This window comes from Manacus vitellinus, unplaced genomic scaffold (assembly GCF_001715985.3).
Source record: "Manacus vitellinus isolate BGI_N305 unplaced genomic scaffold, ASM171598v3 scaffold_0_pilon, whole genome shotgun sequence".
Taxonomy (NCBI): Eukaryota; Metazoa; Chordata; class Aves; order Passeriformes; family Pipridae; genus Manacus; species Manacus vitellinus.
The window spans coordinates 45,678,231-45,822,409 of record NW_021938789.1 but is presented as its reverse complement, the minus strand read 5'-3'; positions in this window follow the sequence as shown (position 1 = coordinate 45,822,409).

Sequence of the window (144,179 nt, the reverse complement as noted above, 5' to 3'; positions counted from 1 at the left end):
AAATGAGCTGGAAAAGACAGCTTGGTCCGGATCACAAGAAGTGCTTACAGTATTTGGAATGACTATGAAATGAAAAGTGGCATAAAAGTAGTCTCAGAATATTTGAGCACTTCTCCCAGCTCTGAGACCATTCAGTATCAGGTAGGTCAAGTAATGAATTTGAGAAGTGCTAGGTTTACAGAGGAAGACCTAGTACAGAGGTGCAAAAGTGCCCACATAAAGCTCCTCTGTTTTCCCTCTTCTATAGCCAGAAGTTGAAGATGGGGCAATGTGTGCTGCTTCTGCTCCCAAAATAAAGTTCAAAAGAATTTTGAGTCTCTGAAACACTAACTGAGAATAGCATATCATGCCAGACACCATGAGTTTGCACAGAAACCCACAAACTCATTATTAGGCCTGCACAAGATAGCAAAGTTTAGTCTTTCTAACTTTCCCCCCACAGGATCTGAATGCCTGCTTACACTTCTATGAAATTTGGGCTTAATTTTCCGTACCGACCCAGGTTTAAGCCAAAGGACAAGTAGCTATTCCATCCAGCATGATCTGCTTTGAGTAAGAATAGATAATTAACACTTTGCTGTTCTCACCTCCAAACACTGCTTTTTGTGCCCACTCTTACTAGAATCACTCAAACCAGAAAGCTGCCTGCCTAGAATAAAGGTAACTTATTGAGATTGCAGGCTTTTGTTTTTTCCCACCCTTTCTCTGCAGAGGAGACAGGTTTAGACAGACAGTACCACATTTATTGGTAGTTTTCTTGCAGTAGTTGTCTCACTAGTATAGAGCACTAACACAGCACATTCTCCTCAGGTTTCCCCATACCTCTGAGTGGATGAATGCTAGGGTGAAACCATCCCAAGCCTTCGCATCTGCCACCTGCAGCAGTTTTGACTGCAGGAAGCAGAAGGCAAACCCAGCTCCACGTCACAACATTGACAGAAGGAGAAAGCAACAGACACAGTCATGACAGACTGGTGTATTTGCAAGTGGGTTTGCATTTAAGGAACAGTTGTACATTTGGGGAGACCTGTGGCACTTAATTAAAGCCTGATCCCCACACACGCTGTCAGCAGGAGGGAAAGAGTAGGGAATGACAAATGCCCCCTCCCTTCATGCTGTCAAACTTCCAGAAAGCATGGGCAAAGGCCAAAGTAAGGAGGACTGCTTTTCCCTCGAGCCACAGTCAAGTGATCAATGCAAGCTTATCACTGTCATGTCACTACCCCTGGGATTCAGAGACTCTTGATGGAGCTCTGAGGGGCATCCACAGAAAACTTATGTAAAGACTGATAGACTTCAATGCTTGTCTCTTGTGCCCAGGCAGATTTTGGCTTCTCATAGAGTGCACCCAGGAAACACATCACCAACCCACGAGCAGAAGCACAGGAAAAGCTAACATCCAGTCACCTCATAGTGCAAGTTTGCAGTAGTATTCTCCCCAAATACTTTTAGAGTTCTCATATGGCAGGTAACTTCTACTGGAAAGACATGTACTTTCAGTTGATGTCATTCTGTAAACATTCTTACCGACTGCAAATGAAAGAAGCACTGGGGATTTTTGTGCCTTTTATTGTTTGCTCTCTATGAAATAATTTTAAGTTTAATCTCTCTTTCCAATCAGCTCGTGTTGTCCCTCATCCCACTGTGCTAATCATAGATTCATAGGATAGTTTAGGTTGGAAGGAACTTGAAAGATCATCTAGTTCCAACCCCCCTGCCATGGACAGGGACACCTTTCACTAGACCAGGTTGCTCAGAGCTCTGTCCAACCTGGTCTTAAACACTTAGAGGAAAGGAACATCCACAACTTCCCTGGGCAACTTTTTCCAGAGCCTCACCACCCTCATAGTCAGGAATTTTTCCCTAATTTCTAACCTAAACCTACTCTCAATTTGAAGCCATTTTCCCTTGTCCTGCCACTACATGCTCTTATAAAATGTCTATCTTTCTTGTAAGGTCCCTTCAGGTACTGGAAGGTTGTAATTACGTCATTTTGAAGCCTCTTTTCCAGGCTGAACAAACCCGATTTTCTTAGCTTTTCCTCGTTGGAGAGGTGCTTCATCCCTCTAATCATCTTGGTGGTCTCCTCTGGACTTTCTCCAACAGAGCCACGTCCTTCCTGTGCTGAGGACCCCAAAGCTGGATGCAGCACTCCAGGTGGGGTCTCATCAGAGAGGAGTAGAGGGGCAAGATCACCTCCCTCATCCTCCTACCCCTGCTGCTTTTGATGCAGCCCAGGACATGATTGGCTTTCTGGGCTGTGAGAGAACATTGCTGGGTCATGTCCAGCCTCTCATCCACCAGCCCCTCCAAGTCCTTCTCAGCAGGACTGCTCTAGGTCTGTTCATCCCCCAGCCTGTATTGGTATTGGGGGTTGCCCAGATCCAGGTGCAGTAACTTGCATTTGGTTTTGTTAAACTTCTTGTTAAACGTGGTTACCATGGGCCCACTTCTAGAGCTTGTCCAGGGCCCTCTGGATGGTACCCCATCCTTCAGGTGTGGCAACCACACCAGTCAGTTTGGTGTCATCTGCAAATTGGCTGTGCATGCACTGGAACCCTTCACCTACATCATCACTGAAGACTTTAAATAACACGTGTGTACATGTTTGTAAAGAATAGAATCATGGAATCAACTGGGTTGGAAAAGACCTCCAAGATCATCAAGTCCAACCCTTGATCCAACACCGTGGTTACTAGACCATGGCACTAAGTGCCACATCCAGTCTCATCTTAAAAACCTCCAGGGATGGTGAATCCACCACCTCCCTGGGCAGCCCATTCCAGTGTCTGATTGTTCTCTCCGTAAAAAATTTCTTCCTAAAGAATAATGATGGTAAATACAATTATACTCTACTTTTCACTCAAATGAGAATTTTAAAATATAAAAATCTTGGAATCATGGTTAACAGATTCAGCAACAGTTCATTTGATCCATATCTGACAGAGACAAATGTAACTACATAATTTATTTCAAGAAAAGAAAAAAAAAGCCTCTTTTGACAATTCACAGTTTTCTTTGGGTCTAACTGGCAATCTTATTTAAAATCCTCAAAGGAAAGTCCAAATTTAGAACAACTGCAGAATATCAAACATTGGGATATGGAAAGAAACCCCTGCTTCATCTTTCTATACCAAGCCAAATAAGCCTCCTTATTCACTGTATCTCCATACAATAGCATACCATTTGACCATGTAGAAAATGTCATAACCATTGTGCCATACTGTTTACTTCCAGTGTTATATGTTTGATAATAAAACATGTTATGTTAATAGCTGTTTATAGTATCACAGAACTCCTTAGTCATTAATTTTCAAATCCAAGTAGAAATTTTAAAGTGCATTTTTTTCAGGGGTTTTTGGGGTTAGTTTGTGGTAGAGTTTTCTAATGATGCAGTCAGTATTAATAATCTTACTCCTCTGGTATAAATCATAATCAACATGGTGCATTTTCCCAGCATGGCACTCTTGTCTGATTGTAAATCAGCAAATGTACCAAACATGCAAACAGCATTTTTTGATCACTTCCACTTACTAAAAATAAATAAATAAATAAATAAAATAGTACATTTATAGTAATATTCATGCCAAGTAGCCCATTTTTAAAAATAACCAGCATGCAGTTACTCTATTTGTATTAATTCTCAAAATATAGCTAAAGAAATAAGACAGATCTCGCTGTTTCTTTTTGACATGGCAATCTGTGATATGCTACAATCAAAAGATTATTTTCCCTGCTGTGTGCACTGCTAAAAACAGACAGTGTCAAATGCTGTACAAAACAAACTAGTGCACAATATTCCACACTATGTTTATCAAACTGTTTAAAAAGCTGAAATGCAGTTGTAGGCCCAGAGTTCACAACACGCACTTTCCCCCCCCCCATTTTGAATTAAACTATTACCAGGGACTCTCAAAAGGAGATGAGAACAAAGCTTCAAGCACCAGGATTAGACTGACTGTGTGAGCAGCCTTTTTATCTCAAATAATGTTTTTTCCCTCTTTTTACAGCAACACCAACATAATTTCTAATACTAGATTTGAAATCTCTCTTTACCAATCACACCCATGTATCTGTAAACTTAATCCCACCCTCTACACAAGTATTAAAACATATGGTCACACCTCCTTAAATTTAGCACTTCTTGCTTTTTTTCCTTTCCTTCTGATGACCCTCTGTGAATCACAGCTGTTAAACTAAATCACAGTATTTAAACTGCTTTTGAGCCATAAACAACACTCCCTTGAGCTTTCCATGGCTCTGACCTTTACCAAATATTATAATTTTAATTTATATACCTGACCACAAACTCTCTCATCTTTGTGAAACCTAATTGGTAAAGGATTACTGCCTCTGAACAGACTCTGGACTACCAGCAAATCAGAACAGTTGATGTGCAGCCAACACACTTTCAAAATGATGGAGCATCAGGTTTCTATTCTCTACTTCCCCCTGTTTTTATGGAAGCATCCAGCAGCCATAAAAAATACAAAGAATTCCTTTGAATTTTAAGTGCAAAATTTTGCAGGAGAAAACAAATAAACAAACAAACCCCCACTCAGTTCCTTGTTTGGGAGACAATACTTAGATACTGAAAACACCTTTGAAGTAACAGCCTCTCAAATTCCTACCATGAAATTCCATGGAAATTTTCCATTGCAATCTGGAAAAAGAAGACTTTACTTGTAGCTGACACTGGAAAAGCCTTCTCTCACAAAGGGAAGTGCTGCCAGCTCACCCAAAACAATCAGAGAAATCAGTCCCTTACTAAAAGGCTAATGTAGGACATAGGATTGAAGACATGACCACAGCTATGTTTGGGGATGAACCATCAAACTAAATCTCTTGATTGATCAGTTAATCAGAGAGGGAAAGTAGAAGTCTTAAGAGTTTCAGCAAGGTCCAATAGACTTTGGTTGCCTTCAAAAAACAAGGATTTTTTTCTAAGACATTTCTAAGACAAATTGTTTCCTTTTTAGTATTAAAGGAAAATATCCCAAAAGTCAGTTAGAAATAAGATGACTATCCCAGGTTGGTCCAAGCCTTCTGTAGCTTTTCACATATCTAAAGCATTCCATCCAGAAATTTAAATGTAGAGTTCTGTGCAGCATCAGTATCAGATGTGTATAGCCAGGGGGAAAAAATAGGATATAAAAGCTTTGTTTATGAAATTTATTTTTTAATCAATACATAAGCAGTTACTTATAATATTTTTACATAATTCCTACATTAAAAAATACCTATTATAGACTTAATGTAAATATATTTGCAGTGAAACCATGTACAATGTTTCAAAGCCTACAACAAATAATTTTCCTCCTGAGCATTCAACTGTCTCTAAAATATTTGCAGGGGAAAAGCGAGTAAGATAAAAATACTTCCATACAAAATGGAAAAAATAACCTAATTTTTTTTTAGTTTCTCATGTTACAAACCTGCTGATCTGACACAGCTCAGATTTATTTAAATTACTTTCCTTTACCAGTGTAAAATATGTGAGACATCTTAGGTATATTCAGAAGGCTTTTATTGGAGATGAATTTGGCACTCAGCTTTTGAAATTGTTTGCATTGTAGCAGGGTTCACTTTGTGATTCCCAAGGCTGTAGCAGAGTTTTCATTTACATTTTTACTGCATTTTGGTGCAATTCAATTTGAACTCTGGGCAAGACCTTCCACGTGGTGAAAAATCCAGAACTGACTCTGAAGAGAGCATACAAATTTAAATGACACTACCTTTCTTTTATTCTCAAATTTCCTTTATTTTAAGACAAACAAACTCATATGTAACACTCTTCTTTGCATAGAGCATTGGTAAAACACGCTTTTCATTGGAAAATAGATTTGTGCATGCCAGACACACTCCAGAGGTATGGGACACGTACGAGTGGAGACAGCTGACTGAAAACCCATTCTAGTCTCAATAAAGCCACTGAAAATTCTGCTAAGCTCTTTAAAAACTAGTCTGTGTATGAAAGGACAATAACTGTAATATTTAAGCACTGAATATTCTTCTGCTTCCTGAGGGTCACACCTACCCAATGGTGCCACTAATCAATGACAGTATCTAGTTGATACAATGCAGTGATACCACAGAAAATCCAAAATATTGTTCTCAGGGAGCAATTAGTAGTTTATACCTACTATACCAAGGGGTTCCTTTACCCCAAATGGGAATTATTTCATGAGGAGGGAAGTTGTTTATGAAATAGAAGGAAGTGGGAGTTTGAGACATGCGGTATCTGCGATTTTGAAAACTCATGCACAGACTGACATAAATAGTTTATCCTGAAACTTGATGTTACCAAAAGTCTTATAATACTAATGAGAAGCTGCTAATGTTTAATTTTGATTATAAAGCACAGGTGAACAGGTGTGCTTTAAATCATGAAATGGACTACTAGAGGTAAAGTATTTCTTATTTATTATCATAAGGTTTACCAGACTTAAAAGATTTAAAAGATTTCAGCTCCACATGAGTGCATATCTTTGTCACTCTCCCTAAAGAACTGGTAACATTTAGCCAGGCTCTAGGAGTAACCTTTAAGATGCTGCTTACAAGGGTGCCAAGAGGGATACTTATAATACACAGGCTGCAAACTTTTCCTTGCTAACAGCAGGAGGAAGGAAAGGGGGAGGGAGAACAGAGCATCCAAAAATTACTGTTCTTCATTTGTAGTGTATTACATACAAAAGACTTGTTAATCTAAAGCAAGACATACTGTAACGAAACATTTTAATTATGTCTCTTAGGAATGTCACTTCAGGCTCTCACAACCCAATATTAAAAAAGCACCACCTTTAGGAACAGGAATAATCATTAACTAGAATAATAAACATGAAGCTAGATAGACAAGATAAAGATTCTATTCAAAGAATTTGCAGCCTAGTAAGAAACATGGGAGACTATAGAGAACATCTGTATCCGCAAATCAGACGTGCACAGGGAGGAAATATCCATCAATCAACATTTATACGGGGTATAAGTGTATTTGTTGTCACATTTTAGTGGTGGAACCACTACTAGATAATCCAGTTGTTTTACCTTACTTCAAATGAAAAAAATCTGTCCCTAAAAATGTAATTTTAAAGGCTTACTTTCACCTAGAAACTGTATGTTTTCCCACACGAAAATATTTGGTTGCTGATGAGTAGCTATTAATTAAGCTATTGACCTACCCCTCAGGGCTGGTGGCAGATGTGGCACTATCATGTGACAATTTACAGGGTCAGCATGGCTTACTTTTGAATAGGCTACTTTAATAAAAGTTAAACCTTTAACTCTCACCAGCCTACAGAAAAATATGCAAGTGTTTGAATGTCATTAATTGCCTGATAATCATTAGGCTATTTACTTGATCTTGAGGTTTCAACAGCAAGGCGCTTCCTCTCACCAGATGTGACCTTATCAAGAAAAACTCAAAAAAAAAGGCAATGCCAATAACATCCTGAGAATCCTGTAAACAGAAAGCAGTACAGGCTTTAAGATACCATCATGCAGCAGGCCTCTGAATAACCTGATCACAAGGACAATACAAATCATGAGTTACAACTGCTGGACCAAACTCAGTCACATGCTGGATTTTTTTTAAAGTCTACCTTAAGTTGTCTTTATTTGGTATTGATATGTTGCATTTAACATGTCAAAATAAAACTTGGCTAATTTTGCATAAGCCAATTCACTTGCTATCTTTGCTACCAATGCCTGCAGACCCTTCATGCAGGTGAACTTGTCCTCTGAAAGTCTGTAACATTTTTATTGACACCAGAAACTGCAGAAAGAGCATTCAAATATTCAAACTATTCCACAGGTTCCAAAACTCACAGATGCTTCTCATAGTTCAAAACTGCACTAGAGTTCAGATATTGGGATGAGAGACAGAAAACAACAAGTTGAATGTACTGGGAACGAAGCAAACAGTAGCAGAACTGCTACGTGAATGTGAGTCGTTCTTTCTCACTTTGGTGGCATTTATGAAACCTCCAAAGTCCACAAATGTTGATTGTTGAGAGTTAGGGCTAGGGAGGTACAAAGTATCTGAGCAATCATCATGTCTTGCACATGAGCATCCATCACAGTGACCATAAATGCAGTTACAGGCTTCTCTGGACTCTTCTAAAAATCTCATTCTAAGTCTTTCCAGGAATAAGGAAATAAATGAGGAATCCACTTCAGAACAACCCACTGTCTTCTGTCAGCCCCAGTGCCCTCCATGTACCTCAGTTTTTCCACGCTTGGTGTTACCTGCTTCAGACTGAGAAAAATGACATCACACTTTTGTCATCAATTTGTGCTCTGTGATTGTCACTCTGCATAGATCATCAAATGCCTTTTCATTGACTTTCGGCAGAAGAGCACAGAAGATTTTAGTTAAAGGAAATATTTCCTAAAAGATCTTTACAAATAGATGTGGAGATCAAATGTGATCAGAAGAACTTCTGCTTTACAGTAGTACGTAGACATACATTTGTTCATATGTCACTGTTGTCAAATATCATCTGGCCTACAGATACTACAGTATTTCAAGTACAAAGCAGTTATTGTCATTATCACTGTCCCTTTTTAAACATTGATGTATGATACTAGTATTTCACTTATTTCTCCTGAGCAGAGTTATCCACACCATTTTATAAATGTTTTCTATTGAGCTCCAGTGCTGTTCTTTTCAAGACACAGTCAGGTGAGAGAGAAGACATGCCTGGTCTTCTTTGTAAAGGACAATTTCTTAGGTTGCTTTCTCATGAATGATATAGTCTTAATTGTGGTTTTTTTTCCTTAAAACACAATTTTTTTCTTAGGCCTTCCTGGTAGGGATTGCAGATAGCTTGGATCTATAAATCCCCCCTTTTTCCTATGGCCTATTTGCTGGATGATGTCTCAAAAGGTATTTTAAAATGCACACTCTACATACCAGTAGGATGCCTTGAGTTACATCAGCCATTGCAGTAACAAGACACAGCAAAGAATAAGTCAGTGACATGGGAAGGAGCAGTTTTGGAAGGCTAGCCACAGAGCTGCAAGCAAATAATTACTGTCCTCTCCCACTAGCTTTAACACCATTTCTCTCTCCCTATGATTAACACACTATTTCTGCATCGGGTCTTCTGGATCACCTTCACTGAGAAAGCCCAGAAAAACAACACAGACCTCAGCACCACATCCCAGCAACAGAAATCCTATCCTGGGGCTGATCAGTGCATGAAAGTTGGCTGAGGACTCCAACCAGTGTTTGGAAGGTATCGAGTTTCCTGCCATAGACCTTGTAAAGTGGCCCTGAGCAACGTCAATCATTTTGTGAACCCCTTGCACAGGGATCTGTCTAGGCTTCACCTTATCACATTTTGCTCTGCAATAATATCTAATCAGTTTGCAAGTCATGTTTTAAAAAAAAAAAAAAAAAAAAAAAAAAAGAGAGAAAAGCAATCCCATGCTTTCAGCCTCCACAGGGGATAGGAATTGTTTGAGCGCAGAAAAGAAAGCTGACAATACCATTTAGGAAATTAAGAGTTCTGAATATGTTTCTCAAACTGCTTTTAACATCTTTAATGTTCAAAAAGTCAATATAGGCTAGACAGACAGGAAACAAAAAGAGCAAGCATAACCCTGGAGAATATAGTAGTAAATAAGTGATCAAAAAACAGCAGGGAGGAAAACAAAAGATGTTTTCGTGAAGGAATGCCACTCACTCAGGGGAACAATGAGAGAGAAGCCAGGGACAACATACTGGGACAGGACACAGAACAGAGTAAGAGAGGAAGCGAAGTGTATCTATGTGGAAAGCTTTATGAAAAGAGAAGTTGCCATGACTGGGGAATCAATCAAAAGGCTGCATGTCGATACAACATGCTTGGTCTGAACAGTACTTTACACAGAAAATAAAATATACTAAATGTAAAACAACCCGAGGAGGTGAACAGTGAAATGGGTCTTATTCCAAACTGGGAAGAGCCCACTATATCAGAGATGTGCTCCAAACAGGAACAAGAGATTAGTAGTAAGTAGGTATATTACTTTAAGAAACATGTGATGCAGAGCAGTTATTCAGCAGCAATGCAGAGAGATATGCAGCTTTTTTAAGCTAGGCAACTGGCATGTTCTGTTCCATTCTGTAAGGTTTTGCACACCACCAGTATGAAATTGAGCATACAAGATAGTATATTTTTGTTTTCATTACCTTCTGTGCTGCTAAGTTCTATGCCCCAGTCTATTTGATCTAATATACTAAATATGAAGGCATCCCTATTGCTCCCTGTTAAATGCTTTCATAGAATGAAATATCACAATGCAGCTGTATATTTTAGGTTAGACCCTCAGCTGGCATAAATAGCTACAGCCTCACTGAAAACTGTAATTTTGAAGTATTCCCCCTTTCTCCCACCTCCTTTGGAGGGAGGCAGCTGAATTGCAGTTTGTGTTGAGCACCTCATCCAAAATCTCCTGGTCAACTTGGCCTAGATATGTACTTTCTTTTTCTTGTAGCATGTTAGGTATCCTCTTTTATAGACAACTTACTTCATCTGTATCTGACTCTGAACCTGGTCAGCCTTTTATATTAAAAATCTTGTAGCTCCCCTGCACACACACACTGTAATGACTCAATGTTATAAAACATCAGCTGCTTGGAAAGTGACAAAGCAAACAGAACTGACTCATCCATCCACTGACTTTTCTATTCAATACGATTAACTGGTTGAGTCAAACTTCTTTATCTTCTTCGAAGGCTTGATAACAAGGGTTATCACTAAAACACTCCAGAAATTATTAAGTGTTTATTATTGCTTCCTAAACCCAAATCAACTCTTCCACCACACATCCAACCCACACATACACATATGCTATCATCCTTGCTGGGCTGAGGCTACCTTATGCCTTTGCATTATATCAACTACCTTCTGACTTCTAATTATCAGGCAAGAGCGACACACAAAGGCATAGTGGCTTTAAAGCATTGACAAAGTATCAGCAAAGAAAAACTCCAAAATCATTATTCCCATAAGTAGCTGACAGTAGCTTCTGTGAAACTAATGACATCTTTATGTCTCTCCAACCAGTTAATTTTGGACAGAGTTAGACTGTCTGGTTTTTTTTTTTTTCCCAGTACAGTGGTTCATCACTTCAATTAGAAACAAAAATGAGCCATAGAAATGGAATAGATTAATCTTTTTACAGAAAGCTTCTAAATTGGTTTGTATATGCATTGTGTATACTGAGGGCCCTAAGAAAAACAAAGGGGAAAAAATAAATAGAGTATTTCTACATGAAAACCAGCAATTCATTATCAAGCAATTAGCTTAGTAATAAGTTCCTATTTCTCACTTTGGGAAATTTCCACGAATATTGGTAATATAATTATGATAAAGGTTGGAGGCACACTACAGTACTCAACTGCTAACAGTCCACAATTTGTCTTGTCATGACAGACAGGAGAAGTTCTAATTACACTGAACATTTCAAGGAAAGATTGAATGTTTGCCAGACAACTCTCCATTGATTGCTTTTAAAGCGTAGTACTGGACTGCTGAAGGGAAAATACCAATTCTTGCCTCCAGGTAATTAATTTTCATGCTGTTCTCTCCTTAAACCCTAATGAAGCTCCCTTGAAGTCTTCATTACCAAAGGGTATTTGTTAATAAAAAAGCAGAGAGCCGGACAAAGGTCCTATTTCCCTCTCCTTCTCTATAAATTTCTGTCTATTATACATTTCTCAGGACTTAGTAATGTCTTTGAAGTGAGTAACGATGGTCTGAAAAGTGTAGAGGGTGAGGGATACCTAATGAGAGGGCAAAGCAGAAATGTGGAAAAAGCTGGGACCTGAAGAGAAACTTGAAAGAGAGAGTCCAGATGTTTGACAGAGAATAGAGCTGAAGGAAAAGGAAGGCAGAGATATATCAATATTTGGTGAAATGGCATTACCATGAAGTTAAACTGATGAAGGTAAAAAGCAAAACTTTAGAAAATGCAGCAACTCAGTAGCTTAATCTCAGGGAGATAAGTTTCTCAGAGTTAGTAAATAAACCAAGTCTAGGTTTCATAAGGTAAGCAATAAAATTGCCTACTGACACTGATGGCAGAGCTTCCCTCCAGAAGGCATCTGTTCAGTTATTTAAAGTGCTTAGTGTATCTGGCAGGGCTCTACACAACAAAAACTCCAATCCAAGGACAGTGAATCCCCTTGTTCCAGCCACAAATAAATACTGTTGAGCCAGCTGAGATATATTTGCTACCTAAGGGAATGCAATCTCTTCTGTTGGCTCTTCTGAAGAGAAAGTCTTTGGTTTGCACTGGCTGGGTGGTGATATTTCAGTGTATCCTAGTGTTATCCAACAAAGCACCAGAGTGCTTTAATACAAGCTTCCCATGAAGTCACTGAATTTTGGATTACTCTTAATTGCCAAGACAAACACACAGGAATTTGCATTTAAAAATGTCCACAATATTACAGTTGGAGACTTTGTTGATCAGTACATGAGTGCTGGAGGAAAGTCAAGATGTCCAGTTTGTTTCCTCTTTCATTTTCCAGTTGCCTGAATCCAAGCCAGGAGCCACTAAGAGAAAGGAATAAATGTTTCTTTTGTGATTTCTTTTTCTTCTATTTTTTATGTCAATATGTCTTTTCAATATATTAATCAACATCCTTCCCTATGTCTAAAACCTACATTAAAAACAGGAGCTAATCTCTATCCCTTCTTCATGCATTGGTAAGAGAATTTGGCATATGAAGTACCTTAGCACCATTCATTAAACAGTCTGTGCCCACGCAGGAGATTTCCCTCGAATTTTTGAGTTTGCACAATGCATTTCTGCTGGCTTAACACAATTCCCACTCCATGACCCTATGGCAAATTTGGAGGAGCAGTTATGACATTATAATCAGATCATATAAATTGTAAATAACACATACAAAAGCACATCCTAGCAATTTACAAAGGGATTCAAACAGTAATATTCAATAGTCACTATTTGCAATTATTAAAATGACCTTTTTGGGACACTAAGCATCTGAGGAGATGAGAATGGTTCCAAGTCCATGAATGATTTCCATTTCTCAAAACAGACAGTATTGCTGCTAAAAGTACTTGAGGGTTTTTTGGTTTAAAAAATTAAAAAGCCCATACAAAACAGCCTGTACTTTTGATGACCTAAAAATGGCTCTTACTCAAGTTATTTATTCAGTTTTTGGGAGCACACCTGAATTTGACAGCGCTAAGTGTCTTACATTTCCACATGTTATTGAGATATAGAAAAGAATGCCACTAGTGATTTCCTGTGTAAAGCTTATGTCTATGGTTTCTGTATCTTGCTGTACTAGTTAAGTCTCTCTAAAGCTGGGATTTATCTTTCTAATTTCAGGATTACTTTTTTCAGTTGAGGCTGTAGCTGTCTTTAATCAGTACCTGCAAGAGATATTCATTTACAAGAAAGGGCGTTTTGGAGCAGGTAGGGACTAGTATAATCTCTTGCTTTTAAAAGTATCTATCAAAAATATAGTCAGAATGCTGCATTAAACAGCATAGAAGCTAAAGCTCCGTGAGACATAACTTAGCTGAAATGTGATAACAGAAGTGCAAGTAAATGCAAACAATTAACAGTGGCATACACACTAAAAACATTTCCACAAAGGTATCAAACATGAGCAAATACCCTATCAATACAGACAAGGAGCTTGCACTTGGATTTTTCAGTTCAGGAGTATTTGTAGCAGCTCATATGTATTACAAATTATCACAGAACTAGCCTTTTGCATCCAAAGCCCATTATTACTTTGCACCACTTCATTTGGCAGAGGAAATTGAGTTCTGTTTAGAACTGCCTAACCACCAGTGATAAGCCAAAGTATCCATTCTAGATCTTTGACATTATAGATATCAGAGAAGAAACTGATCTTCTGATTGTAGCCTAAGGAGCAAAATGTTCTGTAGTTCCCTGTTAAGCTGAACAGGAACAAGTTACTGATTCAGGAACAAACAAATAATTTTGGATCAGCCCGAAACTACATTTTTCAAAGTTTTCACTTGAAGAAAAATACTTTAAGTTTTACTTCTTTTTTCACTTACCACTAGCTCCAAGATAAAACGACGTAGTAATTTCATGATAATGCTGATCACCTATGCCACATGGTCTCTTTCTTCTCAATTTTTCACAAGCACACAAGCCAGTGTTACTTCCACAGTTTCATTAGACAGCCAGTGAAAAATCCTCTCTAGCAGGAGAGGCCTTTATATTCCTGCACCTAAAGTCCCAAGTCGTAATACCCTTCCTCACATTGCACTCTAAATGCAGGCTCTTATGAGCTTAGAGGATTCAGGTGTGAAAATGAACTAGTTTCACATGCATCCTGGTGGGGCACATCAACAGGATTATGCAAGCTGATAGGAGACATGTTATCTTCATAATCACACTTCCCAGTGGATGCATCTATGACAAAATTCATTGCAGCAGGGACAGTAACAAGCAAATGTTCAGTTCTAGGAAGTGAGTGGAAAATGCTTTTGTCATGCTGTTGCTAGATGGTTTGTACCTTTCCTCAGGAGTGTACTTTCATGGGGTATGTATATTTTAGGCCAGAAATAGTGAGAATGGCCATCAATTTTCTATCCCATTCTCTTCCATTAAGGTCTCATGTCCACATCATCACTGGAGCAACTGAGTGCTTTCCAGTAGTTCATGAAGTGATGTGACTGGTATCTGTCATGTGTTCTTTCCCTCGTCCACTTCCCAGGGGTAGGAGTATGCGCAGTAGCGTTTTGTAGTTTTTGCCCTTTTTTTTTTAATAGGCATATACACAGACTTGTATATGTTGTGTTAGGAGAAACAAGGTAAAACATGCACTTTTTACTTAACATGGAAGTTGCTTTAGTTTGTATTGATCCTAGTTCTTGTGGGAGTTCAATCCACAGTCTTAAACCACGTTCAAGAAAGTCTTTATGCTGTTTCATACCTTGCTGGAGTGCCTGGTCACAGTAGCCACCTACAGGTCTACCAGTAAATTCTTTCTTTTCTTGTAGTAAAGGGACATAAGGCCTCTGGTGTTATGTTACCATGGGAAAATATGGAGGGGAAACTGTCAGGAGAGAGCTGGAATGAGAAAAGATCACAATCTTCCTACTAACTTCAGCATTTGGCTACACTCAGCAAAATCAAACTGGTCATACTCTCCCGAATAGATCTTTATTTTTTAAGGCATTGTTGCAAGACTTGATCCTAGCATACTTCATTACAAAACAAGGAAAATATCCGGCCTTTTCCTAAGGGTTTATTATCAACACAAAAAACACGGTGAGATTTAAAAACAAAGGCAAATGAAGCTGACCCATTTTTGGATGTTAAAACAAAGCACCAGCACCCTCTATCAGGATATTTCAAACACTGGCAACAGAACAGTGATTTATCCTGAATAGAAAATATGCCTTTAGTAAATATTTAGTACGCACTGCAATCTTCGTAAGTCTGCTTTAATTAAAAGTTCTATTTCTGTTTTAAAATTGACATGAACTACTACCATCCAGAGCTCTGCTTTGCACAGATATTTCTTCAGAGCTGTAGAGCAAATTGTTATGCAGTATCACTCAGATAAAGGTCTGCAATAAGAGAAGTGATAATGAAGACAGCAGCTGTTACTAAATTACAAAAACAAGACAGATTTGTTGGCAAACACTAACAAACTGGGAAACTTTTTTGCAAGTTCAACACTTCTGCAAACAGTCCCTTTTTGGGTTCCCTCAGTGGTGTGAGATGACATCAGAAAAGTTGCTGCACAGGAGACTCATGACCTTTCTAACACAACCTGCTGCTTCTCACCCTGATCCCCTTCATGGGGCAGGTGATCAACATTCATCTTGACCCCTTGCAACTCCAGGCAACCCCTTTTCTATGGGAAGCACTAGAGTATACAGAAGAGGTTCAGAAAGAAAACCTAGATGTTCAATGCACGCCCTCTCCTAATAGGTGCCACACAGTCAGCAGCAGAACACATTTCCCTATTGTGCCTCACCAAAACCCTCAGCCACTAGAGAAGCAAACCTTCTTCAGTAGAGCGTTTCATCAGTTCCTTCCATCGGAACAATTTAATAACATCAATACATAATCGTGCCAGGTGTCAAGAGGAAATCTCAAGGACAAAGATTTTGTAGACATTCCTCCAGCTTGTGGCAACTACGCTATTGCCACTGGCTTCTTTAGTGCATTGGCAATTTAAACAACTAGACACATACAAGATTTTTCCAGAATCCTCTGGTTATGTGCACTTTATCTTTCACAACGACTTTGCATAGTCAAAGAATGCCCATCTGAAAATTATCAACTCATGTTTTTTCCCAATGCACTGAACGAAAGGGCACATAGTAGCACAGCTACTCATCCATGAGGATTATCAATCACTTGAGGCTTCTCATGTGTGCGCAGGTGTACAACCTGGATTTTGAAAACTATTCTCTTCTTTCTCCCCCTTGAAGTCTCCCCAGTAGGCAACCAAGTACATCCTTCTGTCCTGAAGAGAGTCTCAAGAGCTGCATATTTTTCTTTTACTGTTATCATCATTAAATTGACATTTCTCAAAATTCTGCTTGGTGTCATGCAGGTTCAAGAGACCTTGCTGAAATAAATTGCAGTTGCATCTTCAGTGACACACTGGGGGCAAGGTTACCAGGACTACTGAAGGGGACAGTGCTGCGGTATGCTTTGAGGAAAAAGGCTAGGAAAAACTCGCCCCAAAAGATTTTATTACTGTTGCATCTCATCTCAATTGAGACTCAGTAAAAAAGCAACATAAAGGAGACATGGAAAACTTTGGCATGTATGCCTTCAAATATATAGATTGATATAGGATGCAAAGTCCATGAAAGATGCATTCTGAACTGAAGCATGCAAACTGGAGTTTTGTTCCACATTAAAATAAATCCATACTTCCTTGAAGTTTCTAGCTCAAAAGAGAGGACAAAATTTGCACGTCTACATAGAAGAATAAGTTTTAAACTAGGGAGAGTGGTCAATCTCTTTGGAGAAGATATAAACCATGCATTTTGGAAGAAAACTTTTAATCTATTTTCAATTCTAAAGACATTTCATAGGGGAGGCTGCTGTAACAACTATCATAATTACCTATGAGTGCTCTTTGCCCTCCTGCAGTATTTTTGAAGGCTTTGATATGCAAAATAATACTACATGGAAACAATTTGCTTTGTCTCAGTTGCTTTGTGGTAACTTCCCAAATGCATGCAACCACCCCATGTCAAAGGGAGTTCATGTCAAAGGCAGCTTAGCTCTTTCTCATTAAAGGAACTCAGAGCTTCCATGGCACACTAAACAACACAAATACAGGTTCTGTGAAGCATGGTAACAGTTTTCTCTCAAAATCCCCAGCCTCTGTGGCTATTTGCCAAAGCAACAGTCTTCTAATGCATACACTGAACCTCAAAAGCGATGAAAGGATACGGTGGTGGAGTAATGGCACTAGTTTGAGACAACCGCCTATCCTGAAACAATAGATTTATTGGTAAGACTTATTGGACTCTTCTCTATAAAATCATGGGGAAAAAAGGAAAAGAACAAACCAGGACAGGTCACAGATTCAAATGACAATCACATTGATGAAGAAGATATGCTCACTCTTAGGTTTCTTCACAGAGCAGATACTCAAAGGTGGAAATAGACTTCACATGTTACAGTGTACAGCATAGTTACTCTCCTCCACAATAACCAAAAAAGGGACTCTTACTAAGTTGTTCTGCTGTATGTTAGATTTTGTATCAAGTAGCACTTCTTGGACAAGAAAGTTCTTTTTTTCAGAAAAAAAAACTTTAGAAAAAATAGTTTTGTAACAAAAAAGAGGGAAGTGTAAAGCAGATAAGGACAGACAAAGCATTTAAATACAGCAAGTATAAAAACGTAGAAGATAAACAAAGAAACTTTCTCAGGTTGGTAATAGATTGATATTGACCAGGGAGAAATGGATCGACACTGACATAATGTTTCATTTTTTCAAATATTAGCTTAAATGCTTTTTTTAAATATACATCAACTTCAAAATGATCATACTCAATAAACAGATGGTTATCTGGAGTTTGACAACATGGAAATGATCTCTACCTCTGCCAAAACTTTTGATATAAAACACACACTTAGTCATTTTCTTCATTTTCTTCATTCATGTCAACTTCATTTAGCAGTTGCTTCCTATCCAAAACAAAGTCAGGCAAGTTAAGATTAGTATTGCATACATTGCAAGCTTTTCCACCAAATCCATTTTAATCTATATAGAGTCCACACTGTCTAAGCACAGTCTAGATTCAAACAGCTCCAATGGAAGCATTGTTTCTGCTGGATATATAACACAGACTTGCCCAGCCACACACTTGCCTGATGGACTCCTTTTAATTTCTTTGTGAAAGTAAGTTTCTTACTAAAAATTGTAAAGGACAACTGACATTCATTCAGGCCTAACAAAGTTGAGAAGACCCATACAGTTTCAGCAAAAGAGTAGTGGGGAAGGACACTAGGATTTGATCCTCCAAAAAGGGGCAATGTACTGAGATCAGATTAAATAAATGCATGTTTTTCTAAATGCCTTACCCAAATAAAGCACAAAGAAGTTAAGCAGCTGGAGGAACAGTCTGAAGAGTAAAGATGAAAAATTCTGGTCCCAGTTCTTCTACAGACACTGCATAAATCGAGATTTGCTCCATGAACATGTTGCAATTCAGTTTTCCCAAAAGCAACATGAAGAGTGATGAGATCTTCAGTACTGACTTCACAGGAGAGATATACATGTTTGTATATCTGAGTCCTGGAAACTGTAATCAGATGTGACTCTCATGATAATGCAACACTCAGCTGATATCAATGGAACTTTTGATGAAGATCTTCCCAAATAAATTATATAGCTGCAAAGAATACATATAAAATTAGTGAAAGCTTGCTAAATCCTTAGTTTCCAGGATAACAAGTGATATATAAAAGCAAACAATTATTGCTACAGAATATCCATTCTGAAAGAACAGAGTGATGTTTCTGGAGCTGTTCTGGGAGCTGAGGTGAATAATAGACACTTCATAATTTACCATAAAATATTAATTTATCTTTAAAAAACAGCAACAGGAAATTGGAATGCTAAAACAAAGAAAAAAATAGATAAAGGAAAAGTACATCGTATTTTCCTGTGAACTTGAGAAAACTGTTAAATAGTCCCAACCAAATCAGCTAGCAACTGGAGGTGGCAACTGAACAGCAGGATTTTATGAAGTAACAGTGCTGGTAATAGGGTAGTAGGCAGAAGTAGGATTTAAAAAAAGAATGTAAGATAATTATACAATTATTGTCCAGACAGGTAAAGCTGAATTCCTTCATTCAGTCCTACACTCAGGCCTTCAGAGAACTTCAAGGTGGTTTGTCACTAGTGGTAACCTTAACAAAATACCTCAGGGAATCTGACTGATGGTGACTTGCCTTTGAGGAAGGCGTGATCTCCTGCCTCTGAGCTTCCCTTGAGCTGAAATATCCCAGCAGGTATATAGGCAAGAGCTTGTGTTTTGTGAGACCACTGCTCCTCCCCTTCAGCTTCCAGTTCAGACCTGACACAAACACTTCACCTCCCCAGGCACCATCCTCCACAAAGGCAGTAAACTGACTCTGTGTCTGAAGGGCAGAGAACCCGTCTCTCACTGAGGTATTAGGGTTTGTGAGAGGAAACTGGTCTTTTCTAGCACTGGGTAGAATTGAACTTCACAAACCCTAAGCTTGGGGGATTTCTGAACAGCTAACAAGTTTTTTTGTCATTTTTGTAAGAAGCAGTGTTTCCTGGCTGTAGCTGGAGAAAGACCTATCCTCCCAAAACACTTCCCCCTCACTGCAAGCACTGAAATCAGCTGTGCAAACTGCCCATCCACCTGCTCACAGGGTAGATTTCAAAGCCCTTTTCTTTCTGTGGGAGCCTTTGGCAAGAGTGGGGGTTTATTTGGTCACCTCCTGAAGGCCTCTGAGAACTGTATTCTGGAGGGAGCAAGTGAAAGACACATTTCTCCCCCTCAAATGGTCTTTATAAATAGGTTCTGTGTTCAGCCAGAGAAAAGTATTATTTTAGGCATTTCTAGCTGAAATAGAGCAATGGAGACGCTGCCAGGGGCTCGGATGGAGCACTACCCCAGGCAGGAGTGAGATCACTCTCTCCACCACAGCAGTTGTAGGGGCATGGGAGCAGCCCACATCTCACCACCTCGTTTTGTTGGAGGGAGCAGTTCATGGCTTCAGCCTGGCTAGTTCCTGCCATCCCCCAAGAGGCACCCTATTCTGTACAGTCCCATCTTCCTCTCAGAGACCACTGTCCTGTTCAGGTGTGTTCAGTCCCCCTGCTCTTCAGGGGGACTGCTCCCACCCTCCCAGCTGCTCCACATGCACAAAGACCCACTGAAAACGAAGCTGTGACAGCTCTCACTAGGCAAAAGCCCTGGGTTGGCCTGTGCAGAAGTATTTATAACCCCTCAGGACTGCACTTGGCCCCATTCTCCAGGTGCTTAAACAGGGACAGCAGCCCTCACTGCCCTGCATGCTCTAGCCCCGCAACTTGCCTGGCTTCTGCCTGCTCCTGCAGGCAGCTCAGGTCTCAGTCTCTTCACTCAGTTCCTGCTTCAAAGGCCATTGCTGGCATGCAAAGGGTAGGGGTTATTTCTTGTAAATAAAACAAGTTCTTGCTACAGTGCCATCGTGTGTTTCCACCCAGAGCTGACTTGCTAACAGTTTCCCTTGTGCGGCTTCTCTGGTTTTTGATGTCCGTGAGCATGGCGAACTCCTGTTCCAGCCCCTCAAACACACACACACACAGACACACATACGCTGCTCCCAGCATCAACCCATTTGGAAATAAGTCTGGATCACATATACATACATCACAACAATGGCCAGACCAGTCTGTATAAGCTGCAGACTGAATTTTGCCCCATGAGTTGTCAACACAGCTGCCATCCTCTGGGACAAGGCAGGTGACAGTGCTGCAGTGGCAGTGGAGCGGGGAGCCAAGTGTTGCCAGCTGCAGGGATGCTACAGCCACAGCCCCAGAGGAGACTTGGAGCACGTCGACTCTGCCTTCAGAAAACCCTGCAAAACCTTCTTCTGTCATACTGCCTTCCCAGCATAACAAGGATGACATTCACCCTCTGGTATCCCAGTGGTATTAATCACAGCAAAAAAACCACTTAGTGAAGTAAACGAATGCCCAGAAAAAATAAACAGATCTCCCAAACTACTGTATAAGAGACCCAAACATTGCTGTAGTCCAAGACCAGGATTTTTAACCTTTAGAAGTCCAGAGTCTTTATGAAGTCCAGTTGGTGTTTTATACCAGACACTAAACTCTATATAAAATTTATTCATGTCCTGCAATACAAGATTCATGGAGGCTGAAAGACATACTGCTCTAAATATTATGGTCTGAGAGAATAAGCAACGGTGCTACCAGGTAGCAGAGTTTATTCTCACTGTATGAAAAGTGTTCATGCAAGTACTCTGAAAACCAGTAAGGTTACTTTCCCCTCCTCTAGCACCCAGCACACTGTCAGTGTAAGACTAAGTCCCAAGGCTGAATATTTATTCTGTAAGAGTGTCTGGCAATCATAGATGTATGCTGGCTCCTGTGGTTATGGACATAATACAGTGATGGGACTCTTGCTTTAGGAAAAGGGGCAAGAAGTTGGCATTCCTCTCCAAGCTCATTTTAAGACACCATTTTCCATCTGGGATAATTTTCATCAGCTTGTCTTTTCCCTCCATTTTCCCATTAGAAGGAACCGGGAATGAACAAGAAATTTGTTTAATCGTCTTCTGTGAGATCAGCTGAATTCTAATGCTGTTTGATTACAGCTAGTCACAAAAATGTCAAGTGCATTTCCATTTAGAGTGCTTGCTTAAACAGCCATGCAAATGGGGACCACCCGAAAATCAGCATACATCATGAGAGATTTGAGCTTCCTTATGGTGTATACTTGTTTCAATCTACTCTCTTGCTCTTTAAAATTATGCATTTTCACAGCACATCATTTCCCTAAATGAGGATGATACATCACTGCTGCAGATTGACTCATGAGGCCCATTAATAAAGGCCAGGGTTTTTCAGCAGCTTTTCTCATTGGGAAGGTGTTATCTTACCATCTAAATTTGTAATGAATATGATGCTCTTAGCCTATGCCCAGCCCGCTGTTTCAGCTCCCCTTGTCAATTTGGTTGGAGGTTTTCATTCCACAGGCAGTGGCATCATGTTAGAGAATAAATAATGTATTGTTCCTTTCCCTAAGTAAGTAGCTATTCATTTTAAATGCAGCAAAAATGCTTAAAGTGAAATTGTTACCCTTGTCATATGAGATTCACCTCTTATAAAACATCTCTGCCCTGAGATTCAAACCTATTACATAATTTCTAGTACTATACTGCTGCATGATGAACTATCAGTATTAAACAAGAAATACTAATATTCAGTCTCTGATTCTATGTTTGTAGTTTTCCCACATTCTTTTGCTTTCCAAAATAAGTAGGGTTGATCAGAAAATTGGACTGGAGACTACAATAAGATATGCAAAAAAAACCCCTAAAATCTCTGTATGATTACATGTTGCCTATAAAAATGCTTTGGGGTATCATTTTTTCCAATTAAAAAAATCTGCAGCTTATAATGAAATGCTAATGAAAAGAAAAATATTTTGTTTAAAAATGTAGGGATTGTAGCATTTTGTACAGGAACAAAATACTTCTGACACAGTCTGGAAGAGTAATATGTTAGATATTAATTATCTGATTGGGACTGAGAATTTCAGAAGTCCCTATAGGGATCAAAAAATCATATAGACATTCTCTGAGTACTGGACACCTGATTCCCTAATTGTTTAAACTGAATTACTAAATTTAAGCATACTCACTTGAATTGATTAGGCTCCCATAACAAAAGGTTTTGCAGAGGACACAAAATTATTAGCTTTCATGAACTTCTTTAATTATTAGTTTTTTCAGTCTTCTATCCTCTTTCAATTTGGATCAATTTGTGTATGATTGACAATAGTATATAAGAAATTATCCCTGCTTTGGAGCCTAGAAAGACTTTCTGCATAAAGTTTCACTAAATTTTAGGGGTGTAGAGTTGCACAACAATCTGCACTGTACTATCAGCTGAAAACTGTTGTAGGAATGCTATTTCACACGATGGTACTTCCACTTCCTCTTCTGGTCAAAATTAGGAAGTGCACAGATATTTTCCAATCCTTTCAAATTTAACACAGCACTTTTGAATCCTCAAATAATTCAACAGGCTTGAGCTGTGTTCATTCACCACAGCATGTTTGTGCAAACTAATTCTTGTTAGTACATGAAGTATATATGAACCATCAGACCTACACAGCGTACCTGTTCCCACACATAATATTAGGCCTCCAAGGAATACACTGTACAAGTATAAAACTGGAGAGATATTTGGAAATGTCATTTCCCCATTCATTTGATTCAGTATAAAGAGCTGCATCTCAAACCTAATCTCCACACTTGGGCTCCTGTTAGGGAGGGATGAATTTTTAATAGTTTCAGTTGGTTTAAATGCAGCTACTGTATTTATCACTGAGAGGCAGTAAATAGGGACAGTGTAGAGCTGTTAGTTTTGCAGCAAGTTTTGTTGTTCATTTGCTTTTTAAAGAAAACTCTAAAAGAACAAGAGAATAAAAGCCAAACATAATGAGAGACTCCTTACAGCTACACAACATTGCTATAACAGGATTAACAAAGCAGCAGGTTCTCTTTTGTATATTGAAACCACAGAAACAGTTAAAACAGATAATTCAGAGTAAGATTGTCCAGATATTTTGAAAAAGCCCAAAAAACTACAATTTACCTAGTTAATCAGACACACTCTTTCTAGGTCTACATAAGATTCTCTAGCCTTGCTCTCACAATTCCCTATAGTCTGCTAAAGTTTCAGATCTAGCCTTGTCTGATGAAGTTCAAATTAATAACAGTGTCTTGAAGACACAAGAGGTTTGACCAACTCTGCAAAAGGCCAGTCTAATAAATGGAAGGTAGACTAGGTCAGTCAGACCTGCTAACCACATTACTGTGCACACCTGCAGGCTATATTGGACCCAGGAGAGGAGTAACCAGATAATTAGGTAGACTGACATTTTACTGCAGGTTGAAGTAATTAGGGAACTGGCAAAACCCAGGAATGACTTTCTAAAGCTTACATTGTTACATATATTGCCTAGGGTTTAAAATTAATAGCATAAAGAAGAAAACTTGATACCTTCTGATGCAGGCAAGATTACCAGATACAGGCAGGACCAACCTGTAACATTTCAATCCAGCTCTGAAATTTTTTAAATGTATAAGGGCCAGAGTTGGTGTCCTGGTTTGAACCTGCACACAAAAGAGTGGCAAAAATGTTCAGAACAGCCAACAAAATAAGACTTTAATGCCTTTTCAAATATTGAATATATAGTAATGCATTATGGTAACTCCCAGTGTATCACCTGAGCTATAATACAAGAACACACCTGACAACAGTTGTTACTCTGTTTGCTACACAATTCATTCTATGCACTTTGTCCATGTAGACGAAGGAAAACAGGACAAAACCCCAATTTGATCTTCATTATTATGCTTCCTAGCCCTTTTCCATAATGTTTTATAAGCATGCATCAGCCACAAGTGGTAACCATATTTCCAATCTGCTGGGGCTAAATGTGCTGTGATCAGTACCAGCAAGGAGAGACAGAGAGACATGGAGACTCTGTCCAACTAGACTGAAATCTGGAAAGCTATGTTATCAAAGGGATGTATAAAAGATGATTAATTGTTTGGTAAGTACTGCTATTTCATAGAAATGGTGTTAGCTGAACAGCACTCCACTTATCTTCACACAAAACCCTCTTTGTAGAATTTGGATAAAATACAGTTGCCTCAATATACAATATACTGTGATAAATAAGAGAGGCTGAAGTACAGATAACAACTCTTCTCCTGGTAAAATTACAGTCCAGAATTGATCAAATTCAGTATGGATGGACAGGTGTGGAGTTTTTGGTCTCCTAGCAATTTTCTTTACTTTGTTCTACTTTAAACTCCTTAGGGATAAGCTACTCTCCTGTGCTCATGGCCAAAATACTGAGTCAGACGGTATCACAGGTACTTCAAAGGGGCAGCTCATTTCCTGTAACTTTTCTGTGCTTTTGGCTTTGGAAAGAGCCTGAAAGCCCACCTTCATATGAAGGACACCTGCCTGGAAGGAGAAAGCAAGAGCAGGACCCCCTGTCATGCAATCGGTTACCCTCGATTTGTAATGCAAAGATCTGTAATAAGAGCCATCTGTCTTGCACAAAGCCTCTCTGCACTGAACACTTTTACCAGGGCCCCCAAACCACAACCAACTGAGACTTATCCCGAGGCAGTTTGCAGATGAGAAGAAAAGACTTGGATTAAAGAGGCACTTCCCAGGGATGCCTGCTGAATCGTTTTAGGAAACGGGCCAAGGCGCTGAAGTCATTACTCACCAAAGACAAAAATCAGCCCAGCTCAGAAATATTTTCAAGAACCAAGGCTTACTGTCCAAGCTATGTCCATTCCTCTTCTGCATTAGAGTCCTCCGCTCATTATACTCACACCATCATATTCTGCAGTAACAGGAGGAATCCCTCCATGGCAGTATATATTAAATAATCATGCTTTCACGTATGTATCTGTCATAGCAAAATTTCACCGTTCCTGAGATTCTACATTTAAAACACAATAATTACAAGGAATAAGAACAGTATCTTGCTTTTTTATAATATCTCCTTAAAGTGTCCTTAAAAGAAGAAGTCTTTCATAAATCTGGTCAGTGCTATATGTTTTCCTCTAAAGAAAATGCAGAGTCTTAAAACGCCTTAGATTAGATGCAGGAAAGCAAAGTAGATTTTTCACTTCAGCTGAATGATCAAAATCTGTACTAGCTCAGGATTCCACCCATTAATCCTACAAAATTTATCAAGCTCTTGTTAGATAATCCAAGGTATTACACAGATTTTATGGGGAAAAAAAAGAAAAGAAAGGTGTATTGTAAGAAGATGGGAGTCAGCCTCTTTTCCCAGGCAACTAGCGACGAGACAAGAGGACATAATCTAAAGCTGTGCCAGAGGACATTCAGGTTGGACATCAGGAATAATTTTTTCACTGAAAGGGTGGTTAAGCATTGGAACAGGCTGCCCAGGGAGCACCACCATCCCTGGAAGTGGTTAAGAAATGGCTGAACATGGCACAGTGCTATGGTTTACTTGGCACGATGGTGTTTGTTCAAAGGTTAGACTCGATGACCTTGAAGGTCTTTTCCAACCTTAATGATTATATGTTTCTATGATTCTGTGATTAATACAGAACATGAGCAATGCTAGGTTACTTTTTGGTTACAAATGAAACTCTGGCAAGTTTACATGATTACATGGGATGTGCTGTTTGTGTCACATGCCATACTGCATCGCATCTCATCATCCACTTAGCTAGCACAACATGTGATGTTGCCCTCTGTGCACTGAGGGGATGTTTGTAGGCAGCTTCTTGGCAACAACATCTGTGGACCAGCCTTGTATTGTCAGTGACAGCTTGGAAGAAACTTCAGAAAACTCACGTAAAACACCGCTGGAATGGTATTTGTGTATTGGTACTGCAAGGGTTGTTTGTCTCGTCTGTGTGTGTATGCATGTGTGTACCCACATCCTGAGTGACTTGTGAGCAAACTGCACTAAGAGCCAGCATAGGCTGGAGCCTGGCAGTGGTCCCACAAGCAAGAATGCAGCTGCATATGTTTCCTGAAGTGGAAAACTTGTTTCCTGTTGTTTCCAGAGCAGTGGATATGCCTCCAAAAGCAGTGAAGGAGCTATAACTTATTGCAGCTGGTGCTATTGCTAGTTATCATCTGTGATAACAAAGATGTCATAGTTTAGGCTCATGCTGTGACAGCAGTAATGACTGGCAGCAGAGAAATGACTGGCAGTTATGAAACATAGAGGGCAAATTTCAAGGGAACGGCGGCAGGGATCACTTTGATAAACCTTTGGTAAGGAAGATGATGACTATGTGCATGCCACTGTGTCTTAAGAGGCCAGAAGACTGCAATGTTCGTGTACCTACATATTCCAGGAAAGAAGGCAAACCTATGACTGGGAGTGCCTGGCCCATCCTCTGGTGCTGAGGAACAAGAAACCATGGTAGAGTAAAAAGAAAGACTGCAGAGGGATGATTAGAGCAGACAGTCAGTGAAATGGTGGTCACCCATGCCAGTCCTTATGTAGGACGGTGTGATTCTGATTCACATCACACACCATCAGTAAAAGCATTTCTTCATAGTAGCCAAGTGAAGCCGTGCCAAGGGTGCCCTGATGCCATTACTGCAGGAGACACACTCAAAGCACAGGCAGGAAGAGCAATCTGTGCAAGTCTGGCCGGGAGGCCTGCCAAGCTGGTGGATGACAGAGGATTGCTATTTTTATCTGAGAGATACAGTTCAGTATTTCAGGCCCTAATGCATAGGCTGAGAATCAGTGAGTGACTGAGGATATCTTGAAACTGGAGTTGGGGGAATAAAGGAGCTAGGGACTGACAACTGCCTGAATGTACTTTATGGCATGAATTCAATTCAAGATAAAAACCTACCAGCTGAAAATTGTTCAACATTTCAAAAGACTGGAGGTACAGTGCAAAGCATGACCAACATGATCTGTTTCCTCTTTGGTAGTTTGTCCAGAAAAGACCACTCAACTGAATTAAAAATAATCTGAGTCTCAAAGTAGGCTTTTTTTATGTGACAGCCTAGTTGTTTTCTGCATTATGGGCATCTTCTTCAGCACTAGCTGAAACCTGGGATTAGTTCAGTCTTGTGCTGTTCAGCTACTCCATAGCCAGGGCTGAGTTCTGTTAAGATCCCCTGCATAACTCATCTTTACTCTAAGTAGCTGTTGAGTAGTTGCTATTGCACTAACATGTAGGTAAGAGAGCATGTGTAAGAGTAACTTGCAAGAGTAACTCAAATTAAAATTACCAGCTTTAAAAAATATAAAACCCTGAGGAAAAAGAAAAGAAGTCAGAAAGTAACAACTCAACACATGAGAGGATCACAGCCACTACATTTCAACTCATTAATCTGAGCTTTGGATCAGAATCCATCATGCTTACAGTTGTGGGAATTTATATGGAACAAAAACAGCGCCTTCACTCCACGCTTTACAACTCAGTTACCATTTACATAGGGAAAAATAAATCCCAATCACTTCTATATTTTGGGAAGTCTGTAAATAATAATACAGATCTATTCCCTTATAACAGCCAGGTATCCCCAAGAACTGACACAAAATTGACTCACAGGGACTCAGGGAAAATAAATATAGCAAATTCTTGCAATTCCCAAAGAACAGCTGATCACTGACATTTGGCTTCAGGGTATTCTGTGATTTTCACAAAATATTATTGCACCATGTTTTATCAAATTCATGTATTCATAATAGCATAAATTCAAACAAATATAAATATAGCATGACCTTTTATTTCCAAGGCACAAATGACAGTTTTGTCATAGTTTGCCTGTTCATCATCATGGCTAGGCTTCACTATACTTGTATGGAAACTAGTCCATAAATCTTTGAATATAACACTTTAACCAAGTTTCAAAGAATGAACAGCTGGATAGAACTGTAATAATATATAATACAGGAGCATAAAAATTGAAGCCTTACACTTACCTAGTAAAATTTTTCAATTTTATATTTACGTTCTCATCTATAATATTTATGATATATATGATTTACTTTGGTACTAAGTTTCCTTCTTCTTAAGTACACCTATATAGAGGACATCCACATCTACAAGTATGGTAAGTCTCAATTGATTTGTAGATACAAATTTCATGCTTGAACACACGATTAACAGATTTCCTTCTTCTCTATTTCGGTCTTATTTTATTACCTAATCCAAAGTCTGCTGAAATTTCTGGGCCAGGAAAATGAGTTTTGCTCTGAAATTCTCATGAATGATGAAATCATCCATTCTTTTTTTTTTAAGGAGTTGTGGGGTGATTTTCTTAAACACTTTATAGACACAAAGGGAGCATTTCAGGGTGTAGGATCTCAAGCTCTGGCACTTCACAGAAGTTAAGATCATGCAGGCCTGATAGTCTTCTATCAGTAACACCCTTAGAGGTTCAGTTAGGATGGAGAATTTGTCCACTGGCCCGTCTCTGACTCCAGTCATCTCAGCATGACTTAATTATATTTCATGGAGGGCATTTGAGCAAGAGTCATTTCAGCCAAATTTTGACACTTAAAGAGACACATCTAAGTCATTATTCATCTCATTCAAGGATAATCTGTCATGTGAATCCCTGGCTGGAAGTGTCCATTTCTGCCCATTGACTATAAAGGCAATTAACTAAAGTGAGGATGTTTGTTATTTAGACATGTAAAGTTATGTGAGACATATTGCACCTTGAATCTTCACCTAAAACAAAGAAAGACAATGCCTCATTTATGCAGTCAGTAGACTACTCCTTTAGTAGATTGTGCCACTCTCACTGCAAGAGATAGGTGCTACCTTTCAATCAAACTAGCTCGCCTGCAATTTCCAGCTTATTATGAATTTCCTCTGGTAAATGGAACACCAATAATTTTCACAATGAAAACGACTTTATATCTGTCAATCATAGAATCACTCTGTCTTCTATTCAATCTTTCACTCAATTTAAATGTTGATTTCATATTTACCTATGCAGATGAAGTTTCCTTAGAAAACACACATGGACTACAGACTGATGTGCTCTGAAGTGTAGTTATCCCACTGAAAAGTTGGCAGCTGGGCTTCTTTTTCTCCCACTGAAAGGTATTATTAATGTTTACTATTTACAGGAGGGCCTTCTGCAGCAGAAGTGTATGAGTATGATGCAATAGGGACAAAACTACCCTACAGGCAAATTAATCAGCTTTAAAAGAGAAACAGAAATTTAATTCAGATGTATTTCAAAGTATTTATAAGTATTTACACAGTATTTATAAGTTTAATTGTAAAATAGTACAGTAAATATTTTTCTATTTAATTGACCTAGTAAAAAAAAAATTCATTTTGAAAAGCTAGATTTTGCAGAGAGATGTCTTATTACCCTGTCTAATTAGTGTGAAACACGTGACTCGAGTTTTCTGCTCTGAGCATAATGGTATAATATACACTTTACTGAGGAAAGCAACAAATATAAATTACCTATGACAAGCGTCTTCCTTGCAGAAGCTTGATAACTAGGGACAAGAGAGTTAGTACAGAGCACAGCATCAAAAAATAATACAAACCTCTACCTAAAACAATAGTGGTTCTGTTAAAATTTTTAATTCAGAAATAAAACACCCCACAACTCCTTAAAAAAAAAAAGAATGGATGATTTCATCATTCATGAGAATTTCAGAGCAAAACTCATTTTCCTGGCCCAGAAATTTCAGCAGACTTTGGATTAGGTAATAAAATAAGACCGAAATAGAGAAGAAGGAAATCTGTTAATCATGTGTTCAAGCATGAAATAAAGTCACCAAAGACAAAGCCTATTATCTGAGAACATTTGACATTATTATAAGATTTGGCTTATTTAGACAAAGATAATAAAATGTGTTTAGACTTTGATACCTGAACTAACAGCAACTTTCAAATCCTTTCAGAGGTCACTTATCCATATAAATTGTATGCTACAAAAATTTCTGTCGAAAATATTACTGATTATTATGCTTCTGTCGTACTCTGTCTTACACCGCATGCAACACAACTAATTTGCCATCCAGGTTTAGACATTCACAACAGATATCTGTACCTGTACTGAACTAAACCATTTCACCAACTGGTATGACCAAGGTCTTCAAATCAGTTCAGACTTGGATCTAAGCTTAACAATTCATTTATCTTTCTACCATATGACAAAGCAAACATTGCCCGTGGGAGCTTATGATTATGAAAAATTTTGAATGTTATCTCTGATTTTGCAAAACAGACCAGCATAACATTGGTTAAGTCATAAACACACATCAACTTTTTTCTAAAGTCTTACTAGAAATTGACTTTGAAAAGGGAAAAAATTCTGATAGAAATTAAGGATGTGAATTTTGCTTCACTTTTAAGGCATGATAACATTATTGAATCCATTTTTTATTTTGTTTCTGTGTAAAAGAAGTAGTCCTGCTATTCTAGAAGTTGTGAAGTTTTTCAGAAAAAAAAAATGTAAGAGGCAAATTATCTTCGTGCAGTTGTATCCTGGTTTCAGCTGGGATAGAGTTAATTTTATTCCCAGTAGCTGGTACAGTGTTGTGCTTTAGATTTAATATCAGCATAATGTTGAAAACAGACTGATGTTTTAGTTGTTGCTTTAGTGGTGCTTAGTCTAAGTCAAGGACTTTTTCAGTTTCCCATGTTTTGGCACTGAGGAGGTGCACAAGAAGCTGGGAGGGAGCATGGCCAGGACAGCTGACCCAAACTGGCCAAAGGGATATTCTGTATCATAGCCCATCATGCTCAGGATATAAACTGAGGGGAGCTGGCCAGGAGCTGCTGATCACTGCTTGGGGACATGCTGCAAATTGGTCAGCAGGTAGTGAGTAATTTCATTGTGCATCACTTGTTTTTCTTGTGTTTTCATCCTCTCTCTCTTTTTCATTACTATTACTACTATTATTATATTTTACTTTATTTCAATTATTAAACTCTTCTTATTTTAACTCATGGGTTTTACATTCTGATTTTCCTCCCCATCCCACTGGGGCAGGAGGGAAGTTGGGAGGTAGTGAGTGAGGGGCTGTATGCTACTTAGTTGCCAGCTAGGGTTAAAACACAAGTTTTTTAGATGCAGACAGTGCATATACACCTGCATATTATCTTGAGAAATGACAATTTCATGAAATGGCATTAATGTTTCTTCTTAATCAGACAGACATCTCTATGACTCCAGGTAGGTACTATCTCATCCATGGATTTCCTTAGTGTTTTTGCAATTGAGGGAAGGTTTTAAATAACACTGTTCCCTGTTCAACAAGACTTGTTTCAAAGATTCATTGGCAAGGAAGACTCTTAGCCAAATGAGACTGTTTTGCCTAGGAAAATAATCTTGAATCCTTTGAAACTGAGTTTGGTTTTTTTAGACCATCATGGAAAGCAAAATATAAAACACTGATCTGAGGACACAATCTGACAATGGGAAAAAGTAAGTTGTGTAATACATGGCAAAAATATTCTCGAAATTTTCAGCCACCTACCTGTATGTTGTTGGGTTGATGATACGCCTTATCAAAGATAATTGCTCTCTCACACTTGTCAAAATATTTCTTGCTAAACTCTGTTCTCCAAGAGGACTCTCTGAAGACAGATCAGCTGAAGATTTTCAAGCCCTTAGTCTCACAGTCCAGTCAGGAATTCCTTCACATATTCACTCCCCAAAAGATTTAGTGTAGGATTCTCAAAGTGGTTCAGAAACTCATAAGGAAAAAATATTTTAAGTAAGTCCTCGTAGCCGTATAATGTTTTTTGAAATTTGTTACTCCATCTTTCCAGCCTTCCCAGTCTCACCATTCAGCTCCTCTTTCCAAGAAATCTGCCCACAGTTTATTCCTAGGGCCTGAAGTTTATATAAGTCAATTAAGATAGTTAACTACTTGCTATAATTATTCTTTAAAACAACCAGAAGCTTGGTACATCTGATTCCTATTCAATAAAATTAGGAAAAACAGCTGACAGATGTTTGTGTCTAAAATTAGTAAACTTTTCATTCTATTAATTTGAAGACCAAGAACACTGACTGTTTTAATAAATTCACTTTAGGTCAAGAAAGACCATTCCTTGAATTTAAAATATTTTGGCATTTAGATCAGATATGCCTGTCACAAGAAATTGTATAAAGCTTCTTTTTATGATTATTTTCGTTTTCAATGGCCTTTAATGAACAATGACTGGGAAAAAGACACAAGAAAGGGAATGAAATAAAACAGATGGAAGAGTCTCTGGTGGAATAACACCAGTATAGACTTGCTGCAGGTAATTTAGTTTAGGCACACTTGCATGGTTTGCTTAGCTGAGCAGAACAAACAATCAGATAAGCTGGCTGGAGCTTATTCACGTGCTTTCATTGAAACAAAATAAAAAAAAGCTGGTTCCACTGAAAGTGCTGAACACTGACCCCAAGATATGGAACAAACAGAAAGTATGATTTATTACAGCATTTATATTACAGAGAAGAGTATATCAAGGAGCAGCAGTGGAAAAATGCTTTTTGATCATCTTGTAGTTCATCTTTTTCTCTCTTCCATCATTGGAAAAGAAATAAAACAGTGCCATTGACCTACAGGTTTCCAGTAGAACAACATAAGCTGTAAAACATGCTCTAATCTGCTGGTTCTGTTTGTGTGCATACTCAAGTTGATCAGTTTTTCACATTAAGTAGGCTAATCCAGAAGAAAAGAAAACAAGAGAATACAGTTACTGGCAGACAATTGCCCCAAATGGATCACATGCACTTCTAATGGATATGCTGGATATGCTGAGATAATAGCCCAGAAAGATAAATTATGTATGAATAAAATTCTGTGATGTCTGTTTCTCAGAAACTACATACATACTTTTTTTACTTTTACATGTGTGTATATACCAGGTATCTGAAGGCAACAATATAATTTCTTATAGTGGAAAAGGTGTAATGCAGGGCTACAAATGAATTGTTACACCAAGTTACATATCCTCTCTTATATACACATGCATACAAAAAGCATGTCTATATCTACACCATATATTTTCCAGTCATGGAGTCTGCCAAAGCTATAGGACTTCTACAATTGCTATAGAAGAGCTCAGCAGTTCCAGAAGTGAGAGATATCAAGTCCTTCTGGAATATACTCAATAGATGTGTTACATTCAGTGTAACAAATTAGTAGCATTAACTACAGGCCAGCAGGTATCTCTTTAAAATCTCCACCTGTTCCTACCTTTCCAAGTGTTCTCAGCAATTGTACTTTCATCTTCACCTTTTAGATAATGTTCCTTCCACAGTCAAACAGTCTGTTCCTTCCATAGTTAAGACTATTTTTGTACAACAGAACTGATATTGTTTCTCATGATTAAAGAAATGCAGAATCTAACTAATTCATATAATATGAATCATCTACTATAAATTTTCCTTTATCTTCCAGCATTAGAGCTAGCCAATATAAACCCCTCAGGAATGCAAGTGAACAGAGCTATCTCTAGCTAAAATCTTCCCTTGAAAAACAAAATTTTGTCCAGGCTACAGCTATTCGCCAAAGTCATCTATGACCTACATTTATTTTAAGTAGTTTGTCTAGGATTAAAAACCACACAATGATTGTTAAACACATTCCAGAAACTATTATTAACCCTAAAAATATTTTCTGTGGATTAATAATTTTAAAAGTTACATATAGTAAACAAAGGCCTAAAGAAAATCTAAATGCACTCTCTCTCTTAAATCTCAAGTTTTCCTTCACTCTCCATGACAGGGTATAAACGTATTGCTTTATCCTAGTCCTGCCTCCTCTTTTCTTATCTTGGCCCAACTGTCATCATTTCATGCAACTAAAGAAATGTTGATAGTAGAAGGGACCAGAAGGCTTATGAGAAGAACACTTGCATGGTGTTTGTGAAAGAGTCAGATACAGCACATGTTCACAGATGTACATGTATATATATATATATATATATATATATAAAACCAGTAGCTGCTGCAAACAGGAAATGTTTGCTGAGTTTTGTAGGTCCAATTCAATCAATGCATGCACTCTGCAAAACAAAAGGAAAGCTGAAGAAGTTTCGGAAGGAAAACGCCAAGCCAAGTCAGATGTGGCTCTATTCAGTCTTCAAAATCATAGCTTTATTTTTTTCCTGCAAAACTAAACATGTCCAAGTAGGTACATGCACATCTGTGAACATCTTTGTCCTGCCTTCACTACCTGTCACATATCAGACTTCTGAAAAACTCCACTGTCAAAATCATCTTCTTTGTCAACTTTTTTGACCTTACCACTGGCCATCATGAGCTGCTTCTTGACTGCTTCTTGTCCATTTTAGCAACTTAAAGTCCCTGCCCCCAAGTCCATTTCCCAATTCATCTTTCAGCACTCAATTCCCACAAAAGTATCAGCATTCACATTCCCACCATTTTTTTGTCTTTTACCGGTCACTAAACATTTGATGAGCAACACAGAGGCTTTCTAAAGCAATCATTCCCACTGACTTTACAGCGAAAGACAGTACAAAATCAACTTTGTAAGAGGAATTAATGCTGAGTACATCGAAATACCCACAACCAGGATTCTGAACATTTCCTTTGGCAGTTCTGATTTTTTATATGTGCAAAAAAGTCACATATGCCAATAGAGGAAATCCAAAAAGCATTTTCTTCCACATTTTTGCCACTTTACATGACCCAAGAACTTTGTCTGACACTAATTCTGTTACAATGCTTAATATTCATTTCCCATTGGTTGAAATAAATATTTATTGCACCACCAAGTTTTTTTGTTTTGCATCATTGAGTGCTGGTTTGCTTCTCTTTCCCCCATAATTTTATTTCTGGTCAATATTGGCCTACTCTGCAAAATTCTCTCATTCTCTCCCTCAGCAGGCATGGGAGTACTACCTTATACTATTCTATTTAGTAATGACAGATGCTGCTTAGGTTAGCATCCAGTAATACCATCAAAGGGTTTGTGCCAGGTAACACACATGGATCACTAATAATCCTGTGGTAAGCAGTTGTACAGTTCTCCTTACCTAAGCCGACTTTAATGCCTCTGCAAAGCATTTCTAGGTGGAGAGGAACATTTATTTATCAAGGGGAAGGACAGATCTGAACAGCTTTACAACAGGAAAGACTTTCTAGGAACATATACGGCAGCTGGTGGCATTTCTAGCACATGCCTGGGGTACTGAGATCTTTCTAGGAAAAAATGCATCACTGCAGTTACTATTATTATATCCTGACAAAAAGCTACAATAAATTTTCTTTTTACATTCTTATTTGGTGTGACATTGATGACTACTGCTTAATTATATATGTAAATAAAGTAGTGGCCATCACTGTTCTATGATGATGTTGCTCTGAGTTAATGATGAAGAGGGACATGGGGAGGATGTGGGACATGTCAGTGTTAATGAAGATTTATTCAGTAGTGACATTTGATCAAATCTACTTGGCGAAGTCTTAGGTTTCATTAGTTAAAGACATAAAGCAGTCTGTCTGATTAAAGAGAGAAAAAGCTGTGGGGAGCTCACATAAATTACTACAGCTCAATTAGGTGCAGACAGTTTAGTGAGTGTTTATTACCAGTAGAAAGGAAGATTTTCCAATTAGATTAAAAGGTTTTGAAAACAACTCTTATAGTGCACAGTGATTTAGACCCATTGCTGGAATAATACATTGTGAGAAGCTGCATTGATTAAAAGTAAGCTGGTAAGTTATCTGCATTGCTTCATTGTTTATCAATGGAGCCCCTGCTGCCTAGGTACAATTTACCTCACAAGATCAATGTCTGGGCTTGGCTAATTTTCTCCTTGCTGAAGATTTATATGGATGTAAAGGGCATCTACATCATGGCTGAAAATGCCGAAGAGATTTATTCAGGATGATCATCAAGGAAGTGAAGTTGTATCAATCACTAGAAGTACACCCTGGCCATGCTGCGCCCTTCAGGCTGGCGTCCCTGCTGCAAAGTTGAGTTTAAAGACAAGACATTTTAATCAGAAAGGAACTTCATTCCGGTGAGGTTCCACAGGCTCATTGTGAAAACTGAAAAGGCACTAAAACAAAAGTGGAAGTATATAGAGTGCTCAGGCAGTGGTCAGGCAATGTTTCTGACAAATGATTGAAGGTACTCGGTATACAGTGCAAGCCTGTGATTCATGAATCCAGTGTCCGACAGTGCAGAATGTGACTTCCAGCAGTGCTGAGTTAGCTGGAGTCCAGGTCTGCTTTGCCAAAGGATTTTTGGATATGGGCTGTGAAAGGTAGGGGGTCATTGTCCATGGCTCTGAATGACTGATTGTTTCCCATGCAGAATGGCATGGGGAAGGCGGGGGGAAAAGGAGCGAAGGAAAATAAAATGAATGATATTTAAATTCCTTATACTCCTACTGTGCCCTTCAGATCACAGGAAGGCCTGCAGCTGCTTCTAATCCTTGTATCCCAGAATTGTCTATTGTGAAGACTGGAGGAACTGAGAAAAATAAGCAGAGAAACAAATAAAATAATTCTAATTTTACAAGTTTAATAATGACAGTGGTCCACACTGAAGTCTTTCTTCTACCTTGTGTGTAAACAGGAGCCAAAGAATCCAAATGTTACAATATAAAACTTTCATATCTTTCATTCTTTTCCCTGCACACTTGCACATGCAGTATTTTTCCTCTGTTAATGCAGGTCTCCAAAGTCTAAATTTAAATCAATGTTATCAGAGATGCTGACACTGTTCTGACCAACTACCATGAAAGTAGAAATGAGCCCTCTCTTTTGGCTGTAACATTAAGCCCTTTGGGCTTCATAAAAGTGCATGTGCATAGGACTGGTGGTGAGAGGGAAGAAACTATGGCTTAGTATCTGCCACAGAAAAAAAAAAAAGGGTATGCAGGGGTTCTTCATTTCACAGACTACAGCAGTGCCCCAGTATATACTACATGTTCTCCAAACACACAGAAAAGTACATTCTCCCTCTAAAGGCTTCCTCACATTTACAGGTAGGACAGTTCTTCTGTAGAAGCATTTTGATGTATCCAAACCCCTAATTTAAAAGCGGGTGTGTAAGCACAGACTGTTGAAAAAGTGGTCCACAACGAAACGTTGGTTCCTTTTTAAAATACGGTTGAATGAAGCCACAACTAGCATAGTGCTTATTCATCTGAATAATTCCATAGTCTTACATTCATGTCCTCACTGCATGCTTCTAAATTACACATTCGAACCCTAAAAGTCCTAGTTCTTAACTCATAATGACCAGAGTTCACATAGTCCATGTTCAAACTGCTTTGCTCTATACAATTAAGCCACAAAGTTTTCTCTGGGAATTCTTCTCTACATTTTACTGTATCACTCCCCTAACTATAACTACACTTCATCAAAAGAACAAGTAACCATTTTTCAAAAATATAAGGCATAGTTAAATCCCTCCAGGCACCCCAGATATTAACACTTTATTACATTAAATAACTGTTCATGAGTAAAATAATTATATTCTTTGTAATGTAAACATTACATTGGTTTTGGTTAACAAATCTAGGCTTTTGGTTTGTTTTCTTTATAATTGCAAGGGCTTTTCATTTAAGGAAACAATTAACATTTGTTACAAGTACCAAGATTGAGAATGACTCCTACTATTACAGTAAATGAAATCAATTATGATTTATTGGCACATAGCAATCTTTTGTAACATTGTAGGCCAACCTGCATTTTCTATTAATTAAACTCATTATAACAACACTTTGCTACATAGAGGGGAAAAGAACCCAAACCAAACCAAAACCCCAAAATAGATACCACCAAAAATTCTATAATTAACTGTTGAAAATTAAGGTCATAGGGTAATTATGCAGCAGCTTTCCTAGTATTAAACTGCTACTCTTACTAATACGAAAAATAACTGGCAAAGATGTAGATGTAAGAAGAGGACTCAGGCTTTTGGTCTTAGCTGTAGAATTGAAACACTCTTGAAGCTGAAAGTCCTGTCTTGGGACAAAGGCATCGACATCCTGCATTGCTCAGATTGTTTACTGACTTTTCAGTAGTACAATTTCCTATGTTGTTTTAATTGCTCTTTTCCAAAAGCAAAAAGAAGAAAAAAAAATTCCTTTTTATTAGAGGCTAAATATATAGCAACAGTAGCACTGTATTTGCCCCCACAACTGGTGACAAGCCATTTTACTACATTTTTTTTAATTCAGTGGTAAGGAAGGTTAAATATGGGAGAGAAGGATTTGAATTATTAATCTCCAATAAACCCAGATCCTTCTAAAATTGTACCTAAGCAATGTTAAAGTAGAAATAAAATCTCTGAACCCAGTTTTTTTCTGAAATGTAGGTGACACATTATTTTGTTTTAAATTTACCAGCATTGTGGTTTGACATAATTCACATAAAGTATTTAATAGGGACATGGACAAAATTATGTGTGAAACCCATGCGCTCAGATCCTTTTCTTTCTAATAGGATTTACTCATGCAACTCCTGGGTGGAGATTAAAACTTCACCCCGCACACAAACCCTTCCCATTCTACTGTTAATCATGAGGTCAGAGCTAAACTGCAGCCTGTCAGTACTCCTAATGAATATGGTTTACACATCATAGCTAGTTGCTTGCTCAGCAGCAGCCTGTGCTATCTGGAGGCCAAAGATAAGTGCTCATGGATTACCTTTAAAACAATCCCCCCAGCTCTTTTGTCACTAAGAGCAGAAAGTCAGAACAAAAATGGAACTTTAATCCTTGCTTTTGTGGACTGGCCAATTTTTAGCAATTGAAGGTTCAGAAAAAAGCCCTTGAAAATCAGTATCAAAGCTCAACCAAAGTGCTGTGGCTGTTACAAGGTCAGGATGTCTAGTTCAACTCCCTCCCCTCTTCCTCAACCTTTTTGGCTATTTTGCTTGGGTTCAGACTGTAAGAGTTTGTACAGTGGGTATAGTTTTTGGGGTTTGGGGTTTTTTTCAATAAATAAAGAAATCAATCACAAACACCTTCAGTCCTGACTGTTGCCACCACGTGCAGCTAGAATCTTGGAATCAAAGCACCATTAAGGTTGGAAAAGAGCTCTGAGATTATCAAGTCCAACCATTAAACCAGTAATGCCAAGCTCACCAACAAATCATGTCCATAAGCACCACATCTACATATCTTTCAAATACCTGCAGGAATGGTGACTCCACCACTTCCCTGGACAGCCTGTTGCAATGCCTGGTCAGCCTTTCTGTAAAGAAATTTTTCCTAATATCCAAACTAAACCTCCCCTGGCTCAACCTGAGACCACTTTGTGTTGTCCTATTGCTTTTAACTGGGAGAAGAGACCAATCCCCACCTCACTACAACTTCCTTTCAGGTAGTTGTAGAGAGTGATAAGGTCTCCCCTGAGCTTCCCTTGTGCTGTTGGCCCATAACTTGCATGGGCCAATGGAGAACAGACAGCTGAGAACTGAAACTGCTCTGTATGGCAGAGCCCACCTGGGCTCCTGGAGAACCAGGCAGCCCTCCAGACCAACTGGTTATTACTTCATCCACATCTACAGGAGTGCATGGTGTTGAGGTTCAGACTCCTGAGCCCCTGCTACCTACAGGTCCTGTCACTGTCCCAAACTTAAAGTATCATTGCTGAACAAAAACTGCTGGAAGGGCAGTGTTTTTCCTTGTCAAAGGGGAAGACTCTCAGCAATGGTCTGATTTGGTTTTGCCCCTTCAAAAAATGAAGCACTTGTCTTTTTTTAAGGAATTCATAAGATAAACGGGGGGATACAAGTATGACTGTAGCATCATCACATCCACTAGTCAGAGCTGGTTTCCATAGAACTTGTTAATTTTTCCACAATGTGCCAGTATCTTTCAAGGGCCCAAAAACACAGTGCAGTACCCTATTCTCTTCGGTGCCTTCAAAATGCAGAAACAGAAGAATATGGATCTCTCCACACTCAAAGGATTAGGAATTTAATTTATCAAGCAAATTAATTATTGCTTTACCTTGCAATTTTTTTCCAAGGTATTTGTAAATGTTAGCTATAACTTGTACTTGCTTTTCATTTTAAAACTTAAGGGAGAAAAAAAGGAAAAAATAATACTGTGTTAAGTCCAGATGACAAAAAATACAGAACCAACAGAAATTTTTCCTCTTCTTCTGTTGGACTCCCTGAAAAATCTTCAAACAAATTCATATTCATGATAGGAACCCAACTGTGTACTTGAAGCATCAAAGAGGAAGTGAGAAGAACAAAACAAAAAAAAAAAAGGCAACCACAAAGGAATTAAAAGGACAGCATCAGTCACACACAACAGTATCCAGTGCTGGATACGGAGTGAGAAACAGGAAACTCCTTGGAATCTTTTAATGATATAAAAAGTTATACTTGCTTATAAACTTAATTGAAAAGAGCTGCGTCTGCTGAGGTAACAACCAGCCCACCATGGGCTTCAGCTCTGAACCCACACACACTAAATTCAAAGTTTTGTCCACAGCATATACTATGTCTTTTTCATATGTACAATCATAGCTTGCACAAATTTCCCCTGCAGACTTAAAACTGCAGGGAGAAGGCACAGACTGACCATGTGCCCGTTCTGCAAACAAAATCAAACTTTGATTTACCACCTTGAAGGGACTGCAAGGTCTGCTAAATGCCCTGTTGTATTTCTTACCCTGGAAGAATTCTCTAGGTTAATGAGCAAAGACCAACCCACCTTAAATGTCACCTCAAACTGGGAAGTGCTTACTCAGTTCTGTCACAGGGGAATGATGAGTTTGTTGTGGACCAGTGCATACTGTGATTCCTGCGATGGCTGTATCTGCAACACATGCATGAAAATGTCACGGGCTGTTCTGCATATATATATATAAGTATATATATATATATATATATATATATATATATACACACACCCAGCACTCACATGCCCTTTTTATCACTTAAGCCACAAAAGACAAATGTGCAAGCAAATGGGTAATGGAAAATGTAATTTTTATATTTTTTTACCTGATCTTTTGCAATGTGTTTCCTGAACTGCTCCATTCTCAGCTTTCAAACACAGTCACCACAGCAAGAGAGAAGACTCACTGACAGGAAACACATCTTGTTTTGAGTATTGCCAGTCAGGATACTTTTCAGCAAATAAAAAGAGAGGAAACATCTGAGATATTTAAATTTTACATGGAGTTATTAATTTTGTGTGGCACTTAATTATTCTGATATTTTATATTATTTTACCAGCTCTTATTAAAATAAAAAGGGTGATCATACAAGTCCCTTAAGTCTTAGCACAGATTTTATGAGAAAATACCTTCTCTTTCAACCTGACACCAGAATCTATTATTAACATCAATGTGAGCTGTTGTACTAAGAAATTTGGGTATTGGTTCTTTTCTGTGGTGCTTAATAAAAAAGAAGTCTTTACAATCAAGTCAGGTATGCTCAGAACTTCAAAGAAACATGTTCCAGATTAGTGAAGCAGGACAAACCCAAAATGAGTTATTCCAAACCAATGCATGATTGGAATATTTTTCACCCTTAAGAGCTATCCAGTAGTCTATGATGACTGTGCCATGCATTGTTTAGTTACCTTATAAATACAGCACTTATCTTCATACAGCTCTTTTTTTTTAATTTGAGACAAAAGATCAATGGTTTTCAGCAGTGTTCTGCTTTCAAAAATGTTTCAAAACATGTTTTAACGGCTGCAGAGCTTTGTTACCAGCTTGAGTTTGCTGATTAAATGGAGTTCATGAGTCTTTTGAACTATGAATTTTGCAGAGCTATGGTTGTTGAGAATGATTTTGTAGTAGGAAGAGCCATAGTAGCTAAGTACTGACCTTATTAGGTTGTAATAAAAAGAAGTTACCATTGACTACAATGAATTTAAGAGTGATTAAATGCTGAGCATTGCAGTGATACATCGCAGAATGCTTTTAATTGGTAGTTAGCTTTCAGTGTTTTGCTTAGACCTGCAGCTTACATCTATTCAGCGCCCACACAAAGTAAGTTTTATATCTGCTCTCAAAATCATTAAACAGAATTAACAGACAAACATGTTTTCCATTTTCAAAAGATCTTATTTATTAAAGGTTCCATCCCACATCAAATAGTAGTATGAAAAGTTACGGAACAATCGTTTATATATTACACATAAACACTTACCATTTATCTCGTGGGTGTACCTCATTCCAGGAGACTCAGGAGTTTTTTCCATGGTTAAGGGGTTAAGCTTTTTTACTCTTCTTTTCAATTGTTCATACCAATGTCTCAAGCACTTCTACGGAGTGGCACCAGTGAAAATAAAGATGGAGAAAAGTTAGTAAGCTACATTATATAGGTCATCTTCTCTGTGTATTCCATGAAAAATATTCTCCATTACTTTTAAAGGGTGTGAGTTATAGAATACTGTTTTCAGCATAAATAATTAGTGATAAGAGTTAGAGATATGTGTAATATAGCTTTGGCAGTCAGACAATTCTCTTACTCCAGCAACACAATTTTGATATTTTTCCAATAGCAGAAATTTGTGAGATAAAAAATCCGGAAAAGACACTGCCTAAATTTCCAAATTATTGTGGTTGATTTTGTTTGTTTATTTTTAAATTATTTAAATTCCAATATTTGAATTTTTATTCGAAGTATCCTGAGGATTGCATAAATGAAAGCCATCTAAAGCCAGACGCTTTTTTTTCCCCTTCGTACACAATGTAACACAATGCCATATTTTAAGTTTAGTTTTTTGTAAAACACAAGGAAAACTATGAGGAAAATTAAGTGGAATACTTAAGAGGAAAATAAGAGCAATAGCATGCCCTTATTTGGAATAGCACAATAGTACTGGCTGTCCCTGTCATTATCCACCGTCAAAATCAATAGTTTTCTGTTATTTCTATTTTCTGCTCTCTTTAAGAAATTGGATGAAAAAAAATGAGTATTGGTAAGTAACGACTCCACCATTCTCCCCATTGTCTAAGTTTACCCTGTTGTCCTAGTTTAGGAGGATGATGACCACAGATCTCTTTAAAGATACCTTTCCCTTCACCTGAGTTGTATTTGTCACCAAGGATTAACATGTTTTTAATAGCAAGGAAATCTTTGCCTGTGGCCAAGTAATGGTACTTGTAGGTCACACCTTCCAACTGTGATGCTACGTATGAGTGTGGTTGTCAATGCTATTTCAATGAAAGGGGGGCAGGTGAGTGGCTGAATAAATTCCAGAAGTACAGAATCAGATATGAAAAGCTGTCTACCTTGCTCTGTTGCATTCGTTATGCCCCATCCCTGTAGGTGTTCAATGCCAGGTTAGTAATCTGGTCTAGTGAATGGCATCCCTGCCCATGGCAGGGAAGTTGGAACTAGATGATCTTTAAGGTCTCTTCCAACCCAAACCATTCTATGATTCTGTGATTCTGTTCTCCAAGATTTGAGCCTCTCACAAGGGCTCTAGGGATGCTGGGGAACACCCTTAAAAGGGGAGGGACAAAGGAAGTATTTCCTCTGCTTAAAGGCTGTAGAGATTTCAACATGGAAAGAACAGTACAGGTTTTCCTTTCTTTATTTCTATGTTTATGACAGGTTTTCAGATCTGTTGGGTCAGTCTGGATGTAAATTAATTCCCCATACTGAAGATAGCAAATGCTTCCACATTTTGCACAACTATAAAGTTACACAATTTATGGGTTACTTAAAAAAGAATTAGAAGAAAAATTGAATGCTTGTAGTTTTGTTTGTACTGTCAGAATAGAGGAGTATGGCATCCAAAAGGAAGAATAGGCATCTGATAGGAAGGAAAAAGTCTACAGAAAAATTCTTACAAGAACATTCTTCCTTTATTAGGAAGCTATAAGGACAGCTATATTTGAGCAGCTGGGAAAGATCACCATGAAAGGAATTTCTCCTTTGGAAGGAGCTTTCAGCTTGTCTCTATCAGTAATGTACTAATGCTGCATTAAATTCTGTGTCAAAAAGAAAAAGATGATTCACTAAATGTAACTTAACCTGAATTGACAAAATCCTTTCAGATCCTCTCTAGCTCATGATAAAGAAAATTCTTTAATGTCGAATTGCATCCAAGAGATTTATCCAGCTACTGTAGGTAATTAGTGAACCATATCAAAATCTATGTGTATTAGGCTTCACTGTAAATCTTTACTTGCAATTACTAGCCACCCTGAAATTAGCAGAATGTATCTGGTGGACCAAAAAATAGAGATGTTAACTTGAATATGTCTGTGGCCAATAGTTTTGAGCAAAACTACTACTGCTGAAGGAACTGTGAGATTTCAGAGAAGAAATTTAAAACAAAATTTTTATTGTGATTTAAAAGGTTAAAGGTTAATCAATCAATTGGATGTGTTCGCAATGTACCTTCCAATTCCTGGTCATCTTCTCCAATTCACACCCAATTTGCATCATTTAACAAAACTCAGGTGCTCACTGTCTTTACTTGTGGTCCCTTAGTATGCAGATTTGCATAAATTTGGTGCCAGGAAAACTAGTTGCATCAATATGAGGTTCAGCTGACAGGCCAATGATGCTGAATGCATCTCATAGCCACTGAAATCTGCAAGTATTAGATGAAAAATTACATGAACAATTCAATTCTTCTGTTAGTTAGAATGCAATGTGGAATTCTACAAATAATAAAGACAGGATGGGATAATCAAGGTACCTTAAAAAAGAAAAAGTTTGTAAATTGGAAAGTTAGTAAGGAAATATTCTAATTAATTTAGGTGGAGAGGAGATATAAGTGGTATCAATATATCCAAACCTTTTTAAAAAAAAAAAAAAAAGAAAGGAAAACCATCCCACAAGATTCTAATAGAACAGAAGATACATTTAAGTCTAAAACAGGTCAAAAAACAATATGCTGCATAAGTGACAGTATTATGAGAAATGTTTGTTGTTTGGGAAGCAAGTTTTAAAATCAGCATGGAGAAACCTGCCACCTCTATTTTATTTTAAATAATGTTTCAGTTCCTCTGCACATCCACATAAAGAAAACATATATCTGAAATTAAATAGATGTTTCTACCCATCCCTGCAACAACTATAATTTTTTAGGTAAAAGCCAAGAGTTCTACTTCAAAAATAATTTTAAAATGTATTTAATCAAATATCATTCCTTTTGTATGATTGCACAGGTGGGGAATTCTGAATATGTCACTTGCTTCTGCACCATACAGAATAAAAGTACTCCCAATCTAGTCAGACAACCAAATTCAGAGCGACTATATTTCTATTTTGGATAGTATGCTAGTAAATACAATAATCTATTTTGAATTTCTTAAGTTTCTAGCAATATAGTAATACTCAGCATCACGATTTCCTAAACAGACACAGAAAGGATCATGACAGACTGTCTCATTTTTTTGCAAAAGTACTCTTTCTCTGAGGGTCACCAGGATTCTGGAAATTAACATTAAAGGTTCTCTTGTTGAGCAATAGGCTTAGCTGTAAATATACAAATGTTAAAGTACCATATTATAAATACAGCAGCTGGATCAGGATTTGGAACACGCAATAGAAGACTCTAGAATAATCTTGATTTTATCATTTCTTAGCAAACTGCTGGAGAGAAGGGAACATCTATATCCATTGTACACACACACACACATTTTGAATGCTTCTGTAGGGAGAAACATTAAAAATTGCTCACTATAGTTTTATTACAAGCTGCTCTGGATTTTAAATTATCAGTTTTTAAACAATGCTGGAAAATGCAGAAGTTTGGTATTTCTGAAAGTCAGATACCATATTTCCATGCACCTAGATAAGTATTCAGGATCCTATCACATGGATCCTACTTGTATACAATGAATGGTAGAGGTGGTGCTTCAGGCATGAGCTAGTGGATATATGAGTTAGAATGAATGATAAAGCAGAATGGTGGTTTTTTTCAAAGGAAAAGTGAAAAAGACACAGAAAAAGTAGTACCTTATTACAAACTCTGTAACCCACCTTCAGAAAGGTGCTAGTCTCATGGTGACTTTCCCCCTGAGAATGGAATGAAAAATATCGTCTGCCAGTAAAATTCTGCTGAAGAAGAGTGAAAAATTACATGTGATACTTTCCTACCCAACAGAGGAAAGACCACTGCTTTTGCAGCATCCTTAAAGCCCCCCATGGTCCTGCTGTATCCAGACTTGCCTGTGAAATGAACTCAGACCTGAGTACACCAGTGTGTACTGTACAGCCTTGCTGTCTCTGTATAGCTTATCAGCTTTTTCCCTACCATAACTGTGTCCTTTTATATACATATTGTAATTAAAAGTAGGAATAGGTAATTCAGCTGCAAATGGCAGAGATGCTACCTTCAGTAAATCACTTTTAAATTTTACAGTTGGGAAGGGAAAGGGAGAGAAATTAAGAAAAGGAGAGAGCTCCCATTGAACAAGCTTTAGGAGAATACTCAAATGGTAAATATTTCTGAAGGAAATGTGAGAAAACATGAAAAAAACTGAGAATATTTGTGTATTTTTTGTCAGAAAACTGCAGAGAGAAGAAAAAAAAGAGTGAGAAAGAAATTAGGGAAAGCCCTGAATTAGTCATTGTAGGATTGTGTAGGAGCACAGAGGACATGGAAAATATGAAGTAGCAAAGTCCTGCAAGATTAGGGCCTAACCATCTTCCTACCTCCCTAAGGAATTTCTTTAAAGGCTGATAGCTGTAAGTGTACTTTCATTTTTTTCTATTGTTGAAGTAGCCAAGACAGTAACAGCATGGCCCAGAGGTCCAAGTTACACTCATCAACAGAAGCTGCAACTTGAGAGATAAGAAACAGCCAATCTAGAGATAATGAAAGGACTCAATGAAGAACTGGAGGAGCCTAGACCCTAATATTACTACTCATCTGGACCCCTGCACAAGGGATGAGGAATTCAGATCATAAGGGTATAATTGCCCAGGGATTTCTTTGTTCAAGGTCCCAGTTTGAGCTGCAGGACTTATAGAAGAATCTCTTTTCAGTTCATGGATTCAGCACAAACAGAGTCAAACCCTGCTATGGTGGCTGGCCTGCATAATTTCCATAATATACAGAGGATCAACCACAACAGACATACAATATGAAATAGCATTCAGTGGTCAATCATCATGCATTTGGGTCAGGTTTACTTAGCACTTGCCACTGATTATATTAAATGCAATAATTCTTTGAAGAAACTGAACCGCCTTGCTCACTAAAGCATTATTAGAAATGTTTATTTCCTGCTATATAAAAATTCTTCTGCAGGGAAAATGTTTATGACAAGAAGAATTTATAATAAAGTAAAATGGCTGTAATAAATGGAAAATGAAAAATAGAAGGAAAAAAAGAACGAATTCAACTACATTTTTGAATCTCCAAAGGTAAGAGATAAAAAAATCTCAGGAATATGAGGGAAAGATTTTACTAAATGTTGTGTTACAGACTCCTGTTAAAAAAAAAAACACACTACTTTTTGCTGGATAGATGACAGTAGCATTTTTTCTTGTATTTCTGAGCCACATAAAATATATAGCAGTCTCTTAGAGTTTTTAATTTATTTGAAGATATTTTCCTTAACTATCCTTTTTTTAAAGATATTTCACTGCTTTAGCTGTTACCATTTTGCCATTTTCAAGCTTAGTTGCTAGCAAGCAGTTTCACAGATTTAATTTCTTCATGTTCAAGTGTCTTTTGTAATCACACTTCCATTTTTATGACTGGGCCTCTTAAAAAAAAAAAATCACAGAAAACAGGGCTTTTCCTCTACCTGTTACTTATAGCAAAGTAATACAACTGTGAGTATTGACAACCATGCATGACACTTATTATTCTCTTTCCCTCTAGCCCCTCTAACTGGTTATCCTCATAGGATGTTGATGGTCCTCCAAGGTTTTATACTGGTAGACTGATGGTCCTTTTAATGAAAGAATTGGTGGACATGCCAAATCTCTTCTTTAATTGAAGGTAGCATAGAAGCAAATCCAGGACAAAAATAATATTGCAAATAACACATCCACTGAATTATCAATCTTTTAATACAAACATATTTAATACACATGTGGATGCATGCAGCTTACTACATACTTCCACCTTTACTGATAAGTAAGTAGAGGCATATATAAACATAGTTTCTAAATACACACAGGTTTCAGACCCTGTAAGCAGATCTCCATCACTCCATCAATTAGTGCTTAAACAGTCAGTTTAATGGCCAGGTAAGAGAAGTGAACTAAAAGAGATAAATACGTGACTACAGGCAAATCAAATGACACTATTTCATTATATATGTAAGATATGCAGAGGAGGCATAAAAGAAACCTTGAGTCTTTTTTACTCTTAAATGCTTTAACTCTTTTTTTTTCCTTTTAAACCTCTTTATACTACTTTTGCAGGAGAAAGCCCCTTGAAAGCTTTCCAGAACATAGATAAGAATTCTAAAGTGAAGTGAACACATCTTTACAGATTACTTAAAATTTTTTAAGTTTTGGAGAAATTTAAAATAGCTCACAAATCAAAAGTCAGAAATATAGTCTGCAGAATGCATTTGTGAAGAATCATTAACATTTATGGGTCTTCTTTCTGTCAGTGAATTACCCATGATGTGACTCACTGTTATTTGTACTTGTCCTATTTGTGAAAACACATTTCAGCATCAATGTCATTTGCAAATATTTCTTTATACTGATGACTTCAGGCATTTCATGCTCTCTATTCAATGACTGCATTCCTAAACCAAGTTTTAAGGAATCTTCTGTTTCCTGCATAAATACTGAAGTAAGGGAGAGAGAGAAAGAGCAAGTGCTGTCCCAAAAGTACATGAGGAACACAGGATGCTTCCTGGAGAAGCATCAGGAAGTCACGGTACAGCAAAGGGCTGATAGCATGTATTTCTGAGGACTCTGATTATGCCATTAAAAGATAGCTAGGAAGAGGAAAGAATGGAGATCAGAAAGCAGAACAGAAAAAAGAAATGTAGACAACAATAAAAAAGGGGGAAAGTCAGTGGGAAAGAAGGAAACTTTAAACGACCAAAAGCTGTGCACTGATGGTTATTTTTTCACAGGAAGGAGTCTGTAAACCTGTATGAAAAACCACATGATTTGGAAAGGAAAGATAATCAGTGGCGGTATCCAAAAAGACAGCACTAATGAAGAAAACATTAAAGGAAAACTGCACAAAAACCCAAACAAACTATCAAAGATAATAAATTGAAGAAAAGAACAAAGGGGAAAGATTCCTTCACATAACCAAGCAGTCATACATAAGCGACTCAGCGTTCATATCATCATCTGTGAATATTAATTGAATAGCAAGAGGAAATCAGAATTACACTATAATCTACTGAATAAACAGTGACGAAATGACTGGTCTGGAAACACCTGTAATTTCCACATGTTCATTGGGAAGACTTTAAGCTCTGAACTCCTGCAACCTGTCTATCAGCAACATTTCACCCAATTTTCCTTCACAGTCATATTGATAAATATGGGTTGAGCTGTGTAACTGCATGTTTATCACTTATCAACTGCAACTGTATTGAATATGAGATTTCTTTTTTGTGTTGATTTGCATTGGAATCATGTACAAACTGCATGGTTTGTGAATACAAAATCAGTAGAAACGGCAATGTTTCTGTAGAGAACCATGGCCTAGCAAATGTTACACCTCACTTAAAACTTCAGAGATAAAACATAGCCCAATGAAAATTCATGGAGGTATTCTCATTTTCAGTATTTTCTAGAACTTTCAGTGAAAATACAGGCTAACTGTACTTTTATGTACAAAACAAATCCTACTTTACTGAAATGGCATTTGTTATGCATTAAGTATATCTTGAAAAAGATCTTGCCTGCTTCTTTATACTACTTTTTTTTTTATTTCCAATTGGATCCAACCATTATAGAAGTACTGTGTACACACGCACACATACTTTTTTCCTCCTGAGATTTAAATATATCACTCCAGCCATTGAAAGATGTTCTTTACTAACTCTCCTTTGTAGCTGCACGGCCTGGCGATCAACATTCATTCTTAATACTGTATTCAAACTTCTAGTTATAGGTGAACTTGGTTCAGGAAAATTACCTCATCACAGACTCTAAAAACAACCAATTTTCTTTGGTTTAAAGAGTCCAATTCTTTTTATGACACTAAATGGATAGACTGTGCAGCTGGTTAGATTATAAAGTGTTCTTGAGTATTTAGAGATAGTTTTACAATTCTTTGCACACAGTGGAGTTCAGCAGCTTTAAGAGTGAACATAAAAAAGCATTCAGTTGACAGAAAGACAAACGTGCTGTCATGGCTCGTCAAAAATGTGGGATTTTATGGTTGGGTTGAAATATAAATAGAAATAATAGGCATAGGACTAAATTTTAATGTGATTTTCTACTTACATTCAGCATACACAACAAAAAAACCCAACAATATAGCAACAGGTCAATAAGTAGTATAAAGAGTCCAGTAAATAAAAACATTAGATGCTTTATACTGTATCTATCCTTGTAATAGGTTATAAAATCACAGAATTGCAGAATCACATAATCAATTAGTTTGGAAAATACCTCTGAGATCATGAAGTTCAACCTATGACCAAGTGCCATGTCCAGTCTTTCCTTAAACATCTTCAGGGAGGGTGACTCCACCACCTCCCAGGGCAGCCCATTCCAATGTCTAATCACCTTTTCTGTGAAGAAATTCTTCCTTATATCTAACCTAAAACTCCCCTGGCACAGTTTAAGACTGTGTCCTCTTGTCCTATTGCTGGTTGCCTCAGAGAACAGGCTGACCCCCACCTGGCTACAACCTACTTTCAGATAGTTGTAGATACTGATGAGGTCTCCCCTGAGCCTTCTCTTCTCCAGGCTAAACAACCCCAGCTCCCTCAGCTGCTCCTCATAGGACTCATGCTCCAGACCCTTCACCAGTTTCGTTGCCCTTCTCTGGACCTGCTCCAACACCTCAATGTTCTTCACAGAATCACAGAATCATCAAAATGGGATGGCTCAGAATAATTTTGAACTTATACAACATAATTCAAAATCCTAGTGAACATTGCAATCAAGAATCTGCAGAATATTTTGAAAACTGGGCAAGTATTCCTACACTATATTACAGGTGGTACAAGATGATTATATTAGCAAGGCAGGACACATGCTTTGTTTATACCTGCATAAAATCAGTTTGGAGTATAATTAAACTCAAAGACAACAAATTCTATTAATTCTGAGTCTGACTGAGAAATCTGGGACAAACTCTTGGGAAAGTAGGGAAAGTTTACATGGAAAAGTGATTACAAGTGTTGTCTCTGATCAAAGCCTCACATGAGGTGCCGTGGATTGAGAAGTTGAGTGTACAAACTCCTGATGATGTCCCTAACTTTGAAATTTGATTATAAACATTGATCCAGTGCAGAAAACAAGGAATAGAAACTTACAACTGAAATTTACTGATGCAATTTTATTAAAGTGTTTCAATAATCAGAGCCAGGATTTTTATGCATTTTTTAAATCTCCACATAGTCTCTATAATAGACTACATACAGGAAAGTGCTTTGTCTAACCTGAACTGAACTACCATAAGCTCAATAAGTTAATATTACAGACTGTCAGTGAACTATAAATCTACAATAAGATCTTTCTTTGGTCCTTCAGAATTTTTTTCTATATTCTTGTTAAAACGAGTCAAATGAAAAATCAGTCCATGAAAATTTTGAAATATGCAACCACTTACTTCTCTGAAATTAAGCCCTAGAGCTTGCAGTTTTGAAGGGAAAAAAAAAAAAAGTTGTACAATCCTTTGGTATTTGACATTAAAATCCTGAAATTGTGTAAAACATTTTCCTCTGTGAAAATTTTAACATTTCAAGCAAAGGCTGTGTTTCATTAATATTTATTACCCCACCACCTTTGTAGTTAAAAGCAATCTGAATCTGACCTTCAGGTAAAGGTGAGTCCCTTCCTCACTAGTCTCCTTTTATATAAATGGAAAGTTAAATTTGAGCTTAATATCTTTCTCATGTTGCAGTGACCAAAACTGCGCATGATATTCAAGGTGAGGCTGCACCAGTGCAGAGTAGGTGGACAATCAATGCCATAGGAGATAGGAGGGATTGGAAGGACAATTATAAAAATTCAAAGTATGAAGAGCCAAAATTCTGCAGATGCAACATGTTCACAGAACAGGAGCCAGAAAATAACTGTATTCTCTCCTTCAAGGTACAAACTTAGCAGATTCTCTTGAGAAGACTAACAAGACTCCCGGTTTCAAAAGGAAGGCTGAAGAGCATTAATTAAAAGAAACAGAAACTTCATTCTCCTGAAATGAACATCTGGTCTGGATTTAGTACTGAGAGGATTATTGTGCTAAAAATATGTAAACTGAAATCCATTCAAATCTTTCGAATTTCACAAGGAGATATCTTGAAAAGCTGTTTCCCATCCTCATTCACAACTTACCTTTCTTCCTCATAATCAAGAGAATGAATGGTTCCTAAGCACATCCATTTCTAAACCATTTCTAAAGCCATCCATTTCTCTCCAAAGTGTAAAACTTGTCTTTTTCAATTCATGATAGTTCTTAGCATTATCATTTGGGAGAACATAGATACCAGTTTTGATTTTCTGCAAATATGTTGGAAGCAGATAAGCACACACCTGCCATTTTGCTTGAGAAGTCTCTCAGCCGAAAAGTCAGAACAGCAGAATGACTTCTCTGGAAATAGTCACATTGTCCTAGTATGTATGGAGATAGCTTCAGGCTGGATATGGATAGTCATGTGTTGACAGCAGCATCCTGCAGAGCAAAACTCTGCTGTTTACTTTCAAAAAGGACCACACTTCTGAGACACCAAGTATCTTTCCAGCACACACACTACAGTTTTGGGGAGCCAAGAACTTCTAGTTTCTAACCAAGAAGACAGACAGAAACATAAGTGTTTACAAAATTTGTATAAACAGACTTTGCTCTCTTCTGAATAAAAATCACCTCTCAGCACTGGAGGTGAAAAAGTTCTGGGAAGACTGGGCTTTACACTTTCAAAGACTGAGCTCTACAAGAAGACATGCAACTACAGTTAATTAGCAGCAATCCCTGGTAGGAGTGCTGGATTTTTCACTGCTCATAAATCTTCACACAAGTAGCATCTCATCTCATGTCAATTAGACAAAACATAAGTATTTCAGCAATGTGACATCTCTACAGATGAGGACAATATTTTTTAGGACCCTTCAAAGACCACAGCTTGTAATGTATTCTTGGTTTTTAACTTCAGGACAGTCAGAACCTAGGTTCTGCATGTCAGAAATGGTACCTGAAATTACACAACCCTTAAGACTCAGCATGTCATTTTCTCCAAGATAAAAGTCCTGTGGACAAAAAAAAAAAAGTGCTCACCTGGTCCAAAAATATGAAAAAAAAATGCACATGAATGAAGAAGCATTGTAAAGCTCACTAATTCCCAGCTGAAGAGCTATCTGGGTGTGCTTCTTGAAATTGCTGTTTCTAAAACACATTTGCAGAAAAGAAAAATCACAGTTTTTAATTCTCCAGAGAAATAATAAGAGACTGCCATAAGCAGTGTTAGACGTTAGACAAAAAACACTCTGTTACGGGATGTTTCTTAACTTGTTTTGCCTGGTATTCCAGCTGTGCCAGTTTCACAAAACATACTGAGGACATTTACTTCATATTTTCCCCCTTCTAGAAAAAGTTAAATGATATCCAGGTTGCACATCTATAAAATTACTAATGAACACATTTTTAAAATATCCTGGATTACAAAAGCAACCATCATCAGTGTGTATAATGAAAAGTTCTAGATGGTACCATATTTAAATAGAAAAATGAGAGGATCATCTGTAACAAGTACCGTAAAAGCATTACATCGCTAGAAGGAAGAAGCTGTCTGTAGATTCCAGGGACATCTACTAAACTCAGCTGGAGGCTGAGTATGATGACAGCAAGGGGACTCATTACAGTTCACTTCAACGACTGATAATGCGTGCCTGTGATCACACATAATCTTCACACAAAATCAGCATTTCTCACCCCACAGCTACCGGTGATGGTCTGACCATACCTGGCCTGGGCACTGATTTAGTTTCCTCTGGCACTTTAAAATGACCACTGGAATGGAAACGCTATTTTCGCAACTGACTGTACTCTGCTTGTAAGATAAGAAGGTAGAGAAGATATTTGAATTGTCGTATCCTGGCAACAAGGGTCCAGTCAAATTTTCATTTCATAAGAGTGTTGAGGTCTCTGATAAACTGGAGTTGGAAATGCCTTTTGAGTAGCAAGGAAGCCAAAACCTTCAGTGTTCATTACAACACGAAGACAATTTCTTTTCAGTAGTAACAGCTTAACTGTAACACAGTAGGGTCTCAGGTACTACTTGGAGTAAAGTTAGTAGGAAGAAGACTGACAGCATAATCCCTGAACAACCACAAGTAATCAATAAAGGGACAATGACCCACACTGCATGATTAATTTCTGAGCAGTGTTCCTAGACAAGTTAATGATGTTGCAGTGAAATTAAACCCCATCGTCCAAATTTCTTCCTACAGAAACAAGAAGACAAGCAAGATGTTATTAAATAGGGAAAGTAATTAAAGTTGTAATGCTTTTAAATGATTCAGTTATAGTTTCCAGGAAACACTTACTATGGATATTAAGGAAAATATTTTTTAAAATTCCTAACTAGTGAAAACCTGGTGCTCTAAGGTAACAATCCACCTTAGGAATCTGCCTCAAGAAAAAATAAATTGAATCATAGCAATTGTTCCACTTTGAAAAAGAAGTATCTCTAATTTCTATAAATTTCAGCTCAAACTGTTATCTCCTATTTAATCTCAAAATACTTACATTCATGAAAAAATATGCTAGCCTTGAAGACGTCTCAGACTGGACATAAGTGCATGGTATTTTAGCATAAATAGGACGGAAAGAGCTTAAGTGAAAGTATTCTATACTATGGAACTTGGTTTGCTGTATGACTTGAAAATCATTGACCATTTTCATGCAGTAATTGCTGATCATAACTGATAAGTAACACCACAGTAAAAAGCTAGAAAGGGAATCCTCACTAATATGTTCTTATTAAATCCATAAAATTTTAAAATTTATTTTGTCCTCTACAACAACAAGCAGTTTTAATAGTTAATTTCTGTATTTATATTATCTTTCAGAAACTTGCTTTGTTTTTCCAGCTGATGCCAAGCAACTAGCTTAATTTTAATGCCTTAACTCATTGAACAGATTAAAACACACAAACAAACAAAAGAAACAGCTTTCTCTTCAGTAATAGGAACATGCAAAAATTTTCATGGAGTAATTTGGTAATAAACCAACTCTTCTAACAGCTATGCTTTGCATATTACATCCAAAGAAAGGAAAAAAGAAAAAAAGCCAAACATGAAATGCATCATTCTACTGCCACAAAGCTCACACTACTTCCCCTGCAAATATTCCCTGCAGATAAACACTCAGTGCAAAAAGTATTTTTCCACTTTCCTTGGAAAAACAAGACTTTTGCTACCAACATCTCTCTAACATCAGTGTTTAAATCCAGCTGCAGAACATTACTCCAACACAAAAAAACTCTTAGGGCATGCAAAATCTACAAGGTTAGAGTCTCAAAGTTATGGTATCACAAAATATTTATTCCCACAGGAATTACGACAATGATGGATGTCCTCCTATTTTGCTGTAAAATATTTCAAAAGATCCTTGCTCTGAGAATTAATATATGGTTAATGTTAATATACCATTAATATACGAGCCAGGCACAGACCCCTTAGTTCAGAAAGGTATAACTGCTCATGTATAAATCACGTCCAGTTGTAAGTTTATCTTCCAAGACAGCAGTGAGTATAAGCAAGTTACTGTTATTATTAGGCAAGCAAACTGTTATCGTCAATCAGACACAGAAATATGATCAAAAATAAATTACTTGAAAACAACCAATTTAATTTATATGTAAGCTGGATCAAGGCCAAATGCACAGCAGAACAAAAGAGTGAAATATATTTTCAGGTAGTTCTCTCTTGCTGCATTTTAAATAAGATTTACTTTCATGAAAGAGCAGCTGATGTGTGTACAGCTCCGTAACTCACTATATTGAAACAGTCCCAGTAAAGAAGAGTAATTGCCTCTTGTACACAAATGGTTCTCTGTATGCTTGCATAGTCTTTTAGCGTTCTGGGACAAACTAGTTGAAGTGTCATAAAAAACCCTCCATGATATTATAAATGTTGAATAGGTAAAATGAATAGATGCATAGTGCATAGAATGGTACAATTCATAAGGGTTATCATGTCATCCCTTTACAATTTTTACTGAATAGACAGTACATGATGCATTCAGTATAACAGTCAATTAGGGGCTGAGTGAGCTGCAGAGATATGGACCTACAACCCATCAGAATGTGTTTTAAATATAATGATTACATTTCTCTTTCCCTCATTAATAGCTTAATTTTCCATTTGTATTTCACTCTCACAGTTTTTAAAAGTTAGTAAAAACATTGAAGTAACATCTCCACTTTGATTACCGTGATGCAAACTTTTCAATCAGCATGGGCTACCAGGAGAGCAGTAGAAAAATTATTAGCTTTTTTTATTTGATTTTAACAATTGAGTTCTGTGCATTTGAAGTTTAGCAGTTGAACAAAGTGCCTGCTGTAACTCCAGGCAGCAGAAAATAAACTGCCTCTGGGAAGAAATTTATTAAACTTGTCCGTCCCTACCGAGACCCACACAGAACTCAGAATTACACAGCATGCACGCCATCTCCAGAAGATCATGATTTGCCTTTCAGTCAGATGCTTCCTGCTGCTGGTGAAACTTAAGCTGTATTCCCTGAAAAGTTTCAGCTTGAGAATTATTGCACTGCCATGGTTACAAGGTAAAATATATGGTAGGCTCAGAGGGCTACCAAAAAAATTGATGGTCTGTGAAGAAAAAATACCTTTCTATTTGGAATTTTATATATACATGAGACCTTTTGCACTTAGGCATGCTACATATCTCTAAAGTTTAACTGAGTATCTCAAAAATGCCATACTAGTGACCTACTTCATTTACAGTACACTGAATGTGGCCCAACAGTTTGTAACACATTAGTGTTATCTGCCAAAGACATTACAAGAATTTTGTTTCAAACATCAGTTCACTAGCTGAGAAACTCTCTTAAAATAATAATTTAAAAAAAAAAACAAAACAAACCCAAAATAAACAAACAAAACCAAACCAAAACAAACAAAAAACCAAAAGAAATTGTGGTTTTCTCAAGAGAAACCATGCAAATTTAAATGCCTGACAGAAAACATTCATTCATTATAACTCCTGTAATTGCATGCTGTTAACAGCATCCTGAGGCATTGTCAGTGCCTCCAATGTAATGGAAAAGCTGGCAGCTATTTTAAAACCTAGAACTGAAGCAAGTCCCCTCCTGGATTTTCTTCAAATGTAAGCACAAGGATAGAGGGCTAACTCCTGAATAGAATCCGAGGTATTCCTTCTAATGAGAGAATTGAAAGCTCTCCACTCCTGTACTGTATAACAAGGTACATGCTGTACATGGCAGGACCTGGGCAATTGTGTCAGGTTTAGGAATAGGCTAACGTTACTTAAGGAGTGATGGACAGAAAGGGTATGAAGTTGTTACTGTAAACATCACATATCCCCTCCCTGCATATCTATGGAGGGAATTACTCAGAATATCAAGCAATATCCTCAGCAATAAGAATTTATGTGATTGAGAATCCAAAAGAGCAGACAGCCTTTACCCAGTGCCTACAAATGTAACATTCAGAAAACAGCTACTAAAATGAAAAATAAGACAGAAGGATATTCCTTGAGGAGATAATGGCTCACACATAGGCACTCACATGTTTGGGAGTTTCCAGTTACACATAAAGGGATCTAAAGAAATCAACAAGAATTTTTGCAGACTATCCCAATCAAAAATCTCAAAAATCATCTCTTTATAGGTTACAGAATGTCTAACCATTTTTTAAATGCATGTATATATAGTCATAGAAAATCACTATGATGTATTTAATACATAGTTTCTGTTCAGTCTTCAGGTATTGTGCTAAATAGAGCAGTGATAGATACACTTTGTGTGTCTAGTATCCTTTTTGAAAGATCCTCCCAGACACTTACCTGTTCACATTCTGCAATTACACTTATTCTTCTCCTCCACCATATCTCAAATTCCTTATGCTATTTCCCAGAACTATTATCAGCATCAGTCATTTACTGTTTTTGCCAAACACTTTCCTGCTTGACTTCATTTTTTTCATTCTCTCTTTTTATATTCTCTTGCTTTATTATTTAAAGTACAAAGTGAGTATTACAAAAGATTGAGGCAAAATATGAGCCAAGGCAAAATGTACTAGAATGGTTTTCAACCCTAGTGATAGCTGTGAGACGCTTCATTAAAGGTCTCTATTTTTGTGTATTGCAGTCTGCTAGAATTTGTAGGTATAAGATAGAGAAATTCCAAGAGAAACCCAGAAATGAAAAACATATTGGTTCGGCTTTTTTTTTTAAATTTTCTCAGATGTTTTCTCATATTTGGAGAAGAAAAGTTATAAAAAAAACAGAATACATTTTAGCATACAATCACAACTTTCTTATTGATTTAGAAAATAGTTTAATGAATTTATGCTGTATTATGCAAAATGTTAAAAATTTTTAAAATGTTAAGAAATAATAATGAGCTTTGAAATGTCTTTTAAAGAGTGCTTCTCTTCAACGGAAAATTGCAAATCTAGGGCTATAACTGAAAAAATAATCATATTCTCCCTTGTTGATAAAAAGTTTTGATGGCTTCAACAGTTTCAGAGACAAATTCTATAAACTGATTAGACAATAGAGATGTTGTCATTGCCATTCCTTCTAAGATTGAAGTATATTATAGAAAGCTTAAGATGTTCATTATAGCTAAAAACAATTTTATACACATTTATATACTGATTTATACAACAGATAAAGGTTTTATGCAGAGCAAAAGTTCTTGTACTTTTACAACACAAATCATTTAGCCAATATGATCACATGTTTACAAAGCAGGTTAATACACAACCTGTAATTCAGTGTATAGCATCACTTCAAGATGTCTTTAATTAGCAAGAGTATGGAAAGCTAAGATAAATTAGTTTCAAATGCAGAAATCTGAATCCATTGTAAATACAGCATAACTTTTTTCCTGTTCATATATATGTTCAATAGAAGATCTAGTGAGGGGAAAAAGCACTCCTGGAAGTCTGTAATAAGCCAAACTAGAAGTCTGAGCAGTAAATAAAAAGCAGTTGAAAAAAAATTTAGTCTGAACAATGCTAGGAACATTTCACTGGAGTGCTGTGTTTCCACCAAAAGTAATTGCAACTGGTATGCCCAAAGATCTAGTACAACTTCTGCAAAGGTAAGACACCGGATGACTTCCAAGAATGACCAGCTCAGCATATTCCATATGCCAACCGGAGAGCCTGCACGCTCTGTAGCAGAAGCTGCTTTCAAATAATGTCTGTTGAGTGAAGCCAAATAGCCTGATCTTACATTAAGCTGAGGGACAAAGAACATTTCAGCTAATGGCACCTTCATGGCATAAGCATTTCTCCCATACATAGGACTACCCTACTGTCCAGGTAGACCATTCCAGTGCTCAGCCACTACACACAGCATCTTGGACTTTGGCAAAACACGGCACCACTATGCTTGTAAGGAAGCAAAAGGACTGGGGCAGTTACAGAACAGAGCCATTCATTTCTTAGTACTATACGAAGGGAGGGTGTCAAGAGAATGGAGCCAGGCTTTTCTCAGTGGTGCCACCAAGTCATAGGACAAGAGGCAATGGACAGAAACTGATGCACAGGAAGTTCCACTTGAACATGAGGAAGAACTTCTTTGCTGTGTGTGTGACTGAGCACCGGAACAGATTGCCCAGAGAGGTTGTGGAGTCTCCCTCACTGGGGATATTCAAGAACGGTCTGGATGCAATCCTGTTTGATGTGCTCTAGGATGACCCTGCTTGAGCAGGGAGGTTGGACCAGATGACCCACTGTGGTCCCTTCCAACCTGATCCATTCTGTGATTTCATAAAAAGACGGGAAGAAAAAGATGAAGTAAGCAAAACAGTTGGTTAGTTTCTATATTAGGCACACCAGATATGTACAGAACTTCTTATCTTCCAAAAAATTTCAGAAAGCATCTATATAGAAAAGTGATTTTAAAAATATATATTGGCATGTCATCGTTCTTAAAAGAACAAAAGTATTTTGGGTGATGACTTAAAGTGTTCCAACGCATTGCAGTTAAACTCATTTTTTTATTCTCTCAGATTAAAGTTACTGGACTACTTTAAAGCACTTGTTCACAATGTACAAAAAAATACATTTATGTATTACATTTATGGCACTACAGTATTTCTACAATATGTTACTACTTCTTTGAGTGACACACATATTACACGAGGAAGGAATTTAAGCAAATGGAGGGATATGTATATTACATGTAGTGTGTAGCTAGTGCCTCACCTGCCTTTCTGAAATGGAAGGATTAAAGCAGTAAACTATAATTTCATTCATAATAAAAACTACATAGAAGAAAACATTATGTCCCAACTGATTATGAGAGGCTATTTAAGGGAATGCATGTTTTTGAAGACTCAGAGGTACTGTAACATTTGTGCTATTATTTAAGAACCATTAAGTACAATTGTGACAGTAACTATATTAAACATTTTATAGTCTTCTCAGTGCAGGTTTATTTTCCACATCAACTTTTGCTCTTTTACAATATTGTTCTAATAATTCAGTATCTAAGCAATGCCTCACTTCAACAGATTAAGGTTAGCAGGACATTTTTCTGTAAAAGGATAAAAAACAGTTTTCTGGCAAAAAGCCTACCTCATCTACATGAATTATAAGTCGTTTAAAATAATTTGCTGTCTCTAGGTCTCTCTAACCTTGCAAGGAAAATTTTAAGTGTTTCAGACGCAAATTTACATAAAAGCAATAAAAGTTTTAAATCTTGGATTTGTACTTCCCAAAGTACCTTTTTGCCATTAACTTTCAGGTTTAATGGATAAAAGAAATGAAGCTTTTATTCTAGCTATTTGAAATAACAGCATCTCCTTGCAGTTCTTTGAATGAAAATATTCATTAGCTAAGTGAAGTCAGAATATGAAGGTGATTTAAAGGCAAGAAGAAGCAAGTCTAATATTGATCGGTTCGTAGGAAGCACCCCCATGGTGGCCCCTGGTCAGGACAGGTGCTGATGCAGAATTTGTAGCTAACTGTACTGTGAGGGTAACACACAGTTGTTACTCCTTGAAGCTGAGGACAGATGATGGCGGATGCACTTTTGACCTCAGGCAAGTGTATGGCTATCAGAGATCCAGAACCTACTTCAACAGCTAGAAGCATGCTGTTATGAATTTTGGATAAATGAATTGCCTCCATAAACTCTGTAAATCGTATCACATTCCCGAGACTGCAGCTAGTCATAAAGTTTAGATCTAGATTTTTGACCTTTGATGTCTGTCTTTCTAAAACCTCTCTGACAAAAATGGCCTTCAAATACAGTTAGGATCTAAATCTTCCCAGAGTTTGAGGTTGTTCAGTTATGCCAGTCAATAAAAGTACTTTCCGTTTAAAACCAAAATCATTTTTGGCTATATGTTGTGTCATGACATAAGGCCAGAAAAATAAAAAAAAACACAAGTACCTGTACATCAGTGTCTACACTAGTTCTGGTGCAGGAAGTATTAAACAAAATATATTTCCCACTGTAAAGGAATGGACTTCTGTACAAAGCTAAACGTTTTCATTTGACATATCTACCTACTATGACAGTAAATATTATCAAGTGTACCAAAGACAGAGTGGAAAGAATGGGATCATTTTTGCTGAAAAAGGAATTATGGCCAAAAAAAAAAAACAAAACAAAACCAAAACTCAATTATTAAGCAAGTAAACATTGATTTAAGGCAACAGCAATGCATTAGTAAGAGCAATTAACATCTTTGGGATAGCTACCACACAGCATTTCTATACATAAAGACCCCAGATGACAACATGCTCTTGATTCATGTTAAAAGCTTGATTCACGTTACATGCTAAGTTCCTAAATATTGATAATTCTTGCATCCATCTCAAGGTAATCCATATTAATCACATTACAATCATTAATGTTCCACACATAATAAAAAAGAGAGTCATTTCTGTTAGGATAACCTAGCATTACCTAATTATCCTCTCAAGAGTTCATTTCACTCACCTTATCCTTGCAAATCCAAAAGATTATTTAAAATTTCTTTCCGCTATTTTAAAACATGTCTATTGTGCATTCCTGCTCTAGCATGGCACTCAGTGTATTTTTGAAAATCAATCCTATGAAATAGCATTATCCTGTGTAAGAAAGTTTTAGGACATGAAAAATAGTTAAAAAAAAAATATGAGTCTTGAAAGGCTGAAAAAGAAGTTTGCTAGATCTTAGATTGAAGATTTTTCCATGATGCTCATAAGAGTAACTTAAATTATCTTCTTTTTTTTCCCTCTCTCTCAAAAAATCTAAGACTTTAGCTAAAGTAACCCTGGATTCAAAGACAAAATTTGTAATTTTTTAGAAGACAAAAAACTTAACACTAATATATTGTGCACTTAACTGAAAGGATCCAGAAAAATCCAGAATCTACAGGGTGGGTGTACCATATGGGAGAGGTTAAATTTGAACTTACGAATTATAAACAGTTCTGGTTTTGATGTTCAGTGGTTATCATTAAGAGTAATATAACAGTAGTTTGCTAAACATAGCACGGATGACTACTGAAGTATCTTGTGCTTAATAACACAACTTTTAACCAAGTTTATTTATATTTTACTTTCTACAAATGTTCCTACTCGTTCTTACTTTAAAACTGTGGATATTAACAAAACAGAGGAGAAACCTCACTTTATAGAGAGTTCTATTAAGCATCTCATAAAATAATAACAACAAAAAACTTCCTGGACATTAAAATGCAGTTTGTGTATCTTGCTGGTCATTATCAGCCTTTGCTGAGATGCAGATCAGTTCTGGCACTAAAAATTCACAGTGAATAGGAAGGAAAGATGAAACATTGGGACTTTCCCCCCGCCATATCCCCATAAAAAGTAGGTAAGGGAAAGAGGACATCAAGTTTCAAAACATAGAATGGACACTTTCAAGACAAAATATTAGACAAGTTTCTGCATACATAAGGACACTTTTTTCCCTAGGGTATGTAAAAATTTATCTCTTTTCTCCTGAACACTAATCACTCTAATAAACTGTGCCTATAAAGAACCTCCTATGCCCTCAGGCCACAACTACAATAAAAATATGTGAAGAGGAAAGAAAGGAATACAAAGACTGAATTTATTTATTTTCCAACTCTCAGCAACTAGTTCTTTCCCCTTCTTTTCACTAATTAAAAATTATTATATGTTTTTCACTTGGCAGTTAGCACTTCAATGAAGTAGTGGAAAATAGTTCTGGCTTCCCAGAGTGATTTCCCAGCTGTTGTGGGGAGGCAGGTGAATATCGTATTCGGAGTCACAAAGAAATGGTTTCTCAGCATGCTCCTCAGTCTGCTCTTACACACACATGTACCTCCAATTCGAACTGCACATTTCATTAAATGGGAGAGCTCTAAAAGTAACTCCAGGTTAGTGGTTACGTCTGCCATGCTTTGTTGATAGTCTGACACTGAAGAAAAAGAACACTTAACCATGTTGATCAAAAATCCTAAACTTTTCAACTATTATGAATATTATTAATTTCTTTCATAATTCTCTTTTTTATTCCTTCTTCTCATCTCAGCATTCCTTTGCCTAATCTCATTTCTATTCTTTTTTCTTATTTCTTTGCCTTTTCATTTACAATAACCTGGCCTTTCATCACCTGCCCTTTTCTGCTTTTTATTTTTCATTTCTAGCAATTTATCTTCCTGCCTTCCAACCCTCAGTTCTGCAGGGAGATAAGATACGAATATATAGAGAAAAATTTTGGTTTCATTGAAGTTGATAACACAGCTCTCACTGACATCAGCAGAGACAGGGTTTTAGTTCTGTACTGACATTTGAAATGAAACTTCCAAATAGTTTTCCCCTTCGTTTGTTTTGCACATGGATTTTTGATAAATAAATCACTTCAGAAAAGTTAAACTGCACGCCCTATTCATGATGGTAAAAATTAACTCATATCCACACATAGTATGTGGGTGTAGGAGTCACAAGACATGTTTCTGAATGCACTATCCTTTAGAGATTATATTCTTCACTTTTGCAGCTGCAACTGCTTTTGGACTTGATGATCCTTGAGGGTCCCCTTCTAACTCAGAATATTCTGTAATTCTGTGAAAGGGACCTCCTCTCTCATGTGCTCTCTTCTATCCCTGCATCCAGTTAGATAACAGAAAACTATCCCTAATTCTGGGCTGCTGAAGTCAGTCCTACATAGAGAGGTCATAACCCAAGAGCCATTAGAAAACAGTTTTCCCTGTACCTGTGTAATCAGGTATTTTTGTTGTTTTTTCTTTACCCTCTTACTATTCTAGTTACTAAATCTTTTCTTTACTAGTACATAAATATATTTCACATTAGAGGTCCAACCTCACTCATTAAAATTTAACTCAAGATGTACTCCCCTCATCTTTTGACTACTCTAGATTTTTGCTGGTGGAACAGTGCAGTATTTTGGGTTTTCTTTTGCAATATCTGTAAGGACAAGCATTTCATGCCATTCATGGTAGAGTATTACTGCCAGAAGAAAGGTAGCAGAATCACAGAATGTTGCTTTATTCAAACAGCTGTTCCTCATGCACTAACTGTAAGGTGGATGATAGAAAAAGACTTGGTGAAGCCATATATCAGGATGAAGGTTTTATAGCTTCTGTGTTGCTTACAAATCAATTCCTCTGAGTTGGGCTACCATTAGTAGCTTTTAAGATTGCCTAGAGCTGTGTCATTCACTGCTGTTTTGACACATTAATGCATTAATGGTATGTGCAGGCTGACATAACTTCTTTGAAGTACTATTACAGTAATTACTAGGAGTCTTTGATATGACATGCAAAGTTAAGAAAGGTGACAAAACAGTATGTAGATACTCATACACTCTTGAAGCATTCATTCAACACTGACAGCGCATAATTAAGAAGCTACAAAAACATTGAGATGAGGATTGTCTGCTACATACACTGACAGAGAAAACAAGCTTGAATGAAAAAGGCAATTATGTGAAAATGACGGCTGGTACTATCAAACAATGCCACTTCGGTAAAAAGAGGTTAAGAGAATCAGGGTAAAAAGTGCTCAGTTTGCTCACTTCACTTCTTTCACAGAGAAAAATGCTAAAATCTCATTAGCGATTTGTAAAATGGTGCAAATTTGTGAAGCCATTTAGGAGGCAGCAGATGGTAGTAATGAAACCTGAGTCTGTGTTTAGAACCTTTGAAATTTGGAGCAAAATGCATTTCTGGATTTCTTCAATTATCACAGATGTCTCCTAAAGTAAATTAGTGAGATCATGGAACATTATCTGGAAAAGAGATCTTTGCCATTACAAATCATTTTACTTTATTCTTTCCCAATCAGGTTTATTTTTCCTAAGACAAGAATTACTCTGAAATGCAAATTAAGAATGCAGAACATTTCTTCCTCCTTTAATCTAAAAAACATTCTTTCATCCCCCACATGTATTGTTTCATAAACTGGTTCAATAGATCAAGTACCACTGTCTCATGGTCTGTTGACTAAAGTGCTCTATAGGAGTAATTCCTAGGAAATATCTTTGTGATGTTGTACAACAGCTGGGATTACTTTGAGCAAACAGGTGCTTCTGGCTTGAGGCTACACGCAGGGATTTTGGGGATTCTGGAGGCTTTATTGAACATTTAAACATCATGCCTCAGATGAGAAAATCACCATTAGAGATAGCATAGCTTCATAACATTTTTGTAGGTCTTTCATTCTTGATAGAACATGTGAAAAGAAATATACAACTACATGATATGAAATCAAAAAATTAAACCCTCTAATTAAACCCTCATTCAATACATTCAAAGCTACTCAAGAGGACTGATTTTTTTTTTTTGCTTGCATATAAAGCAAAGAGGTGGAAAGTAGTCTTAAGCTTTTCACAAGGTATATTTTATGTTATTTAACACTTGCCTTCCTGCCAAAAACCCAGCTGGAAGAGACTGTTACTTCCTCCACATCCTAGTCTGCAAATGCCAGGCAAGAAATAGCCTTCCTTAAACTCATATTTGATACTTGTAGCATAATCATTTTCAGCATGTAAATTGTTAACTCTTTTAGGAAAACATACTTTCAAATCACCATACCTAAAGCTAAATTTTTGTTTTGCAAGAACAAGAGCTGATTAAGGACATCAACACTTGGATTGTAATTGTCTACAGCCATAAATTATTTCTATATTTAGCCAAAGACACATTTTAAATCACTGCAGTTTATTTTATAATCTGATATGAACAGCAAAAATATGGGTGATATTTTAAGTGATTCATAAATATTTAAAAGTCGACTGATTTTCAATCATATCTTTCTGCAATCTTGTTTTCATAAATACTGAATTTAGAAACAGGTTATTGTCAGTAAAATAGCACAATTACCATTCTACTAAAAAAAATATACTTCTTGGAAAAAAAAAATCCCAGGGGGCCTTTAGTGAGAAAAAAAATTTAAAAAAAAATTCTCTTTTCTCTCTACAGCATAGAGAAATTTCAGGTTTAAACGTTAACTAATTCCATAGACAAGTTTTTACCTGTTAGGAACAATCAGTCAGATTTAGCCAAATCAATGTTACACATCAGCTATGATATGCTGGAACATTCAAACACTACATATGAATACAGAAATACATACATCTATAAATATAGATGTTTTGTTAGCCATTCCGTCCTCCCACCATAACTGGAGGCTTTTGAATAGTCAGATATTTGAAGCAGAAGATGACAGGCATTGATATTTCTCTACCAATAAAATGTTTTGTAGCTATACCCAATGCACTCAGTTCTCTGGTAACATAGAAATGGATTCTAATGTAACGCACTGTTACAGCACAGTATTGACTATTGCACTTCACTGCCTGAATATGCTAGCCTAACCTTTGTGGCATGACCAATTTGTAATCCCAGCATTAGTTCCATAAACAAAGCTGCTTTCAAGAAAGATTTAACATTTGGATGTCGCAAACACACTCCATTTGCAGGCCTACTGTTCCCTAGAACTAAATCAGCAAAAGAAAAAGTCTGGAAAGTGCTCTTGCCAACACCATTAAAAGCACTTAGAAGAAAATTCTTCTGATGACATCATGCTTCTCTAGATAGAAAAAGTATTTTCAGGACAAGTGAAAAACAAGTGGCCAAAACATGAAAACATTTGGTCACCTCAAATTAAGTTGCATTCTTATGAGACACAGGTGAAGGAGATACTAAAGTTACTTAATTACATCAGAGTATTTAGAAATCATAACAACTTTCTTCTGTACAAAAAATGAAAGACATAAAATAAAAATTGTGTATTACTCAGTACAATATGCAGAAGAATTAGCTAATTTCTTAACATGGATCCCTTTAATGTGAAGATTTAGGTTAAAGTAAATCCAATTGATGGGAGGAAAGATAGCCATGTGTCATGCTAACATGTTTTGATTTTCTTTAGTTAGGTAAGACAAGAAAATGCATCAAAAATATGGAAGTTGTATCTAAGTTCGCTTGAAGTTTGAAAATCCAAAATGAAAGAAAACTTTTGAATTATACAACACTGAAATACATCAAAATGAACTGAAATGTTGCTCACCTGGAAATGTACACACATTGTGTTCAATTAGAAACACAGAATGCAATGCCAGTACATGTCAGATGAGAATAAACAAGTATAGAAACAGAGATTAAAGATTTACATATGCATTTTATACTGTAGTTTATGATCAAAGAGTGCAATGTTAGGGAACAGATGACCCCAAACACTTTACTACTGTAGTGAGGTTTTTCAAGTTTGTTTAAGGATAACAAACAACATTGCATAGAGTGGGATAACATTGAAAACAAGTTTAGAAAACCTAATGTAAAAGCATTAATAGATGAATTAGCCCGTTCTGCATGAACGAAAAACAGAGTTTCAGCTCTACAAATCTAAGGATTCAGATGTATCACTTCTGGAGCTAGTACAAGCACTGTTGCTTGGTTTTCTCTCTTTTGACAATAGCAATTTCTTTTTAACACAATTTTAAGAACTGTATTGTAATGCACTCTTTTCTATAGCAGATAATAAATCTTCACAGCAGCCAGCATGTGGGTCAAGCTCTAGCCTACTCAATCTGTGAAGCCTAAGATTTATGAACTACACACAGATAAACATGTTTTTTAATTTTCAAATTATGAATTCTGACATCACAGAACATAAACCTTTGACACAAAAATCTATCAGATGCTAATCCAAAATTGGACCCAAGGCAGTAGAAGGAATGGTTCATTCCATGTCTAGCAATCCTTCATTTCACAGGAATATATCTCAAATCAGTACAAACTGTTGGGAGAACCTAAACCCACTAGTAAAGAATCCTCGGGAAAAGAAAAAAGGAGGGTAGGGGGAAGGAAAGAATAGACTACAGAGTTTCTTTGCCTGTATAAACACAAGAACTTTGAGCAATACGTTGTCTCTCTGGAAAGCATCTTTGCAGGAGCAAGACATTTATATAATGCCTATTGTACTGCATTCCTCTTTCATAAAGATTTCATAAGTATGTAACAAAATAAACAGAATGACTGAAGCAACGGCCTAGGGGAAACAAGTAAATAGAGTTCATTTCATATGCAAAAACAATAATGAGGAAAGATCAGTTTCTGCAGTTCTAATAACAAACAACAGATGGTTCATAACAGAAACTTAAATAACACTGTGTTTCAGGTGAGTAATCCACACCAGGGACTGTAATATTTCCTCCCACTCCCCAAAATTTTCATTTCAGTCTGGAAGTATAAAGAAAGTGCAAAAGTATCCCAGTCTTCCCCATAGTTTCTCGGTGCACGCAGGCATGCTGTGATACAGAATAACAACCAGTTCTCAAGGCTCCCCCATTTCTTAGCCAACACATATCAGGTGCTGATAGTAGCATCTTTGCAACAAAACAGGATCTTGGCACCAAAAGCTAATGAAAATAACTTTGAAATGGTCTGTGCCGGTCTAAATGTATAGTTAACAAAATTCACATATCAGATTTCTGGCAAAAGCAAAATGGTTTGGTGCTGTGGAAATCTAAGTTATATACATAGATTTTCTGCCACACTCCCTCTCCTGCCTAGATTTTACCCCATACCTACAAGGAAGACAGTGGTATCTCTCTCAGCCCTTATATTTGATTATGGTTGATCCCATGCAAATTTAATGTTCAGAACAATAGCTACGGTAGCAAATAGTTTTTCATATTAGAAAATGAGGAAGAAGAGGTTACATGCTCAAGGAGTTTTGCCTTGTTATCTCTAAAAGCAGTTGAACAAATTGATTGACTATATGCTTAGAAAAAGCAAGTCTATGTAAGATTTTAAAAAATATATCTTTGAGGTTTCAAGTACCAAAGCCTTGATTCAATTTGAAACAAATCTAAAAGTAGCCAGAGAAACAAAAGACATCATTTGGACTAACAGACAAGCACCATTTCTTTCAAAGGCATTGGTTTAAAATCATATTATTAAGCACATGGTATTATTTTTTTAGTGGATTTATGAAGCAAGTGCAAGAGTCATAATCCTAATACATGCACCCTTTAGCAGAAGTGACACGACAGAAATAGTGTTGTTTGTCTGACTATGGTATAACAGCAATAGAGACAGCCACTGAAAGAACTCAGACTTGGCAGTCTGCTTACATGTTTGTGACCACTCGCTTTTTCTCCTTTATCTATACCTATCCATGCGGTGGCCGTAGTAACCTAGCCCTGATTTCTGAGAATCCTGAGTCTCAAGTAGAATTAGTGGAAGCTTTTCCTGTGGAATCAGTTGGTACTAAAATATCCAAAGTCATCAGTAGTTTAGCTTCTGCATTAGCTTCAGTAGCTTATTCTTTAAAGTAAATAAAATGGGGCAACAGGTAATTTTAGACACTCAAATTCATCTGATTTTGCAAAACAGCTTGTACAGCTATGTTGGTCTTTACTGAACTATGATATCAACCACTATCATTATAACCCAATAGATGGAATAAAATTAAACAAAGATTCCTAAACAAAGGCTCCAGAATACCCAGAGCATACATTTAATTTCAGACATTTAATAACATTTTCTTACTTTTATCTTTGCACATCCTTGATTACGAAATCATCTTTTCCATCTCTGTGTGACATATCAGCTTATATGAAAGCCATATTTGCTTAAGAATAGAAAATACATCCAAAATGACGAATAAACGCAAAGATGCATTAAACAGCACAAAATAGCTTCCTAGCTGTAGTTTGTAATTCATCTGTATCATTAGAAGAACAGACAAAACTGTGCTCAAATCAACCTGTTTGTGATTTCAAATATGAAATACTAGCATGCAAATCTCAGTAAGTTACAGATATGGGATTATTATACAAAACATAAAACAAGTATCTATATATATGAATGAAACATCAGATATTGAACGTTTTTAAAAACAACTAAAGACATACACACACACACATATATTTGTTTTATCATGCACCCCAATACAACTATTGGGACAGACATTAACTGATGTGTGTCTACTGCTAATAGAAACCATGAAGCTAACTAAAATCCAGCACAGATGCAAATTACTTCTTCGTGACCAAAACAATCCCCCTGTCTGTTAAAAAAACCCAAAACACTATGAATGGTACTTCTTTAGGTCCCAAAAAATGGTGCTATGTAAATAAGCACAGACAAAATAACTCAAGAATGCATTTGAGATATGGGAAATTTCAAATATTTCATATAATTGCATTCCAAGAGATCCTGAAAAATACATGAAAACAATAACCACGTGAATGATTGTGCTGAGCAATTTTTTTCTGTCTACATTTTTAAAGGACAGAAATACAATGACTTCTTTCTTTTGGAGGAAAGCAACCACTAAGAGTTGTAAATTAAATGAAAGTTACTGTCACTTTACATGTCAAATGTATATGTTAATTGGCCCATAGTCAAGCATTTCCAGCAGACCCTAAATATTTGATGATTTTCTAGGCCTCCTTGCAATGTTGAAGTTGCATTAGGCCACAGGTTGCACATGTTTCTACATAAGAGTAAGACTCCTGCATAGTAGGGAAGATAATTCATAAACCTTGCATGCATATAACTGGGTCTTTCTGGAGATCACGATGGAGAAGTGACAATTCTGTGACAGCAGCCAGGCTACATTAAGTGCTGAGCTACACAGCATGAGCAGCTCAGGGCACATGGAGGAGCCATGGTACATGTAAAACTGCCACTCACACAGAGAAGCAGCTCACAGTGAATTTAGGAACATTCAGAGTTAAGCAGTGACATCTGAGCAAATATTTTGCAGGACTGCAATTTTGACATTAGTTGCTTTCGTTTCAGACAAACCAGCTGTAGATGCCTCGATCCTACAGTGGACACAGCTCTTAGAGGTGCATGTGAAGTCTTCTATGATTATCCTACCCTCCATTAAAAGAAAGAGACTAAGTAACTCTAGTCCTTTTTAGGGTTTTTTGGGGGAATCTTTTCAAAGATCATTAAAACACTTCTTCAGTATTGGACATGACAATTAGACAGACTATTTCAATAGTTAATCAAGCAGAGTAAAATAGTAATGAATAAAATTCACATATAAATCCACTTAGACTCTCATAACAGAATTTAATTGAGATTTAAATGACTTGAAACACTTCAGTTGGTTCCTTTCATAAAAGTAAATTTCACCCATTCTGAATTCTTATGAAAGTGTGCTTCTTAAAAATGCCACATTTAAAAAATATTATTTCTACTAACGATTGTTTACAATTTTATATGAAATCAGAGCATTTTTTATTCTGTAGTATTTCAAAAGGTCTTTGTATTCTTTTGGGAGGTTTTCCTAACAAAATATTAACAGAAATGTAAGATGAAAGTTGTAACTTCATACCCTGAATATATGCAAAATAAAATGTCTCTTCTGGTATACATCGATTTTAGTTTGTTGTTCTACCTACTAGAAAAGTTTTTCTGTATGTTCATAAAAGACCAAGGTTTGAACTTTTCAAGAAAAAGATACTTTATTTGGAGAAGTCCAAAAGCTTCAGATAAAAACAGTAGAGTTTTGACATTTCTTACCTCTAATCAGATAAAAATCTCTTTAATATAATGGGAACTTCTGAGTAAACATTGCAAGAAGTGGTTCTTTATTAAAAAGTATATTATATGATTAATGAGATTTCTTAATGTGGAATTAAGAAATTATAGGTGTAAGAAAATGTCTTTGGACTTATTGAAACTGAAGCTTCTTCAATTTTCTATTCTACACATTGCGTGAAAATTCCATATATTCATGTTACAGTAATATTATTACTAAAAGTGTGCTTTTGTTCAGACCTGGGGAGCAAAAAAACCTAGTTTGTGATTCAAAAAGATGAGTAAGTATATCTAGGAAAATATTTTAATCACGGTTTTAGGCTACAAATAAACGACACTATATTCAGGATAGAAAATTCTCCCATTGGATTATGTGCTTTGTTAAATAAATAACATAGATAACTACTTTAATTTCCTCCCTGAAACATATTCCAATACCTTTTTCCTGTAACACCCAAACTTAGCTGAGTATTAATGATTCTCGTATCTGTGGAACAGAGTACAGTAACACAAAACATCTTTAAAAATGTATAGGCCTCTTCTACAGGCATATACAAATGTATAGGCCAGCATGTAAAGAATGTAACAATCAGATGGTCTGCATTTCTCAGTTGCTGAAAATTGCCTAACAGATTTCAGGAGTCTTTATAAAATACCAAAGTAATCTGTAAAAGAACCTCTTTTACCTCCTAGGAGGTATTTAAAGAAAAGTTTTATGTTCTATCATCAAGACCATTTTGTACTGTGTATAATAGTCAACTGACTGCCAAACATAGATTAAGAATGCATGCCTCTCTGCATGTGGATGTGTACAATGACATGGGCATGCACAGAACCTCAACACTAACTCTCAAGGAGATTCACATGTCACTCCCTATTTACCATTTACAGGAACCTAATTACCAGTTCTGATATTGAAGAAATCATCAGGCATATGGTGAATTGAAGGTATGACAGCATTATTATATAGAAGTGCAAATTTGGCTAAAATCTGTATTACTAGCTTTAAAGAAGCAAAGCATTATTTATAACCCTGAAAAAAAATGTTAATATCTATGACATTATAAATTTCCAGGAAATCCGGTGCCTGCTTAGAGAGATAAAAGAAATATAGGTTGTTAAGAAGTCTAATTGTTTCACAAAAATCTGCAAAATCCCATGGAAAGCATATTGCAGTGCCTAAGTCATTAAGCCTAATCTTCATCAGTATATCATAAGTGCCACTATGTAATCTATGTTTTACAGAATGCCATGTCATATTAAGTTTTCTATGTAAGAGAAATATTTTGTGAGGAATATATGAATGGACTGAAATATATATTGTTTCACACTCATTTAAAAGGTTCTGCTAATTTTTAAGAACTTCAAATGATGCTACTGCTCACAGCTGTTTAGAAATTTGGTAGAAAAAATATCTGATGAATAGAAAAGTGCATTTTCTCTATCAGATTAAATACCAGTCAAGTACAGCTATTATAAAACACCACCCTCTTCATTTATTTGTATTTTTCAATTACAGTTTTGACCACTCTGTCAAGCTGCCTCATGAATATAATAATTCTTACAAGGATTCCTCTGAGCACTGAGTAGAAATAGTATAACACCTACAGACACTGCCCAAAAAAGTCAAACAAATTGTGGTATTTAGAGACCAAATGTATCTGTGAAAGTTGATGGTTCAATGCTCTGTGTGTGCCCCTCACAGTACAAAAAAGTAAAACAGTACCTCACGCTAACTTCTAAAGAAGATTCAGATGTCAACCTCTATTTGCCAGACTACTTGTCCTCTGACATGTGATGACAATTGATGTATTACTACCTAATAGAGATGCTATCCAAAAAGTCACTTCCCTCATACTGTAGGTGGTACTGTTACTTAATTAAATTATAGAAAACAAATTTAAAATTACAATTTATTTGTCCTATTTCATTAGAGTTTAATCAAGATGCCCATTGTATACAGATTCTCAACATGTGCAGTCAATCTCTTCATCATCTGCAAAGAAATGCTTCAGATTTGAAACAGAAACACAAACGTGTAAGTGGAGTACCACAACAATGACCCAGATTAGAAGTTATCTGTCAGGGACAGAAAATAATAAATCTGATGGTTTAGAAAAACACCTAGAACTCCGACAAAGAGAGATTTGAATCCGATGACTATGCTTTTTAAGTATTTGCTTGAAAATTATACATATAAAGCACACACCATTCTGCTAAAACTGAGGATAAAAAACTTGTAAAATCAAAATACAGCTAAGGAAAAAAAAAACAAACATACTCATATTATTTACTCTCATTAATTACATTTCTTATAATAAGCTGGCTACCGTTACAAGTGCTTCATGTAACAATGACACAAATCTCAAGCAGGTTGAACCATAAGAACATCCAGGAGATTAAAAAAAGAACAAATATGACTATTTATTCTATTATAATAATTAATACATGTTAGAGGAAATTAATTAGAAGTATTTTTAAAAGTTATTCAAAACCCGAAAATGAAGAACTAGTTACAACTAATAGCTGATATTTGCACAAATAACTATGACTTCAAAATGACATCCTGATAAACAATATCAGACTTGTTACCAATCTGGTCAAATTTCATATTGAAAATCATCTATAGATAATAAGCACAAAATGTGAAGACCTATTACAGACTTGCTTTTCAGAATTTAATCTTACTCTCCAGGAAAAATTTGTTCTGCAGTAACAAAGAGTAAAAGTTAGTAAGCCAGTAAAGTAAAAGAACTAAACTTAATAGCTTTTATCAAATGGATAGGTATTTTTGAATAAATGGAAACTGGAGACTGTAACTGCCATAATAAAGCACATCAGTGGTCCGTCTAGTTCAGCATTTTGTCTACAGAAACATGCATAAAAAATGTTTAATGAAGCAAACTGGACATGCATAAATCCTCAGCTGCCTTCAGCAAATCTTCACGAACTCAGAGCAGACTTTACAATGATAGTATTTAAAAAGGGCATACATAGATCAATCTCAAACTACTTTTAGAGAGAAAAAAGTGTGTTCAAATCTGCAATTATATTTTCTGCAAATTTTATATTGTAGTTTGGGGGAGGGGTTAAAGGGGGTGGGGGGACAGGGACAGAAGTGCATTCCCTACCACTCCTTGGTATTCAGGTTATATCCATTGATGTATAACAATAAATTTTGTTAGACTATTTGGTAAAACCTTTTTCTGATAACTTAGAAATATAATGAATTACAGACGTAAGGATACTGCAGCATCATATGAATTGCTTGTTCTTGAAGATTCTGGTTACTTTCTGCCTTCTTATGAATATTTCTTATTTCTATACCAATAATTCAACTACTCCTCTGTTTGTTCCAGTTCCTTATGAACACACACTTCCCTACTTTATAAAACAGAGGGAATAACTTATGAATTAACATGCAGTTAATTAATCATAATAAAAATTTTATTATAGAAAATGACTAAATGCAAAGATACCCAAAAGACACAAGATCCAATTAAATTACTGGTTTCCAGTGGCAGAAAAGCCAGAGGAAGGGAAAACTGTAGGATTACAGTGATGGAAAGTTCACTCTCAGTCTGAAACCAGTCTATCAGGTCAAAGGGACAGAACAGCATCATGATTTATCAGAACCTCATTTGAAAATGGTGATACTCAACAAATGTGTGTAAGAGATGGTTGGATAAAGGGCACATACCCTGTCCTTCCTAATCCTCACATCCCCAGAGGCCTGGCACTGAAAGCTGCACTGAACCTTTCAAAGTTGCCACTTTCTAAGCATTATCTGATGTGTATTCACAGAGTCACTTCTGATTTGGGGATGTTCTTCACTTTGTGAATAATGGTTCAATTGTTCAATTATTTTACACAATCATTTTGAATAGGAGCATCTACTTTGGATTCAGTGCCAAAGAGTGGATAAGGAAGAATTCCAGTTATTTGAGTGACAGAAATCTAAATGTTATGCCATGCACTTAATGACAGTCATCCTTCCTCAGATATATACCCTGACCATTTAGCAGTATCCCCTCTATTATGATTGTCACTCAGTTGATCTAGCATTATGTTATCGTGGCCATTCAGTTGCACAAGTAGCTCATAAAAAGAGGCCATGGGCCTCTTCAGGCCTATTATAAACTGTGTCTGGTGAATGATTTGTCCCAGCTGGGGGTACTGCCCTGCTGTATGGGAAGGCAGCATCTTTAACACATGGACGGATGAATTTTGATATGACATTATTAGATGGACTAAATGGGTTCTTTGTTGAGATATCAGGAAGTCAAGAAGGAAAACGGATCTATTTTTTCAAACAGATACTTCTCTTGCTAGACAATGCTTGTACAGCACCTTCTCTGAACAAATAGGATTCATTCCCAGAACAAAAAACCTAGGGTTCTACAGCAAGTAGTATCCAGTTGGTCTCATATGCCTACTGGGTGAAAATATATGAAAAATACAAGATCCATAGCTTAAAAAGTTTGCAATTTCCATTTATTCAGGCCTAAGTTCAACTTTATACTTCTATGACAAAAGTCTGTGTTTGAAGTTAGAGTGAAATGCCACTGTTCATATGCTACTACAGAATTCTTCTATAAAAGACTTTTTGTATTACAGTTTTCCAGTCCAGCTCTAAAAAAAAAAAAAAAAGAAAAAAAGCTTTCACTTATGTCATGTAAAAAAAGCTTTCACTTATGTCATGTATGCCTGAGTTGTTTGGGGTTTTTTTAGGATTTTTTTTTCCCTCTCCTCTCTGGATGTTCCCCTTAGAGAAAGATCAAAAAATAAAAGTCAGAAACTTAGTGTTTGTTACTCCAATTGCAGTTACCAATTAACAAGTAGTGCTGGGCTTCAAAGAGTTCTCAAGTGCAGTAAATCATGTGATCTGCCTTGTTCTAATACTTCTATATTCTCATTAAATACCGGCAATGAGAAGAACAGAATTTTCTGTAAATGAACCACTGCTTTGGTAACAGTAGGAATACCAAATTTCAAGTTCATTATTAAAGGAAACTCATCACTATTAACAGTTTCTATGCATGTTCTCAATGTGCTTAACATCTACTGAATCCACTCAGAATGTTTAAGGAATAAGAAAGGATGTTAAATTAAACATTTTAAAAGCCACATTTTCTTCCCCTTCTGTGCCTTCAGATGTTGTAAGTGTAAGAACTGGTAATGCCTGCACCCAATTTAGGCCACAAATTATTTGTGGTTCCACTATCATTTACTATCATTTACTGTTCAGGAGGACTGGTAAAAGGAAAAGTACTTGTTCTTTCTTACTCAGCATGGGCAAAAGGTGGACACGATCTGCATTTCAGACCTCATGACAAGTTTAGTGCCCAGGACCATTAATGCAGAAATCACAAAGCCCATGTATGTTTTTCTTTATCGTCTTGCTCTCTGGTCTCTCTCATTTTTCAAAACTACAAAATGTGCAAAACTGTCATTACACTCATGGGAAAACCATCACTGGCTAATGATAACAATTTGGTGAGGTTCAAGGAATAAACATGTTAGATGATGCTTATATGACTGAGGAAATTTCCTTAAATGCATAGACAAGCAAAGCCAGTCTTACAAGGAATGGTGAAGTTACATGGCTTAGTTCCACTAGTATAAAAAATTAACCATATTAAATGTGATTTTGTTCATCATAATGAGCTTCATCTAATTCCAGTCTTCAGAAATCTCCATTTATCTAACTTACAAAGAATACGTTAAACAAAAGCACTTCACAATATTAGTGCAATTTACATCAAATGCACTAGAGAAAATTACCTAATACAATTTTCTAAACCATTTAGTATTATGAACTAGGAACTAAATGAGAAAATTACGTTTTATGATTTGTAGGCTATTGAAAACACTCTACACCTGAATTCACACAATCTGCATTACTTTGATGCTCTCAGAGGTAAAAGGCCTTGGTAAACCAGAGAACCAGAAATAATAGTCTATGAATTAAACAGAAAAATGTTAAGACCCTCTGAATCTGCATGAGCTTTTGGTCTCTCCTCAGACTTTGGCACCTGAGCCAGGGGACTCACTTCTTGCTTTGGCTTGGTTTATTTCCAAAGCAAACAGAAGACAGAAGTGATGAAACAAGGTTTAGGTTTTTTAAAAGTAGAACATACATGAGGAATAACATCTGGAGATATAATTAGTATTTTTGTTATTTGTCTGATATTTGCAGAAAAACTGCACAAATGTGATTGAGTCAACTCCCATCCACCCCAAAATTTTAATAAAATAAAAAATTAAAAAAAAATCTGGAAAACTGCTAGTAAAGGAAAAAGGTTTAAATCTAGAAATACTGGCTAATTTACAGGCCTATTCTATGGAAAATTATAGTCCTAGAAACTTTCCCAAGGATTCTCTAGCTTCTGTTACTCAGTAGCTATTAACGAAAAATTCACTCCAAAGTTTACAAAATAAAACTTTGTGAGTGCTAAGGACTCAAAATTCTCACTACAGTACATAGATTTTGTATGTAGTCAGACAGAGATTAAAATCGGGAATTTTTCTTGAGGAAGAATGGAGGTGCATTTTAAATTGCAAACAATGGAATATGTTAACATTTTCTGCAAAATCAGCTCCAAAATATTGAGATTAATAGTTTTGCATCACACTTTTCAGAAATTCAAGCAGATGCAGTAAAAAGAACTGTAAAATCTTCAAATTACAAACTTTTTTTTCACAGAAGGCAGTCTTTGTAGATGTACTAAAAAACCTTTTACTAATAGATCTTTTTATTCTGTGGAAAAGTAATTATTTAATTTTAAAAAGAACATTTATTACCTATAAAACTCATAGTGAACATTTTTATACTATCCAAGCAGTCTTTAAAATATTTAAGCTACTAAAGAGAAAACTTTATTCTAAGGTCAAGAAATGAGAAATTCAGAGTGCATATAATTTATATTTTCACATAAATCTGTAATCCGTAGTGTCTAATATGCAGGCTGTCTACTTTAATATAATATTCTGTTCCTTTAGGGCAGGAAAGAGTTTTTGGTCAATAATCAAAAAGGAGCAAATGATATTTCCAGGAACTGAAGAATTGTATGAATACCAAAATGAACAGCATTCTTCTATTAACTGCTTTAGCAAAAAGAATAAGTTTCTATTACGAATAATAGAAATATTAGAAATATTTTCTTTTTTTTTTCTCTTCCCTTGTCTTCTTTGCTGCTTTTGCAGCATAAAATTACTGGGTGTTAATTTGTTAAATGAGATGATGGACAAGTTTAACTATAAAACTTCAAATAAGTGGTTAATTCAGAATCCACTCTATAGATCAACAAGAACTAAGGTCAAATCAACATAGCCTACTGTGCTAACAACAATCCATTACAGTCATCAAAAATTTTTAATTGTTGAAGGTTTATGAATTTGTGTGGGTTTAGTTTCTGGCATTATTTGATCAAATACAGTGGAGCCAAATTGCTGATTGATATCTCAGGCCATGAACCTGAAATGTGCTACAGATATTCTTATGACATTCACTTACGCAGCAATGACTATTTTCCCTCTTCCCATGCCCCATAAAGGTCTTTAAAACCTTTAGGATATCAGAAAAATTGAGAAATGCTAAAGTAGCAGTATCTCAGCTAAAGAAGACTGATCTGGTAGCTTAGGGATTTACAGAACTCTCTAGGAAGAGAGAGGTACTGAAAAGTGGTACTGAAGAGAGTGGTACTAAAAAGAACAAGGCAAAATTGCCTAACATTATTCTATATATCAGGTCAGGAGAAAATAGAGGCCACCGAACTTCTTTTTTTCCTAAAATAAGACCTATTGAGAGAAAAACAGTTACTAAATCATGTTGGGCAACAAAGATAACAAAGAAATACTGCAGACTTCACCTTTTTCCCAGATAGGAAGATTAACAGTTCCACAGTTAGATTTTCTCTCTCTTTATAGGATCTGGATCCAATAAAAATGTTAAATCTCTCCAGGGATTTGAAGAACTTGTATATAAATTGTGGAATGAAAATAAAGTGCCCTTAGCATGAAGCTATAACAAATACATCACTGATTATCCATGGCAGGCATTCTAGCAGACCTATACAGCAGAAAACATACACATCGAAGTCATATGGGACTATATGTGGGGGTTTTGTCAACATACAGTGGAACTGCAGAGAGCATCTTAGTCATTCTAAGCTTCAAGTAGCATCTTCATAGAAATACAAGACAGTAATGAGAAAAACATTCTGTGGTTATAGCAATTAGTAATATCCATAGCAACCCATTAAACATTTGCTGTAAAATCTTTATACAAAAAAACAAATCAAATTACTTCATTGTTCCTCTCTATCTTAAACTCCTAAGTACTGAAGGTGCAAAAATAAAGTAGCTGTCAGCAGAGGTTTTATCCAATAAATCTGATACAACAGATATTAAACTTGATTTTTAAATTAAAACTTAAAAATCCTAGAGTTTAAAAAGGCAGTCAAAGGTTAAAGTAAATTATACTACTTAATATTTTTGGTTGTGTATGAATAAGAGAACAAATTTTATGATACCAACATATTTAGTAAGGTAGTAGTAGCAAGGGAAGCATGAGTGCAAAATTTGGAGGTACAAACATATTGAACAAGAAAATAGCAAGGAAAGCAACTCTGTGAAAATGAGTTTAACATTGCAAGTTATTTTAAAATACTCTAGATAAAATTGGCATGCAATTTTCTGTGTTTCTGCATGCATTTTTCCCTGAAATATTTAACTTTTACTTTGGTCCTTACTTTTGCACTGATTTTTTTAAAACTCTTTAAAGTATGTATTTAAACACTTTCCTTTACATTTTAAACATCTAAAGATTGCCACATTAATCACTCTGAGTTTTAAAAGGGAATTAACAAGGTAGCTAAAACACTAATTATGGCTATTTCCCTCTAATAAAAAATAATATTTCCCACATGTGCAATATATTCCATCCAAGAGTCTCAATACTTTAAGATGCCTGAGGGTCAAACTCTGCAGAGATGTTAAAGTTGGGGTACATTACATCATATAAAATATATATTAAAAAATCTGGCATCTACTGCATGCCCAAGTGTAAAACAGTATGGGCTGCAGTAAAAAGCAACAAATAGGATTCTTAAAAGATGATGGATGTCTCAAGTCTGCTGTGCCATAAATTCCTTTCCTATGGTGTTCTCAGAAGGTTGCCTGGGTTCAGAACTCTTAAAGTCTATCTACAGATTTCTCAGACCACAGACTGGAAAACCTCAGGCACAGATATTTGTATTGAACTCAGGAATGCCTTGGACAGCTTGTAAACTGTACAGACTGAACAATTTTCCTGAAGAAATCTGGAGAGCAGAAGGAGGATATCAAAATTTTCATCCTTCAACCCTTGCAAGACCTTTATATATCAATGGTATACAAATACCAATATCAAATACATGACCAAATATCAATTATATGCCAGTTGTATACTGTGAACTTCATAAGTAATGTATCTCTCAAAATTAATGAAGCAGTCTGGCCTTCTAAATATTTTTGAGGTGTAGACTACTTGGTATTTAAACTTCAAAACTGTATCAGCATTAGGTGTTTCCCTTACTAGTAACTCTGTTTAAGCACAGAATTTAAACAATCTTATTCTTCTATTATGTAACTATATCTAATTTGAATCTATGTCCCTGTGATCTAGAAGTGACTGGGAAAAGTCTTTTCTTGAATGTAAAAGCTAAAGTTTTTCTCTGTTTCAGGCAGATTGTGCTAAGAAAGCAGCAGGTCCTTTTGTAGTTCAAGCCACATTATTATAATCTCATTTTTACTCGGTTCTTTGTTATGCTCTATCTCTATATAAAATTCTTGGACTACCCATATGGATTACCATAATTTCAAAATCCTTTCATCTGCAACATTAATATCAATGCAAGCAGTTTAAACATACATATGCTAAAATGCTTTCAGTGCAATTCTGGAGGGAAATTTTTAAGGTGATTGGAATGTCTCTAAAAGGAAAAATGCATGAAGAAATACCCAGTTAAGGAGAAAAAAAAAATTCTATTCTTTCCTATACCTTTCTTCTTTAAATTTCCAGAAATTAAATAGCAGATCAAAAAGTAGCTCAATCTGGAATGCAGTAAAAGAGCCTTCAGGCCATTGTGTTGAGCTAAAATGAGTATCATCACAAATATCATCACAAATATAATTCTAAAACACAAATTCAATGCCATAGTGATCTTTGCAAAAGAGAGTATCTAAAGCACAACATACAGTTTTAGTTCCAGTCAAAACCTCATCAAGCCTAGCTAAATTGAATCTGACTAAAAATTGGAAATCACACAAAACCAGCCCCATTTTTAACTTCTCAGAAGAAATTCCACTGGTGTGTAAGAAATGGGTGTCCATGTTTTTTGCAATATATAAAACACTCATCTATTATGAATTTTTAGTTCATAATTATGTAGCAATGGATGAAAAGTAGATGTCCACATTGATTTTATCTGATCAAACAACAGTATTAGACACTCATATATTCACATAATGTCACTGAATTCAGAAGTGACTTTCTCAGATGAAAACAGCATGCATAAGGGATGACTGGAGCAAATTACAGGCTGCAGAAATATCAGCTAACCAGGATTGCCACTAGCAATAAATAAATCTGTGTGCAAGAGGCAAGCAGATTTCTACCATTATAGTAGTAAAAAAATTTTGCACAATTTTAAATATATGGTAGAAAAATAACTGTGTTTAAATCAGAAATATAGTAAATGATCCAAATAAAAATGAGATATATATGGAAATTTTGTTTGTGTTATACTGCTTTTACCAAAATCCCAAATGAAATGTATTAGTGCCATAGCAGAAGTATCAAACCCTATTTAGAATCATGACTGGAACAAAAGCTGCACATGAAATGGAAAATCCTCATTATGAAACTGCAAGCGTATGTGAACAATGTGATCTATGACTACACTTGAGGAACCATGACAGGTTCTCTGTCCCCTTTTGTGCTGGGTGGTTCATTGGAAGATCATGATTGTGAGCTTTGGAAATCCACGTTATTCCCAGTCTGATTTTTAGCATGGTTTTGAGGAACCCTTTTACACTTTCCCAAGCGGCAAATCTAGCTCTGTACTTTGACAGCACAGGGGTAAGGAAGCATCTCAGTTCTATGCAAATAGTATGGCCAACATTGTTGCCTGGAAAAGCAGACAACCTCTCACTAGGAGGTTTAACAATTAACATATTCTCCAAGTGTATTATTGGTCCTGGAAGTGCCGTATGAGGCAGATCACCTCTGCTGTCAGGGTAGTAGGACACTTCTACAGCTGCCTGACTTCTGACCGCACATCAGTAGGACAAATGAGCTCATAAGTCTTACAAATCCTTTGATTTCCTGTTATTTCTCTAATCTTCCCAGTTATTAATTTATTTATTATCCTTTAAATGCTAGTATAAAATAGCACACATATAATATAAAACTGTGTTACATTGTACACTAGAATTCATATATATATACTCATTGCTTTTTTGCTTTTTGAATGAGTCTGAATAATTTGCTATAGTCTGTTATAGTGAAGTATATATCACAGTGGAAATTCTCACTCAAAAATCTAAGCATCCTGAAGCTTAGCCTCCTTGAATAGCTCTTAGTGCTGATCCAGATATCCGAATTTCCAAAGAAGTGTCTGATGCCAATACATTCCACAGAAATAGCACAACAGTTGCTCGTGTCTACAGTCCTAGCTCTTTAAAAAAATTTCTTTCAGTAGTAAAATTAATTGAAAATAATCCCTTATGATCAAATTCATGAAGTATTTTCAAGCCTAAACCACCAATTTCTTTGTGTTTGGGTTTTTCATTGGAATCATGGCTGGGCTTCACGAACAAAGATTTGGGAAGGGCTTTACACACATTTGTTACAAGCGCGCTGGTGGCTAAAAAGGCCAATATGAGATAGACACATGCGGTTGCAAAAGGCACAGCAGAAAGACTCCTTAGGTGGTATATAACTCATTGGAATGTTCCAAACCAAATACTCAAATTCTTACAGAAAAGGAACACTTTTTTTTTTTTATCAAAGTGGTACAAACCAAGATAAACAGTACTTTTCGGTTCAGCAGAGTTCAGCAGAGTATAAGCTCAATTTCCTTATATTGATTCCTATTATATTTCCAATACTGAGCATTCATTTACTTCTGTATCAGAATAAGGAACTAATTCTGTGGGATGTTAACCCAGGCTAAATGCCAAGACTTTCATTACATATGCAGAAAACATTAATCTGTCTTCCAGTTGTGTGGTACTTCACCAAGACCCCTGAATACTTCACTACACTTGTCACCAAAGACTTAACATCAAAATGAAATGTTATTATAGGATAATATTATGACTTCATTGCTTTTACAGAACATAAATACAATAACATTTATATACTGAAGAGACGTCATGATAAATGCTAAGCACATAAATGTATATTGGGCACATATATCAAGTGTCATATAAATTATATAAAACTACTTTAATTAAAACTTGTCAAATGCATGACTTAAATTTTGTAATTAAGACTAGAGCATTTGCAAGAATTTAGCTTCTTTATTTTTCAAAATCCAAATAAAACAAAGTGCTCCAAGGAAAAAATGGGGTCTAGCAGTGAAACTACTATTGATTTCCTCAAAACTATTCACATGTTTAAAGATAAGCATGTGCTTAAGTGTTTTGCTGGGTCATAGCCCAACTGGCCAAATGTGCCACCATTAATCATGCTATGAAAGCAATTACTACAGGTTTAGCTTCATTAACTTGGAATCTGAGAAAAGTCAAGATTCTATAGGAGACATTCAGTAGCCATCCCAAGGACATCCTACACTATGCACTTTCTCCTCTTTCTATACATCCACCTAATCTAGCAAGAAACACAATTATTTTAGGTTTGCAATGTAAGTACAATAATTATCATCAGAGAAACAAAACTGTAAGTCAGACTTGAAGTAGCAGTACATTACCTCAGTGGTTACCTGATTTCATGGACAATACTGAAAGAGACACATATAAAAAACCAATATTCTTCTGGATCACCCAGTGGGTAGTTTTATTTCCAGTTTAATAAAAACATCAAAATTTGTTAGTACTATTCCTTAGTCTTCATAGCCCCCATATGTAAAAATCATTATTTGTATATACAACAATTGATTATAAAAAATCAAGCTGTCTTGCTCTTAGTTAGATAATTTCACAATTTATTTCACATCCTAAAAATATCTTTAGATAGTATACATTTTTTAAGGAGACATTTTTCAGGTTTTAAAATGACATCATTCAAGTCTGAGTGGAATTTTAATTTCTTCTAAAAATAACACAAAAATCTGTTGAATATACTTTAAAAAACATCCCAACACACACACACAAACACTGGAAAGAAGTAATTTCTATAGAGAAAAATTAGACTTTTTCACAGCTGTGTAAAGGATTCAAATAGAACAGAAAGTTGTTCAACCAGTAATATGACTGCAGAATTTCATATATTTATGTCCATACTTCATTCCCTTGGCTAATCATAGCTTCTGACATTGAGTCCACTCATTGAAATTATGTTTTAGCACACATGTTTTTGGAGGGGAAAAAAACGTTATTAGACAATCACTGTACTGTTATACCTAAGGGTATAACTGTGAACATTTTTTTTAACTCATATATATTCATTAGCTGTAAATTACAACAATTATTCAGCATTGACAATGGGATATTTGATCATAATCAATAACAATAATGGTCTCTCGTGCAACATTACAAAGACATGAACTTTGCTGATGTTAACGCTCCTATCACATTCAATTAACACTAAGTGCCACCACATCTAGATTCTCAGTGCAAGGAGGAGGTCTAGAATGAGATGCACAGACACAGACTTGACAATTGCTCTGTCAGTGCATTAAATGAGGAAAAGTGGACATTTTAAAATGTGATTCAGCACAGGCCACTGGCAGGGAAGAAGGCATTAAGTCAGCTGATAGGAAGCTAAAAGCCACAAATCAGGTACACACAGAGGAGGGCAACAGTATTCCCTGCAATTTAGTGCCTCAAGCATGCCTTTGCAGTAAAAAAGCTCCAGTGATGAGAGAAGAAGCAAGAGGTGCTGAAAAGCAGTGGTAAGCTTGCTCACAAGTATGTAAAAGCATTTAAATAAACAAGTTGACCAGAAATTGGTAATACTGGATTCCTGTTCCTGCCTCAAGAGTGTTTGTGGTTTAGAAACTGGGTTAAAAACAAACAAAATCCCAAACAAAAATTCTGCAAATAATTTTGAAGCAGGGATCACAAACCCAGGATTTCCTTCTACCGGGCAGTGCTCTTGTACAATGTCCTGACCCCTTACTTAGTCTGTATCTCATTAATTTTAGAGATTTTAATTTTACCTCTGGTATTCTTAGAACAGTGGCTTATTTTAACAGAGTCTCCCTTCCCCTTCTCATCTCTCTTGGGTGCTAGAAATCTGAGGTATTTGCTTCTGGGTGGGTTCTCTCTCTAACCTTCACACTATCACACGAAAGAAAACCTACATCCTCCCTGCACCTACTTCCCACCTGTCTAGCAAGACTGTGGGCAGCCCTCTGGACATCTCAGTTTGCTAGAAACTTCTATTCCAGCTCTAGGTATCCAAATATAGGTTTTCAAGTTTTTTTCATTAAGTTAAAAAGACAACAGTTTTCTGTTCCTTCGTCTTATCTGACAAATGAACAGAGGAAGAGTTAGCAAATTGAACTGATAGCAATTTAAATACATGTCGCTAGACTATTCTACTGACTGAAAAATAATGCACCATACTGTTGTTATGCCCAGGACTTTCTGATACAGAGTTGGGAATCAAACCAACCTCATTAAACACTGAGCAGGAGCCACTGTTGGTTCCCACAAAGGGCATAAATGTTCCCTTTTAATAGCCCTGGACATATTTGGCACACCAAGATGAATGGAAAAGTACAGAAACAAGATAACTGCACATTAGCTGTCCTCTCAGAACATGCCCACAACAGCCCCAAAGGTCATCCCGTTTTTCCTAGGAAAGACTATTTCTTTCCTTCCCTGCCAGTATTACTAATGTGGCGCTGTAAAAGCTTGCAGCAACATTGTTACGAGAACCGCAGCTTGCTCAAGATGAATGTGGATATGCTTACTAATGAAGCACTTTGAAATAAATGCAATGTGAAAAACACTGAAATGGGATTCTGACCAGTGAAAAGGTCACTTACCTCTCACACTTTTCCTAAACCAGAATTTCTCAAATCAACTTTGCTAAAACCAGGTATAGTTTTTCATGTAGTCAGTGACTGAACAGAGCTTTTAAAAATCAGTGGTATTGTAAGAGTTTGCCTTTCTTAAAACCATGTTTTTGAGGGTTGTCAAAAACTTCCTCTGGATACTCATATGTCAACAATAGCATTTTTTCCTTTCCTAATCCCCATAGTACCTGCAATCAAAACTAACCTGTGAAATATTAGGCATGCTTTCTTATCCTCCAGGTGCCTGTGAGTAACAGTCTGAGGAGCTGGTCCTTGTTACAGTGTTCTGGTAGCTTCATCAGTTATGTGTGGAACACACTGATGTCACGATGGTGCACTGAAATCACCTAATCTAAAATCAGATTAAAATAAAAATATTTACTTTCAACATCCAAAATAGTTTAAAATACTTTATAAAAGAGAGAAGTGAAGAAATTGATGAAAAATCAGGGTTAGTTGATTTACACTGAGATCAGAAATGGAAGTCTGGTTAGAAATATCTGCCTGTATTCAGATGTTTCGACCTTTTTTCTTCCCTGCATCCCCTAACTAAGAACAATCTCTCCCTGCATGTGCTACATCTTCAGTTCATACCACAGAGGAAACCCTAATCTAGTGAACAAGATTTTATAGTTGTATATAGGGGAGATTATAGCTATTTTTGGGGGGGATTCTCCAGAAATCCTAGTAGGACTCAATTCTCCCTCTGCACAAACCTACTTACCTCAAACACATTCATTAAAAGATTCTGACCTCCTTCCTCTCCCTCACCCTTCTAGCAGCTGCAATAGTTACATTAGCTGACCAGCTGTTACCATCTATGCTTGACTGACCTTCACTCAGCAACCCCTCCCCAGCTGGGTAACGCACCCATGTGAACACCTCCATTCACCTACACCTTGCAAGAATTTATACTTGCATACATTAATAAACTGATTTGCTATAAATATCTACTAGAGACTTCTATTACTATGTCATGATGGATGACTGGCTCAGTTGATTAAGACCAGACACAATAGCAACATCAATCACTTTAGATGGCAATGGGCCTGGGTGGACTGACCTGCAAAACATATCTTCAAGGGACATTTAAGAACGGCACAATAGCAAACAGGGGAGCTCAGATATGTAGTTTCTTTTGCTTTCACAGTGTAAGTTTAGTTTCCCTCTGCTTCTCAGAGTAAGATGAAGTGTAGAGTAGCATGGTACTGAGCTTTAAATGTAGAGCCTAGTACTAGTAAAAAATGCTTATTTGTGACATGATAACAAAAGCTCAACTCTACGAAAGATAAAAACACAAGGGAAATTTCTGTGAAGATTTATATTCTGAAATGATGGATTTATGTTCAGCAGGATAGTGAGAAACATGAGGGGGAAAAAAGAGTTCTGTAATAGAATGACTTAGCATACAAACAATCAAACTCACTCACTATACAGGGGAAAAATAATAAAAATATCCTTGAAAATTTGATCTTGTGTAGCCAAAAAAGATTAATATAAACTGCACTTCACTTCAGAAATATTCCTTTTACTCAGTTAGTACCAAACTGACTCTTCTATGCAGCGTTTATATGCTGGGACTATAACGATAAATGAATTAAAACACTTGAAGTACTTTGAAAGAGAAGCTCATCTGATTTTTCTGAGAGGTCAGATATAAGGGTTCTTTCCAGGAAGAGACATGTTTATTCAATTTTCTTGGCTAAATTCCAGCTTTCAATGATAGTGTTCTCATCCACAGTTCTAAAATTCTTCTGTAATGTCTAAGATAACCTGTCCTACCACTGAGTAAGAAATGTTTGCATTTTAATACCTGAAATCTCCTTCCTCTGCTATACGTATTATGTAGAGAAATTAATCAGGTTCTGTAAAACTGTTACATAGAGCAATTAGTCAATGCAGCATTTCTGAAAGGACCATAGATCTACCTCACACCTACTGTCCTTCACTCCTTTCCCAAGATACTTTGCCCTTTAAAGTGTGTTCCCATTGCAGAATAAATCCACAAAGACTGGAGCCTAGGGAAAAAACTGTGGTGACTTCAAGACATACAAGACAAACCAAAAGCCAACAAAATTCAATGAGCAAATAAATTCCTAAGTCTGAGAAGGAATACCTAATTCTGGAGAATGCTTCCTTTGTCAAAGAAGAAAAACAGGACATTTGATGCACTTCTCTTAGTGACACTTTTTCTGAAGAAAGCAGATAGAACTACACAAGGACCTTGGTTTTATTTATGCTGTGCCACTGGCCTGCCATATAGCTGTGGGCATAGTCTCAGTCTTGCTGAAGTAAACCCAGAACTGCTCAGTATTGCAGGTACATTTGTATCAGGCTAAAACCAGACCCACTATTTTCGTATTCGGTATATATTAAACAGCCCATTTCCCATCTGTAAGAAATCACAGAACGGTTGAGGTTGGAAGGAACTTCTGGAGGTCAGCTGGTCCAACTCACCTTCTCAAGCAGGGCCACCTAAAGCCAGCTGCCCAGGACCATGTCCAGATGACTTTTGGATATCTCCAAAAATAGAGGCTCTACAACATGTCTGGGCAACTTGTGCCAGTGCTCAATCACACCCACAGGTAAAAAGTCCATATTCAAATGGACTCTGCTGCATTTCAGAGCATGCTCATAGCCTCTGGTCCTGACACTACGCATGACGGAAAAGAGACTGGTTCTGTCCTCTTTGCATCCTTCCTTCAGGTGTTCATACATATAGATGGGATCCCCCGAGCCTTCTGATCTCCAGGCTGAACAGTCCCAGCCTTCTCAGCCTTTCCTTACATAAGAAATGCTGCTGTCATGAGCCATCTCTGTGGCCCTTAGCTGGACTCTCTCTATAACCTCCATGTCTCTCTTCCCGTAGAGAGATCAGAACTAGACACAGTACTCCTGGAGTGGCCTCACAAGTGCTGAGGCAAATGAAACCCTCCCTGCCATCAAAATCCTTCAAAATTACAAAGGTCGAAATCACCTAAAATGGCAAAGGGATTTTCATGTTAAAGTAATCAGTAAATTATTGCAATGATTATTCAAAAGTGTCAGACTTCTGCCTGTCAGGGTTCAAGGAGCATCTGAAAAATGCTCTTTAGTTTTAGGTAGCCCCATGAGGAGCAGGGAGTTGAACTCCACAATTCTTTTAGGTTCCTTCCAACATGAGATATTCTATGATACACAATGGATTCATTTATACATTAATAGCTTTAACAATTTCCTGATTAACTGTTTTAAAATTAATTTCCTTCAGATCTTATTTTCATGGTTATTATATACTGGTTTGTGTCAGATACTATTAAATCAACATCTGAATGAAAGCCCATCATTAAAATAATCAATAATACTTAAACTATTTACATGCCAGTAACATTTGGATAGTAATGTAGTTAAGCTCCTTCTGATTCTAAATTATAAGAGTCTACCTGAGGCTTCTTGACACTGTCAGAGCATAAAAACTCACTCTGGAAGGAATCTACTTGCAAAGCTTGACAGTCAGTTGCAGGTAATGTCATTCAAGCAATTAAAAGAAAAAAAGTTAATGTTCACAATATGATGCTAATAGATGGTTATGTGATTAGAATAGAAAAGGAAAAAAAATTTGAGAAGGGAAAAAAAAATCCATGAATGCTACTGAAAAACATATTACTGCATAAACTCATTAATTTTAATGCTAATTTTGTCTAGCCATTTTATAAAAATATACTCTGTTAACACTTGTGGTCAGTGTGAATTTTACTCTAATTATTCTTGTATTAACTATAGTTGACAGGACATCATAATCCAAAAAATAGCATAAAGTAATAATTATTTTTACATTCTAAAATAAAGATTTAAGTGACCAAAGAATAAAATTTTAGAGCATGAGTTTCAGCCTATACAAAATATCTTCACAGTAACTTTCAGTGAAAGATGATACAGCACCACTATTTGTAACAGATACGTTTATGTAAAATGCAAGAACTCAAACTGCCTATTTGATTTATTAACATCTTAGAACTACTATTAATGCTGAAATAAAATAATTTTTGTTATTATTACCATATGTCAATCTGCTACAATATTGCACTTGAAAAAATTCGAGTTATTGTCAGAAAACTTCTATTATGCTAGAAATTTATTAGCAATTATTGACTGAAGTGGCTTATTTTTTAGCAAACAACATAATGTACTTTAAAAATAGATTGAAAATATCACCTTGAAGACTAGTGTTATATTCCTTCGTCTGTCGTAGTTGATTATAGGGAATAAACTCCAGCCAAGCAAAACTAGTGGTTTTATATATGCATATACATACATTGCTATGATGTATTTTTTTTAACTCTTCTCATCAGAAAATGGATTAGCAGACTCTGGGAAAACCAGAAACTAACATTTCCTGACTTCTGATATATAATCTGGATTCCATTTCCCCTCTTTCTCAGATTATTCTTAGTTCCTTTCTGTTTGGCAGAAAAAGCATACCCTTTTAAAGGTAATCAGTCTGATTTTCAAGCCCACAAGTAATGGCCTCTGATAATCTTTTCCCAAACTTCTTTTGCTGTGTCTTAGGAAAAAAAACAGTTGAACTTGCTCAAATTCTAATCTTGGATACTTTGTAGCCTTTATCTGCAAGACCGAGAAACATAGAGCAGCCCGCCACTGGGTGAACAGGGGCAAAAGGACACCATCCAGCTCTCATACAGTATCAGCACTGCTTATGCCAGTTTGGGGGTTTCTGTTAAAGCCACTATACCTCTAGCTGTCTATCAGACCACATAGTGGGATATCAGACTATTCTTCCTTAAGAGTCACAGAATCTGTTTTTCACAAATTTCTGAATTATGTCGTTATCCTCTGGATCCATCCCAATATGCTTTTATCCTTCTTGAAATGCAACACCAAACTTGCACCCAATATTAAGCTGATTAATGTTTGATCTCGAGTTTGTTAATGTTGCATGAATAAAAAGGATCAAATTCCCATGTCAACTTTTAGACATAACAGCTTTTTAGTTACAAAAACACCTACATCAAACAACCAAACCAAAACACTCCCTCTTCTCACCCCCATTAGCCTTTTTAGCCATAGTATTACTGTAAAAGTTCAAAATGAACCTTAAGGACGAGGTCTTGGTTGGTTGGCTGGTTTTTGGGGAGAGATGGATGAAGTGCTATGTAGTGACGGGTCATGGTTTTATTTTTCTCTCCAGTGAACCATATTTCTGAAGACAGTATCCCTTACTTTCATTCTTTTCTCCTTGGTGCTTAAATTAGCTGTGCTGAAATATGTATGTACCTTATCAAATGTAAATAATTTCCTGAGATTTAAAAATTACGAAGAAATGTCATTAATTTTACTCTTTCTACAAAATAATGATGAAAAATTATGAAATAATGTGAAAACACAAAGAAAAAATATTGTAAAATAATGGTAAATACTTTGAATAAAAATTTATTGATTTAGAAGACATCATACAGCACTTGGTCAAGGTATTGTAAAAATGAGGAGGAAAACATTCTTATTGTTATAAAATAGTCTTGGAATGATCATAGACTCTGCTTTTTTAAAAATATGGTGAGAAGAAAAAAGAAATATATAACCATATAGGCCTTTTTTGAGAAGCTTTCAGATATTTCACAAAGGAAATAGCTATTTCAAATCTCTGAATTAAAAATTTAACTTTTAAGAAGGGAATGGACTTGCCAAAAAACCAGAAGCATCCAGAACTCCTGTCCAGGCATGCTCAAAAGACTACAGTCTTTAAGTTGGACTAGGTGATCACTGTAAGTCTCTTCCAACTGAAATTTTTTATTCTGTTCCATTCTCCACAGAATTCAATAAAGCTGCACTGTGCCTAGACCATAAAAGACAAATATCTCTCTTTGTATCAAACACTCAATTTATTTAAACTAAGAAGAAAATATTTGAAACACCACTTGATTTCAATTGCTCCTTCTTCTAAGCCAAGGGTAAAATTCCCAGCTTTTTCTGACATCCAAGTTAAAATTACATCTAAATCTACTGAATTTATTTTAATCAAGCATCTCTGAAAATGTGATAAGTTTGGGAGGGCTTTCAGTTTGCTTTCATATAGCTGTTCCTATAAAGACACAATAGTCAGTTTTAACATGGGGAGAATTAATGAAACAATCTAATTTTTTTAACAGGGAATATTCATATTTTAATTAGCTCTGGCTTTATAAAACTCATTTCAGCAAAAAATTTTTGATACATTTTGTAAGTCATCAATAAGTAACCACTGGTTAGGACTCATACTTTTTTTGAGGATAAAATTAAGTTGCTGTCTACCACATGTTGGCCTTTTTTAGCTTCCATAAATAATTAAATAAGTGTAATAGAAAGGTTGTAAAATTAAGAATACATACCATCATTTTTCACAAAATCCATTCCTATAATTTCAGATTTCTAAGGTAAGACTTTAATTTTCAAGAGTGTATTAATTATTCTATGGAACTAAATTAGCCTAAAATCTTCACTGTAATTCCATATAATAAGAAGCAATGTATTACAAACTCAGTTTAGAATTACTGTAAATCCTTTTAATAGGCCCATATGAAAAGAACAAAGGCTAAAAATGTCACTTACTTTAGGAGAGATGCTGTTGCTAGATGTACGACGTTGGAAAAGCTGTCAGAATAAGATAAATGGAGCTCAGTTGTACCATTAACCTGTGACATTTTTGACAGTGCAAGGCTGTGCACTGTGAGAAAAGTAGAATATGTATCTTTTGACTTCTTTGTCTCAGTTAGTAATAGAAAGAGGGAAAAAGATGTAACGGTCTAACATTAGAAAAAAAAAAAAAGACAAACCACCTCTTTTTCCAGTTCTCAAAAATGTAAGAGCTCAAATAAAGACACCCATGTCATAAGGATATATATACAGATATATTCCAGTGTAATATATAAAAAAGGAAATTATACTAAGTAAATTAAGTCGTATTAAAATTTTGAATATCATAATTAATTTTTCATAAATCTTGACATTTTAAGAACAAAAAATTATAACTTTCATGCTGCCAATTTGATTTATACTTCTGTCAAACTAACTTTAAGTAACGGGAAAAAGGAATGAAGCATTAAAAAATGGCAATCAGTGTGCATAAGGCAACACTCAATCATGATAGGCTCTGGTTTTAACATTATAAATTCCAGCAGGTTTTCCTTAAGAATATATGGTCTTACTGAACATACAGTACACCTCAATTCAGTGGACAAAAAAGCAATCTTAGAAAGGAGAGCAGCAGTTAATCTGAATATTAAATACCTTTGATGGAGTAACTAGAGTAACATTGTACAGCAATAAGAGGGTGCTTAAACTAATTATTTGAGCTACCAGCCCTTTGAAAAAAAAAGTGTTCTCCTGATACTTTTGAACAGATTGATTTGGTGGCGGTCAGGAGAAATACGTCCATGAAAGAACAGAGGGTCAAAACTTTTGTGTGTCCAGTACAACTTCAGAATATAAGATTTGTGTTTTGCATTTGGAGTTCAGTTGTCCCAGAAAAGCTATCTTTTCATCAGTCAGATGGATACCATAGCTCTGATGAAGGCCACACCATCTCATCCAACTTCTGAGCTTCAAGAGCTTAGAAGGCCTTCAAGAAATGTTTTGGGACAGAGAACTGAGAGAGGGCAAGAAGCTCTCGTGTTAACAAAGTCAGTCCTTAAAATCAACGAAACCAACAAGGAGGGATGTTTCAGGAACAGCCCCTGCTCTCTACCTTGTCAAAGCAGGACGGGGTAGCTACATCCAGAGTACAAGCTGGTACTCTCCAAAACAGACCTGAAGAGCTTGTATGCTTTGAAGTTTCGAAGACTGCATGAATGACCCTGGGGCCTTTGACCTTGGCCTTCCCACACAGATATACCCTGGAAATAAGTATGAAACTGAGCTTCCTCTCACAGACAGCAAATCCAGGGATACAGGATTTCTTTAGGCTCTTGCTCATGATGCTTTGATTACAAGAGACAAGTATTTCAACAGGTTGTAAGGCAGTTTTGAAAGTCAACAGACTTCCAGATCAAAACAGTATCTAGTGATAATTTGCCAAAACTCCAAAGAAATACAGGTTTCCCAAATTTAGACAATAAGAAATTACATTTTGCGTGAGACAAAAGTTAAGTACAGCTGTTGGACTTCACTCCCCAAAGCACTAATAATAATCTCGTGGTTGTTGGGCAAAGACCCAGGACTCAAGCGGATAGCTACACACTTGCACCAGCAGTGGAATGGGCATATGGGCAATCATTTGAATGAAAGTCTGCACAGTTCACTGAGGACACTGGAAAGCATAAATGTGTGAAACTAAGTTTACTTAAGACAGAACCTCATTCTAGCAAGCAATCAAGATTTTCACAGCTCACCTGCTTTCCCTAAGTGTACGAGTCTGCAACTACATTCTCTGCCTCAAATATACTACTGTGTAAAAGCATAAAGTGCTCAAAGTGCTTTATAGAAATCATTAATTCAACCTTGCATCCTTCAAAACTACCATATCTCTTGTGGAATAAATCTGGAGGCTATCTGGCACTGAAACGCATGTCATGAGACTTCTTTATTTAATTTTAGCACCAGAAGGTTTAAAAATACATTTAATTTTTGTTTTATCCTTAAAAATAATAATCCTGTCTAGGTCCAAAAAGATATGGAGAATTCTTCAGATTTTTTCTGTATCTGAATCAGAACATCTTCCAAAACAGCATCAGAGGTTACTATGGGAGTCAGATACCAGTATTTTATGGCTGATGTGGGTCTTACTAACTACTCTAATATTCTCCATCACCTGAGTATTATTGTAGGGATAAGCAAGTAAAAGCATTTTATAAATAAAAGAAAAAAAAATTTTTTGAAAAAAAACCCTTCTGAACCCCAGTCCAGACTTTGAATAGTAATATCTTCCCTGTCTCTCTACTGTATAGTGGGAAAAAAAAAAACTGCCCAGAAAAATGTACCAAAACACTGCCTAGTTATTCTCTTCGCTGTAGACAGAACATTAAAGATTGCTCCCTTTTTGAGTAATACAGAAGTCCACAATCTTGTATTTTAGGAATCTCATATTGTCTACATTGACATAATGAATAACTTGGTCTCATTTAAATCCTGAAAAACAAGATAGTGAGCATCTGATAAAGAACCATGTTAATGCCAAAGATGAGCCTGACTATCCAAGACTAATCCTGACAAACAGAACACTGACTTATCCATAAGACTATCTACATGATCCTGTCTAGAAAGTGTAGCTGCCTCAAAAATTATCCAAAGTTGAAAACAAATCTGTACTAGAACACCATCTTTTTAAAACCCTAGAATTAAAAATAGCAGTTAAATTTAAATTAATCCATGATTATTGCAAAGAGGAATTACCAGACATTAATAAGAATGTCCCAAAACTTTTTTTGTAAAATATAACATAGCTGACTTTTCCACAAGCAACCATCAAATACTAAAATAAGAGAGATTTTCTTTTTCACTGAGAAATTCAGCAGTTAGCAATTTTTTCTGGCCTCACTGTTTCTCTAAAGGCTGTATTTAATCTGCTTGTTTATTACACTATACCATCTATTTTTGGTTTTGTCTCTATGACAACAGGAACTTATTTTTTCAAGAAATGTTCTTGGATTGACTGACTACAAAAGAAGCTTATATCCCTCTAAATGGCAGAAAAGTCACAAACCCTCTGAAACAAAATTCACATTAGTCTTCTTACTTCAGAAACACAATTTAGAGCACTACTGTATTACCACACACAAAGTAATAAATTCTAGCAAAGATTTCATGGGCAATCTCTTGCAGAATCATGACTCCTAAAAGAAACAAATCACGTGGGTTATGTAGAAGGAACAGGACAAACCTATGACTTAAAATGATCTACATGTTTTATGAAAAGAGCAAGCAGGGCAACAAAAATAAAACTTTGCACTGAAAGCTTGAGATCTAGAAAAGTCCTTTTTTTGAGTCAAATTGTGATTGTAAATTATTTTAGCTTCAAATCGATGGCTTTCTGGTGGAAAACGGAGGACATAGGAATTCAAAAAGTATTTTTGAGAACACAAGCAAGTGTGGAGGAGAAATTTAACAGTACTTTCTTATGAATACATCTGTCCAGACGTCTCTCTCAAATTAATCCAATGTCCTTTCTTTCGAAGTTACAAATCATTGTTAGGAAAATTAAAATGGTATTGTTTTAAAAATACAAAATGGTATCATACAGTCAAATATCTTCAGACAGGACTGAGTTGCAGAAGCTAAAAAAAAAAAAAATATGCTTTGTATTAAAAAAATAAGGGAAATTTAAAAATTAATAAGAGCATCAACACAGACTAGAGTGAAAGAGTTTCTAGACCTCATGGAATTTTTGAAAAGGCTCTTATTACCATGAGGTGAAAATAGACCTAACTGCAAAATCACTTTCTTTTAAAGTGCCACTTTCTACAAACTGACATAAACATTCATGTTCTGAATTTTATTGTTTCATGTTCACCCACCAAAACAGCAAATATAAAGGGAAAATACTACATCAATGTTATCACACTGTTTTCCTCCTTACAGTCATGATTTTTACCCAAGTGCCCTATATCTTCCTTGTAAGGAAAGAGTTTAAGGCATTCTTATCTTTTTCCACCTTATTATCTCTTTGACTACATGAGCTTTTGTATTTTGGTATGTAACTGATCATAGGAAAAGTCAGTAGATTAATATTGCAAACAAATGAAAATCAGCTTTCAAGAGATAACATATCCTTCAACAAGGCATCCTAAAATGAGGCACAAAAGCAAAAGATATTTTCCTGAATTTTCCTTTGTACATAATGCTGGATTGTGTCAAAGAGGTAAAAATCTCTGAACTCTTTCAATCTGAAAGCAATTGCCGTTTTCTTCTAAATTTTCTTCTATACTTTAATGGGGGTGGAAAAAAATATTGGTAAAGAAACAAGTCATGAATATTGAATACACCTATTCTTTATCCTTTTGTTTCATGGTTCACTTTCATCAAAATGTGAAAGCAGACATGGTACTGAGAAGTTGCAGACTCCCCTTCTTTAAAAGAAATTATTAAGTTCACTGGTTGTTGCACCATTTCTTCCCTCATGGATTTTTTCCTGGTTTGGGTCAGGTATAACCAATGAAACACGTCCACTTCTTCCATCCTCAAAAATTAAAATAATGAAAGTGATGTGACTTTATCTTCCAGTACAAAGCAGCATGAACACATACCAAAAGAAAACCATTTGTTTCCCGTTTTTAAGATTTTTTTTATTTAAAAAGTAATATAATATTTTTTTAATTACATTAAGGAAAAAGAAAATCTATTTTCTTATCCATCAATTTCGTTTAGACTCAGCTATTTTCTAGTCACAAATCTGGGTACAGAAGGAAAAATTAAGGAGGCATTACATGTGTATGAAAATATTGTATCTGTCTTTGGCATTTTAGTCTAGGGAAAACTCATTTGCTAAAAAAGAAAGAGTTCAGCTGTACAGCAAAACATCCAAAACACCTGAAAATCTTTCATGAAACAATCTAATTGAGAAAAATCAGGAACAGGTTGTCTAAATATTTTCATTTGTCTACCATACATATTAAACCTACACAACTTATTCTGAAGTTAATGAAGAACGAGGGCTGTTGGCAGTCCTCAAGTCTGGCTCATTTTGAGTGTGTACCCCAAGGATTACAGCACTGAGAGCCCAATGAGATACTTTGTCTACATAAGACAGAGCAATTCTGCGTAGAAAGTGGTGCAGCAATATTAGCATGACACTCCATCTGAATTAAGTTTATCTCCCAGCAGTGGTTACACCAGTATCCTAGGAAGGAAAACTGCTACCAACTCCAACAAGTCTTTCCTATTTCATTGATGAGCATAGACAGAGGTTTAATAAGCTGTGGATATATCTCATTTGCAAAATACAATGCTGTATCAATGTAACATCATGGCTAATTCAAAATAAACCATGTCAGGGACTGCTGGCAGCACAGCTTAGCAGTTGCTTCTGTTCTTTACATTAACCAGTCACAGGGTGAAACTCATTAACAATCCTGAGACCAGGAAATTAATTGCAGGACTCTTCTTTTCTAGGTAAGTGCTCTGATCACAGAATCATGTTCCTCTTTTCATAATTTCTTTTCTGGCATAGCTCTTGATTTTTAACTTCGCAGCTTTAGTAGAATACATAAGGACATGCAAAGTTACCACTCATTTGGAGATTGCTCAGAGAGAGTTGAATCAGATCTTTCACTTCATGGGCAAATACTGCAATTACTCAGCCATTACAGAAGAGACAAGCAGCACGTCAACCCTGCTTCACAAAATCCTGTAGAGTCTATTACTGGACTGAGATAGAAAAATGTAATTTAAAGGTTAAGCCTCAGTAAAGAGCTTTATGTACAGATGAGCCAACCTGAAGAAAGGCAAGTTTTCTAGCACTACCACTCAAACAACTTGAATTTATAAGCATTAATGTTGAAAGGACCTCTGAGTAAGAACCAGGTCTATACCACACAGCTACCATAGCAGGCATTAGCATGAGTTCAACAACAACAAATTACTATTTCTACTTTTAGCAGGCCTGGTTGTTTTTTAAAAAAAAAAATAAATTAATTTTACTGCCTCTTAGAAGAAAAAAAAAATCAATGAAAATAGTCTACAGCACTATGTTACACTCTTCTTACTTAGCAAAGTACTACAAAAAAAAGGGGGACACACTTACTGCTATAAACCCAGAACTTTTGTATATAACTGGTAAGAAAGATTACACACACAATTGTGCAACTCCAGCATTATGTGCATAAAAATTGGTGTTTACCATTGTTTAAATTCTGCTTGCATGGTGCAATACATTTTCTCTGTGCACAGCTTCACAAGGCCAAGGGCACACAAATCCAAACACTTGAGTCAGTCCTGCTGCATTTATACCACCCTCTAAAGACACTAGATGAACAGCTCACAGAACTCCTCACTGAGTGATACAGTTCTGCATCAGCCCTATCTCTACAGAATCACAAATGTTAAGTAAACCGACACCTTTGTGCTACAGAAAATGCCTAGTTTTGCTCAACAGTGATACCTCTTGGATTTTTTAATCTTTCTGGATCTTTGACAAAAGCTCTTCATCCACTTTAAATTCGCTATAATCCACCCCCTACATACCAGGGGTGTGTTTGGGTTTCCCTAGGGCAGACTGTTTTCACTGAAAACTTTTAACACAAGCACACGCATTAAGAGAAAATTATTGTGCATTCTGCCAGGTGTTTTTACTGTGATTTATTTCAATTCCTAGTAATTCCATGCTAGAAGATCCCACAGTGCAGAGGAGTCACAGAAGCCTCCACCAAATGTAAATAAGAAGCAAAGTTAGAAAACAAATCACTTACTTCACCAAATTGATTAAATAAATGTCTGTAGATGGAAAGTCTGTATATTACTTGAGCTGTAACTTTAACAATCAAGAATCTTTTATCTTAGTTAATATGATCTTTCAAGTAAAAACAGATGGAGAAATTCAGACCACTTATCCAGTGTTAAATATCAGCTCAGTTTAATTTAGGTTTCACTTCAGAAAACTTTTGCTGCAGTCTTTCATATTGGCATAGATCAAGGCAGTCTAAATGAAAGCCTGGAGCGTTTACCTGTAAAAGGAAGACTTTGAGAAGTGTACTTCAGTTGTGCAGACTCAGTGATAATCCTTTCATAAAGGAACTGCATTGGCTGTAGCTGTAATCTACTCATTTGGATAAAAATACTTTTTGTCTCTAGGAAGTAGTCAAAGTGAGATATGATCAGTCACCTGCTGAAGCTCCATATGAATAGTTTTTAAGTAACTATTAGCTACAAGTTGATCCAAAAGCTTCACAGTATTGCTTCAGGATGAACAAAGCTAAATCAAAATGTTGCTTGTTGAGCCATCATGCCACCATCTAAATATTGGAACAAGGCTGCTTGTCTTCAGGGATAGGGCTGTCAGTGAGAATACAAACACATCCAGAATAAAATTCATACATACATATATGAATAGCCTGTACCATTAAATCTTTAGTTCCCTTTAGGGAAACTGAAACCCTTAACTAGGTGAATTCCAAACCAACATCAATAGGGTAATGACTAAAGCCTAAGAAGAATGAACAGTGAGGATGATGAACTTTTCCTCCTTAAAAGTTGAGTAGATCTGAGTATAGCTCATTTTTCACTCTGATCAAGTCTCTTTGGCAAGCCAGATATACCGTTTTGTTTCACCATACTTAGAAGATGGAGGTTTCTGGAATCAGTCAAAGTCTAAGATACAAATGGATGTTGACTACTGCACAGCATTATGTTCAAAATCTTGTTTATAGGGAGATTAAAAAAAGCCAAGAATTTGTCATTAGTACAATAATCCAATTTAGTACAATAATCCAATTTGTCTTTACTATTGAAATCTTGAGCCTAATCCAAAATTCATTACGAGTACACATGTAATTATGAGGAAAAGGCAAAACTGCTTATATATTCAAGAAACTTTTAACAATAATACAGTTAAAATTATTCCAAACAGAATTCTTAGTTTCTTTTCTTGATATTAAGCTCGTACTTCATATGTGACCAAAGTGGTGTCATTCTGATGTTGGCAATGGGGGATGCTATAGTTACTTATCATCTCTCAATGGCTTCTTCTGTCTAAATCTCACTTGATGTAATTTTTATATATTAGGTAACATACTTCTACACCTTGCTTTGTCTTCACTGACCTGCAGCAATACAGGTGAGATATATTTTATTTGTTTTCTTTACTACCCCTAAACCCAGTTTCGTCTAGTTCCAGGTGTTCTTATCTTTAACTGACAACCAGTGATTCATTTATAAGTGAGAGATCTGCAGTGTCTGTCTTTGTCCCATCTCTAATCATCCCACAGCAGTACTCCTCTACAATTCATTCTGTACACGTCCAGTTTAACAGACATTTGCTACCAGGAATGTACTCCTCTACACTGCAGATAAGAAATTAGATATTGTGTTAGATAAGAAATTATGTTAGATAAGAAATATGTCATTTTGCATAAAACATGTTCTTGTTCCAGATATCTATAAGAACTATTGTCATGCTGTACAAAAAAATTTTTCAAGCAAAGGAAATTTGCTGCAGACACACACAATTAGAGAAGTTGCTGCTACATCTAAACCAAGTATAGCAAAGGTGTAAGGAGGCCAAGAAAAGTTCAGAGAGCAAGCCTGATGTGCCCCAGTCCTGCAAACTCAGTGCAAAATTTGGGGCCAGTTGCTAACAATTACAGAAGAGTATGACAGGCTTGCACAGTTACAAGAGATATCTTCTGGCAGCTATGCTAGCAGCAGCTTCAGATGATGACTACATTAGTCAAGGTAAAAGTTGATCTAGAGAGCTCATTGGAGGCTATCTGTATATATTTGTGCCAAAAAGGCATTGAAACAACCACTGCATAATGCAGTACGCACAAGCTCATATAATGAAAAAATAATTTTTGCTTAAATGATTAAACTTATTAGATGTAAGGCCTTTTCTTACACAAGTAATGAACTGTGAGGCTTAAAGCAAACAAGTAGTTCTAGAAGTCAGTGAGGAAGGGATTCCAGAAATTTAGTGAGAGAGCATTTATTATTAAAGACCCTTTAATGCAATAGTTCTGTTTTAGAAGATGAACTGAATAGAACATGAACAGCCTTCATTGGAAAAAAAAATCTAGAAGTGGTAAAAGCAGACTAATATAGAGATGAAGATCATTTGAACATATGTCATTTCAAATGATAATAGTTTTATAATGATTTCTGTTCTTTTAAAAGCTGAAATATTACTGAAGGTTGAAGGTAAAAGAAGTTGAAAGAAACATTTCAGAATGTGAGACAAAGTGGTTAATTTCTTTTTCAGATACCATGGCAGGTAGAAAACAGCTATATTCTAATTTCCATGATGCAAAAAAAGAAAAAAGTTTTAAAAAAAAGTGCAAAAATGAAAGCATTTCAAGTTAGTTATATCAGATTCTGCTGCAGTGAGGGAAGAAAAAAGACAGTCCAGGGAAGTCTGGCATGTATCACTCCATTTCACATGACAGCTCTTTTTACAAAGATGATGAAGCAGAAATTACAGACAAGAAATTTTTAGTTCCCTTAATTACAGAGACAAACACCAAACTGTCTTTCCACCGTGAAAAGGATGACATAAACATTTTATCTTTTAAATGTGCTCTCTGTTTATTGAAGCTCATACTCTACTGGGTATAAAACTGGCTGGACAGCCACTCCCAGAGAGTGGTGGTGAATGGAACTAAATCCAGTCATCAGTAGGTCCCTATGGGGACTGTGGGAAGCAGCAGGGAACACTGTGGTATTCCCCAGGGGTCAGTATTGGGGCCAGTTGATCTGCTGGAGGGTGGGAAGGATCTGCAGAGGGATCTGGACAGGCGGGGTCTATGGGCTAAGGCCAGTGGTATGAATTTCAACAAGGTCAAGTCAGGTCCTTCCTTTTGGTCAAAACAACCCCAATGCAGCGCTGCAGTCTGGGGGGAAGAGTGGTTGGAAAGCTGGCCAGTGGAAAAGGACTTGGAGGTGCTGGTCAACAGGCAGCTGAACACAAGCCGACAATGTGCCCAGGTGGCCAATAAAGGCCAATGCCATCCTGGCTTGTATCAGGAATAGCGTGTTCAGCAGGATCAGGGCAGTGATCATCCCTCTATACTCAGCAGTGGTGAGGCCACATCTTGAGTCCTGTGTCCATTTCTGGATCTCTCACTACAAGAAAGACATTGAGGTGCTGGAGTGAGTCCAGAGAAGAGCAAAGGAGCTGGTGAAGGGTCTGGAGCACAAGTCTTGTGAGGAGCAGCTGAGGGAGCTGGGATCATTTAGGCTGGAGAAAAGGATCTCAGGGGAGAACTTAGCACTCTCTACAACTACCTGAAAGGAGGTTGTAGTGAGGTGAGGATCAGCCTCTTCTCACAGGTAAACAAATGATAGGACAAGGAAATGGTCTCAAGTTGCACCAGGGTGGGCTTAGACTGGATATTAGGAAACATTTCTTCAGTGAAAATGTTGTGAAGTGTTGAAACAGGCTGCCCATGGAAGTGGTTGAGTCATCAACATTGGAGGTATTTAAAAGACACATAGATATGGTACTTAGGGACATGGCTTAGTGGTGGACTTGGCAGTGCTGGGTTAACAGTTGGACTGAATGATCTTAGAGGTCTTTTCCAATTTAAACGATCCTATGATTCTATCTGTTTCTTCTATTGACAAAAATAAGCTGTTCTCACTTTTTAATACTGCTAGACCAGCATAGGGTCAAAATCAAGACTAAGTAGATTGTATTCTACCTCATTTTGTGCATCGACAGACTTGTATACTGTTGCTACCAGTAGTGAAAATCTTGCAAACCTTACTTTGCAGGCTTTAAAGAAGAAACACAAAAGTTACCTCAAATTCTGAGGAGGAGTTGCAAGTTTCATTTTGCAACAGAAACCTTTTCTTAGGTGCAAGTGTTTTCCTCAAGGGAACAGCAACTGCCTCAATATTAGTGGAGAAGGTTAAGGTCTTACAAGAAAATAAGCTGCCATTTTCTCTGAAGAATACCTAGTTATGATACTGCCTACTGAGCTATTCAACTAGAACTATGATCAGGTTGTTTCTCATGTTCTATTTTCTCCTTTTCATACATCGCTTATTTGCATTTCTTAACATATTAATGTTTGAAGCGGAGCTTTTTGAGGCTCAAATTGTACTTTTTCTGTTCAGTAGCTTCCAGCATATATGGATGACGCCTACACGAAATGCATTACATTAAAACATGTGTATTAAGAAACAGCTTCTGTCTTTGTAAATGAAATTTTCTAGACTTGTTATTTGCATGAATTGCACTTTGAAGACAAAAAGAGGTCATAGCAGGAAATAGCAGAGGCTTTTTTACTTATATGATAAATAAAAGAAGAGAATATTGCCTACTCCACTAAAAACAAAACACTAGTAACAGAGTCCCGACACATAAATTCAAATGAAACTTGCACATGCACAGCTATTTCAGCAGGATATCTATAGGTGTGAAAACTGACAAAAGATGTTACAGCTATACAGATGTGTGTATTTTTAAAATTTGGATTATTTTAAGCGTTACAAGGTATCTGTAAAAATATCTCATTTTTTTCTTAAGATCTAAGAGAAATTCCTTTGCCTTTCTCATTTAATAAAATGAATGGGTCATAGCACAAACAAAACAGGTTGTTTTGGTAAAATTAAGTAAATTTTATTTAGTCATATTTGGTCTCTGAGATTCTTGACTTAGGTAGTGATTTCAAATGAAATTTATATTTACTGAATTTGTGGAGAAAGCTATCCCTTTCCTGGGACACAGATAAAATTTTAAGGCTCATTATTGGAAATGACTGCAGCCACTGCCTGACCAGGGCTTTCATCCTATGATATATCAAATTTTATAAGTCACTAAGAGGTGGATTTATTCAATGTTTAAAATGACGATCAAAATCCTCCTCCCTGAAGAAAGAAATGTTGCTAACTCAAATAAAATCCAATGTGAATTAGTGTTGGATGTATCTTTTAAGTGACTTGAGGAGCTCGGGAAAAAAAGCTATTGTTGTAGGAAGACACAGAAATATTACATTAATTTTGGATGATTAAAGTTCCTAGCAGCTCTTACCAGAAAAACTGCAATCTGAGCCTCTGCCTACTGCCAATTTTATGTCTGAGTACTTGTATCCCATCCAGGAGGACTGCCAAGTATGTTTTTGTAAGCGTACTGCAATTGAACAGCTTTTGTAGGTCTCGGTTTCCACATTAGACCTTATTGGAGTGAAAGGAGATGAAAGAATCAAAAAATAAATATACTGAAGCAAATTATTTCAGTAAGCCATTCAAGGAGATGTTCTTTTTGTGTTGTTTTGTGTTGCCTTTTTTTTTTTTTTTGCTTAATTTGTAATCTGAAAAGTGATTATAACCTCAAGCTGCTGTCACCTACACCCAGCTTCCTGGTCATCCCTACTACTGCCGTAGAGCTCAGCTCCATGCCTCTCTTCACATTCCATCTTAAGGGTATATATCTCTCAATGGGAAACTTTGCAAATTCCATTTCAATCATCAAAGGACAGACTGAGAAGTGATTTGGTTAGGATGTAAAAGTACTTTAGTAGGGGGACCAGATTTCTGATTCAAGTAGGTGAAGACGTGATAAGGTCTAAAGGCCAGAAATAAACTAAACAAATTAGACTGAAAATGAATTAACACTGATAATAATGAACAATGAGAACAGTTTATCTAAAGGTGTACGTGAACTGTTAATCACCACAGTCTTCAAATGGAGAGGCTCATTTTCCTTGGCTAGAAGTTAAGAGCAGGATGTGAGAATTATTGCAAAGCTCTGTGGCCTGGGTTGTATAAGAGGTCAATGAGCACCATTATGTTGGTTTCTCCTGAAAACAATTAATCTCTCTACACTTTAATTAAAGCTAAAGAATATGCCTTCCAGGAACATGCCTTGATAGCTGTGCTACTGAAACACATTAAGTGTCCTCATTCCTCAGAAAGCATGAAAATTATAACTCTCCTAGAAGATCAGTGGGTGGGAAAGGTAAGAGTTCAAAAGTAGTAAATTCCCCTGGTTCCAGATCCACGTTGGAATTTTTAACCCCCACAACACTCCAGTACTTTCTTCCAAAACCAGTACTCATTATTTACTAATATAAGAAAGTACAAGACCTCCACAGAAAAAGGAGTGTCAGAAGTGGCAGCCATTTTGTAAGATTTAATAGGAAAAAAGCAAGAATGTGCTGTACATACCAATAAATTTTAAAGGTTGTACACACCAAGAAGGTTGTGGCTCAGTGGGACTCATCAGTCTGTGATCATTTCCATGCAGGCTGAACAACACAGCTAAAAACTTGAAGAAAAATCACTTATTGATCCACCTTTTCTTAATCTTGTCCACTCTCTAACTTGAGAGACATCTGTTTAAATATTAAAAATTTTCAAAACTTGCAAAAGGCAAAGCCTCTTAAATTGTATGTTCTTTTGTTTCTGCACATGACCTTTCAAATATTTTTGCTGTGATTACACGATGGCAACAGGATGGCAATATTTTTTCCATCAGTTAAAAGGTTTTAATGGATAGCACTTCAAGAAGCTGTTGAGATGCACTTCTTAAATATTAGAGTTTTGAGGTATTTATGTTCCTGCAAATTTCAATAGCAAATACAAAATAAATCTCACTTAATTTCACCTAATGAAGTAAGTGTGTATGGGAAAGTATTTACTAAAATCCTCTTCATGTAACTGTCTTTTCCATCAGCTGAATAGCTTTGGTAATGCATCAGCAACACGATCCTCAAAGGTAGCTGGGGGGTGTTGGTTTAATGACTTATATTGATTTTATTTCTAATCTATCACTCTGCAAATGCACAAGCTCATTGTTCAAGAACATTCTCTTACTGGCCCAGAAAAAGCATAGAGGGTCACACATGAGCATACATGGCATTTGAATTTACTCTTCTACATGGTGACAATGCCACATGCTTGCACCTGTTTGAAAATGCCAGATGCAGTTTTGGCTGAAGTCAATAGAAACTCTTTTAGGGCATGAATATAACACATACTATATTGTTGCTTAGTGAAATACAGAGGAATAGAATAGAATGGACTATTTCAGCTGGAAGGGACCTGCAGTGATGGTCTAGTCCAACTGCCTGACCATTCAGGGCTGACCAAAAGTTAAAGCATACTATTAAGGGCTCTATCCAAATGCTGCTTAAACCCCCACAGGCTTGGGCCATCGACCACCTCTCTAGGAATCCTGTTTCAGTGTTTGGCCACCTTCTCCATAAAGAAATGTTTCCTAATGTCCAGTCTAGACCTCTGCCGGTGAAGCTTGGAGCCATCCCCATGCATCCTGCCACTGGGCACCAGGGAGAACAGTTCAGCACCTCCCTCTCCAGTCCCCCTCCTCAGGAAGCTGTAGACAGAAACAAGGTCACCCCTCAGACTCCTTGTCTGCACCCTAGACAAACCCAGAGTCCTCATCTGCTCCTCACAGGACACACCTTCCAGCTCTTTCACCAGCTCAGCTGCCCTCCTCTAGATGCATTAAAGAACCTTCATTTCCTTCTTAAATTGAAGGCCCGGAACTGCACACAGCACTCACCAACACTGAATACAGTGGGATAATCACCTCTTTTGACTGGTCGGCGATGCTGTAGCTGATGCACACCAGGATGCAGTTTCCCCTGTTGGCTACAAGAATACACTGATGACCCATAGTGAGCTGGATGCAACTTCCCCCCATAATGTCTCAGGAATGAAGCCTTTTCAGTATCTCCCCTATAACATCATGACGATCTCATCTGACATGTTTGTGGTTAAGTATATAAAAAAATTACAGCTTATAAACACTGGCATGGGAATTGTTTTTATCAATGCCATTAACATCTTCGCTCATTCTAGACAGATTTTGATATGGCTGTTTACACTCTAGGCATCATATAACTACTGTAAGCATGCCACAGATTTTTATCAATAATACAAAATCCTACACAATCATAAGGAGCTTTGGTGGAAAAAACAATAAAAATGTTTGTATTTTTTAAAAAAATTAAAATATTAATCTGAGGATATAAAGACATGTTCATAAGTTATACATAATCCAAAAATATCATCATATTGAATATCTACTGATGTTATAAAGTCTCACTGTCCTATTTATGTATAGACAGGCCTTCCATGGAAATATATTTTTGCTGACTTTATCCTTATATTAAATCCAAATTCATTTTTCACTGATTCATTCAATTACACAATTAGTTTCAAATTTGTTCATCATTTGAGCTTACTTTGCACACCTAAATAGTTCTAAGGTACATAACAAAAGCAAGAGATTCATATATAATGTTCTTTTCCTTTAGTATCAAGAAATTTGCATCAATTTAAATTGGTTTTAATAATAAAAGGTATCTTAATATTATTTTGAAATTTTAGACAATTATAATAGTAATTTTCAAAAGCAAATGTCTGGTTACCTCCCACTGAACATTAAAAAAAAATAAAGTCAAGTCACTTGAGCCAGCATCTTTGACTTCTGAGAACAAAAGAGTCAGTCAGGATCTGAAATAAAATGTGATTATTACTTATGAACAGTGATTATAATATTTAAAATCAGAATTGTAACTGCAAAAGTCACAACCATGTGCTTTTGAGGTGGGAAAGCAGGCAAGCGGCACACATTTGTGCCTTATACCACATTTTTACTACTCATAAAGAATAGTATTCCATTGCATTAAACACCACGGCACTCAGCTCAGATTCAACAAGTAATTACACACAGTTTTAGTTTTCAGATGACGATCTCAAACACATACTACATGTTTTCCTCAGTGAAATTCTTAGTAGCTAACATGTTTTGGGTTTTCCCATTCATTTATTATTGACTAAATAGCTTAATTTTACTCGGTGCAAAAATACAAGAAAATAAAAGAGTCTCTATAAAAGTCTTCTGTGTGGCTCTTGAGTTCAAAGCAAATTTTCCAGCTGAGTTATAAAGTCCTGGAATGAATTTCCAATGAAAATGCTAACAGGCCTTTAGCTACAGTGGTGCTAGCGGGTGTTGCTAAAACAAATAGAAAACTCTGTCAGTGCCAGAAAAGCAGCCCATCATTAGAGGCACTTTTCTAGAAGCTTTTTATTATGTATCTGGGTGATGATAATCTTCCCACCAGTGGGCATGCTGGGTTTTGGCACATATCAAGCTTGTCAGAATCATTTTACACATTCCAAACAGCAGGCAGAATAGACAATAACAAAAGAGAAAAGAAACTTTCTCAACATGGTGCGTATCTTTGTTCTCAGGAGTTGCTATTGCCTTTTTATCGAGCAAACAAAGCAACCATTTAACCAAACCACCATGCATATTAGAGCCATTGACTCAAGTTACAGCAGGTATACCAGAGCTTCTGGTCCTCCCTCAGCTCTGACAGAAGAGGGAAGAAATAAGTCTCCGTGTGACAGTTGAAAACAGTTCTAAGACACTTTTCTTCCCAACCACATTCCCAGTATGGTTTTAGCGCTTAGCAGACCCTAAAACAGCCAGCCACAGCTCTTTGTGTTCCCCAAAAGCTATTAGAGAAGACCAGGTTCATCATAACCATAAGTTAGCTAACCTCTCCTAGCACTGGCCTTTTCAAATTCAGTCTTGCAGAGGAAGACAGCACAGGACACAGTTACTCTGAAGTCACACACAGAAATTATGCTTTTCAGCAAAATCAGAAGTTGCCATGTGTGCCGTTTCAGTGTCAAAATAAGGAGAATTGCTACATAGTTTCCCCAGAGCAGCCAAAACCTTAGTTTTTAAAACACTTCCACACCATATCACAGCTGAAAGAGACAAGAGAATAACACAAAGCAGTCATGGGAACTGTGACCTAATCCTGCAAACACCAAAAAAGGCTGCTCATAGTAAAATGTATGAACCTTGTATGAACCAAAGAGATATTGGAAGGTTGGATCATACTGGAAGAAAAATCAGGAGTGACACTGGACTTTACTGACCATATTTATAGTTGATGCACACTGCCATGTTACCTCACTTTATGGGTGATGTTAAGAACAAAACATCAGACTACAAGCAATTATAAGATTGTGCAGCCATAGAATGAGAGGAGAGAAAGCCAGGGTGAAATCTGGCCTGCAGAACTTCCATCACTGGCAACTTTTCACTGAAGATGCAAAGAAGGCAACTTGTCTCTCATGCAAGAGATAATTTGGAGGAATAGCAAATTAAAAACCAGCCAACCTGTTCTTATGCCAAGTTTAGCACAGTCACTCTGGAAACAAACAATATAGGACCTCACAGTGCCATTGTCAATCACTTTCGATCTTCAAAATGTAACAAATCATCAGATAGTTGGAATAACATAGGTGTCACATCCATGAAAAGAGTTTCTCGCATCTGGAAACTATGCAGAGCTGTCCTTTATTTTGCTAAATGATCCCTAACTTACTGATTTCCCCACACTAAAATGTACATTATTCATAAATGGCTGATTAATGCAAAAGATACTATCAACTGTGAATCTGATTCCAAAAATTACACATGCGATTTCACAAAGTTACACATATAAGTGAAATATGTGAATTCATTCACTGTGTTTCCTGAACTAATGTCCCCTGAGATACGCAACATGTTTCAGGATTTAACTATAATAAAGTGCAACACTTGACAGAATTGGATATTTTCTCATTTCTTTATCTTATAAAACTCAAGATTATGTATTATTTCTGCCAAATGTGGCATCACGTTACAGTTTTTGTACTGTTCTTTATTCACACACATATCTTCCCACAGCTGTCCTTAAGAGCTCTGCCCAGACACTGAACCTTTTGAATGCCAAGACACCATCATGCCTTCAGATTCAGTTTTTGGATGGCAGTTACGTGGATGAAGCTTAAATTCCACAACCCTGAACCTGCCTGCCATGACCTTTTTTGAATGACATCAAATGTATAACACACCACTTGGCATTATCTGCCTCAACACATCAATGAAAACTAATATTACAAAGGACTAAGTTAAGGATTTACATTGAGATAATATTCCCTCCTTTCAAAGCAGAATACCATTTTCTCAGCTCCATATGTACAAGCATACTTCTGTTGGCATTTTTCTTCTAGGCTTTCTGCTTATCTTTCAGAAATAACAGGTGAAAAAAACCAAGGAAAAAAACCCTAGATTAAGTCTTCTGAAACTTTTCCAAACTGTAAACATGCTTCGTGCTTTATATATCAAGATTTAGCTTGGAGCAAGTTTTTAATGTTAATTTATAAATCCTTGAAATGCAGGTTTTAGAACAGAATGCTAATATAACTAACTATAGATATGCTTGCAGGCACTGCTATAATGAAAGAAATAATTATATCAATAAAATTATATTAGTTTGACATTAACAGTTTGCCCAAACAAACAATTCTGAATGACTAACAAGCACTATAAATATGACTGTTGTCATAAATCAAAGCTATCCATGACCAGAGTACATGCAGCTCCTTAGAATAATATAAAAAAGAAAGTATCATTAACAATATTAGGAATTTCATTAAGCACACAATTATGAACTTTGTCTTCCTCTGACAATTCCTTTAACTATCATGCTTGTGAGTAAATGCAACGTAAAAAACTTAACATCTCTTTGATTGTAGTTATTTTTTAATATAGGAAATTATCATGGCATTATTAGTTTTGTGGTAAAATTTCATCTAAACATTACATCATCCATTTTCTCACATCAATGATGACAGGTTTTTTTGATAGCAGTTTTCTGTTTCTTAAAGATATTTTTCTCTCCATATTCCTTGAGGGATAGTAAAAATAGTTGAAAAACCTTGAAAATTTTAGCATATGAACATTCTCATAAATTCAGAAATACAGACCCAAAATATGAGAGTCCACAAATTCTTCTGTCCACACTCATTAAAATGCCTGCCTTCTGCTTTGGTGTAGGATTTTCTTTTGTTTATCAGGTTTAAACTAGAAACAAACCACTTAGAGCTAAATCCATACTATGTCATCTCTAAATTTGCTGGAGTATGTCTCAGGAATGGGAATATACAAAATTCCTTACATATTTAGAAACTGATTTGCTGAGTATAAGCTTGTGAACAAATCTAAATATGGGTTAAATGGTCACCTTTCCCTATAAAACATATGGCTACCAATAACCTAGTGAGCTGAGAACATTGCTTCTCCGGCTTGAGTTAAAGTAAGCACCACATTAAAAAAAGTTATCTCAAATTAAAAGTCAAATACATTTTCACAAACACTTGTAACTGCCAGTAACACCTGCCAAGGTAAAAGAATACCTTACTGAGTGAAAAGGAGAGTTTGTACTGGAAATATGGCAACATTTTGTGGACACTACCAAACAATTTACAATATTTCTCTTGGTGTATTCCCAAATGTGTTGTATTGATGAGACTATGAGCTGCTATAAAGTAAAGCCTAAAAACATAATTAAATTTAAAAATATTCCCCAATAGTTTCTGAACAAGTCAATATTTTTCAGGCAGTTTTTAGAATGGAAGCACAATGAGTTTTTCATAATCTGGCCATTCTGTTATGGATTGCTCTCTATTTCCATGTACTTAATTTGTGTAATGCATAGTGATGATCTATGATACGTAGCATTGTCTCAAGCAGAACTAGTGAACTCTTTCTTTTTTCATTTTGAATAATGCATCCAGAGGGACACATATAAGTAAAATAAAGAGATTTAGCATACAAAGTATGTTGCTATGGTAAATTGATATGTTAAATTATATTGACGATTCTCACTCTGATAAGTATCTTCCTGACCTGCACTATTAACTACATAACAGACCATTGCCATGCACAGCCAATAACATAGCTATCAAATCTAAATATTACCTTCTTTTGTTATAAGTACATAAAATTTTCTGCCACTGCAAGGATTGTAGATCTTGAACTAGAAAGACAGTACACAACCATACACTATTAAAAAGCTCAAAGGACAGCTTCAAGAAAGAGAAAAATTTCAAAACAGGTCTTATGTCAGGTAATCATTTACTGCACTGTCATACTAATGGCTACGGAAAAGCAAGGGAGCAGTGACAATAGGTGCATTCATCTTACTACAGTGCTGGAAAAGCTCCACCTGTATCCCCCTGCACTCTGTCTCCTGCTGTCCCCTGACAAGAGCATCCTGTGACAGTGGATCTGATAGTGGGGACATTACCTATCTGTCATCCCTTCTTCCTGAAAGGCACCTTGACTACACCTAATGACTAAAGGAGAGTAAGCAACTACCTCTGGCCTCCAGCCACACACAGGTTTCTTTATTATGATGCTGAATTCACAGTAAAGTACTGAATAGTTCTAAGGAAAAGATAAAATATCTTAAAACTAATTTTCGCCAGCTATGTAGATATGTATGTGTATATATATATACATGTATATACATGTGTGTGTATAAAATATGTTTGCACTTCCACAATAGTGTTATAAATATTTGCAATCTTAAACTCTTGTACTAAATCATAATAGCAGGACAGATCTTGTTGCTAACGACACCCATAATAAATATAGTCAAAAATTACTGTGGCAAAAGGGATTTTCCCCACATCCTTTTGAACTTCCTGGTATTTGTGGGACTATTACAGTTAAAGGGTCATTACACCCATCTGCTGTCAAAGTCAGCAAACAGATTTTCAGAATTATGCCCTGTTTCACTTTGTCTGTACCCGAAATGCAGGGGAACCACAAAAGCCTTGCATTCTAGTATGGCTTCACAGTCTGAAAAATACTGAAGCAAAACAGAAACCAGACTTGCCTTGGGCCAAAAACACTGAAAAGAATCACAATCAGTTGAAGAATCTGGGTCTTAAACTTTTTACTTTGATAAGAAAGGAGGCAATACCTCCACCTGTATTCTTTTTTTTTAAAGGCCATTGCTAAGTTTTCCTGTAATTTTGACATGTCTTTGTAGTAATTATTGCAATGTGTATGATATGATGAATTTTGACAAGAATTAGGAAATTACTCCTCCCATCTTTGTGATTTTTTTTCTAAGTAATAGATCTTTTGTTGTGCTTTTGCAATCCCATAAAATTTTACTGACAAGTTATTTATTACAGCGAAGTTTATCTTGGGGATTTCTGTTGGTATGTTTACAAATGGAGATGAGATGAGATGAGAGAGAATGTTCATTGTCATGATAGTGTCTTTTCCCCATAATGATGATAATAATTTGTCCCATCTGTCTAAATCTAACACTGTTTATGAGTAGTTGAAGGCATATTTTAATTAAGTCTGGTAGTTGCACTGGTATGTATTTTAGTCCCTCCAGGGATCATTTAAATTTCCAATTTTCAAAATAGGGTATGTAACTACTACATCATGTGGGAAGTAACCTGGGCTTGAAGCAGTTAATTTTGTATCTGAATATATAAGCCAATTAAACCAAACATTTCTGGAAGGACAGAGGTTCACCACATTCATATCCCAGAAGCTCTTTTAATCTGTCAAGAGTTAAATATCCAAGGTAAAACGTGAACAAATAGTATATTTTTATACTGTTTCCCTTCTAACAGTGAAATTACAGAGCCCTATTTTGTAAAAATGGATTTTTAAGCAGATCTTTTTCCAAATCCATTGAAGGTCTTTACTGTCATAATATTTCTCATAGTCCTTCCAAACTTCAGCTATAATCCTAACAGGATAGGCTGCATTCTAACAATACAGATCAAGTAGACTGGATTACACTACATGAAAGCAAGGCAGTTAGCTTAAAAGTTTTAGCTTTTGAAGGAAATTCAGTGTATAGGTATAAAGCACACCATTGCTGAGGGCACCCTTAACACTGATATGATATTTCTATTGTCCAACCTGCTCACTCAAGTTTACTCAATCTCTACCTTCATCAATGACAACAATTTAAAAACTGCTGATTCTTTTGGCCACATTTTACCTCCATAAGGACATATGTACTGGTTGTTCAACTTTCACATTTTAAAAATTACAGTGATTACAGATGTAAAGAATTTAGGCTTAGACCTTGAATTTGTACTCAGGTAAATCTCTACTGAAGTGACCTAAGTTTTATTCACATGCAGGCACTCCATACATTCCAGACAAAATCATAAACTTATAGTTTGGGCATACATTTTTGTCATTCCAAATATTTAGGTGGGGTTTTATATACATATACACAAATATATTTACAAATAAAATAAATGTATGTGCGTTATTTAATTTTAATAATATTGGAGATGCCACAGCCTATGGAGACAGGAATAGCTTGAAATTTTATGTTAAAAATCATTTTCTACTGAAATTACTCAGGAAGACTGAGTTTGATTATCTAATCTAACCTTATCAGAAAGAAATTGGATATCTAGTCCAAACCAGTCACCTACACTGGTTCTGCAGTCAGTAGAGACACTTGTTACACTGCAAAGGGTGTCTCATCCCAGTTGATATAAATGCATATCTGGGATAGATTGGCCTCTTAAATACTTCTACATCTCTGATAACTTTATAGAAAGTCTCTGAAGTCACATTAGAGGGGGAAGTCAAGTCAGACGGGAGAGTCAAGTTGAACTAGGTTTGGCTGCCTTTGGAAGGAAGAGTGATCCTGATGGATGTATGGAAATGGTAATACATTACTCCTTTTGAAATCCATAGGAACTTTGCAACTAACCTGAGCAAGAGTCAGATACCTCCCTTCCACTGTTACTATATTCCTTAACGTCCTTTCATATGCCTGTTTACCTATGGAGGCTGTCATACCCTTTGAGAACATACAAAACACGGAATATTGGCACTATATATTCAGTCAAATAAAGTACTTAAGCATAATTTTAATGACAACTAAATCCATTCTTTTAAGCTTTCTTCATTTGCTTATTTTGCTGCCTTCACTTTAATGCATAGGAAATACCATCAAAGAACATTTCTAGCTAGTGCACAAGTACAAAAATTATTCAAAAATGAAAGTTTTGCTTCTAGTCCCTAGTTCTACCAGATAAATAGATGGATCTCTTTCTTTCATGCTTTCATGTTTTGCTTTGTGATTTTTTAAGGCACTAAAAGTAACCTGAGAGTAAGAGACTAAATGCTGACTACTTCGGCATTAGGTATACTGGTTCAGAAGGGTTTAATGGAATTTAAAAATTCACAGAGAAAAAAAGATAAAACAGGGACAGAGCAACATAAGTTCTGTAATTGTACAGCGTGCTGTTTTCTACCACTAGAATATTTTGAGGATGCCAAACAAAGCATGGACTAAGTGGACACATTTTATCTAGATCTTTCAAAAGCTTTTAATAGAATGCCTTTTATGAGATTATTAAGGAAATCAGTACACATGGGAAAGTAAAGTGTTATCATGGAGTGAACTGGGTATAACCCCCAAACACTGCTAAAAAGTACTCAGAATTATTAACAGTCTTTATTAATTTTTGAGGGCCCTCAAAACTTTTGTACAAGGATTATTGTAAATGCTTGCACTTGTAACCACTAACCATGTGGTCACAAGACCAGACAAAAATCAGTGGATCAATGCAGCAGTTTTGACAATAAAAAACATGAGAAAGTCAAAGACTATAGTAATTGCTAAATATTGTTATAGTTTCTAGTAATTTTATATGCAGCAGACTCATCATTTCCTTTCGGAATACAGACCTCTGTATATGCAAAAATTTACTACAACAGAAGAGGAAAAAAAAGTTCAATAATTAAACATAAAGACAGCATATTTATTATGTTACTATGTAAGGCATCCCCCACTCCACTACAAATCCAGGGGGAGTTGCCTATTTTTCAAAGGAATGCTTTCCATTTTGACTATGTATGTTGTCTAAATAACTAGTCCCTGGAGGTTACTTTAAAGAAAAAAAAAGGATCTGAAGAATACGAATGCCTACCAAGATAGTTTAAAACATAAATAGTTAAATGTGTTAAATTATTGGACAAAGTGACAAGGCTCTTATTGTTTTTTAATAACTCTACTGTTTTCGTAGGAGATGATGTAGAACCAATTATAGTTATGAGAGCAATTTAATTACAGGAATCAACAAATGATGATTTGAGTATAATACTATTGTGGTTGATTTTGTCTCATTTATAAGTCACAGTATAATTTCAACAATGTAGTCCTTCAGTACTTGCTACATGCAGTTCTTTTGCAGCAGAAAGATAGTGGAAAAACATGATCATTATCTCAAAACCAAAACAAAACCAAACAAAAAACCCCAACTGCATTCTGTAAACATTTCTCCATGCCCCTGATCACACTGTTTCTCTTTTGTATTGTTATATTCTGGGGTAGAAACCAAGTGAATTTTGTATAAAAGTTTCCTTATCACATCACCAACAGCAACTGTTGCATGCCCCATCCCAACACATGGAAAGACCACAAATTTCCAGAGCAGTCCTCTCCGCTGCTTTTGCAGCTGAAAATTACACTCAACTGTCTGAGACTAGTGCTGAAACAGGTTAGTACTGCAGAGTCAGATGTCAGAAAAACTCCCAAGCCTAACTTGCCAACAGCAATAACACATGGCCTAAAACACTAGATAAAATCTATGAGCACACTCTGCAACAGGTAAAATTTTGGACCATTTTATTTCCCATTATTTTTAAGTATTACTGAGTCACAGATCTGGAAGAATTTCAGAGAAAGGCAGCAAGGGTGACCAAAGGCATGTAACAACCACCACTAAGCATGCTAGGACTTTTCTGCATAAAGAGTGGGAAGGAAGGAAAGGAAGAAGGGAGAAAAAATAATCAACTGAGAAGCACTGCTATAGGAGATGTCTGTAAAATCATGAGAGGCATGGGGATATTTGCTAAGGAGCAGAAGCTTATTGCTTCTTCCAATAAAGGACCTAAGGAGCAGCCACTGGAGATAATGAATTTTAAAGTGATTAAAGAAAGGAATTGTTCATATAACATCATTATGCTGCAGAACTCCCTTCAGCCAGATTGTGGTAGCTGCAAGAAGTTTGCACAGGTTCAAAACAAGCTTAGACAGCGTAATGAAGGAGAAACCCCTTATCCAAAAGTAGTACACAGAAATATGCATTGAATCTTCTTGAGATGCAAATTATTAGAGAGAGTGGGAGAGTTATTCATAGAAGTATTGCTCTTTACTTGTCCCGAGTTTATTTGCTTCCTTAGATTACCTGCTTTTAAAAACTGCTGGAGAAGGGATTCTTAGCTACAAACCTTTGGTCTAATCCAGTACAACTATTCTTACAGGGCATATAAAAGTGCAGTATATTAGTAAAACATAGAAGTAAAAGCATATTAATAAAACATCATTGTGGTTTTAGTTTCATGATAACAACGAGCAGCACCACTCACCATGTGTAAATTACAGCCTTCCATAGCACATCCAGTATAACACTGAATCACATTACATATTACTCACTTACACAACACGTGGACTTCTCAGGTGGTTTGTATGATCTGCCAATTCTATTATTTTCCTGACTCTAAGCAACTTATTCTTTTGTTATTCTGCAATACAAAGGTAAAAATACAAAGGCATGTACAAGCAACAGGAGCAAGCATTTAAATTACTAAAAATTATGAGTTACCAAGGAAATTAAAGACAACAGAGTAAAGGCTCTAAGAAATCGAATTTTTCAAGTATTTAAGCATTTAAAGTAATATTCAATGACAAATAAGTAATCTGAAGGAATATTATAAATAGTTAGTAATTTAAAGTCATAATATAAATTAAAGTAACATAAAGTAATATTCAACAACAAATAATATCATTAGTCAAATATATTGCTACATGGCTCAACTAAAATTTTTCCGTCTTTTCAAACAGGTCTGCCTACAACAGGTTTCTTTTGATGTCCATCCTTTCAGTGCTTCCTTTGATTCTCTCGAAATGATTTTGTCCCAGGTAACTCCCATGTCTGACAATAAATTAAAGTTATAGATAAACAGAGAAAGCTGAGGAGCTCACCCTCTGCTCTAAGACTGTGTCAAATGCCTCTGTGTACTTTTTTATCATCACAGGAGGGATAACTGGCTGCATGGACCACTTGTCTCAACCAGTATGTCCCTTTTTATAGTCTCTGCTGGCTGAAATGTCTTGCACCTAACCTATATTTTAATAATCACTGAAAGGCAAGGTACAGAGATTATTCTACTGCGAAACTCCTCAATTTTTAAGTTTTTGTATAACATTATTGATCAAATCTTCTAGGTACTTCCTTTGCTTTCTTTTCTGTGCTCTTTCACAGCAGTCACCAAGCTATTATTTCTTTTCTCTCTGTTCTCTGTGGCATTCTATCTGTGCTCACTTCTATAAGTCTTTCTTATGTGAGTTGATCAATCAACCCTAAGCCTCTAGCAACACATATCTCAATATCCTCCAGCCCAAATCTCAGCTTGTGTCTTAAAAACTTGCTACATATAGTAGTATTAATCTTCACCAAGTTTTTAAATTAAAAATAAATTTGGAAAAAAAATATTCTCAACTTTTGGCTCATCAAATGGCTATAACCGCTACAACTACTATAGTCATACTTCTTTAAAAAATAATGCTTTCCTTCAAATTACATGTAACATTCAGTTATTCTCTGTCCAAATTATGAAATATATTTCAAATATATCAGCCATGCTGTATTTTTCCCTAAAATTCCCATGACCCAATTTTTTGTTTTGCCTATTAATCCATTTTCTAGTCATAATACAAAATTCAATCAGACAACATTAATTTTGAGCACCATAATGCCTATACTTATATTAATACATTTTAAACAAAATTTAAAAAAAAAGAAATTTGCCATGAATCATTTCAGTGTATCCATCCCTCTGAATTTTGCAGGAAACTGCCTACTATTTAATCAAATTGCATGCATTTGGAAAGAAACTTATTGCTCTCCAGAAGTATTTTTATGAGCTAGTACCAAAGGCTATCCCAATATCAGTCATCACTAGAGTAATTAAGACTAGGCTTGTCAAGCAAATTCAATTGTACTCTTTACAAATATTACATAAAATAGTTAATAAAGGGAAAAGAGTGCGTGCAATACAGTTTTGCTATTTCAGGGGGAGGGGAATTTGTGTTTGCTTTATTTAAATACAGCTTGATAAATTTAAATACCTAAGTAAATATATTTTCTTTCAGAAGTGGCATAGAAACACAAACTTATTAATTAAGGATGCTATACAAACATGTACATTGTTTCTTAGAACAGGATAAAAGTCTTGTGTACACTGAGAATCAAATTTTCCCTTTCCAAATCAAAGGAAAATTCTAATTTCATTAAAGTAAAATTCCAAAGAACCCCCCCAACCCTCTGTAAACTTACTCAATGCTTTTCTCCCCTTAAAGGAGGCAAAACTCACACTGATTTTTTTTTTCTGCTTAAATAAAAGGAAAGCACTCTTTGTTCTCGAAATACAAACAGATGCAAAGTGATTGAATTACTCTTGCTGGTTAGCTCCCTAAATGTTATGAATGTTGCTATAAAAGTTTAAGAGTCCTCTGATTTGTACATTTTGCATTAATGGTTTGTATGGTACATAATTAGACCAAATATGTGCTTGCCTCAGGTCAGCAAAAATAAATATCAAATTTCCAAGTGGAACTGCCCTTTTAAAAAATAGATACTTCTACTTTATTTGCTTACTTTGTCAAATAGTATCATCTTCTTGTGAAAAGGCCTCTGTTAAAGTTACAGAAAATCAGTAAGAAAATCCTCCTTTTTCCATAGTACTTACCATGTTCCTCTGCCTCAAATTGTTGACTTAAAAGTCAACATGACAAGGGGAAATAATAGGAAATTATTAATCAAAATTCAAAGAGAAACTTGAATTCTGCTTCATTCTTTATGCTCTCTTACACCTTAATCATGAGCAACATCATATCTATGATATTCACAAGTAATAAAAAATATAGACTTATACTGAACTCTCACTATATACATAAGCTCCTTTTGCTTTCTTCAGCCACAGAACTCAGAACTGGCTTGCATGGGATGTCTCTCATCTTTCAATGCTTTTTCTCTTAACAGTTATCTCAAAGAATCACAGAACCAATGAAGCTTTTAGATTATAATAAATTCTAGAACAGAGTTTTAAATAAGAAGCCTCTTGCACTTAAAACTGAGCAATGGCTAGCAATTTCACAATAATAACACAATATTTTTGTTGTTATATTCTAGGGATATTTAATTCTGCTTTGCAACTACTACAGCTACCACTTTATTAATTGTCTTTAGTGACTGAAAAACATGAGGAACAGAGAATATAAGTTGTCTACTTTGGTTTACACCACTACATATCACTACATTTCCTCCAAGTCAGTGATCCTAACCAATCAATCAGAAGAATCAATCAGAACACCTTGATGAGCTCCACTAGGCTGGTAATTAAGATGAATTCACTAAGGACAATCATTGGGTAACTTAGTCAGATGGAGGCAGCAAACTATTTCATTCAAATTACCATAAACTCTTATGAATGCTATTTCTATTGAAAGATAAAATGCTTACAAATTGGGATAAAAAATTGTTGAAATCTGCATGTATTCTGTAAACATTAATTTATTTTTTTTTTCCATGGCAAGGGGAGGAGCACTCAGATCAAAAAAAAATATCAGAACCAATGTTTAGTTATCTTCAGAAAATTTTAAAACAGAAACATAACATCAGGCATCCAGCTGGAATAAAACAAGATAACTTTGCTGAAGTCAGCAGCACTACAGGGTTGATTTGAGTTCAAAAGCCACTCAATAAATTCTGTCCAGCATTCTTCAAAGTAAACACAAATTTGTGTTTTCCTGATGATGTTTTTTCCCATCAGCAAACCTCTGAGGTATCTGAAAAAATAGTGTTTATTCATTGTGAACTAGGAAAACCCTGGAACACACAAAATGCATGTCCTGCCAGGAATACAGCATGATGAAATACATTAAATGGATCACCAGATTCAACATTGAAACTGTTATTCAGCCCACAATTCATGCTTTAGATGCTTATTACTGCACTGCATAAACCAATTAATCTCTTTTCCTTAAGTAGACTAAAACATTCTGCTTCTCTTAGCAGGTTACACAAGTTTTCCCTCTCAAATATCCTCACTCAAGGAGCTTTTACAGTGACCATCATGACAGTCAGTCTGTCTTAAATACCACTTTTGCAAAATCTGAGCAAGAAACTAGGAGTACAGATACACAGGACAATGTAATGCCCTGCACAGATAACGTACAAGCTGGGAAAGGAGAAGGGTACAAAGGTAAGCACCTTGGACTTTCAAGCCCAAGCATCAGCGAACATATACAAAAAATATATGTGGGAACCCACACTAAAAATCAGCTCTGCCTTTTGGAACCAGAAATCTTCTGCTTATTAAACCCACAAGCCAAGGAGTAGTTACAGTATGCCTGAACTGCAAAGACTGTGTCAGTGAGATTAACTGGCAACCCACTAATTCTTCCTCTTATAAGGTAAATAAACTCCACTTTCTAGATGATCTTCACATTTATATTTTACCCATGATAAACTATAGCATATGAACTATGTTAAAAAACTCAAACTCTTACCCACAGTACTGAGTTGTAAAAATATTTCTTAGCTTCTCATTATCTGGTAGCTAAATAATAGCTTTTTTACAGGTCCTTTTTCTCTTCAGATTTATTTTATTGCATGTATTCCACTGCCTTTCAACTTCTGAGAAATATTAAATATGTTTATGACTACACATGGATAGATATTGAGTCATACAATCCTTTTCTTATTCAAATACTGTTACCTGCCATAAATGCAAAACCCTTCATGCTACATTTCCAAGTGACTGTTTCTACTTTTACTATGGAATTGGTATTTTTCTCACAGTTAATACTTGATGAAGGACAGGAACTTCATGATTAATTTAATTTTAACCGTAAATGTAGGAAATGGCTACACAAGGATCACTAGATAGGAAATCGTCCTTTCATAATTTTCAATTTGCCAGTAGCAGTTTGGAATTTCACTGTGAATTTCTTTTCTCTTTTACTCTCTGATTTCTACCCAAGCCCAGACATGTAATGTTTGTCTTCTCAGTGATGTCTACTTTGTGTATCTGTATAGCCATGTGCACAGCAGAGCCTTGACCAGGGCTCCCAGGCACTGCTGTGATAAAAAATAAGTGACTGTTTTTCCTAGACAGTGCCCAGGAAATGACTGCATGTGAACTAGTTTTGAAAGTTATCCATCCATAATTTGATATCCAACAAGTATTCTGCTCTTGGCATTTGTTGGGAGTTTACTTTAAAAATCCAAACCAAACAAACAAATTAAAAAAAACAAAACACAAAATCCAACAATCAACCACCTTTCCCGAAGCATGCATGTAAGTTTTAATACTGTGAAACAATTTTTATTAATTTTTTAATTCATCAACTTTATTATTTTTTAAACCACTCTCACTGTTTGGGTAATAAAAAAAGAGAATTTGACACGCTGCTTGATGTAATGTTTTTTCTCTTCCTATATTATACCTGTTTTAAAACATTAAGCATTTTCTGTATTATACAGTTTTTATCTAAGAACATATTCTAAATTATGCTGCGACTCACATGACACGGGTCAAAGACCTGCGTAGCCTATCAAGCATAACTTCAGAGCTGAATTATGTCAAAAGTATCTTCCATTTATTTACTAAAATGCCACACTTTAATCACAGGTCAATGAAGAATAAAACCTTCTCATTAGAAATCGAATACCTATGAAAGGTATGTCTGCATTCCGATTGGTATATAATGGGAAAAATCAGAAAAGTGGGTGATCCTTATAATTATATAATTTACCACCTTATGGTAGCTGACTCTCTATCAAATGTCAACCAATGCTACAGGGCAAAAAAACCCACAGAGAACATGAGGAATGGGTAATTTAAAATGAAATTCTATGTTTCTGGTTTCACACTCTGAGAATTCTACTATGTTAGAAGATGTCTAGAGAATTATTACTTTTGCAAATAAGAGATTTAAAATCCAGACTAGCTCATAAGCATTAATATGTCCTTGCAATAAAGAAAGAATTTGTTATACACATATTATTCACTTGTTTCTCTGCATTGCTGGTAGTTACCTTTGCAATATTTTACACAAGCTAGAAAAATCTACTGTGAATGAATTCTGAGGCATAAAAAGGTATATTAAAACACATACACTAAAGTGCAATTTCATAGGGGAGTATTGAGAAGTCGTGTTTCTGACATATTCTGATCTTCCTTTCCCCAAACTCTGATGCAGCAGCAAGAAGTGGGAAAATGGATGTGTAATGGAGATAATACATTTCCATCTAAGAAGCAGGAGGTTTATTCTTTCAATACTTTTGTCAGTGATGTATTGGATTAAAAAAAGACAAAATAACAAAGACTTATTACTAACTAATCTGTATTTTAATAAAACATGAAGTATGCAAAGTAAAACACTGCACAGGAACATACACAGAAGAGACTGTATCAGACCTTACTGGACTTGAGTGATCTGATTTTTGTTTACAATAATAGTTTCAGGGCTATAAAGTATAATGGGGAAAAGTACTGAATATTTTAAGTAAAATGAACATCAAACAACTCCAAAACCTTTAAAAAAAAATCTCGACATTTTATCTTACAAGAAAAACTAAGCACACAAATCCTTTTAAATACTTAACCTGAAGCCTTTTGTTAGGATGCAATCGGTGCTACATTAGTTCCTTCAACGAGGTAGACAATTTGTTCAAAAAACATTACTAGACGATAACAATATGAATTGCCTCACTCAAGTAGATGTTAGGAATTCGGGCAGACCCTCTCTTCTCAGAGTTGCCTTAGTCCCTACATCTGTACATATCATCTACATCTTTTCCAATGTGTAATTCAGTAAGTTCCTGCTGTGCTATGTGTGATAAATCCTTTCTTTAAAGACATATATAGCAAAGTTGTCTTCTTTCCCAGTGTCTCCTCCCTCGGTTTCCTATCAGTGACACTGTTCTGCATGTTGCTGGTTCAGTCCACCCTTGTGTGATAAGGGTTGGATGTCCAACAGCAGCAAAGAGGGTCCCTTCCTTTTCCATACATGTGAGATTATGAGATGCTCAGGGAAAAGATGAAGGCAGGGGGACTTTATCTACCAATGAATATGGATAGGTATGGTACCCAGAAAATGAATGAATGTTTTCCAGTTCGGACAAGGATTTTACAGCAATTATTTGCATGTTGGTCATGTCAAGATTAACTTCTTTTTAAAAATTTTCTACTATTGAGAAGTTTAAGGCAGTAAATGAGCTGTTGTGTTTTACAAAGGATAATTCTGTAATTTGTGACCATACCAGTAAGCTTTCTCATTTCTAGGTTAAAGCTTTATACGCTTATCTAATGGATCCCTTTACACCTTATGAGTTACTCCAGGTTAGGAAGGTCTGAGGCATACAACAAGAACAAGATGCTGAAGAACCAACTTTGACTAGAGCCTTGACTTGTTAATCCTCTAAGCACACTGTAAAGCTTATCTTTTACAATTCTCTGTTTAGGCTGGTAAAGTAAATATACATTTGGGCTCTGGTTACTCCAACTATATTTTAATTATAAATGCATAGGAGAGGCATGCTTTAGATGAATACAGAAACAAATACTGCGGAAAGGTAGAGATAAAAGTATATTTTTATGGTTTAGGCTTCTAAACAGCAGGGAGCAAGAAGTTTTTTGCCCTGTTTTCTAGAAACATAGCAGCAAGACCATTTTTCCACATAGTACAGTTTTGCAAACAGTGGAAGAAAGATTCCAGAAGCTGAAAGGCAATATCCTCTAAAGCACAATATCATTTCTGTAAACCAGTTAAGCTCATTGACTACTTAAGCCCTGGAACAGTTAGGGGTGCCATTACAGTCTCTCTGTATCCAGAGAGAGAAATGTTAGAGAGGAATAAAAAACAGACTTATAAACTTAAGAGGTTGTTGAATCCCTGGTGGGAAACATTTAGAGAAAGTCAAATACTTCGCTGTCTTTAGTGTCTGGAGCATGTAAAAGCACTGTATAGCACTACTTCTTTCAGTGTAAGGAAATGTAGCCAAATAAAATTAAATATATACATCAATCAAAATAATTTTATGAGCCTAGTCTGACTCAAACATCGCTATTTTGTCTTTTTAATGTAAATTATTTGCATGTTTCTGATTCACATTATTAGGGCACCAACAACAAAAAACTGCAAAAAGGATATGATACTCTTAGTGTACCATTCAGATGCAAGTTCACCAATAACCGCAGTATTATATGTATGAATATATCCCTAGCCCATAACCTTCTTTCAACTTTTAAATCTTTTAATCCTTTTCTTTTAACTGTTCTCTAGAGTGCCTAAACTGCTGTTATCATACAATACACATGCATATATTTGTATTTGTCTAGTTTCAAAAAGGAATTAAATTCAATATTTCCAACTGAATTACTTGAGAACTACACCACTTCTCTTCCTTTGAATATCAGATACATTCACCAGATACAGAGGAGTACAAAGATCTATTGTTTTGATTCTTAAAATTTTATCCTTTACAATTGCCTGCAAATTTAGGAATTTTGAACTCTATACCTAAGACATCCAAGCACAAAAGGCAGTAGGACAAAGAAAAGGGAAAACCTGTTCTCTCACCTATAGTAAGCTCTTTCATGGGTATCTTTTGGCTTTTCCTGAAAGCTTAAGTGAAATAGAAAGTAACTGTAATGCCAGATGCTTCTTTTAACTTTCAGAAGATGATTACAATGCATAAAGATACAAGTTATAGAAAAACACCAGACATACATATAAATAAAAGCTTATTAGCCATCTTCCTTATCTCCTTAGTTTTTCAACTTAGTTGTTTATCAGCTTAAAATCTCTGAACTCCTGTGAATGTCCCAAAGGAAACACAAGCTTATGGATTTAAAGAAAACACAAAAAGTAGCATTAATAACACTAAAATAATTCTTTTTTTTTATTTTTCGCATAGATATGCAATATTCTGATGTCCAATGGTTTGACAAACCCCTTTCAGAATGACTTAAACAACTGTCTAACCAGTCATACTGTTATATTAAAAACCCTATATATTTTCTTCAGACAGGTGGGGTTTTTGTGGGTGCACTGAGAACTGGACATATTTTCTATTTGGTATCCAGGAAAGACATGCCATATTTAAAACAATTTCATTCATGACAACTGAAATATACTGTAACTTTTGATCCTTCATTTTTATTTTTATTTTGATGATGGCTTCAAAGGAAGTTCTATTTAGAAAAGTGAATGTAACAGCAACATCAGTATCTACTTTTATCACCTTTCAACTACTTCTGTTCAGTTCACAAACATCTGTGAGTTCCTGAGCTCTGACAGCATGATGGGCATTTTCTGCTTACTCATCACTATCAAATAAATAAAGATCCTGCTGTGTAGCCTTTCGTCACAGCAGGCTACAGTATATTCTCAGTTACACCACACAACTCACTGTATTCATATTACAGGGGAATATATCCTCCTTCTTCTCAAAAAATTGCCTTAAAACAACAGTGACAGGAATAAAATCTATTTTAAAATATATTTTATAACTAAAAGTGCTAGATGCAATTAGATATATACAACAAGAAAATCTGTTCAGAGAACAGCATTTACAAAGTCACCAGGCAGAGGGGGGTTAAAAAAAAGTAAGCACTATGGTAACCATTACTATATAGCAGTCTTTAAAATAACTGTTAATTAATGGTGATTAATCAGATTTTGTTCAAGAAATGAGGTAAACACGAAAGCTACCTATTTGTGATAAAGTAATATGTGGAATAAACTTTACATATTTATTGTGTTGGTTTCTAAAGCACAGTAAAAAATACCTACCCTTACAGCCCAATATTTTGCTGACTGCACTCTGGTAGGCATCACTGTAAGCCTACAAGTTTTTAATATGTTTGATCTTTTATTCTTAAGAATAAAAGTTACATGAAGTAACAAAGATTTGAAGGCAAGGAATAGCAGGTGCAGGTTGCTTGTGTGCACTTTTGAAGACGTGTGCTTTAGCTTTACAATATGCATCTCACAGCCTGTAATGAAGTTCACGTCTTCCTTAAAAGATGAAGCGATTGTTCACTTTACCCTGAGTGACCTCTGCTGGCAAAAATAACTTACAGACACTCAGGTTAAAACCTCACTAAAAGCACCTTCGCAGTTACGTCATGTACATGCACTCATGTACAGAAGCACATTCTCATTCATTTTTCTTCATATCAAGTAGATGTATACAAAAAATTAAAATGTTTGCATGCTCAGAATGTTTTAAAGAACTATTCAGCTAGAACCTGGTTTATAGGCAGCATATTTGAGGTAGCAGCTATGGAACAACTAGTGGTATATGAAGTATAAATCTGGAGTTTACTCTTACATGTAGGTTTGTGGTAATACTATGATACAGAATAGTTTCTTCCAGTCATTTTTCTGGAAGACACATCTGAATCTGGAATTCAGCCTTGTATATTTTGAAAGAGGGGTTTAGAGTTCATAAACTTATCAAATCTTACTTGACCATTATTTTTAGTAAATAAAAACCAGTCTTAAGAGTTATCTCTGTTTTCACATATCCCAATGGAGTATAATTAAAATTTATTTATTTTGAGATATATCAGAATGATACCACCATCCTGTTCAATGTACCTCTCTAATTTAAAGAAAACTGGTTGGAACCATGAGAGCATTATAATCAAGAAAAACAAATGACAACTACATTATACTCATTTGCAGTGTGATGTTTGCATTATAAAAATATCCACGTACTACTAGATTAGAAATAGCAAGAAAACACAAAGTACTAATAAAGAAGAGGTACCCAAAGAGCCACCAGTTTCGGTATCTATTGGCAAATATTTCTCAGATAGCATGAAAAGCACCTTTTTATAAGCAACAAAAGTATCATGGGTTTGATAGTGTGATATCTCAACTCTGAGATCTTCACAAAAGTGAAGCACTCTAAAAGAGTTTTGACCAAGAAAATTATTACAATTCATGACTGTTGATCACTACAATATTCTATCTTATTTAACAATGTCCATGAAAAAAAGGGAAACATATTAAGTCTCTGCCTCAGCAAATAGTGAAATCTATTTATATGCAAATAAGCTATCCATTATTAGTATGAGGAGAGACATAGGCATAAATGAAAAAATAAATTATCACTGGAAAGCCTTAAAGAAATCTATTTCAAAACATAACATTTTACAAGAGCCCTCATTCATGTAATATTTGTTCAAGTCTAGAAGAGAATTGGTGTGTTTTGAACTTAGATGAGAACTGATACCACACTATTTCCCATGCCAATTTATTATATAAAATGCATTTATCCTTGCTTAGAAACAACTTGATAATTGTAAAGCTACTGGTTCCTTATAAATAAGTGTATTCTCATGCTACAAAGTAATTTTATGCACATTTGACTACTAACAATTTTATATTATTTCCTTTTATTTTTAAATTATGAACACAAGAATGTGTGAAAATATCAAGATCACACACTGTTATTCTAAGAGTACAAATCTTCAAAGAATAAGGCAGCCTCTGAGAAAACCTGATTTCATGGCTGAAACTCCCAACTTGGATATAGTGCCTGATTTTTGTGGGGGGAAAAAAAACAACCCACAATAAAAACCAAAACAAACAAAAAAACCCCAAACACAAATAACCACAAATAATTAAAACCAAACAAACAAACACCCTTCCTGCCTATAAGTAAGATGTCAATACTCTAAAATCTCGGCATGGAAAGTCTGACAGTGTACTGTGATCTCTTTGGAAAGACAAATTAAAATTTTTTGTTATTCCAGATTTTCAGCCAACTACCCCAAAATCCATTCTCTAAATATATAATTTTAAATAAATCCTATTTCTGAGGAATTCTCTTGAGTACCTTGCAAAGCTCATTCAGCGGAGCCAGAAAACTCTCCCCTCCGCTACTTTTAGCCCCAGTTCCAAGATAAAAATACCTCAGCATGCTGTAGCCAAAGGAGAGGCATGTTGCATCTATGAGACGAAATTAAACTAAGAAAATTTTAATATTTGCTTGAGTTGAATCACAGCACAAGCACACTAAACTAACAAATGACAGCATGTAAGTATTCTGTAGCATTGCTAACTAATAACCAGTAACAACACATGAGCATGTTCTACTATAGCTGAGCAAAGGTACACAAAGAACATGGTCAGATGGAGATCTGTGGTGTCGTTGCAAAACAGGGAACAGGAAAACCTGTGCAAGCACTAAAACTTGAGAGAAATGATTTTTAACAGGCAGAGTGTGCACGTGATGGCACCAAAACAAGCCCTAGTCCCAAAATTAAGATGAGGTGAACTGACTGGAGCAGATTAAATCCTCTCCCTTTTCTTTTGAAGAGCAGGTGAGGACCACAAAATAACAATGATTAGTGTTGAACAATAGGGAAGGAAGAGGTCGCTCCTTGGCTTCAGCTCCCTTCTGAGGGCTGGAGCCTGGCCCCTCGACCTCGGCAGCTGAGAGCAGTGCAGAGTACAGCCACCAGCAATAATGGTGCAGCATCCGCTCCACGGGGCTGTACCTGCACAGCTAATGTGGGATGTGATCGTTAAGGACCATCTGTTGGAATACTTAGTGATAATGATTGATAACGAGTAAGAGCTGACCATTAGCACAAATTGCCTGCTAATGAACATCAGCCAAGCAAAGGGGGTGCTCTGAAATTTGAAACTGGCCTGATTTATCCATCTCCTAAAGATGCCCAAGCACAGCGACTTCACACTCCTTAACTTACATACAGACATTCGCTTGCTCAGTTGCAACAGTGCACTCAATTATGTGGAATGGTAGCTAAAATATTAAATTACTGAAAATTACTAGTCACACTGAAACTAGAAGATCTGAATGTCAATGTTATTTCTTCTGAAACTACAAAACCTGTTTTTTTTTTAATGCAGGCTACACAAAGAATCTTTAATTTCGTCATGTTATTTAAGCATATATTTTTCTCTATTTCAATCCTTTACTTCCTAAGTAAAATTGGATGTTTAACAAGTGTTATTATGGAGACTCTTCTGGATCTTGCTGAATCAGCAACTCCACACATGATTTTATCCCAAATTACAGATTAGTTCTAGCAAAAGACAGGTAACTCTATAGCTACTCTATTTTAAGAAGGACTGTAAGAAACATGGTTTCACTTTCAAGTCCTATAAAGTCATGCTTTCATTCAAATTTTGAACTATCTCGACCTCTGGTTCCAGTTTCAGTGGTACAAAAAGAATATGAAGAACAGAAGAACAAGAATATTTCCTTAATGGGTATAATAAATCAAAATTACACCAGTAAGAAGCAATTATAGCCTATTTAACTTCATAGCACTCTTAACACTCAAGTCAATCCCTAAAATTATGTGTTAATTTTCATTCAAGTGATATTAAAAAAAAGCCTAAAATTTTCCCCCAATGCACCTCTTCCTTGACCTTTTCATTGATCAAATTATCTCATATTCCCTCAAAACCTTTTGACTACAGTGACACTATTAGAAAGGCCATCGCTATTTAACTTGCTGCTGTCGAAATCTGCCAACGATAGCATTCATAACATTACTAAAAGGATGCATTTTTCAAAGATTGCAGTCTTTTCATGCCTCAGACTAATGCCATACCTCTCAGTTCCTTAGAACCTACAGACTGCTCAATACCAATTAATTTTTCAACACAAATTTTAAGCTTTTAATATAAGGTGAAGGGGTTGGGTGAAACAAAGCATTATTTCTGACCACTTCAGTATTTCTTGAAAGAAAGGATGACTCTTACTTCAGATTCACGTTGATATACGTCAGGACTACTGCTTTGTATCTTAGCATCTAAGATAAATTGTCATGTTAAAAAAAATGCATATTTTAAATTCTCAACATAGGAAAAATTACTGGATGGTGCAGAATTACTGACTTTCATACAATAGGATTCACTCAGTTTTTTAGCAGACAATCTAGGCGACATAATATACTTTATAAGTTCAATTTCTAGATAAAATGATGATGTGGAACCATGATGACAACTGACAGTGTCAACTTCACAATTTTCATATACAGAAAATCCACAAACACAACTTATTCCATTGAACTAGTCACCAAGTCAGTCTCAAACAACATTCAACATACAGCTAAGTGCTCTCATTTGCTACAAATTTGCTCTCATTTGCTACAAAAAAACCACATATGAGACCCACCTAAATGGACCTTTATTCGAAAATTGTAAGAAATATATTTTTTCTAAGCTACCAAATAAAATTATTTTTATTTAATGCAAAACCAAAATACAAATAATGTAATTCCAGTTGTCACATTTTACCCTACCAAGACATTTATACAATAAATCATTAAACCATTATGATCCACACTGGCAAAGAAAAATCATATCAGAATGATGCCTCCTAGCCTTCAAGTGCTACCAAGTTTAACTCAACATTAGATGCAAATTCCCAAATGTCTGGAAAGCACCAAATTAATCTAATTGTAACTGAGTGAAAAATGTAAATCTGCTAATACACTTTCAAAATCTCATGATAAATACTTCCAAAACTGACATTTTACTCTCACATTTCCTGAAAAGCAGTAGATTTAATGCTGTGCTAAGCAAACAAACAAAAATCAAATTCCACAAACCAGAATAAACTAATTCAATTAATCAATAAAACCTAAAAAACATTTAGTAACACAGGGGAGGATATTTTTATAAACCAATTACTCTCTCTCAAATCCTCTAAGAGATTCAAATTCCTTCCAAAAATGAAGATAGAAAAAAAAATTATAACCTTATTGTATAGCAAACACCAAAGACTCCATAGAGGTACTCCTGTTAGGGTAGAACTCAGCTTTCACCTTCCTCTTCTCCATTTGCTTTCTTATAATCTGTCTTCTTTTTCCCTAGTAAATAACACTCATATCTCTTCTTTCTGTCTCTTCCTCTCATCAAAATTGTCTCCCTTCCAAAGGTGACAGCTGTCTTTCCTTTGAGATGATCTGATGCAGTCAATTACATCCAAAGCAATTGTTTACACTTTGTATTTTGCATTTAAATTTGGTGCTTCTCTCAGACCTGAGGAAGGGCCTGTGTTTATCTTACACTTGCATGTCGGAACCACAGAACTTGTGTCAGACCTGGCATTTGAAAAACCTGAAATTTCTGATATTTTCTCAAATTGAGCCCAGATTAGAAGCACTATCCTCAAACTTGATGGTACTTTTCAGGTCTTTTTTTCCATTTGCTTTTGCAAGTGCTGTTCTATTTTCGAGATTAGTAACACTTTTCAAAGTGAAAAAAAGAAAAAAAATTACATCTTTACCTTAGGGCAAAATATCTAGTCACACTTCTATAATTTTAGTGGGACTGCTATATGAAAGCAAAAGAAAATTAAAAATTGTGCAAGACAACGCTAGTTTATATGAAAGAAAATTAACAGCTAAAATTTCACTTTGGTGTATAATAAGTGGATAACTGGCACTCTGGAGACCTCTACTATCTATAAAAACACACTTCTTAATAGAAAGAAAATTAAACACTACACCTTTTTAAATGGTCCCAAAATATTAGCAATCTTCATAAAACTAAAAAGCTGGTGGAAAAAAAAAGAAGATTAACAGTGTACCCAGAAAGGTAAAAATTGTATTTTATGTATATAACCCATAGTTCAGAAAATCTACATACCTCTGAAATTATAAAATGTCCTTGAATAGGTTTACTTGAAGCATAAGATAACCAGTTCAAAAATTAATGAAAAAAAATTAAATATTTCCTATGTGATTATCACATAGAACCAGTATTACAGAACATTTCAAATATTCTATAATTCTTTTTAAATTTTAGAATAATACAGAATTCAAGATCATCGGCAGTCACTACATCACACACAGCACCAACACATGTACTGATAGCGAAACCTGCATTGCTTTCATCATGTGCCTTGAATTCATAGACATAGTTGCAGATGTAAATAGATCCTGTCTATTTTCTTTCCTGAGAAGCAATCTATTAGAGCTTGAGTTTGGCATGTATACCTCAATGGTAAATTTATTTCATAAACTGCTGTGGATAGACTGCTCAAACATTTCAGAAAAACTCGTGTATTTCATTTGTTCACTGTGTGTAAATACTCAGTTCTTTAGGTCAAACACTATTCTTACAGAGCTATAACTTCCCTTTCAAATTACAGTAATCCTACCAGTTCTTATTGAGTAATGACTCTTTCCATTCCAGTTATACCTTTCTCCAATGACATCTTTGATACCACTGTGTATAGAACCAAATACACACACCAAGTAAAAACATCCTTCTTGCCACCCACACTAACAATTTTTCACGCAGTTTGTTATAACTCCTTCATTCAATACCAGCACTTGAAATGCAGCATAAAGAAGTCTCCATTAATTATGCATTTCTGGATGAAGCTATGTACCACCTTTTCCTATATCATATAGATGCCTTTCATATCAGTTTCATTGACTTCTTTTGTCATTCTCTTGGTCAAAACCATAGACATTTAATCAAAATTTCACGGACCATTGTGGTTTCACAAACCACTATCTAAAAAAAAAAAAAAAGTGGGTTTTTTTTTTAAACAACAATTTACTACTTGCAGATTAAGATTTTACAAAAACATAAAATGACTTTATATCCTTTTAGCACCAATTTGGGTCACTGCTTCTGTGTTCAGTTCATTCCACATCTTCATCTTAATCACTGCTACTAAAGACTTAGTTGATTTGCTTTCACCTTTTAAGCAAAGGTGTTTAATAATATCTTTTAACAAGGACATCTCTTGCATGTTGGTAGTTGAAACCATTTAGCTGCTATCACTAAGGAACACAGCTGACCCATTACAGCTATCTAGACACAGATGTCTAGGAGGACAAAAGAGGTAAGCTTGCAGGTAAAGAGAAAGGACATGGTTGCAAGAGAAGCAGAGATAACTTAGTCCAAATCCACTTTAAAATATTAAAACAATAATTCCTCAAGCAGGTAGCATTATTTTGTCTGTAGGAAAAAATGTTGCTGTACTTATAAAGTAAATACAGACAGTTAAACATCTATAATTTATAATATGAAATATGATACCATTTAAGGCACTGTGATAGAGCTTTTATTACGGCACAACCATTAACATGCATGCTGATTTAAGAACAGTACTTTAGCAAGGTAGTAAACTTTACTGCACTGAAGAATGAAATCATAATATTCCCTCTGCTACCAACAAAGGCTAAATTCATTCCAGGAAATATTACAAGAAAAAAATCATCAGGAGAAATAAATGGCTTCAACAGGGCAGATCTTTAATAGTTTATCCTTAAATGTATCAGTTTATCTTTTCAGCACTAATTTGATGACTGTATCCATTTTCAAGGCAAATTCTTTCATTCCTGCTTTAGTGGGCCTTTTTAAGCATTTTCTTTATTTTTTTCCTATTATATATTTCTTCACTAGTTACAAAACAGTTGAATTCTCTTTTTGCAGTGGTCACTGTGTTTTATTCCTTCTTTCTTATGTTTTTTGTACTTTCATAGAATAAGGATATTTTTCCTTTTTAGTCTGTGAAATGCAGCAGATTTAAAAAACATAAAAGCAATAACATCTTATTACTCTAATAGTGTTTTGTGTACCTCTAGTTTCCAAGAAGCAAATGACAATAAATGACTCCAAGCACAATTTAAAAAAAAAAAAAAAGAAAGAAAGAAAGAAAAAAACACACGAAAAAACCAAAAGGCAACAAAAGCCAAACTAAACTTAATTTTAAACTTTCAGAGTCAGGTAAATGAATATTGTGTTAACATCATCAAATTTGATGAATATACGAACAGGAGAATTATGTATATTAATCCCAAATTCATGCAAAAAAAAGTAAGAGATTTCAGCACCTAACAGCTGACAAACTAAATTCCAGTCCATTATCCCTCAGATAGCAAGTGTTTTCTCTGTTGAAAGCAATAGGCCTCAATGATTTTTGATAAGATGTACATTTTTACATGGTAGAACATTATGCAGTAATATATAAAAAACCACCCCCATACAGCTATGTTGTATATATGTGTGATATAAGTACCCATGTGGTAACTCCATCCCTGGTTTGTAAGTCTCCCATTTCTAAATTAGTCCATAATGCCAAAGTGAGCTTCATTTAAGGCTGACACACCAAGAACATGATCTCATCCATTACCACATCTAATAAAGTACAAAGTCATATTTTCCTTAAGGAATAGAAAGCAAAACACTAGATCAATCTTTAAAGCAGAAAAATAACATGCTGGGCTGGATTCAGCACTGCAAAAAAAAATGACATATAATACTATTAAATTACTTCAGAAGAAATCAATTATGACTGGAATAATCTCTAATGAAGGCATCTCAAGGCTCACTTTCATATTTGGGAAAGAGTTAACACCATCCAACTGTTGCATAAGGACCTTTGAATAACATATTTCTGTACTACAAATTTCTCCACAGGAGTCTACTGCTTTTGTCTTTCTTGTCTGTCTCTGTATACCTTAGCTTCAGGTATTATCATCTATTAATGCAAACTCAGTTTCTATGTCTATCCAATTAATAAAGAACTTCCCCTCTACACCAGATAGAGATCCTCCTAAAGAAAATGAAATTTTGGTCTCTCCCTAATGTATTGTTATTGATTAATTTTGTCACCTAATGAAGGTGACAGCTTTTAGTCAAACCCAGCTTTTAGACTCTGGAACAATTTTCAAAAAACAGAGATAATTCCTTCATCTTACTTGTCCCTAAGGGTAATAAACTCATTCTCTGATGCTCATTTCTTTCTAATTCTCTAGTTAGAACTGTAAGTCTTGTAGATTCCTTCTTAAAGTAAGTTGTTGCCTATTCACAAAGCAGCTCTTTCTCAGCTTATCAATCAATCTCCACTACTGCAAGTTTGACAAAGTTAATAATATATCTTAGCAAACAAACTGCTTTAAAGGAGCAAATTCTTAGTAGAAGCTGAAGGAAAAGAAGGCCAGCATACAGCATAGTTTATCTGTGTTTCAAAATACTATTTAAGCAGTTAAAAGAAAACAAGTCAAAGAGGTAATAATGCCAGATTTTAGCTTCCTATGGATGAACTCAGGTGAGTATGACATTTTGAGAGCAGACTGTCAGGGAGAAGAGCAACAGGGAGAATATATATGCATGCTCAGAGACACCGTAGAGGCACGTAAGGCTATCCAAAACTGAATTTTCGAGGTGGAATACAATGAGGTTTAAATCAAACATAAAGACTAAGCAATTGCAAGAAGGCTGGGAGACACCAAGTGGATTAGTACCACACCAATTATTCCAATGACAATCTGCAGCTGAATTGATACAACCTCAGTCAAAACCCACTTAAATAATCCTTCTGCAAGCTTTAAATCAGACTGTCTGGAGACAGAGAGGTTGAAAGAAAGATTAGGAAGAACCAGTAAAGTCAACACAGTTTTCATCTTTTACTTTTTCTATCTGAAAATCTCAGATTTTTCAAATGTGTACAAATTAAGAAATATTTAACTTGTATCTACACACTTTCATAGTACAAACTTTAAAGTATCTTAATTGCAAAACACTCTGCAATAATGAGGAACGAAAAAAAAATTAAAATCCTTATTGTTATTGTGTGAAGAAATTTAAAATCCCAAAGGTATCCAGAAAATCTTTAGAGTACTAGGAAAATATAAAACTGCCTTAATAACAACTTTTATCCCATCAGCAGTTTAGTTATTATGTAAAGTCAGACTGGAGCTTTAACTATGAAAAAAAATGCAAATTACTTTGCATATTGACAGACAGGAGGTTTATTAACCTAGATGGTATGATTCTGTATACTTGTATATGGTAACTAAATAAATTATATAGAAGATAATAAATTTGATCAAAATATGGCCAGCTGCCATCTCGATTTGGTCCAGTGGGTGAGGCTTGGGAAGTTTCTCCGCAGTTTTATCAGTATTGTTATTAGCACTCTTCTCGATAAAGAGTTACTTTTTCACTTATGTCTGGACATATTTGGTCTCTCTCTTTGTATTGGAGAAACCCCAGGTATCATTAAGTCCAAGGGACGAGACTTTTACCTAAGATCTCCACCTCTCCAAACTGTCTCAAATCGACACACGTTTTTAAAAACTCCTTGGTGCTCTTGTTTTAGAGATTAGTAGGTGAAGGAAAAGCAAAACTATGTGTCTAAAGAGCAAAACTACAACTCCCCTACAAAAATAATAGTTTTGAGCTGCTTTGATTTTCTGCCTTTTTAAGATTTGAGTAGACCAAATACCCTCATGCTCTTACTGGTTCTTACACAGGTAACTTTCTTCAGGCTACTACTTGACACAGGTGGTTTTCCTCTTTTATAAATAAAGCAAAGAAAAACAGCAGAAGGAAACAAAGCAGGTTCTGAGAGGTTTCCAAGACAATAATCTTCTATCAGTAAGAGATTACCAGACTACTTAAAAAGCAATTAGGAGATTCAGAAAGGTTATCTTCTCCTTTGGACATGAAACACAATGTTTATTTTATGTTTGCTATAACATGATTCACACACAGAAAAAAATGTAGCACTTTCTTATTTGTTATTCTCTGTTATTAAGTCAGTATCTTTTTCCCCCCACTCACTAACACAAATCTCAGCCTCAGGTTTGTATGTTACATAATTTTCATACACACACACATATATATATATACACACACAAATATGAAAAAATTCCAAGGTAGCATCCAATTTTCATATTACTTTTACTTTTGTCAATCTTAAAGAATCATTAGTGGAACAAAACTTACAGTACCTCCACTTACAGTAAGCTTCTTTCAGCAGCAAAATTAGAACATATTAAAAAAAGTATATTCTTGCTCATTATGTTGTAAATGAAGACCAGAATTTAAATTTGAGATGTTTAAGACAGTGCCATCTTCATTCCACAATTCTGCCCTTAATAACAATTTAGTTCTATTCAAAGTAAAAGTGTTTATTATTAAAGGAAGGTTCCATAAAAGAAAATTAAACTCTGAATGAGGCTTTCAAAATGAAAGTAGAATCAGTGGTCACATTTTCTTGACACTTTTACCGCTCTCTGACTATATTTTGAAATTATACCCTCCCACCTTTCTGGTTTACCTGCTAACACCTCAGATGTATGGAATCCCACTAATAAGTTAATAGAGCTTGGATTTTCCTTGCAGATTTTAAAGAGTATATGCAAGTGCTCTGTAATTTTACATATTTGATAACCTGAGAGTTACACTGAAGACCCACAGATATATCTAGCAGACAAAGATGAAGCGAGGGTACAGAAGCCCTGTTATATTAGACATAGGAATTCTCCCTAGCTAGACTCTGTCACATTCTGGACTCCAGAATTCAACAAATAAGTTGATAGCTTGGAGAAGACTCAGGGAACAGGTTGGAGAACAGTTGAAGGACTGAAAAAACTAATACGCCAAAACCTAAAGGACCTACTATATGAAAGAGAGAGTTAAATTATGACAGGATCACATACTATGAACTTTACTATCTTCCTTAGACATGTAAGTTAGTAGAGAGTACTGTACTTTAGCAGGTAAAGATGCAAGCACAGAAAGCGGCAGAGACAGGGTAAAGAAAAAACACAAAAAGTGGGAAAAAACACACTAAAGCAAGACATATTCAGACCAAATATCATTGTGACAAAAAATACAAAGGATCCCTGAAACATTGAAACCAAGACAAATCACTCAAAATTTTTCAACATGTGGGATGTTTTTCCTAAGAAGAGGATCTCCATTAACATAGGTACGGGAAGTTAAAATGGAAGAACAATTCCAGGAAACTGTTGTCAGTGACACTGTCACATGAACTCTCCTAGTCCTGAAATCAATCACAATTAAGAAAAAAAATGGTAATGATTTTCTAAAGTTGGTAAAATCTTTCTTCTATTGATCCTACTATATTCCACATGAATAAAATAATAAGAGTTTTAAAGTGATACTATGTCTCTTGCAACACTGGCAGATATTTTCTATTGTTACTTTATTTAGTAACTTTGGAATGAAATCACAGTGGGCCACTCTAACCCTTTTAAACAAAGTTTCTGCTAGATTCTAAATGCTCCTTATCAATTAGAAGAAACATATATGTATAGAATTTATTTTTCTGTATAGTGAAATCTCAAACAGTCTGATAAATAAGCTTTAAAACATAGGAAAATACCCTTAAAGAACTTCTTTCAAGTTTTCTTTATTTTTTGAAATTAAAGCTTCTTAGACTTCTTTTAATGCCACATAAGAAATATCTTTCTGATCTTATATGACGTAAACATTTCTCTCCATTCAGAAGGTCTAAGTATCCTTTCAATACAACATGGAAACATATGTGGGTAACTCTTACTTTTCTTTTCAATGTATTAAATAACCCCAGTGTTATTTTCATCTAAAGAAAATAAAAATCACTTATATGTATTCTTTGTTTCTCAGCTTTGATCTCACATTTAAATTCATCTTAAATAGTGTCATCTTGCTTTTCTCAGACCACAGAGAGCATTGAGCCTTGCTGCAGTAGCCATTTGATTACAGGAAGAAAGGCTGCATGTTTAATGAACTCTTTATTGGATCTGCCAATGCAAATGGATTTTGACGTCATTTCTATCATTGACTTCGAAATGCTTTCACCATTAGTTTAAGCAAAGATGGAAAACAGAATGGGAAAGCTAAATACCCACAGACACTATCTTATCTATATGTAGCAGTGCAGAATTTTCCAGGCAAAGGCTTCTATGCTAAATATGCTGATTAGCACAGGACACATAAATAAACATAATATTTTCTTTGGCACAGCGTTTTTAACTCAGAAAAGCTTATCAGAGTTATTTTAAGTGACACAAAGTTAAATAAGTAACAGCAGACAGATAAAATAAGAAAAAGTGAAAAATTTGCATTTTAGCTCTTCATAAAATTTCTGAGCAGCTGAAATTCAGCTGGAGAGAAAACTTATTCTGTATGATAGGAAGTGCAGTGAAGAACAATCCAGAAATCAGTGACAGAGTGTAGATATACAAGGGCAAAACCAAATCAGACTTTGGAAGAAGGAAAATTCCAGGAAAGGTCTAAGATCCAATCCACATTGCTATAAACCTACAGAATCTGCATGTTTGGGGGGGAAAGAAAGAATAAAATAAAATTAAAAGCTGAATTTTTCAAAGCTGGGAATTGAGAAAGCTTGTAGGGAAACCCTACAATTTTTAAGTAATGTACACTTCTAGATTCCAATACAAGTAGATTGAAGATATTAAAGTGTCATATGTGGGAAGAATTCCAGAATGAGTGAATAACAGGGAACATCAATAGAGTCAGAAAGCTGTGAGAGATTTTTCTATTGTGATTTCCTAGTCAGGAGCTGATTATGGAAAATAATGAATGACCAAGAATAGGAATTTTTGTATTTAATTGCTCATTGATTGTGTCTGTTGCATGGGAAACTTAAGACTGTGTATGACAGAACAATGAAAAATTCAGAGAAATGCTAAAAAATAAATTTTGTTTTCATTTGAAAATATGAAACCATATTACAGATATTAGAGCTTTGACATGAGTGTTTCCAGACTTATTCCTAAGTAGTTACTCAAAGACAATCAAAAAAGGCTTCTGAATTCTTTTTTTGTCCCCAAACCTACCCCCCTCCAAGTTTCATATGCATAAAAAGTACAAAAAAATTATTACATAAAGCTCAAAGCAGCTAGATAGATAAACTAAAAGATGTATACAAAATTGTTTTCTGGTCCACTGTCTTTGTCTGTGTGGATTCTTGCTTTTACAGATTATAGTTTAAATTAGACACTTTTAAAAACAAAGTCCTCCTTCATTGAGTTTTATGAAATGTTTCTTCTATGCATTCTTTAGTTCATGTTTGTAATGTGAGAATTGTTAACATAACTATAAATATAATAGACTAACCCTACACACACTTCTTCCTATGACATGTTTTTGAAGATAGGTAATTTCCTATACAAAATCCTTCCAGGATTCCTCTTCCACCTCCTCCAAAGTAACAAGTATCTGTCACTGACCTAAATAGAAGTTGACAGTAGCCATAAATATGCAGATATTGCTGAGTATTTCATGCTCAGGTCTTCAAAATGAAGGCTACTACAAATAAATACAGCCCGGGCTAAAAAAAGCTTTCCTTACACAAGACCCTAAATCTCAAAATATGCTTATTTCCTGACTCATCTCCCTTTCAAAATATTCACATTAAACTACTAATATTTTCAAAATATAAACATTAAACTACTAATATTTTCAAAATATAAACATTAAACTACCAATATTTTCAAAGTAAAATATTTGGTAAAGTAGATAAATCCACTTGAGGTTAATGGCAACAAAGCTGA